General features: G+C 34.3%; 5 protein-coding genes across 9 annotated transcripts; 1 reads left to right on the plus strand and 4 right to left on the minus strand.

Annotated features, from left to right (window-relative positions):
- Nucleotides 1-570: 570 nt before the first annotated feature.
- Nucleotides 571-3,441, minus strand: LOC125075377. Its single transcript, XM_047687119.1, has 6 exons — nucleotides 3,414-3,441; nucleotides 2,468-2,601; nucleotides 2,047-2,180; nucleotides 1,589-1,732; nucleotides 905-1,022; nucleotides 571-681 (listed from the first exon to the last, which is right to left on the minus strand). Exons 2-6 carry the CDS (start codon nucleotides 2,561-2,563, stop codon nucleotides 571-573), a joined length of 603 nt encoding a protein of 200 aa, XP_047543075.1. The 5' UTR covers nucleotides 2,564-2,601; nucleotides 3,414-3,441.
- Nucleotides 3,442-5,833: 2,392 nt separating this feature from the next.
- Nucleotides 5,834-10,471, minus strand: LOC125075379. The gene is made up of 5 exons (XM_047687120.1): nucleotides 10,412-10,471; nucleotides 9,265-9,414; nucleotides 7,263-7,461; nucleotides 6,850-6,941; nucleotides 5,834-6,417 (listed from the first exon to the last, which is right to left on the minus strand). Exons 1-5 carry the CDS (start codon nucleotides 10,437-10,439, stop codon nucleotides 5,834-5,836), a joined length of 1,053 nt encoding a protein of 350 aa, XP_047543076.1. The 5' UTR covers nucleotides 10,440-10,471.
- A 1,197-nt stretch (nucleotides 10,472-11,668) lies between these two features.
- LOC125075253 (serine protease Hayan-like) lies at nucleotides 11,669-63,764 on the minus strand. The gene is made up of 9 exons (XM_047686949.1): nucleotides 63,624-63,764; nucleotides 30,168-30,251; nucleotides 27,946-28,704; nucleotides 23,403-23,590; nucleotides 22,026-22,129; nucleotides 20,570-20,722; nucleotides 20,031-20,122; nucleotides 18,483-18,643; nucleotides 11,669-12,768 (listed from the first exon to the last, which is right to left on the minus strand). The coding sequence occupies exons 2-9, from the start codon at nucleotides 30,232-30,234 to the stop codon at nucleotides 12,244-12,246; spliced, it is 2,049 nt and encodes a 682-aa protein (XP_047542905.1). The 5' UTR covers nucleotides 30,235-30,251; nucleotides 63,624-63,764; the 3' UTR covers nucleotides 11,669-12,243.
- Nucleotides 63,765-73,053: 9,289 nt separating this feature from the next.
- On the minus strand, nucleotides 73,054-79,313 carry LOC125075225 (ras-related protein Rab-24-like). The gene is made up of 5 exons (XM_047686918.1): nucleotides 79,011-79,313; nucleotides 78,644-78,732; nucleotides 77,938-78,064; nucleotides 75,451-75,598; nucleotides 73,054-74,285 (listed from the first exon to the last, which is right to left on the minus strand). Exons 1-5 carry the CDS (start codon nucleotides 79,122-79,124, stop codon nucleotides 74,155-74,157), a joined length of 609 nt encoding a protein of 202 aa, XP_047542874.1. The 5' UTR covers nucleotides 79,125-79,313; the 3' UTR covers nucleotides 73,054-74,154.
- Nucleotides 79,314-83,032: 3,719 nt separating this feature from the next.
- On the plus strand, nucleotides 83,033-108,878 carry LOC125075149 (zinc finger protein 90-like). Of its 5 annotated transcripts, none has more exons than XM_047686762.1 (18): nucleotides 83,033-83,434; nucleotides 88,242-88,386; nucleotides 90,472-90,576; nucleotides 91,634-91,753; nucleotides 92,120-92,233; nucleotides 92,747-92,797; nucleotides 94,557-94,718; nucleotides 101,679-101,767; nucleotides 102,451-102,535; nucleotides 103,295-103,366; nucleotides 103,873-103,976; nucleotides 104,392-104,506; nucleotides 104,854-104,970; nucleotides 105,298-105,436; nucleotides 106,221-106,418; nucleotides 106,767-106,895; nucleotides 107,109-107,424; nucleotides 107,503-108,878. In XM_047686762.1, the coding sequence occupies exons 2-18, from the start codon at nucleotides 88,260-88,262 to the stop codon at nucleotides 107,578-107,580; spliced, it is 2,121 nt and encodes a 706-aa protein (XP_047542718.1). In that variant the 5' UTR covers nucleotides 83,033-83,434; nucleotides 88,242-88,259; the 3' UTR covers nucleotides 107,581-108,878. The 5 variants fall into 5 exon arrangements, with proteins under 5 accessions (XP_047542718.1, XP_047542720.1, XP_047542719.1 ...); XM_047686764.1 differs by having other exon boundaries at nucleotides 103,885-103,976; XM_047686763.1 differs by having other exon boundaries at nucleotides 92,750-92,797.
- Nucleotides 108,879-116,137: the final 7,259 nt, after the last annotated feature.

Consider the following 116,137-nt stretch of genomic DNA (forward strand, 5'->3'; position numbering starts at 1 on the left):
TAAATGCACAATGTATTTAAGGTACTTAATTGGATAAGGATTAATGCTGTTTTGCTTTTAATCGCTTCGAAAATAAGCCATTATTTCTCGTAAAAAGTAAAGGATAATAAATAGTTAGTGTGGGTTATCCCTAAGAGATAGACATATACCATTGGGGACTTTTTGGAAGACCTTTTTAAGGTGTACAATACTGTTGTACATTATTTTGATATATATCGTAGGGTTCAGCCAGCATTTGCAATGTAAGCGCAAAAAATGTGTTTATTTACGCCATCACTTTGGAAACTCTAAAATTTGATAATTTGTTTGATGTGATGTGTTTCTCCACTATATTGTGCATACCTCTTGAATCAAAATATGTATTAAAAAAAACGCATCAAAATCCGTTGTGTAATTTTAAATATCTAAGCATACACAGGGACAGTAGTAAGCGACTTTGTTTTATACTATGTAAAGATGAGGTTTAGATGAACCTTGTAAAATGATGATTCAATAGTTCTAGTCTACTTCTTAATATAATTTTCTAAAAGTAAAGTAGATTAAAGACTCATATGAAACGTTATTTTTTATTCAATCTCTAGGAAGTTTGAGGGTCCGAAGAATATCTGGAGCGACGGTAGACAGATGATATTTCCTGTCAGTTGTGGGTTCCACTTCAGGCGTCTCTGTAAGTTTCGTTACCTACACAGATAAAATATAACAATAATTATTGAATCGTATTTTTTATCTAATATTTAAAATTTACACTTTATACAAAAAGCGTCAGAAAATAATATTTCGCGCCATTTTGAGGTTATGCTGTCAAACATTTTGACAATTTTTCCAACACATATTTCTGGAATGGAGGCGAGGAAATAAACCTGTTCGTGGCACTTATTTGAAAAGATAAGTTTTAAGTAATTACTTCGTGATTATGTTTCGGAGTAAGCTTGTCTGGCTGATCGCCCCCGCCAGGCAATTGAGTCGAAATCGGCAAGCTGTCGTCCACTGCAAAGTTCTCCATGAAGGCATGGATACTTCGGCTTCAAATAACAAAATCATATTAGCGAATTGAAACTAAATGGTGGAGATATTTCTATATTTAGGAAGTATTAGTATTATAAGTACTGAAAGACATATTTTAACAAATTTAAGAAGTTTATTAAGATTAAATTAATTAATAAATTTTATTATTCAAAAGAATACTTTTTTGAAAAAACAACTGATTGAACACTAATTGTGATTAACAGTGTAAATCTGTTTATTTTAAAACAGCAACTATGTCAGTTTCTTGCCGTTGCTTCTCGCTGGAGGTTGCTTTCCGAAACGGTACCACCGTGTTTAAACATTGACGATTCATAAATGTTTCATTGTGAAGTTTGCTTGAATAAAATTTGGACCCTTTTGATCTAACGAGTTATGTCCCTTTAGCTTGTAGTTCTGGTTATATATAGATATCAGGTTCTTTGAAACGTCATTTTGATACGTGTATCCTTCAAATTTAATATAGTAAATGTGACTTATTACATTTTGACTCTATTGCGATCAAATTTGTTGGTTTGATTGGCGCCCAGTTAAGTGCTAAAATTTGTCTAGACAAAATGCTTACCCAAAGTATTCGTACGCTAAGTCTCGGATATGATTCACCTCTTCTATACTAAGTACTGATAACTTTTTTAGGTAGTTGTCGAGGTCATCAACCGCTGATTGTGTTCCAGATTTTAATACGTTCTTTTTCCTTTTTTTTATATTGCTGCGAAAATGTAATATTTTTATTATCAGATGTGCCATCTGATGATCGCCACCACCCCATAGACGCTGAATGGTTATCACATCATTTTTAAGTTACCACCCTTAAAAATCCTACTGCTGGGTTAAGGTTCCTCTCCCTATAATGAAGTTATTCCACCACGCAGCTTCCATCTTTGTTTGAAAGACATGAAAAAGGATTCCATTGAATTTCACATGCAGGTTTCTTCACGATGTTTTCCTTCACCGAGCACGAGATGAATTATAAACAAAAAATATGCACATGGAAATTCGGTGCTGATAAATAAAAATACTTACTCCAAAGAGTCCAATGATCGCAGCTTTGTGGTGTTCCCTCCGTAAATTTTGACCACATCCATTTCCAATGCTTTCATATAGTGAAACATTGTTTCTGTATAAACCCTATACATTGAATTTGTCAAATCAGACAACTGAAACAAACGCAACCTCTAAGTCAAAACGTATCCCCTGATCACTTCCTCCACTACCAAATCTATATCGTTTGGTCATAAGGGTGAGCCAGTGTCATTACAGGCACAAGGCACATAACATCTTAGTTCTCAATTGGACCATTGATGATGGAAGGAATGGTTTTATTTACTCTGTCTAGGGGAAGTGGTGACCACTTACCATCCAGTGACTGATTTATCAATCGGCCATAGACAACGTCTACTTTTACCAACTAGTTAGACACAAGTATAAATATACTAAAGGGTACCTTGTTGTTTAATATTTTCAAATATTCCGGAGTCCTCCTGAATCTCTGGAGTACCGAGTTCAAATCTTCACCATACAGCTTATGGGATTCTTCCATGACGTCGTATTTTCTACATCGTATTGTAGTAACTAGAACTAAAATTGCAGTAATATGGATTGAGGTTTTTATTTTCATTTCTGTCCCTATGTATGCTTTTTTTTATTCCTCTCCCTATGAGGAGAAGGTTTGGAGCATATTCCACCACGCTTCTCCAATGCGGGTCGGTGGAATACACATGTGGCAGAATTTCGTTGAAATTAGACACATGCAGGTTTCCTCACGATGTTTTCCTTCACCGCCGAGCACGAGATGAATTATAAACACAAATTAAGCACATGAAAATTCAGTGTTGCCTGCCTGGGTTTGAACCCGAAATCATCGGTTAAGATGCACGCGTTCTAACCACTGGGCCATCTCGGCTCTTATGTATGCTTAGATCTTTAAAATTACTCACCGCAGGAAACTTTCCTTTTGAATCAATCTATATATTAAGAATCGCATCAAAATCCGTTGTGTAATTTTAAAGATCTAAGCATACATAGGGACAGACAGCGGTAAGGTAATGGTGATGATGATATGGCATCAGTAGGTAGACTTGCAAATAAGCCCACTTTATGGTCACTAGGATGATACGTCCCTAATTTTGAGAACTTAGACAGAGAACTCAGTGACGTAACTGTATCTACACTCAATTATCCTGCAAACTAGAACTCAATAATACTAATTATTACTGCATGGCGTTAGAATATACGATGACTAGATTATACCTACTCGTGCACAAACCACCACCAAGTAGAATACTTAAGCAAGTAGTACTTTGCCCATTTTAAGACTAGAATTAATTCCAATTAAATACGTTAAAATAGATTACATATATCTATATTATATACTGTAAGTTATATCTCACCGAGTACAGAAATAATGTAATGCGTTATGTTATACAACATGATTTATAGAAAAAAAAGTATTGCTTTAACTTGTTAACGATAAATGTAAAAATTTTACGATCAACAATAATATCATTTCTTTTAAATCGTAGATAAAAAGTCTATATACACTTTGGAAGTAACATCTTTGATATATGAATAAAAATTTAATAAAAAAATGAAAAAATTGATTTGATGATAAAAATTTATTGGGTTTTTCTATCGAAAGATTTTCACTAACATCTCGGAGTCTTGGAAGTGTATTGAGCAAACGAGGCTCACCTGATGGAAAGTGACTACCACCGCCCATGGACATCTGCAACACCGGGGGGCTTGCAGGTGCGTTGCCGGAGTTCGCTCTTAAGTTGGATGTATGTACACTACCATACTCCAATGCCTCATGTGAAGTCGTTGACCCTGAGCTTGAAGGTATCCAAGGTTTCCAGTAGTGTCAAATTTTCCATTGGATTATGAAGTGCACCTTAGTTTGCGCACAAATTTGTGTACAATAATATATCCTGCATAGTTGACAAACCTCCTTCAAAATTTTGGCGGAATCAGATGATTTGAATAGTACTTTTATTATAATTTATTGGGAACATTTTTAAACTTCAACTGTTATAGTACGACACAATTTAAATGTAGCATGCGAATTAAAAAAAAAACAAACAATCGTCAATTTGCCGAATATATTTGGTTATATGACATTACAATTTATTACGTTTGCATAAAGATAATTTTCGCATAACAAATAGTAACCGTGCACACACGTAATTCGGGTGTGCACGGTTTTACGAATTCCGCCGATGCTACGTCTCAGTTGGGTCGTACTATACCATGTTCATGAAAATTTAAGTATTTTTTATTCAAATATGTATTGTTTATTCAAGTGTGTAAATTATTGTTTTGTTTAACTACTAATTATATTATATATTAACTTTTATTACAAAGTCCTCGGCCATGCACCCTCAAACATAGCCTTCTGGCGTATTATCAAATATCATACATACTTATCAAGAATTATGTTTAGGCAATGACTGTACTAAATTTTACTAATTGTTATATATCTAACATTCACACTTTTTATTTTATTTTATGTACATTGACGAACTTAAATTGTAAATATTTTTAATGCCAAGGCGAGAAGCATTACCCGCCTGCATTGAATGCAGACCAATGGAAACAGTGCACATTGTTACTGTGCAAGGGGATTCACAGGAATTCCCTGGATAGTCAGAGGAGATCTGCCGAGCGATGTTTGGGGGCAAGACGTGTGAGGAGATGGTCTCCTTCTGCAAAAACGTCATGTCGCAGAATGACCGCAGAGCGGTTTATTTCGGCGGGATAAAAAAAGGATCTTATACGCATTTTTGTACTGTCACGCTACAAAATTGTATGTTACAATCCTCGTAACATTAAAACTAAAATCATACTTTTTAAGTAAGTTACGACAGTTTATACACATGTTTAACTGGCATTAATGTTCTGTAGATAACGGACCTAGGTTTAACTCTAGGTTACCATTTATTACAGACCTGGGTGGTTTTCTGATGCTGGATATAAGTATAATGTTTTGTAAACTTTTATGTATATCTTGGAGGAGCAGGATGCTGAAAAGTTGGGTTCGAGGATTGATCCGACATTTGGAAGACTATGTGGGCGTTCAATGGAGATATTCACAAAATAAAACGTATTTAATATCGTCTAATCACTGTATTCATTGATTCAATAATCGTACACCAATAATATCAAAGGATTACAATAATTCATCTCGATTAAGAGCAAATGGGTTTGCAAGCAACCATCGCATTCGAGGCGCTTGTCAAAACATGACGACTCGCGTTGCCATGACACTTACAACTCCATTGGGGGTGACCCGCTCTTAAAAGTAAATCAGCCATCAAACATTATTGCCAACTATTCATTAATTATAAAGATCAACAATTAATGTAACTCCCCGTTATATAAATAAATAATAAATAAATTATCTCATTTTTCCCAACGATTTCCAAACGAAAATTGCTAGTTATAGTTTTCTTGATGTTATCCCTGTTTTTGTGATATATGTTGACGGACGACCACATGGACCACTTAATGGTAAGTGGTCACCATTGCCCATAGACAATGGCGCTGTAAAAATATTAACCATTTTTCATCACCTATGCGCTACCAACCTTGGGAACTATGATGTTCTGTCCCTTGTACTGGTAGTTACACTGGCACTTACCCTACCTCCGAGTATTAATACCGATTATTGATTTATGTGCGGCTTTTAATGTGTACGTAATTATACTCACTTAAAATATTTTCAGAGTATTATTGAAATTCTGCTTTTTGTTGAAAGTTGATATTAGAATCATTAGCTTTTAGAATATGAAATGAAACAAGAATTAGTTGAATTTTATTTATCTTCATAAATACCCTTCTTACCAATAAACGGAATGGAAGTTCTGCCGTAGCTGAAATAGTCTTTCTTGCTATCGATTTTAGGTTTTCTATAATTCAATTTAGGTTTAGGCTTGTAATTGTCATCCCTTTCTATTACAGGCTCATCGTATATTCTTTTCTCTTTCCTGTCGTCTGAGCTTTTGTGTTTCTTCGCTTTCTTTTTCGTAGCTTTATGTGGTTTCTCGATTTTAACATCTTTTACAGATATATCTTTATCGATTTTTTCATTCGAATCAGCCCAATCTATCTTCTCTCTTCTTACCAAATCGTTTTCGTTTGTCGCTCTACTTTTGTGTTCTTCGAAAGACGTAATCGTCTCGTCATTTGATTTAGATAGTATTTCTTTAACTACGTCTTTTAAATCGATTTTCTTTGGTTGTATTTGTATCGCGTCATCATCTATTACTGATTGTTTGTCTTGAACATAATCAGATAGGAGGGTTTGTGTGGTTTCAACTGATGTCTCGTTTATTGGTTCTTTGTATTCTTGTGACTCAGCTCTGTCGAAATCATTTGCTTCTGACAGCTCAGTGGATCCTTTAATAAAGTCGTAATGTTAACATATATTATTTGATATTGTTGGTATAGATTTTTTTAAATTTATTGAATATGTTTAAAAATACATAGTGAATTTTATTTCAATTCAAAATCAAAATGTAACTTTTTCAAGTAGGCTTTTACAAGCACTTGTGAATCCAGTCATTTAACAAACTATATTAAGTGAAGCTACCACCGTTTCGGAATGTAGATCCTACCGAGAAAAAAAGAAGAAGAAGAAGGAAACGTAAATTAAGCTTATCCTTCTTGGGCACATACAATAATTGAATTGAATACAGCACAACTTCAACTTATCTAAGATCTAGTTTCTCTTCGCGTGTGATGTACATTGGGACAGGTATTAGGTGGTCTATTCAGGTGTTAGGTATCTAAGGCAAATGGAAACTATTTGGTAAACGAATATACTCATACCTGTTTTCAATTCTGAGCGCCTTTTTGATTCTTTCGACTTTTCATGATCATCTTCTCCTTCATAATCAACTTCTTCAGAGCTTAAAGGAAGACTGTGGACATAAATATGATTTATAGGATATAAGCGTTTTTAGATGGGCCTGATGGTACGTGGCCGCTGCTCGTGCACATTGACCCTTTAAGAAATATTAATCATATTAATCATTCCTTACATCGACAATATCACCAACCTTGGGAACTAAGAACTAATGTCTTATACCTGTAGTTACGCTGATCACTCAGCCTTCAAACCGGATCTAAACAATACTAGATATTACTGCTCAGCGGTAGACTATATGATGTCTGGGTAGTTCATACCCAAAAGGGCTTGCTCAAAGTTTTACATAAAGTATTTTTGGTCATAGTGTACTCACATCTTTTTCCTTCTCAAATAATTTCTATATTCGTCTAGAACTTCTGGATTCTTTATAAAATAAAGTCTGGCGCCTGAATGTACTGGTTTATTCAGTAGCTCGTTGTAATGTTTCTCTCCATTGTAATTCCTCTTTAATAAACGTAATATCTCTTGTAATTTCCTTTCCTTTTCACCATCGGATAATTCGTCGGAATTATCTAAATGTCGTTAATTATTTGTCAGTAAAAGAAATAATTGTGCGATGATGATTGTCTCGTTGATTTTAATTAGATCCCGAGGTACGGCAATAAAAAGTTATTGGGTTATTCCGTGGAAAAATTCTCAAAAACAGTCTGTAGTAAGTGTCAGATGGAAGTGTGTACACTCTCGTGCTTCAGATAGCACGTAAAGCGTTTGGTGCTGCGCCTGAACTCTTTCCGGTTGTGTAGGATTTGCCGTCCCATCAAATAAAGTACAGGTACAGCAAGTCACATTGCTCGTTAGGATAAAGAGAGATGGACAAGAAAAATCACTGCATGGCCTAGCCCTCCCGGAAAAATGAAAAGTGGTCGCCCCCTTGAAAGATGGGAAGACGAACTTTTGAAATTCTTAAGCAAAGAAGAGAATAGCTCAAGACAAACAAAATTGAGTGAGATGGAGGAGGCCTATACTCGTCGAGAGGTCCTTAGTTAAAATTAGATAAAAAAACTCACTTATTACTATTATTACTAAGGAATAATATTAGCAAGTACACTTGAGTTAGCTCCCGCTTTGAGTATGGAGACCATGGTTATCATCGTCACAAAAATAATTACCATTACCATCCTATACATATAATAAAATTGGAGTGTCTGTTTGTAATATTAAAATAACCCATTTTTACTAAATGCATATGTACATATACCAAAATAACATTTTTTACTATTTTATCTGTCTGTCTGTTCGGCTGAACCGATTTCGACGGGACTTTCACTGGTAGATAGCGTATGTAATAAGGAGTAACTTAGGCTATTTTTATTTTAGAATTATATATAGAATAAAAATAAAATCACGCTGCAAAATCCAAATAACTTAAATTTAAACAACACGCACGAAGTAGCAGGCACAGCTAGTTGGCAAAATATCTCACAAAACCGTTTGAGACATTTATTTTATTTTACGTTGCCTATCTGCCTTTCTGTTATAAATGCTTAGTGTTTATATAACGTCATTTTAAATAGCTACTACGTTTAAGCCATTAATTCCAAACATTATTTTTAGGTTTTTATATACTACTAGCGACCCGCCCCGGCTTCGCACGGGTGCAATGCTGATACTAAATATACTACAGAATGTCTTACGACGTTCACAGTTTTTCAGTCGTTAGACAATACGTTGTTTGTTTTAAATCTGTAATGTCTTCGAAAATATTCATTTAAATCACATGCTGTAAAGTGCCATATTAATCTATATAAAATTCACAATGTATTTAAGGTGCTTAATTGGAAAAGGATTAATGCTATATTGCTTAAAATCGCTTCAAAAATAAGCCATTATTTCTCGTAAAAAGTAAAGGATATATTTTTTTTTATTGTGGTTTATCCCTAAGAGATAGACATATGCCATCATGGACTTTTTTGAAGACCTTTTTAAGGTGTACAATACTGTAGTACATTATTTTGATCTATCTCGTAGGGTTCAGTCAGCGTTTGCAATGTAAGCACCAAAAATGTGTTTATTTACGACATCACTTTAGAAACCTCTAAAATTATCAGTGTTTCTCTACTATATTGTGCATGTATTATACATAAAATCTTTTGTGTAACCTTAAAGATCTAAGCATAGGGATAGACAGCGGTAACCGATATTGTTTTATTCTATGTAATGATGATTAGCTAAACCTCAAGTATGGCAAACTAACCATTACCTGGAGGGTTGAATTAAAAAAGGAACTCTTGTCCTGAAACTATATATACATCGTTTCAGCGGTTTAAGTTTGAAGAGGTTTTATTGGTATATATACTGATTGAATTTATAAGTACCTTTATTTGCGACTCTGTTAGTTTTAACTTCAATTTTGTCCGTCGTTGCATAATTCAGTGATTTTATTATATCAATTAAGTCCTTTTTATATTTTGCCGAATTTGTATTATCAAAGTGACCTTCTATTGATTGGTGATTTGAAAAAATGACTGAAAATAATATTTGATTAAGAAATTGACTTGGTGATAAGGCTTCGTAGATATCAAATCAAATCAAAATATACTTTATTCAAGTAGGCTTTTACAAGCACTTTTAAATCGTCATTTAACAAACTATTTAGAGTAAAGCTATCACTGGTTCGGAATGTAGATTCTACCGAGAAGAACCGGGGAGAAACTGAGTAGTTACTCTTTTTCAAAATTTAAAAATACAGTCATGTTAGTTAAATACAATCATATATGTATGATACGATATTTGGGTAGGTAACAGCAATTATTATTATTGTTGAGTTCCAATTTGGAGGGTGAGTACATTTGTGTAACTACAGGTGCGGGGGCAATAACATCTTGGTTCCTCAGTTTCTTGAATTTTTACATTACATGCATACATTAGCAGCCTGTAAATTTTCCACTGCTGGGCTAAGGCCTCCCTAACAGTTGGGGAGAAGGTTTGGAGCATATTCCACCACGCTGCTCCTATGCGGGTTGGTGGATACACATGTGGCAGAATTTCGTTGAAATTAGACACAAGCTGGTTTCCTCGTCATATTTTCCTTCACCGCCGAGCACGAGATGAATTATAAACACATATTAATAATAATAGACTGACATTATCCAAAAACCGAAATGGCCCAGTGGTTAGAACGCGTGCATCTTAACCGATGATTTCGGGTTCAAACCCAGGCAGGCACCACTGAATTTTCATGTGCTTAATTTTTGTTCATAATTCATCTCGTGCTCGGAGAAGGAAAACATCGTTAGGAAACCTGCATGTGTCTAACTTCAATGAAGTTGTCCCATAAGTGTATCTACCAACCATGGGAACTGAGTGGTGGAATTTGCTCCAAACCGCCTCAAAGGGAGACTTAGTCCAGCAATGAGACATTTACGAGTATTTTTTTTACTTTAGATAGAAGATTTAAGGCGATTGAGTACCTGGCTTCAGCGCTTTACGCTTGACTTTAATCCAATTATAAATAAAACTTACCAAATATGAGAACAGTGTTTAAAGTCATATCGCTGTTTTAGTTTCGATTTTCCATTTTCGTTTTATTCGTTTCTATAATATACATTTTATTTAAGCGATAAAATAATTCAATAAAGTTGTATATTCAAGTTTATGACGCGATGAAAAAAAACGTGATCTCGCTTATTTAAATGTGAAGTCGATTTAGTCAACGTCAAAGATCTTCATTCAATATAAGATGACGCTTGATGCGTATTGGTTATCAGAACCACCGGTTCGGAAGTAAACACCTCGGATCTAAGGCGTATCTTTGAAAGATACACGGTGTTTTTGTTTAATGTTTTAGATATACAATTTTACGTAATCAAAATAAAAAAACGAGAGAGGCGATCATCTCATTTCCAAATTGTGCAATCAACTAAGAACGCATTGGTTTTGTAATATCCTTTAGCACACAAACTCTCTTTAACGATTCTTTTAAATTTTACATTTGATTTAAGTTACAATGTATAATTTATAATTTTCATTGAATGTTTAACGCCGCGATCGACCAATATGTAATATTATTATTATATGTTCGTTAAAATGTTTAATTGATCTTAATTAACGAGAAACTCAGTACTTACTCTCTTCTGACTATTAGTTACATAGACAATCAAATACAACAGATTATTGTCAATACAACAATGATTGGATTTACACACACACTTATCATCATTTACATATTAAAAAATACTTGTTTACAATAATATTTAAGTGTTTAATATAACAATAAACGGTCTTTAGTGACTAAACGCCTTTCGTTAAAAATAATCGTATACGCGAGACGTACTTTTGCTCTGTATATTCTATCAGGCGTCAATCACAAAAATGTAAAATGACGTTTCAATAAATAAATAAAATAAGAACTGTATTAATTACAAAATCCTGACGTTATTTTAAATATAAATGATAACATTATCAACATGATAACTTTACTATTAAATATGACTGAATATTAAGAATAAAAAAATTAAGTGGTGTTTTATTTAGGCTCGGTATGTAACCTCTTTGGCCCCAATAAAGTTATTTTTCATTTTTAGTGTAGCTTATATGTCATTATTAGTGGCTTACTATTCATTAATCGTAGCCACGTTCAAACCTAGAGTAGTTTTGGAACTACGCCTCGTAGAAAAATGTACTACAAGAAAAACGAATCATATTAGAATTTTTGGCATATAGGCCAATTAATAATAAAAACTCAATTGAAATTCAAATTAAATTATTTTATTTCAGGTTATTAATTATTTTACAAAAATACACATATATTAATTAATACGGAAAGGCAGTCGGAATATTAGGGCAAGTGGGGTACGGTAAGTTGTCACCATCGACCACAAATATTGCCACTATTCTTTACACTACTACTAATTAAGTTTAGTCATTTGTTCATTACACTGGCTCACTCAACGTTTAGAACACATCGAAACAGCATTGTTCTTTCGTGGTCAAAAAGTTCATTCCACGAAACGAACTCCCAAAGGAAATTGTCCTATGTGTTCATTGATTAAAGCGAGTGACGTCATTATTTCTTAGGAATGTCAAACGTATTCGTCTTGCTTGTCTGTAGTCGCGCGCATCGGCCGTTCCGTTCGTGAAATGAACCATATATCAAATGAGGAATGGGTGGTACTTAGGTGGGTACAGTCTTACCACCAAATAAATATATATTTCTCGACAATTAATTACAAGTACAATTATAATACTATGATATACATTTTAACTAAAAAAGTCATGGATCATTGATTTCGTAACAGTCTTGAGCACAATACTTGAGTCACGTTTATTAACACACACAAACACAGACACAAATATTACGTCCACCAAACTCTACCACCATTGTAATATGGATTACCGTCAGCTTGGTAATCCGGTATACGATCGTCCTCGTAATCACTGTAATGATTCTCAGGTCGGTTGTAAACCGTTCGGAGCGTTGTACCTCTTTTGTTATTGTATTGTCCGTTGGAATTTTGATAACTGTCGCTTTGTTGATTTCCGTTATACGATTGATAAGTATTACCGTTGCTCTGTTCGTTTCTATGATTATTACTTGATTGTCCAGTTTGTTGATTCCTGTTCCGTTCGGTACTGGTTTGCTGATTACCGTTCCATTGTTGATTGTTCCATTGATTGTTATTGTTTTGTTGATTGCTATTCGTCGTCGATGGTTTATTTTGTATCTGTTCACCAAACACTACAGCTGATATGAATGCTTTTTGCACGAGAGCGTACAGAGCTGGGGTGTGTGGGGCGCCACAAGATCGTCCCAGAGACGTGACAGCTACAACACGCCATATGCAGCCATCTTGGATTTGTGCTGGGCCGCCCGAATCGCCCTGTAAGAAAAAATCAACTTGATTCTAAATTTAAATAAATTTTTAATGTTACATAACATTGTAGTTTGTTGTAAACCTTTCCAAATGTTGTAAAAGCAGAGCATCGCGTTCAAGTAAGAAGCCATTTTGATTTTGTTTAAGAGTAAATCCGAAACGTCACCAACGCACCATTACACCGGCAATTATCAATCAAGTATTTAATTATAATAGTAATCATCTATTTGTCGATTACGAATAATTATTAACTTGATGATTCTGTTGTATCTGTGGTGTGTGAACGCCGTGACATAATGAGTCACGTGATCGGATTCGTTTGGAGGGACAACTGTCACATTTTGAATTCTTTCGAGAGCGATGATGCTAGAATTGATTATTTATTTACTTATTTATTTATTTAAGCACGCTAACAATATATATATTTGACACACTTACATAATTTCAGAAGTAGACAATCATGTTCTTAATATATACATCAATAACTAGCGTACATGACTTTCACAAACAACTCGACACGGAACAATTATACATATATATTAAATTTATTGAATACAAAATTAGAAAAATTAAAACCTAATAGAAAATACCTAAATAGAAGTTTAACAAGCTAAAACTATTTAAGTAAAATGATTGAAAAGTTTTCTTTTAAAGGCATTCAGAGAATCACTAAATATATCAATGCCAGGTATATTTTTATTAATGGTGTTGTAACTTATGCATAATCTTGCAATAGGTGCTTAACTTCCCATTTGTGTTCTTGTTTTAGGAATATGAAATAAATTACGAATTTTGTTTCTTGGATATTTACTAGGAACCGAAAAAGATATACGCTCGACTAAGTTAGTACATTTAACACTGTTATGTAGAATTTTATATAAGAAACACAATTCGAGGACTGTTCGTCTGTCCCTCAGAGATATCATCTTACACCATGTTAATCGCTGATTATATGGCTGCCTATGGGATATGCCACTGGCTGAAAAAGCGAGACTTCTCGTGAAAGCACGCTGTATACTTTCAACTCGTTGAGAGTGGACATTAAAAGTGGGATTCCAAATAACACAAGCAAATTCCAGATGGCTGCGTACTAATGCATTATATAATATAATTTTTGTAGCTTGAGAGAAACCTTTAGTATTGCGCCTAATGAACCCGAAAGCACGAGCTGCTTTCGTAACTATTTTGGTGATATGAGATGTGAAAGTTAACTTTATATCAATAATGACTCCTAAATCCCTTATTTCAGTAACCTCTTGTAATATTTTATTACAAATAGAGTACTTAGAAACAAGTGGTTTTTTCTTTCTAGTATATTTTATGAAAAAGCATTTGTTAACATTAAGAGTCATATTATTTTCAGTACACCAGGTAGATATCCTGTTTAGATCTTCTTGAATCAGTAGAGCATCTCTGTTGTCATTAATAGTTCTATAAATTTTTAAATCGTCAGCAAATAATGAGCTTTTACAATGCAATATTTCATTAGTGATGTCATTTATGAACACAAGAAACAATAGTGGCCCGAGGTGTGATCCTTGTGGAACCCCAGATTTTGAGTAGTACGTATTTGATTCAAAACCATTGACAGCAACACATTGGGATCGCATGTCTAGATAAGATTTAAACCATTTTAATAAAGATCCCTCTATTCCATAGTGTTTTAGTTTGTTTAGCAATAAGACATGGTCGACTTTATCAAATGCACTGCTAAAATCAGTATAAATTGCATCGATTTCTTGTCCCATATCAATAGCACGTGACAGGTCTGAAATAAATACTGATAAATTGGTTTCGACAGAGAGACCTTTCCTGAAACCGTGCTGGGCACTTGTAAGAAAACGGCCAACATGGTTAGATATTATGGGATATACTAATTTTTCAAATAACTTCGAAAAACAAGAAAGAATTGATATGGGTCGATAGTTTTTTATATCCATCCGATCGCCTTTTTTGTAAACGGGAACAATTCGTGCTTTTTTCCATTCTTCAGGAAAAATACCCTCATTTATAGACTGGTTAAAAATTAACGTTAATGGAAAAACGATTGCCGAAGCACATCGCTTAATGAAAATAGGAGGAATGTCATCTGGGCCGGAACCTTTCTGTATATCTAAAGATTTTAATTGCTTCAAAACCGCATTTTCATGAAACCTTACTTTACCAATGTGTGGGATGTTTAGATTAAAATTTCTAATTATATTATGGCTATTGTTTGTAAAAACTGAGGAAAAGTGGTTAGCAAATAAATTAGCAATATCAACACCTGAATTAGCCGTAATGTTGTCTAAAGCCATTGACGCAGGTAAAGAAGATTCATCGCTTCTTTTGTTTTTAAGGAAATTCCAAAACGCTTTAGGATTCTTTGAGATATTGGCTTGAGTTTGGTTTTTAAAATTAACGTAGCATCTGTTTAAAAGTTTATTACAACATCTGCGAAGTATCTTAAATTCTAAATTGTCTCTTGGATTTCCGTATTTATTAAATCGTTCACGAATTTTCTCCTTTTCAGCAATTAATATAATTAAATTTTGTTTAAACCATATGGGAAATCTAGTATCGCGTAGTTTACGCATAGGTACAAATTTTGTAATTGTGTTGAACAGAGAAGTATAGAAAATCTTGACCATGGCATTAACACCGTCACAAGTAGAAAATTCTTTAAACCAATCTATGTGTTTTAATTCGTTAACAATTGAAGTGTAATCAGCTTTATAATAGTTATATTTAGGACATCGTTTAGGTCTAAGACAAGAAACATGTGTATATAAAATTTTTATCAATAACTGAGGATGGTATGAATCAAGTTTGCTTAGCAGATCTGGAGGTTTACTAACTGATAAATTTGATAAATTACTTATAACCAAGTCTAGAAGTTTATTGTCACAATTTTTAACAGTATTGAATTGAGAGAAATTGTTAATAGACAAAAAATCAACTAATGCATAACCCAATGGAGAAGCATAATTTGAAGGAGTGGCATATTGACTGTTACAATTTGTATTCCAGTTTATGAAGCTCATGTTAAAGTCTCCCAAGATAATTATATCTTCCACCCGGCTAATAACATTATCAACACTCTCTAGAAATTTATTTATAGTCTCTAATTTTACCAGGGTGGTTAGATACACTACACAAATTGCTATTTTTTTACAGTATTATCTACATTTATTTCTAGTACAACCCATAAAGCTTCATTATCAATTTCCCAATTCAACATTCGAGACGAAGATATTTCGCGTGAGATTGCAATCAATACACCTCCTCCATCTTTTTTGGTGTTTTGACAACACAATCGATCTCTTCTATATACGACATATCGGGCATCAAACAATTCGTTACTAGAGATACTAGAATTTAGCCAAGTTTCAGTAAAAGCAATTACTTTATAATCCGAAATTAATATATTTTTGAACACATCATTTGTTTTGGATCTTAAACCTCTAACGTTTTGATAGTAGATTTCGAGCATTGGGATATAACTGAGCACTATAACATTTCCGTTTTTCTATTTCCTTCAATTTATTAGTTTTAGAGAATCTTCATTTTTTATTAATTTTGCTTGACTGAATTCATCCTTTCGCACATAAATTCTTCCATTGCGCACCCAAGTGAAACGATAGCCCATTTGTTTAGCTTTTAAGCGAGCAGCTGCGTGCAGAGCTTTATTTGTAGGAGTTAGATGTTCGGATATGTAAACGGGTTTCCGTGTGCCACCAATACCTAGATGATGGGTGCTTAGTTTGTCTTGAGCATTAGCTTTATTAAAAATCACGACAGCTGCCAAAAGCGCATCACGTTGTCTACCACTACGCAATTTAACAACAACTGAGCGTGGTTTATCGCTACTTCTATTAAGCTTAGAAACTCGAGTAACGCTCTGGACATCATCATTAGAGAGAGGATGGCTTATGACTTGCCCCAACTGAATTACAGTGCTTACTAAGTTTTCCGATTTGTGCTCAGGAATACCATTTATTTCGACATTACATTCCCTCATATGTAATTCTACGGTATTAAGTTTATTACTAAGTTCTCTTACTGAAGATTTAAGGTATTCATTATCAGTTTTTAACTTATCAATTACGGCAGTTTTTTCTTCCAATTTTGTTTTCATTTCTTCATATTGGATATTAATGAATGAGAGAGATTCACAGAAACTTGCCATTTGTTCGTTTATTGCGTTTAATTGTGATGTAACTAATGACTTTATTGTATTTGAGAGTTCCTGTTTAATAATATCACGAAGTGTACTCTCGGTTACAGAGCCATAGTTATCGCTACTCGTCGAAACACCTTGAGATTTGCTTAATTTCTTACGTGTAGTAACGTTTGAAGATTCTGATAATCCTTCAACCAATTTAGTGCCACTAGCGCCAGTAAACGTTTGTCGAACGGGTGTATTTATGTTTCCTACTTTCGGTTGCTTACTATAACATTCTGGACATTTCCAGTTATACTTATCGACCATCTCATTGAACTGTTTTAAACTAATATTTACGCATTCAATTTCGTATTTAGACTCGCATGTTAAGCAAGTAAGAAATTCCATATTGCGTAGTTTATTTTTGCAACCAGAACATCGCTCAATACCGTCTGTGGCCATCTCTTCAGGTCTAAGAATGTTAAATAATTTTTAAATTAATAAAAATTAACGGAGGTTTTGGGATTTGATCTTGCGGCCTTCGAGCGCTACAGAGTCGTAATTCACACTAGTCACCACTGCGCTAGTAGCTGATACTTCGGCTAAGCGAATTTATGAATCCGAATATTATAGTTTGTCAACGTTTTGAATATTACATATAATAAGAAGGTATTTCTTTTATAAAATAGTCGTATCATAACACATATGTACACTTTTGTTTTGTTTTATTTTAACAGTTCAATTTGCACTTGTAAAGTAGCTTATTGAATCTACACATATAGAAACGTCTTGTAACACTTGTATGTTTATTGTTGATTTAATAAGAAAAATCTGATAATAATTTTAGAATACGTTTCCATTATAACAAGAAGTTCACTTTTTTCACAGATTTTGCAAATTTTATAATGTTATCTTATAGATTCACACTAAGACTAATCACGTATGTCCTAATAATTTAAAAACTATAGTTTTTCATCACTAAAAACAACTATGAACAATTTTTATTTTGATTTATGTGCGGAGCTGAATGAAACACTGTTTATGCCGCGAGAGCGTTGAAAAAAAAAAAGATGATTATAGAGAGCGACAAAGTTTGGCACTTCCAAACGGTACCGTTGGTTCACGCGACTCTGATAATTATAATATACCTGATTTATAATTTGTGATTGCTGATTACCTACATAAAGTACAAGAATTGTCATAATGTATCGTTGTGGTCAATTGCCTGAGACCTAACGCCATGAACCCTGTACCAGAAACCCTTACCGATGACAGTCATGCCGCTATTCTATCGCAGTCGCCGTCATATAGATTTTTATAGATTTTATGAAATAGTACACATCTTATTTCTCATTTGTTTTCAACGTTTTGCTGTCCACCGCTGGGCGAGAGACTTCTTCATAGAACGCTAACCATCTCGCATCGATCCGGTATCTGCCGCCTCCTCAACATCAACCATGATGTTAATGTTATGTCATTAACATAACATTAATGTCATCCCGGGCTTGTATGTAGATAGCTTTTGTTTTACTTAAATAAATATATATAGATTGGCTTAATAAATCTTCTTTATTACCTGACAAGTGTCCTTGCCCCCTCTTTTTTCTCCAGCACATATTTGGCTATCGCTCGACGGACCGTTCGGGATCTTCCTGGACGTACCCAAAACACTGTAGCATTCCGACATTTCCCAAACCGGCACCGATACGCTGCGGAGTTCCTGAGATTGCTCTCCACCTGAAATTACCCATATACATAAAATAAATTGACTCAAATCAGTTGAACTGAAAAGCCTACTAAAATAATTTTCTACCTCTGCCGATTCATAGCATAATGTGTTTCTGCCAGTTCTTTTCGGTAGAATCTACATTCCGAACTGATGGTAGCTTAATTATTAATTTAGTTCTGTAAAATACGATTCAAAGGCCTTCTTAAATAAAGTATATTTTGATTGATTGATTAAAAACAAAAATGTTTGGTGATACCCTTCTGAACAAATACAGCTTCTATTCTTGACAATATTTGTAGACGGACGAGAAAATGGACCAATTAATTGTGAGTAGTCACCACTAGACATTGGCGCTATAAATATTACCCATTCCTTACATCACCAATGCGCCACCAACCTTGGGTACTAAGACTTGACTCACTTGTGTCTATAATGATACTGGTTCACAACAATACTAAGAATTTCTGTATTGTTGTAGAATATCAAATGCACTTTCTCTTTCTTGGTTCTTACAAGGACGGGCTTGCACAATGGTAGGTGGATAGTGGATGGTGGTAGCACCAAGTATACTATTTTGTCTCTCATTAGGCGTGATCTTCAGGTTGTAAATGAAACGAACAGTGACGTGAGCATTCACTGATACGGACGTTGTATCGCGACTAATTAAACTTATCTATCACAAATATAAAGAAAAGTATGCATCGCTTATGACCTACTTTTGGGAGTGGTGCCGTGTGCAAACGTATGATGCAATAGGCTATTTGACTGGTCTTTAAAATGCATTTTATATTATTTAGTAGAGGTTGAGGAACCCAGTAAAAGATTATTCTTTTTTAATTCTAGTACATATTTGCTGAAAAATTTCAAAATAAAAATTTCATATTTAAATAGCGCGCGAAAACGCTACTTTGACAATATGGCGCTGCAATGGGGTAGGTGACGTCACTTGTCGGTATTGTAATCTGTGGCACATACTTATAGTCCATATACGGTAGGCAAACGAGGTTAACGAGCAAGTGACGTCATCATAAGCCCGACCAATCAGGACCGTTTTGTGTCACATGTCAACCGTTTAAAAAAATGCAATTTTATTTTTGGATTTTTGAATAAATTAATTACTATTTTCAACTTTCGTTGATAAATAATCATTTTTAAACTCATAATATTTACTGATTACAATAATTGACACTTTATTTTTCACATTGTCAAATAGCCTATTACGTGACCCATTACATGTAGGCACACTATGATTTAGGTGTTTATGCCAACAAAAGTATGATCTCCATTTAATCTTAAAGTATTGAGACCAGTGAAAATAATACTTCTAAAAATTTTGATCTTAGAAAAATGGTTCTTCTGCAAATATGTATAAATAAACAAAAAATATATACTCACCGAATTCAGTTCTACCCCAGCCACTAGCGATGATGGGTTCACCAGGTGGCGGTGGTATCCCCAAGCAAGCTGGTCGTATCACGTTTGAAAACCTATAACAAATTATAGACGGTAAAGTTAACTGCTGCATATGTCCATTGAACTCAGGTCTGCGGAGACATAAAATCTTGAGGAGAACATTTGAAACGTAATCCACAAAACAGTTTCAATGTGGATTGGTAGTTTTATTTTGGGCTAATTAACACATTTGTATAATTGCGTATGTTATAGCTCAGTAGCGATAGATGGCGCTGCTTAAAAACTTCACTTTTCTGATTCGCGCTGACCAGATAAAATCCTTACTGGGCAATATACATTGTGACAAATAAAATTAAACTTTACAGAATCCCAGAAAACTTACAATACACCTCTGTTGCTAAATTACAAATACCGAATTCATGGGTGATTTTGCGTGCTTCTGAGACATTGAACTGGTACTCAGAATTCTTCGACCGAAAAAGCCAATAACTTTTCATCGATAACTCGTCTGTAGTACTTACGTGACAGTCGAAGCCATCTTGACAATCGCAAGATCGTAATAAGACTTCGGCAGCTTGTATTTCGGATGTCGAATAACAGCGGCCACTTTTATAACCACAGCCGTCGGATCGTCCAGATACGACGAACCCAATTGTACTGCTCTAGGAGCGCCCCTGAGAATAAAGAAAGGGTACTGGTATATATTACTTAAGTATAAGGTGGTATCAGGGCCGGATCGTAAGCTTAAGGTGCCCTGGGCTAACACTACTTAGGGGCCCACCTAAGACACATCTGAACGTAGACTTGAATTAAATTAATTGATTAAACAGGACTCGCAGGGCTGCAAACCATACAATCTGATTAATTTCATAAATTTATGGATTCTTTCGCATTATCGTTTATTTTTGACTTTGACTTAACTTATCCGAGGTCCCTTTGAATCCACGGGACCCTGGGCTGAAGCCCAAAAAGCCGTATGGTAGATCCGGCCCTGGGTGGTACTAAATTCTCATCAAATATTCTATCACCAAGCAGAGATATTTATAATTGTTATGTTCTGGTTTCATTGAAGGTGAGTCAGTGAAACAAGGGACATCTTAGCTCCCAATTGGCAACGCATTGCTGATGTAAGGAATGGTTACTATTTTATTTTAAATTACATACTACTGATAGCCAACTACCTAGAACTAGATATTACAGTGCCCATGATTCAGGTGCACGCATCATAATGATCATTACCCTCCCTTCCAAAAGCGTATACCTAAAATTAAAAAAAAAATAGACATACATTTTCAATTTAAGTTATAAAATTCAAAATGATATTGTCTTTTAATTAAAGCGCCAAAAAATTGGTTGAGAGCAAGCATGCCCATGTACGCCAGAAAAGAATAAAAAGCAGTTCAATACGACCACGAAGCTTCAACACAGTTGTGAGGAATATAAGTTTACGTAACATATAACAAACTGCTTTGGAATATTTCTCTAATTATTTCTTGCAGGCTATACCCGCTATACTAGACCAACGAGGCAGAAGAATTAGTTTCTAATAGGGAATCTGCATAGTATAAAACACAGTCGCTTTCCGCCATTTGTACGCTTGGATCTTTTAAGCTACTCTACGGATTTTAATGCGGTTTTCATGATTAACCAGAGTGACTCAAGAGGAAGATTTACATGTGTAACACATGCAAATTATCGTAGAGGAAAGCCGAGAATTTCAACTTTTCTAGCCAGAAAAAAGAAAGTATTTTTTTTTTTTAACTTTCTTTATCAAACTAAAAATTGTATACAGACCCTTATTGTACACGTGTAAAACCGGGACGGGTAGCTAGTATATTAAATATGATCACGATGATTGGTTGCTGCTGAAAAATTCTTGAATTAACAATTTTTTTTCATTACTATGATTCAGAAATTAAATGCAGGGCTTCGAATATGCATACAGTATGTATAAGAATTATATTACAAGTAACTTACGATACAACAGTGTTATCTCTCTCCTGGTAAACGCAGTGTGCCGCCGTCAACACGTACCGGTTGCTTACCAACGATCCCCCACATTTCCACGAATAACCGCCAAACTGAAATTATAATTCAGTCTAATATAACTGGCAAATAGCGAAACTTAGTTCTAAAGGTTGGTGGTGTATTAGCGATTGGTCTATGTGGTGACCAGTCACCATCGAGAGATAAGTTTGTCCGTTCACCAGAATATTACATAATTCTTCCCGAACTGATGGTAGTAATTCCAATTTGAGACAAGATTTGGACTTAACTTCAACGCTATAAACGAAGGTTTACACATTTTTCGGTCTCACTAGGCGTAAGGTGAAGTAAGTGACGAGAAGTGACTACGAGTTCACATAGTGTTAGTTTATGTATGGAATAATGGTAAGTTAACCCTAGGCAACAGTCGGCTGGTCTTAGTTAAGGTATGAAGGCTCGCCAATACAATATCAAAATCAAAGTATTCTTTATCCAAATTGCCTCATAAAAGCACTTTCGAATTTACAGTGTTGAATTAAATATGAAGGCTACCACCGGTTCGGAATGCAGATTCTACTAATAAGAAGCGGTAAGAAACTCAGTAGTTACTCCTTTCCAAAGTTTTAATTACAGAGTATATCAGGATGATACGAATAAGTATTTATATATCCTACAGAAATCAACAAATACTAAGTCCACGTATTTTATCATGAATGTAATCTTGTATTGAGTAATACGTCTTATTTATCAATGTTCTTTTGTCATGTGCCGTTTTAATAGTCCAAGTTAAAAGCTTTCGTTCAAATAGCGCACACAATGGCGGATTCCATAAATAATGCTCTATCAGTACTTGGTCGTATGGCTTTGTGCAAGCCCGTTTGGGTAGACACCACCCACTCATCAGTTATTCTACCGCCAAACAGCAGTACTCAGTATTGTTGTGTTCCGGTTTGAAGGGTGAGTGAGCCAGTGTAACTACAGGCACAAGGGACGTAACATCTCATTCCAAGATTGTTGACGCATTGGTGATGTTAGGAATGGTTAATATTTCTTACAACACCATTATCTGGGCGGTGGTAACCACTTACCACCAGGTGGCCCATTGGCTCGTCCACCTACCGATATCATAAAGAAAATACTTCTGTATTTAAAGTATGTTTGCATCACAGGCAATAGATATTCCATTGTCTAATCAATACCTTCAGCCTGCCCCGGACACAGATTAGCACATATGATCTACTAAATAACACCCAGTTAATGCCCCATACGGGCTACGACCTTCTCCCCCTTTCCTAATCCCGCCAGTCTAACTAGGTAGAGATTAATAAATAATCGCTAAATGTATATAATAGTAAGAATATTACCTACCCGCAATTTAGGCCATCCCAGCAACGCCATATGTGGGAATTCCTTCACGGTTACCACTTTGCCGCCCACCACCAACGGCACGGTGGTCGGTGTACAGGATGACACGTTAACTCTCACGACGTCCGGCGACGGTACAAGTGGTATCGCTTGAATTTGAGTTATGTCCAGCGCTTTATACTTATCGCACACTGTAAGATAAATATTACTGTTTGTAGAATTCATTACAAGACTAAATTTCACCAATAAATCTAATAGAGTGGGGAGTCCAGGGACTTCCGGTTGACAACGAAGTTGCTTCCCCTATATATTATGGTCGATCGCCCCGACTTCGCACGGGTGCAATGCTGACTCTAAATATACTACAGAATGTTTTACGACGTTCACAGTTTTTCATTAGATAATACAAACCGTAATATCTTCCAAAATATTAATTTAAATTACATGTTGTAAAGGGTCGTATTGTTCTATACTAAATTAATAATGGATTTAAGGTACTTAATTGAATAAGGATTAATGCTTGTATTGGTTAAAATCGCTTCGAAAATTAACTAATATTTGTGGTTCCCAATATTTGTGGTAAAAATTAAATGTCAAAATAATGTTATTGTGAGTTATCCCTAAGATAGACACATACCATCGCGGACTTTTTTGTAGACATTTTTGAGGTGTACAATTCTGTACTACATTATTTTGAGTAGGGTTCGGCCAGCGTTGACAATGTAAGCGCAAAAAATGTATAAATTTACGACTACACATTAGAAACTTTTAAAATTATCAGTTTTACTTAACTATATTGTCTATGTATTATATACAAAAACCGTCCTCTCGAATCACTCTATCTATTCAAAAAAAAACCGCATCAAAATCCGTTGCGTAGTTTTAAAGAATTAACCATACAAAGGGACATAGGGACAGAAAAAGCGACTTTGTTTTATACTATGTAAAGGTGTCGTGCCCGGCGGTGAAGGAAAACATCGTGACGAAACCTGCATGTGTCTTCAACGAAAATTCTGCCACATGTGTATCCATCAACCCGCATTGGAGCAGCGTGGTTGGATATGCTCCAATCCTTCTCCTCAAAGGGAGAGGAAGCCGTATACCAGCAGTGAGAAATTTACAGGCCGTTAATGTAATGTAATGTAAAAATATTGATACGATCGAGAGCGTGAACCTTTCCAAGAATTTACTTTACAATACGGAAAAACCGAATTGTTTCATATTTTAAACAAGACATACAAACTTGTCTAAACAGAATTATCATATAAATGGCAATATAAATCGAACATACGGTGAATATCAAATAAAAACCTTATTGTAACAGAAATAAGATTTGAAATCGTCTACTGAGCAATTAATGTATTCATTAAATTAACCGCAAGGTAATTTAATTAATTTTAAACGAGTTGAGTCATTATAATTGTTTTTTTCTATTTTCGTTCGACTACGTAGTATTGTGAGTAGTTTAAATTATACTTCTATTGTAGGACACGTGTCACGCTAGACGAGTTAGTCGAATCATGATACACCATTCACTTGGTGGTAGGGCTTTGTGCAAGCCCGTCTGGGCTGGTCCGGTTAGAAGGGTGAGTGAGCCAGTGTAATCACAGGCACAAGGGACATAACATCTTAGTTCCCAAGGATGGTAGCGCATATGTGATGTAAGGAATGGTTAATATTTCTTACAGCGCCTTTGTCTATGGGCGGTGGTGACCACTTACCATCAGGTGGCCCATATGCTCGTCCGCCAACCAATGCCATAAAAAAACCCTTTTCAAGATATTACAAGCACTGTAAACCGATACATATACCACGAGTTGATCGCACGCGAAACTCCTCGATTGTTCAACTAATTTTTACAAATTTCTAAACCTATGCCAGTTTCTTTTTTTTTTATTTAATTTAATTGTACACTGACAACGTCTGTTCGCACGACTTTCATTTCTTTTTTTTATCTGTATATGTGGCCAGTAACTTGTTCCGTTCTCGAAAATTAATTCTTTGTTAAATCATAATAATTTAATAAATTGCAATCAAGAATACTTTTTATTTGTCTGTCTACGGCTGGAGCACTTCAAAATGAGGCCATAACCGATTTTTATGTGCAGCTATCGTCCCATAATAACTGGGACAAAAATCGGCTCACGCTATTTATATATAAGATGTTTTGCTTAAATATTGTAAAACTGGTTAGTGAAGAGAGCAACTATATCTTGCCGTTTCATCATGATGAAGACTAACCAAAACGGTGGTAGAGTTGACTTATATGACGATTCAAAAATGCTTTATTGTAATATTAACTTGAATAAAATATTTTTTTTTTATTTATTATATTGGTAGGCAAATGCAAATGGGCCACCTGATGGTAAGTGATCACCACCGCCCATAGACAATGGCGGTGTAAGAAACATTGACCATTCCATTCATCACCAATGTGCCACCAACCTTGGGAACTAGGATGTTACGAGCCTAGTGCCTGTAGTTACACTGGCTCACTCACCCTTCAAACCGGAACACAACAATACTGAGTACTGTTGTTTGGCGATAGAATATCTGATGGGTACCTACCCAGACGGGCTTGCACAAAGCCCTACCACCAAGTACATTTGATTTGATTTTAAGGATTAAGCTACAGAAATCTATAATAAAAAAAAATTATGGACGACAAATCATAGATATTCTGGGAAAATTTGACGACGAAATTAAACGTTGCGTGGTACTCATAAGTTTCAACTCAAGAGCTATTTTTTGTATTGTATGAGCAATTCTTGAAGTGTTTATGGGTTTAAAGAGCATCCGCATATCATACGCAGAACATTGGCGGATCTTAAACCTTGATATATGAAGAGGTTTACATAGATCGTAATTGATTCTTCGTATGTAACTAGTGAGAAGATCCAACCTTGATTTATCTTTAAATCAATTCAAATATAAAATTTATCTAAGTGAGACAATTTTTTTTGGAGTATATTTGCTGCTAACCGCCTGGCGAGGGAGTTAAACTGCTTTAGCTTGATGTTGGGAACTCAGAATACGCGCTACCTAAGTCTCCTGTGGCCAGATCTTGGCTTAGGTCGTCAGACGCCTGAATAACGAGGATATTTAACGAATACGCGATCAAGATGGATCTCGTTGGAGTGTCTTGTGTTGTCTCTGACAAGTTCGTATTAATAGTGTCGCTGTACGGATCTGAATAAGTCATCAAAATTAACACTCACCAATCACCGAGTTCTATGCGTTAAGCATATCCATACGATCTTAGAACGATTCCATAGTAGAATATAATCTTTCTCTTGTCTTATGAAAAAAATTCTAATTATATAATTAAATATTATCTAAATTACAATGTCTATTAATATTCTATTAATATCAATATTCGATCAGCAAGACGAGACGCCTTGTAAACGAGCCATCTACTCGCTTCATTCAAGTCGCAACCTGCACCCGCGATACCTATTCAGGCGCTATACGAAAATTTCAGGCGCATGACCAAAAGTTTTTTCCAAGTAATTGGAGGAACAATTGTTTACATAAAACGTTCACTAGATGGCATTAGTAGTCTTTTAAATCGTGCTTAGGCTTTATACGGAGTATTTACATAGTAAACTACGTTCATATCAATAGATGCAGTTATTTGGAACAGCGTTACAGAACTATCGATAGTTTGACTATCGATAGTTGATCTCGAAAACTATTCAGGACATCGATAGTACTATCAATACCATCGTTTTGATCAATAATATCGATAATATCGCTCTCTGTAAGTAATACTATTGGAAGCAGCGATAATATCGATAGTATCGACAGTTTTGGACTATCGATAGTTGAGTTTAAGAGTAATGTTTTTTGCAATACTATCGATAGTATTCGTGGGGTGCTATCGATACTATCGATAGTATTGCCACGTGACTATTCTATCGATAGACTATCGATACTATCGCTAACACCTTAACTATCGATAGTCTATCGATAGTGGACTATCGATATGCAACATAATTTGAAAGTAAGGGGTTACGTACATCTTAATTACTAATTAGTGATCGGTATTTTAAGTTTGACAGGAGTGACCCTTTACCTTAATTTCAAAATAACGGGGATATGAAGCTTGGAGGTTCTTTATCAGCTTGAACCTTATTAAAACTTAACCCAGACCAGTACACCAGAACTCAGTTATTGGGTTATTTGTAAAATTGTCTATAACAGCCGAGATTCGGGGAGTTGGAAGTACATTTCCATACCTTGAAAAGTACTTAAAGTCGTTGCATCTGCACCTTAACTCTTTCCGGTCGTGTCCCGCCATGCCATCGGATTACGACAAAAGAGATAGAAAGTACACCTGTATTTGCAAACACAGGTGCACTATAACAGGTCCTGCTTAGCTGGTTTCTCTTGAGATTGGCCACCAACCAGAATCGGTCAAGACATCATCACCATCAACATTTATTAGTAGATTAAAAAGAAGGAATAGAAGAAAACTTTACATGGAAGATTAATTCTAAAACATATAAACTTAACAGTCAGTATTGATACAATTTAAAATGCTTACTTTTCTCCGCCATTTCAATATACCGCTTCTTTTCAACAGTGTTCATGTAATCTTCATTTGGACCAATGATTAGTTCAGGGCTGACCGAAGTATCGTCTTGCGCAGGTTTTGGTCCAAAACTTGGCCTCTGTGTTGGCGGTTTATTGGTAATTGGTGGACCACTCACCACGGCCGGCTTAACACCGGGTCGAATTGTAAACGGATACTGCGTGGTTTGGTATACGTTCGGATATTTCCTAGAATCGTAATCTTGGTAGTACGATTTCGTCGTGTAGCCTTGTCGTGACGTTTCGTAATTTATTATCGTATTCCTCTTACCATCCTCAAATGTTAATCTTTCATTAAATGTGTCCCTATTAGCAGCTTGAAGCGCTTCACTGTATGACCTTGAATTAGCTGGTCTAACATTATCAATTACTGGTCTCTTGTTTGGTTTAGTTGCACTAACAACTCGTTCTTTTGGCGTTTTATTTCGTGACGCTTCTCTTGTATTTGAATTTCTATCATAGTTTTGACTAGAACCTGTGGTTGTTTTTTTTAAAGGTTTAACAGTTGTTACGTGTGAGTCTCCGAATATAATTTGTGAGTTCTGCTTATGTTTTTGTTTATCGCCATCTCTGTCTAACTCTTCGAAGTTGAAAGGGGCAGCTGTTCTATGTTTGTTGGTTGTTCGTTGGTCTGTTCTCGGCCTTTTCGTTGTAACGTCAAATTGAAAAGGTCGGAGAGTTGGGTGTGATGTCTGGAAAGCTGAGAAGAAATCTGTAAATACAATAGTGTTTGTTAGACTTTGTAGCTATTGGCACTGTCAGTCATATCAATTACCTCGCCACTGCGGAACCAACCAGTATATTCAGATAAGAGAAATTTACTAATAATAATGGCGATTCCATTTTAAGGTCAGTGAACCAGTGAACTTAATATCTTAATTTTAGGGACTGGCTCACTCACCCTTCAATCCGGAACATTAAAATACTAAGGTATTGACAGTAGAAAATGTGAAGAATAAGTGGTACCAACGATGCCCAACTTGCACAAAGCCCTACAACGTAGATAATGTACCAATAATTTTATATATGTTTTGATTATTTTACGTGTCTGTTGTAAAATTGAGCTCCGATATTAGGATAATTAAGTTTGTAAAAATAACAAAGAAAACGAAATTAAAAACTTATAACATAAGTTCAAATTGAGCTATTCCAGAAATGCTGGTGAAATGGACGTGATGTCTTTTTATATGTCAACAACGGACCTTTCAATTCACAAGTATTTTACATTCTGACCCTTAAAACGAGTTTGAAAGTCAAATGAAGGCAGGACATAAACAGACCGGTACTATTTTTGGAATATATACGTTACTGTAAAAGCTCGCACTACCTCGATTTACCGACATGAGTTGGTAAATGTAAGTATTAATTATAAAGGGACGACTTTGTCGGACTTTCAAATAACTAACTGGTTGTTTTGAAATAAGTTCATTATTTTGGAAAAATAAGGCATTTTTGTGGAAAAAAAAATTCAAAAAATAAATTGAAATAATATCTTTTTCCGTCTCGCATTTTTAAATTTGGACCGATAATTATTGTTTTAATATTGACATTAACGGGAATACGTCGAATTACCAATAACCCTGTATATAAAACATAAAATGTTCTTAATTCGAAAGAAAAGTTTTAAGCTTCCTATAGCCGTTGCAATTTAATCTCGTAATCAACTTAAACTAGTCAGGAAATCCCTTAGTTTGAAAGGCTTCTAAATGGAATATTTCTTAATGAGTACCTAATATTAAAGGTTTTTATGCTTAAATTTTTACTTGGTGGCAGGGCTTTGTGGAAGCCCGTCTCGGTAGGTACCACCAACTCATCTAATATTCTACAGCCACATAGCGGGACTCAGTATTGCTGTTCCGGTTTGAAGGGTGAGCGTGCCAGTGTAACTACAAGTAGAAGGGACTCTACGTCTTAGTTTCCAAGGTTGATTTCGCTTTGGTAAGGAATGGTTAATATTTGTTACTTTCTCTATGTGCGATGGTGACCGCTTACCATCAAACGGCACATGTCCACCTAACTTTGTCATAAGATCCATGGATTCCAAACCGTTCGGAAATTTAAATCTAGAGGACGTCCATTCAAATGATATGCGTTTTTTGGAAGACGTCGATTTCATATGGATTATTGGACATATCATCAGAGAGAGAGAGAGTCTTATTGTTTTGGGTAACTTACCATAAAATTGACTCCTCACGTCAGATATAAGCACGATGAGGAATATTGTGGAGACAGTGCGAAGCATTTTAACATTATCTGTATCTGAAAAGAGAATCATATTATAAATAAACATAGCACAGTTCAAATGACACACACTTTTTAATATTTCAGGCTCATCTCATGGAGTTCACTACCACCACCCATGGACATCTGCAACACCGGGGGCTTAAAGGTGCGTTGCCGGCCTTTTAGAAATTTGTACGCTCTTTTCCAGATAGTTCCACAGAGTGGTTGTTACATTACATTACATTACATTAACAGCCTGTAAATTTCCCACTGCTGGGCTAAGGCCTCCTCTCCCTTTGAGGAGAAGGTTTGGAGCATATTCCACCACGCTACTCCAATGCTGATTGGTGGAATACACATGTGGCAGAATTTCGTTGAAATTAGACACATGCAGGTTCCTCACGATGTTTTCTTTCACCGTCGAGCACGAGATGAATTATAAACACAAATTAAGCACATGAAAATTCAGTGGTGTGGCTCAGAGTGGTTGTGGGAGTCAGATAATGCCTTCAAAATCGCGCTATTGTTGATTTCTTCTACCATCAAACAACAATACTACTGTTCACCGTTGTTTTTGAATTGGAGGGTGATCGAGTGTAACTTAAGGGGACATAACGTCATAGTTCCCAAGGGTGCTCATTGGTGATATCAGAAATGATTAATATACCGTATACCGCCAAGAGGCCCATTTGCATGCATTAATATAATAAAAAAATAACATTGCTTATAACTGAATAGACTAAAGCCTTTGATTTAGGATGTCTAAGATATTTCTGAACATATTTTTGACATTGTCACGTCTCACCTCCAAAATTGGAAAATGATTTCTTGAAATAAGTACAAAAGCAAATATTTTGCGGAATTTTGTGACAAATAAGAGTATTTTATTTAGACGTTCTACGATTTTTCTAACGGACCCGTTTAACGGCCATTGCGGCCAAACGTGTTGTTCTATAATCTTAAATCTTCCTCAAACAAGGGGCGATTTAAATATATTTTTGTGTTTTAAAATAACCTGTTCAGATTTAAATAAATTGATAGATTATTTGTTTAATATGTTCAAACATAGTATTATTAACGCCATTTTGATGCGTGTATACACAGATTAAAAAACATAAGGCAGATGGAGCACACAGAAGGTTAAAGTGAAGTAACAAAAGCGAATATGAAACAGAAACTAATACAAATTCCCGATAGTGCAAAAGTACTGTTACGCTATTTGGCAAATTATTAAATAAGTATTTTTTTTTATGATATCGGTAGGCGGACGAGCAAATAGGTCACCTGATGGTCACTACCGCCGAAAGACAAACGCGCTGTAAGAAATATTAACCATTCCTTACATCACCAATGCGCCACCAACCTTAGGAACTAAGATGTTATGTCCCTTGTGTCTGTAGTTACACTGGCTCACACACCCTTCAAACCGGAACACAACAATACTGAGTACTGCTGTTTGGCGGTAGAATAACTGATGAGTGGGCCAACCAACCCAGATGGGCTTGCACAAAGCCCTACCACAAAGTGAAAAATTTAATAGTGAGTATTCCGTCGCCTTCAGCGCCGGCGAGTCCCACATACCACCCCCCCCAACTCCATTTGGAGGAGTATATTGCTGTAACTATTGTGTACGGGGATGACGAACAAAGACGTTTATATTTATTTCTTAATTTGTGGCTAAAAGTTCGTTGCGTTTATTATTTTATTATTATTGTCAATATTGGTTATCACAATCTATTAGCTCACGCTCTTGTTCAGCGATGTGTTTCGAGTTTTAAAACTCTTCTGATCTAAAAGTCGTTGAACTTTATAAAATTTAAGGCAACAAGGTTATTTTGAAAAGGTCAACAACAAATCAGGCGCCATTTTAAATAATAATATATCGATAATTTGTTCGTGCATATTGCATCTCGCCCGCTCCGATTTCGTCCGCGCAAGAGTCTTATTAACTTCCCGATTGCAGCGCCACCTACCGGAGTTAATTTAAACCATCCATTCAAATACATACAAAAAATAATTCATCAAGATAGGTCCAACCGTTTGTGAGTTTAATTACATACATTTTACATTACATTAAGTTAAGAGCCTGTAAAATTCCCACTGCTGGGCTAAGGCCTCCTCTGCCTTTGAGGAGAAGGTTTGGAGCATATTCCACCACGCTGCTCTAATGCGGGTTGGTGGAATACACACGTGGCAGAAATTATAAACACAAATTAAGCACATGTAAACTCAGTTGTGCTTGCCTGAGTTTGAACCCGCAATCATCGGTTAAGGTGCACGCGTTCTAACCACTGGGCTATCCCGGCTCTGCATTACATACATACAGAAGATTTATAAATACTTAAAATAATTTATCTAAGCGAATACCATATATGCGAAAGTAACTCTATCCGTCTCTTTGTTACGCTTTCACTATTTAGCACTGAATTAATACGTATGCAATTTCTTACGAAGCATACTTGAACCCTAAGAAAGGACGTAGGCTACTTTTTATATTCAACTAGCGACCCGCCCCGACTTCGCACGGGTGCAATGCTGATACTAAATATACTACAGAATGTATTACAACGTTCACAGTTTTTCAGTCGTTAGACAATAGAAACCGCTATATCCCTGCGTTTTAAATCTTATCTTCGAAAATATTCATTTAAATCACATGCTGGAAAGGGCCATGTTGATCACACATATTTTATTTTAATATTGTAACAGAGGCATTTTACGGCGCTTTCTGAGATCCTTTCGTAAAACCCTGTACATTTTGCCCACAAAAGATTTACTGACTCTATGCAGTCGAGTAAAAGGAGTTACGAGTTTGTGTTTGTTCCTTGTACCAATGCTATGAGAGTCACATTTTCTGAAAATTTCATTTATATCTTTCCGTAAACATATAAAATTACATTCATGTGTCGTGAGTTAATGTGTCGACAACCTTGGGAATGAAACGATCGCTCCTGACGATTTCTTTGTGATATTGAATATATGTAAACAATCACAGATTGACAAAAAAACCCGCTGACTATCTTTCGCCGGTTCTTTCCCGAACCGGTGGTTTGAGAATCAATAAGTAAATATTGTAAATATTGGACAACAGCACATACATTACTCCGATCCCAATGTAAGAAGCTAAAGCACTTGTGTTATGGAAAATCAGAAGTAACGACGGGACCACAAACACCCAGACCCAAGACAACATAGAAAACTAATGAACTTTTTCTACATCGACTCGGCCGGGAATCGAACCCGGGACCTCGGAGTGGCGTACCCATGAAACCGGTGTACACACTTCTTTCTATATTTAATTAAGGAATTTGATTCGACTTGATTTAATAGGGTTACTGTAAATATTCTTTATTACAATAATATATATATAAAAAAACCGGTTAAGTACGAGTCGGACTCGCGCGCGAAGGATTCCGTACCATAGTCTATAAAAAAAACGGCAAATAAATCATGTCTGTTGTACCCTAATTATTTATTTTATTTGTTGTCATACCGGCAATAGAGATACATCAGCTGTGAATTTAACTGTCTAACTATCACAGTTCATACAGCTTGGTGACAAACGGAGTCAGCGGAGTCTTAGTTACCTTTGGGAACGGAACCCTAAAAATATGAAGATCTTCCCTTAATACGAGTTAAATTAGTACTCCATAGTGTTAACATAAGAATTGATAACAATAAGTGCTTAAATATATACAATTATAAATTAAAAATAGTCACTGTATAAGACTTGACCGCGTGGAATGGAGGCAAGAACGCTAGCAGCATTTCCCCTTTGAATCGCAATTCCGATCCTGTGGGCTAAAAACGAAACAGCCCACCTTTAACCAGTGGAGGCAATAAGGCGAGGTGTTATACTTTTGATGAAGCTTTTTGAATAATAGGGTTAATACATTTCTGCTCAACGAAGTACAACATCGCGACGGAAAATCTCAGATTTTTTTTATAACTGTGCCTGCACTACAGCCACTAACCTATTGACACACAAAATGAACGAATGATTCATCCTAGACCAGTAATGAGTGAACAATTTAACGGTACCGGTAATCTTATCCGATTCAGGTTTAAAATTTGATTACCATTCACCGACTAGGAAATAAATCTCTGTACTAATATTATGGATGCGAATGTAACTTTTTTATAAAGGTCAGCGGACCGACTGATTGCAAGTCTGCCAAGAGATATTATAGTTCTTTAAGAAATATTATACCTTGACATTCAATATGCGACCGAATTCGGGAGCTGAGATTTTTTAATTTGATTATATATTTATACATAAAAGTGTACAAAACAAAATAATTACAGCGAGTATACTAAGTACCAGTCACTCTTCAGAAGCCGCTAAGCAGTACTCAGTATTGTTGTTTTCCGGTTGAAGGGCGAGTGATCCTGTGTAACTACAGGTACAAGGGACTTAACATCATAGTTCCCAAGGTTGATGACGCAGACGAAAAATGGTTAGTATTTTTACAGCGCCATTGTCTATGGGCGATGGTGACCACTTACAATCAAGTGGGCCATGTGGTCGTCCGTCAACATATATCACAAAAACAGGGATAACATCGATTGGGAAAAATGAGATATTTTATTTATTATTTATTATACATAAAAGTTTACAAAACATTATATATATATATATATATACGACCTCCGTGGTCGAGTAGTGTGTACACCGGTTTTCATGGGTACGCCACTCCGAGGTCCCGGGTTCGATTCCCGGCCGAGTCGATGTAGAAAGAATTCATTAGTTTTCTAGGTTGTCTTGGGTCTGTGTGTTTGTGGTACCGTCGTTAAAAATTATGATTTTAGTTTCTTCTTAGTGTTACGAGGAGTAATATGGTCCTATGTCTTATGTCCCTTGTGCCTGTAGTTACACTGGTAAACCCTTAAAACCCTAACACAACAATACTAAGTATTTTCGTTTGGCGGTGGAATATCTGATGAGTGGGTGGTACTTACCCAGTAATTTTTTAGCCGTACCACGTTAATTCTTAGTGTTTATAACATTAAATATACTATCGTAATTATTTATAGAAGCTTTAGTTTGTGTGTAGATAAAAATGTATTCATAATTGCCAAAGATTTAATGTAACGTAAAAATACTAACGAACAAACCCGGCTTCGCGCGGGTGCAATGTTGCCACTAAATATACTACACAATGTCTTACAACGATCACAGTTTTTCAGTCGTTAGACCGTACGAACCGCTATGTCCCTGCGTTTTAAATTTGTAATAATCTTCGAAAATATTCATTTATGTGATTGTGGGTTATCTCAAAGAAATAGACATGTACCATCGCGGAAGTTTTACAAGACCTTTTTAAGGTGTACAAAACCGTAGTACATTATTTTGATATATCTCGTACGGTTGAGCTAGTGTTTGCAATGTAAGCGCAAAAAATGAGTTTATTTACGACATCACATTAGAAACCTCTAAAATTATCTGTGTATCTCTACTATATTGTGCATGTATTATATACAAAAACCTTCTTCTCGAATCAATCTATCTATTAAAAAAACCGCATCAAAATCCGTTGTGTAATTTTAAAGATCTAAGCATACATAGGGACAGACAGCGGTAAGCGACTTTGTTTTATACTGTGTAACAAAGCCCTGCCATCAAGCCTACTGCTTACGCCTTCACGGTTGAATCAATTTTATGAAATTTGTAACGCAAGCTTGAATCACAAGGATGATCACTTTGAGGATGTAATTTTGGGAATAAAGGGTTTTATACAAATTATTGAGTACATATACAAATTTCACGCGGACAATGTCGCGGGTTCAGCTGATATTTGATAAACAGACTATTAAGAATCTCGTTTCATGTATAACTCGTTTACGATGGAATTTTTTCGACTTTGAAAGTAATTAATTTATGGCCTCTGGCGGTTGTTTTAAATCGACTTTAAATAAAGATGCGAGTTCCTCAAGTCGGCTGTGTTTTTTTTAATGTTTGTTACATTCAGGGTAGCGTCATTCAAACGATTTTGAACTATTTTTTTTTTGTTTGGAAGGGTTATTAGGCTATTCCGGCTTTATTCCAATAAAAATACAGAATGATTTTTTTGGGTTCGAATTATTTATAATATATCATCTTTCAGGGATTTATTTGAATGAAGTTCTTTTACGCGGCTTATAGTAGTGATAACTGGCAAAGGACACCTTCTTCCACCATAAGTCTCGCCGGGGCTAGGGGGTCTCTGTACCCCGAGAACCCCTTAGGAATTGGAGGCCCGCAGCGTTGGGCCTACCGTCAGGACGTCACGGTATTATACGCAAGCGATCACGTGACGTTTCTCGAAAAGACGGAGTGTGTATCGCTGGTTTTTTAGTGGGTATTCCGTCGCCTTCAGCGCCGGCGAGCCCCACATACCGTCCGCCCCAACCCCAACTCCATTTAAAATAAAAAGAGCGATAACGGGCCTTTCCCTCTATTTCCTTCTGTCTTTTTCTATGATATACAATTTTGTATAATATTATTGAAATTATTTTTTTTATTTTTGTAATTGTTTTAATTCACACGAGATTTTTAAAAACAATTTTATTTCTTATCATTTACTTATTCATAAATGTTCTTAATTTATTCTATTGTCTTTTATTTAACACATTATATATTACGAAAGCAACTTTGTTCCAACTGGATGGACACGACACCTTACATTTTTTGTTGAATTTTTATTACGAGTTATTTATTCAAATTATAATTTACTAGACTAGCCTTCGCACGCGTGCAATGCTGATACTAAATATCTTGATTGGGTATTGCTGTTGGCCCCACTGGCCTTAACAGCGTCACCGAACGTTGGGGCGAGTGTTGAAACTCTGCCTTAAGATGAACCCTTTTGGGCTCGAGAGTGACGTTCGTCCTGAGGGTGACTCCTATGAGATCGCACCTCGGCTCAGAACGTAGGCGTTAGGGGTTGATACTAAATATACAACAGAATGTCTTTATATACAACGTTCACAGTTCATCAGTCGTTAGACAATACAAACCGCTATGTCCCTGCGTTTTAAATCTGTAATATCTTCGACAATATTCATTTAAATTACATGCCGTAAAAGGCCATTCCAAGGGCCGCTTCGTAAGATGTCATTGTTTTTCGTAAAAAGTAAAGGATAAAATATGGTTGTTGTGGGTTATCCCAGACAGACATAAACCATCGCAGACATTTTTGTAGGTCTTTTTAAGGCGTATAATACTGTAACATATTATTTTAATCCATCTCGTAGGGTTCAGCCAGCGTTTGTAATATAAACGCAAAAAATCTCTACTATATTGTGCATGTATTATACATATAAACCTTCCTCTTGAATCACTCTATTAAAAAAAACAGGGCAGACAGACAGCGGTAAGCGACTTTGTTTTATACTATGCAGAATGTTATTATTGCTACAATATTGGTGGTAGGGCTTTGTGCAAGCCCGTCTGGGTAGGTACCACCCACTCATCAGATATTTTACTGCCAAATAACAGTACACTGTATTGTTGTGTTTCGGTTAGAAGGATAAGTGAGTCAGTGTAATCACAGGCACAAGGGACATAACAACTTAGTTCCCAAGGTTGGTGGCGCATAGGTGATTTAAGGAATGGTTAATATTTCTTACAGCGCCTTTGTCTATGGGTGGTGGTGACCACTAACCATCAGGTGGCCCATATGCTCGTCCGCCAACCAATGCCATAAAAAAAATACATTAGTGAACTTAGATACGAATTTCGAAAAATCTCTTTTATCGCCCATCTATATTCTATGAGGAATTCCTGTGTCTAATTTAATCACGTTTCAGTAACCAGCTTGTGGTGTATTCTCAGTCAGATATTTTATTCAGTAATTACATCGATAACTGTCAAAGCGATCAAGAATATTACGTGTTTTGATAATAGACTATAAAAGTTCGTATAGTCTATTCCAACAAGAAAACAAAAGCCAAATAAACATAAGCCATACCATTGGTCGAGAGCTTGGATCTATGATATTCACTATGGATCTGCGATAGATCTCTTTTTAAATGTCCGCGAAGGTGCTGGAACTTTGTTAGTAAAACTAAAGTGGATATAATTAGTTAAGTGGAATGAAGATTATAAAAATACGATTGATGAACGAATACTTTGTGTCAAGGGAGTGACGTCACCGGTTTAAAAAAGGGGGCATCCACCATCGGTGCTAAAATGTAACTGTCAATTGCATTATTGATGATTTTTTTTGTATGACTTAAATCAAGTCAATAAGTGTTCGTTAACATTTATTTCAAATGTTTTAGTAAATGGTTGACTGTAATAGACTAATCAAGAACTTTTCGTAGTGTTTTATATATACATAGCTGTTGAATCGTATGGAATATGAAAATCTAAGGTTTGTTTATCTTTATTCCTCTTTGCTTTTGTTCTGACTTCCTTTACAAATACGATTATTTCACACATAAATCTTATTAAGACCGAAACAAAAAACCTCCATGTTACGCCATGAATATTATCTTTCCAATGGCGTAAGTTTAAAATCAGTTCAGTAATTAATAGTTAATCGATTATAATAGAAATGCATATTCCGATTTTTTTTATCGATTAATATCGATATCGATAAAAGTACGATGGATCGATTTTTTTAGAACTAGATATTTTAGAGATCAATGCGTACGATTGGATCCGACAATCAATCAAAAATCATAAAATCGATTTAAACTACAATAACGACGCTGCGCGACAGCGCTAGCTTTGGACGTACCCGCTCCCTTGGCTTCAGCCGGCTTTACTTTAGGTTTATAATTTGCGAATGAGTAGTTCAGAACGTTTGACCTATTTTGGCCGTATATAATGACCGACAACATTTACGTAATAATAACTCCGATAATTTTATTGGATGGTGTAAATTAATGAACTGAAAAAAATGTTCATAAATGTCTTTGATTGTTTTTTTTTGGGTTTGATCTTAAAACGTCATATTTGAGGTGCCATTTAATTCGCTGACGTCACACGCACATAGTATAGTTTAAGCATTTATGTAAATAATTCACACGTAAAAAAAAAATATATTCTACTAATAATAAAACATTTATAATTTAAGCGAAATTTATAAAATACAAACTTTCAACTAGTGTTGAATATCGATAGTCCACTATCGATAGACTATCGATATTACCGGTAGTATCGATAGCTCCCCATGAGCAATACTATCGATAGTATTACTTTTAACCTAAACTATCGATAGTCCAAATCTATCGATACTATCAATAGTACCAATAGTATCGCTCCTACCAATAGTATTGCTTACAGAGAGCTAGTGATCGATAGTATCGATATCTTAAATAGTTTTCGAAGTCAACTATCGATAATCAAACTATCAAAAGTTCTGCAACGCTGCTTCTCCGTTTCCGTTTCCGTCCAATCTCCGTTTCATCTCCTTACAAGTGGAGCTTCGTAAAATCCGTTCTTAGCAGATGTTTACACCCTATAAGAATCCTACCTGCCCAATTTCAAGTTTGTAGATGTAATCGTTTCTAAGATTTCGTGATAATTCCGTGAGAGTATTTCGCTTTTATATATTTAACTAGCTGTGCCCCCGACTTCGTGCGCGTTACTTGAATTTAAGTTATTTCGATATTTCAGCGTGATTTTATTTTTATTCTACATATAATTCTAAAATATAAATAGCCTAAGTTACTTCTTATTACATCCAATATCTGTCAGTGAAAGTCCGGTCGAAATCAGTTCAGCCGTTCCAGAGATTAGCCGGAACAAACAGACAGACAAAAATTTTTAAAAAAATTATTTAGGTATATGTACCGTGTATACATACATATGCATTTAGTAAAACGCGGTTATTTTAATATTACAAACAGACACTCCAATTTTATTATATATATAGATAAAATAACATATATGTTTATTAATAAACAAAGTCCTGACCGTATTTTGTTATTGCGCTTTGATAGGAAACCGCCCACACACAACTATGGCGATAAAAAACGATTTAAACAAGAAGCGAATTGATTTAAATTTATTCAGACATAATAGATGTAATCAAAACTACATTCCGTTTGTACAGCCTGTAAATATCCCACTGCTGGGCTAAGGTCTTATTTGAGGAGGTTAGGAGCATATTCCACCACGCTGCTCCAATGCGCGATGGAGGATTCACATGTGGCAGAATTTCGTTGAAATTAGACACATGCAGGTTTCCTCACGATGTTTTCCTTCACCGCCGAACGCGAGATGAATTATAAACACAAATTAAGCACATAAAAATTCAGCGGTGCTTTCCTGGGTTTGAACCCGCAATCATGTAAGATATACGTTAAGATGTACGTGTTCTAACCACTGGGCCATCACGGCTCTTCATGTAAACTATCGCCCGCATCTTCGATATCGTCGTCGTCATTGTCGGTCGCCAGGCTTTTTCCAAATTTCATCAAATTCGGTTCAGTGTTTTTGCGATCGAGCAACAGACAGACAGAGTTACTTTTTCATGTATAATATAGATAGACAGCCTGACCTAGTGGTTAGTGTTGACCAATGATTGTGGGTTCCAACCCAAACACCACTGAATTGCTATGTACTTATTTTTTGTTTATAATTCATCTCGTATTCGGTGAAGCAAAACATCACGAGATATCCCGCATGTGTCTTATAATCTCACATGTGTATCAACCTTCACCTCAAAGGAAGAGGACTTAGACCAACAGTGGAACTTTTTCTTTGGGCAGACTGGCAAATGTTCGATTAATAAATACGTAAAACTAGTGTTCGTTTATGTATATTTATAACAAATACTCCAATAATTGTTGGAATAACTCTAGTATCGTAAATATATAATTATATGTTACATAATATCCTTAAGTCATCATTTTAAACGTACTTCAATTAAAATATACTGTGAGGTATATACAAGTAGTCTCAGATCAGTATTAAATTAAGTAATCGTAATACGCCGACATGGCCGAGTGTTTACAAAGCTTGGATCTTATCCTATGATCGCGGGTTCGAACTCAAGTACCACTGAATTTAAATGAGCTTAATTTGTGTTTATAACTGTAATACATTTTATTATACTTTTACAAAAAATAACAACTTTAAACTTAAACGTAACCATACAAAAAAAAACCATTTCTAATTGGTTCGTAAATGACGGAGATCGAGCCATCGTTTAACATTGATACCAAAATGTGCAGGACATTCGTTTTGCTGGTATATCATATTTTGCCTTATAGCCAAAGGTACGTTCTGGGAGGCGAAACATTTCATTTGTTAAAAAGTCTTTGTAAGCCGCCGCACTTAGATTGCTCCGTAGAAATTGTGACCCGATTAAATTGCTTAAGTTTCATTCAAATGGTGTGAAGTTGTCTATTTCGGGCGACTTGACACTTAATTTACACAGATTAGCGAGCAACTTCATTGTGAAGTTTTAATTTTTTTTTAGCATTAGCAGCCCGTATATGTCCCACTGCTGGGATAAAGGCCTCCTCTCCCTTTGAGGAGAAGGTTTGGAGCATATTCCACCACGCTGCTCCAATGCGGGTTGGCGGAATACACATGTGGCAGAATTTCGTTGAAATTAGACACATGCAGGTTTCCTCACGATGTTTTCCTTCACCGCCGAGCACGAGATGAATTATAAACACAAATTAAGCACATGAAAATTCAGTGGTGCCTGCCTGGGTTTGAACCCGAAATCATCGGTTAAGATGCACGCGTTCTAACCACTGGGCCATCTCGGCTCGAAGTTTTAATGCGCGCGCCAAAAGAAGTACAACTTCAGAAGTATCTTTACGAGCTATCTATTAATTTATTTGTGTGAAAAACAGCATATCTGCATATCTGCATATATTTTAAGCTTATTGTATTATTTTTTTTCATTTATGTATTGTGTTTGTTACAACGTCGTTGGAGTTAACATAAAAAAAAAAAACAAATTAAAATAACCCATTACTCTACAATTCATACCATACCGCTGTTTAGATTTTTTTTTTATGTGATAGGTGGCAAACGAGCAGGAGGCTCACTTTAAAGAGTACGCTATTTTCTTGAAGGTTCCCAAGTAGTATCGGTTCGGTAAAACCACTGGCGAATACTTACACAGAGTGGTTGTGCGAGGCAGAAAATGTCTTAAAATCGACGACATATTTTAATAAACGCGTTATAAAAAACGCAGGTCGTGTTATACGCATTAGAGAGGACAATTCTACCGTCATGGTAGCACGCAAAAGTGATCCCTCGACACCCGCCAGGAGACGGAAAGGATACGTAAAGGATACGGAAGGTTTTGTAGTAGGTACAAGAGCGTACTTGGCATCCTAAGCAACCAGCGAGTCCCACATAGAAACGCGTAACGCGTTTGTCCAGCGAGAAGAAATGGTGCAATTCTACTAATTTATAACAATTACGATAGATTAAAGGTCAATGGTTGACCTTATCTGGTTATCCGGAAATTTTAAACCTTTTTCTAGTATATATTATTGCTTCAATGTAAAATTTAAATAGAAACACCGAAAATAATAGACGCGTGGACAATGTTACATCGGTCGGACGGCAGGGACGCGAATGCAGGCAGTAACCGTGACAAATATCGATTACAAAAATCCTTATTAATGATTTTTGTTAGGTTATTGTTACGAACGGGGGTCCTTTTGGTTGGGGTCTCTTTAGCTGGTATAACTCTTTTTAGAAAAATAAGTTAAAAAAAAGTTGAATTCTAATTAGATTACGCATTCCATCGTTCCATCGACTGTTATATATGTTATATTTTCTGTTTCTCCTCACTAGACCATCTGTCAAAAAGATCTAGCTAACTTTAAAGTATGCATCATGACGTTTGGCGAGTGTCAAGCGTCAGCTGTCACGCACACCGAGATAATGAAGTTGCCTCGTTTGTTATTTTTATGTAGTGGGACACTATTTCTAGATATAAAAATAATCTAAGATAATTAATAGAACTATTAGATCACAGGAGGATTAAGTAGTAACAATTACTTATACGTACTTAACATTATAAAAACATTACTTCCGGTGTAAGAACAAAACGATGCGTAGTTAAGCAATTAATAACATCATATAATACAAAGTATCAATCGTAGGCCTTGAAAATTTTCCTCGTAAACGCATAATTAAGTTAAGTACGTAAATACATTCTTAGGGTGGTGCATACAATGGACAACAGCGTGTTGTATAATATCAAAAAAACGAGAATTTATTATGTATTATTCGAAGTGTAACCGCATAATCCAGATTATGATTTAAGGCATTTTTAGACTGGCACGACCATTCTCAGCTTTCACCGACAGTTTTTGCGAATACGACTTGGGAAACTTCGAGAAAAGAGTACACATTTTTCAAAGGCTGACATAGCACCTGTAAGCCCGGTGTTGCAATCCATGGGCGGTGGTAATCACCTTCCATCTTGAGCCTCCTGCTTGCTTTGTCACACGCCCAGTAATGGTGTATCATCTAGACACGCGGTAGAGTTTCAAGCGAAGTTCAAGTAAAAGAACTGGCTGCACCGTGTGTAATATTACACGAACCATTTGGAGCCACTTTTGACCCCTTCATAACTCAAAAACTTCACATAAATTGAATATATGAGAACTGGCCAAGTCAGATCTTAGACTTAGTTATAAGAAGAAATGAAATTTTATGTAGTTATAAATAAATTTCAGGACTGATCATTGAACTTGGCACCCATTTAGATCTCACTTCTTTTGTCGTTGAAGTCAACAACCAAGGCCTATATCATAATATTGAACTTGTCTCTCATTTCACATTTATGTTTTGATGGGATATAAATTTACGGTTACCGCAATAATTTTCAATTAAAATCTATACTAATATTATAAAGCTAAAGAGTTTGTTTGTTTGTTTGTTTGTTTGAACGCGCTAATCTCAGGAATTACTGGTTCGAATTGAAAAATTCTTTTTGTGTTGAATAGACCATTTATCGAGGAAGGCTTTAGGCTATATAACATCACGCTGCAATTATTAGGAGCGAAAAAAATAATTGAAAATGTGAAAAAAACGGGGAAAATTATTCATCCTTGAGGGCTTCCGTTGCGTGAGCTGCGAAAACGGTTCAAGATATCAAAAATATATGTATGAAAGAATTATTCCACTTGAAATGATCTAAAAAAATGTCTGTGACAGTATATGTCTATCTTTTAAGATGAACTCACTAGAACCGTTTTTATGGTAATCAAATTTGGTCGAAATCGACGCGCGGTCGGCTCCCTTCTGAACGTTTGTATGCAGCGTTATTTGTTTTTGCGATATAATATAGTCGTGTATAATAATACTTTTTAAATACTATTTAATTTTGTTTTAAGGATAATATTTTGGTTCTAATAATTTCACAATTATTAGCACTTTTTTTAGTTTTGATGTAGATAAAATTAATTATAATTAGGTGTCATAGTTTTCTTTATAGTATTGTTTGTATTAAGGATAGTATTTTGTTTCTAATAATCCATACTATCCATACTTCCATACAATAATATTATAAATGCGAAAGTAACTCTGTCTGTCTGTCTGTCTCGCTTTTACGCCAAAACTACTGGACCGATTTAAATGAAATTTGATATACAAATAGTCTAGAACCTAAAAAAGGACATAGGCTACGTTTTAATTGGAAAAAAATGCTGTAAAGGGTTGAAAAGGGGGATGAAAGGTTGTAAGTAGTTGAAAATATTGTAATTTTTAGAACTAGAAGCATAAAACTTATATTTTAGGCTGTACACTTATAAACTAACATATCATGACACCCACTAAGAAGGGAATTTTGGAAATTCAACCCCTAAAGGGGTGAAATAGGGGTTGAACTTTTGTATGGAAGTCCGTTATTTTTTAAGTTGGAAACATAATACTTTTTTTTATAGGATACTTATTAAAAATGAGTACATAAACATTTAAGCGTTTCTGCATATTCTACTCCTAAGAGGGAATAAGGGACGAAAGTATGGATGATGGTCCGTAATTTTTTAAGTTAGAAACACGAAACTTTATTTTTTTGATACTGATTAAAAATCACTAGATATGTATTAAAGCGTTTCTAGATAATCTACCACTAAGGAGGTGAAATAAGGGTTGAAAGTTATTATGAGAGTCAGTCATTTTATAAGTTAAAAACATGAAACTCTATTTTTGGAATTCTGATTAAAAATGATAAGGTACGTATTTAAGCGTTTCTAGATAATCTACCACTAAGGGGGTGAAATAAGGGTTGAAAGTTTTTATGGAAGTCGTTCATTTTTTAAGTTAAAAACATGAAAGTTTATTTTTGGGATACTGATTAAATGATTAAATACGTATTAAAGGCTTTTTCGATATCTAACTCTAAGGGGTTTAATAGGGGTTGACATTTCTTATATAGATTAGTCTGGAAGTCCGTCATTTTTTTAGTTTGATGCATGAAATTTTATATTTGTGTTACTAATTAAAAATGAGTTAATACGTATTTAAAAGTTTCTTGATATTCTACCTCTGAGGGGCTGAAATAAGGGATGTAAATTTTTTATGAAAGTCCGTCATTTTTTCAATTAAAAATATGAAACTTTATTTTTGGGCTACCGATTAAAAATGAGTTGATTCGCATTTAAGCATTTTTGCATATTTTACGCCTAAGGGGAGAAATAGAGGTTGACATTTCGTATACAGGATAGTCTAGAAGTCCGTCATTTTTTAAGTTAGAAGCAGGAAACTATTTTTGGGCTACTGATTAAAAATAAGTAGATACGTATTTAAGCGTTTCTGAATATTTTACGCTTAAGGGGAGAAATAGAGGTTGATATTTCGTATACGGGTTAGTCTGGAAGTCTGTCATTTTTGAAGTTAGAAGCATGAAACTTTATATTTGGGCTACTGATTAAAAATGAATAGATACGTATTTAAACGTTTCTGAATATTATAAATACACACCAATGTGGTATATAAAGAGGTCTTACATTAACGTAATTTTTTAATTTAATTTGTAAATATATTTATATTCTACGCGGGCAAAGCCGCGGGTAACAGCTAGTTTATAATAAAAACCGAGTTTCATTTATAAAGTAGTATGTTAAATATATTAATAGCGTAAGTCGATTTTTGTCGCAGTAATTGTGGGATGATAGCTGCACATAAAATTGGCTAAGGCCTCATTCTGAAGATCTCCGTTGATGTGCAGAAAAATAAAGAGGATTCTTAACTGCAATTTACTTAATTTATTAGAAATAATTTTAGAGAGCGGAAATGCCAAGTGCGAGTCGGGCTCGCCCATGAAGCGTTCCATGGCAGCAAGTAACAAGGTATATGTTTATGAAATTAAACATTTAATTTTTTATATTCAAGTTGATTGAACGAAAGGTAAATTGCGGTTTTCGATTTATGACGATATTAAAAAAAAACTACTTACTAGATCTCGTTCAAACCAATTTTGTATCATTCTCTTACTTTAGAAGTTACAGGGGGGGGGGGGACAGACACATTTTACAACTTAGAAAGTGTCTCTAGCGCAAACTATTCAGTTTAGAAAAAAATGATATTAGAAACCTCATAAATCATTTTTATCCCTTGAAGCACAAGTATATGAATGGGTCAATGAAAAAAAAAATTTTTGAATTTCAGTTCGAAGTATGGGGTACCCCCAAAATTTATTGTTTTTTTTCTATTTTTGTGTGAAAATCTTAATGCGGTTCCCATAATACATCTACTTACCAAGTATCAAGAGTATAGTTCTCATAGTTTCGGAAAAAAGTGGCTGTGACATACGGCCGGACAGAGAGACAGACAGGACGAATCTTAAATATATAATTTGCCATTTGACTACGGAACCCTAAAAATTAAAAACGTAAACAAAATTAAAGTAAAATGCTATAAAATTAATGTATACTTTTTAAACAAGGTTTCATCATTTTGGCGCCGAAAGTAGATGAGTGACTTGCAGTTTGAAATCAAAACAAAACCTTTTTTTATGTTATGGGGGCAAACGAGCAGGAGGCTCACCTGATGGAAAGTGATTACCACCGCCCATGGACATCTGGAACACCAGGGGGGTTGCAGGTGGGTTGCCGGCCTTTAAGGAATAAGTACGCTCTTTTCTTGAAGGTTCCCAAGTCGTATCGGTTCGGAAAAACCGCCGGCGAAAGCTGGTTCCACAGAGTGGTTGTGCGAGACCGGTCAAAGGTCTCGAAATTTCGAAAAAATCTTTTGTATAAACGCAAAGTTTCGCGGGCGAGCCTAGTGGTTCTTATAATCCGGCCTCACACGGGTACAACATACTCAACTATTAAATTGAAGAACATACATAAAACGTAAAATTATTGTTTTTTTTACCGGCTAGGTAAGTTGAAATTCTCCATTTTTCTCTAAAATAATATGCATGTATTATACATATAAACCTTCCTCTTGAATCGTTCTGTTTATTGATATCCGTTGATAAAAGATCTAAGCGTCCTTTCTAGAGATACAGCAACGAACGACGTGACGTTATGAGAGAGCGTCGTGACGTTTGCCGGCACGACACACGATACGGTCCTACTCGCCAATAGATAATTCATATTAAAACAATATACTTTTAATTAACTAAGAAGAAGAAGAAGGCACCACTGAATTTTCATGTGCTTAATTTGTGTTTATAATTCATCTCGTGCTCGGCGGTGAAGGAAAACATCGTGAGGAAACCTGCATGTGTCTATTTTCAACGAAATTCTGCCACATGTGTATTCCGCCAACCCGCATTGGAGCAGCGTGGTGAAATATGCTCCTAACCTTCCCCTCAAAGGGAGAGGAGGAGTTTAGCCCAGCAGTGGGAAAATTTTCAAGCTGCTAATGCTAATGCTAACTAATATCTTCTATTGTTTTTTAACAAAAGAATATTTTGTTTAACTATTATTTTATACTACATGCAAAATTCTTAAGCCTACCACCGAAAACGCATCGTGTTTATTCAACTAAATTTAGTTTTATTAATGTGTAATATATGTCGCATCCTCCATTACTCGGTGTTCAAATAAAACCGATAACGGACTTCTCAATATCTTATTTCACGGAATAATATCGTTAATAACAAATGAATGAATGACAGTAGTGTTGCATATCGATAGTCCACTATCGATAGACTATGGATAGACTATCTAGTTAAGGTGTAAGCGACACTATCGATAGTCTATCGATAGTATTGTCACGTGTCAATACTATCGATAGTACCGATACTATCGATAGTTTCCCTTGAGCAATATATCAATTTCCGATAGTATTACTTTCTCAAGATAAGTAATTTAGCAGGCCAACTATAATGTATATTTAAATAAATGAAATTAAATTGACCACAATATTTGTTTTTAGAATTACGACATTTTGTGCGGAATGAGGAATAATGAAAAATTTGAATGTGAAAAATGTTGTCAATATTTTTTGTGTTTGATTTATGAATAAACATTATAAATACTCATAACATTAAAAAAACTTTTAGAGGACGGTGGCATTACAATGAAACTTTTCTGTTTCTGTAGTAATCTTGAGTGTAGCGATTAGACTACATTACGAATACATTACTTAGTACTATCGATATCCTGAATAGTTTTCAAGGTCAACTATCGATAGTCAAACTATCGATAGTTCTGCAACACTGAATGAGAGCTCCATCAAAAATGCAGTGTTGCCGTTTCGCAAAATCGATTCCAACCAATTGTCCACTTGACATTTCGATGTCGAGAATTTATTAACTAGCAACACCGAGGCATAGTTCTTGATCGTATTAGCAAATGACGTTGCTCATATATAATAATATTATTTAACATATTAAAATAAGATTCGCTTGACCTGTCACTTACAAGAATGTATATTTTTATTATCTGTATTTTCTATTACTTGTATCAGTGTCTTTGTTTGATTTTTATTGTGAAAAATAAAGTGCTATATACCTTGTGCAATAGAATATCTCAATTTCAATATACTTTGAATCCCATATAAAATGTCACATTCAATAGGTCGCCTACATACATACATAATTTTGCCAAAGCTTTAATGCTTGAGTTTTTCATTTGTTTTAATCAAATGAAAGAAAAATCAAAATGTACTTTTTTCAAGTAGTGTTTTACAAGTATCTTTTGAATCGTCGTTTTACTCAACTGTATTGAACGTAAAGCTAGCTAGCTAGGTTCGACATGTAGATTCTACCGATAACTAACTCAATAGTTACTCTTTCCCAACATTCGAAATAAATTAACTTAAATATATAACGTATCCTGCCTGAAATTAAACAATAATTAACTCCATAATATTGTATCATCTATATAATCCTGCATCTAGTAACATGCCACATTTATTTAACAAACGATTTGAATTTATGAATCGGCAAACATAATTTAAAAGTGCTTAAAACAGTTATTATAAGGAATAAAAACATTTATTTATTTACAATACTGTATACATATAATTAGAGGACATGGTTGTCCTAATTAGATATTACAGCTCGTATAACAATATTTATAAGTCTACGTTATATACGATATAGTCCAAGTAACTATAGTTGTGAGTTCACTCAGGCTGCAACAAAACAAATCCACCCTGTCGGTTATATTATGTCTAAATCTCATTGAGTTTGATTTGTGTCTATTATATTTGACAGTACGAACAGACATACATACATATAGTAGTCGTAGTATGTGAATAGTCTTAATTTAAAGCGAGAACTGGACTCATAGTTTTACCTCATCATAATATTAGTATAGATATTCGCGTTCGATTCGAAATGATTACATAATAATTATATAAAAAAAAATAATACTTAATTAAAGTTCATAAAGGCACTTTTAAATGATATTACTTAATGCCTCTTAAGTGTTCTTGTTTAATTACTAATTACTCTATAATTATATTTACTATTACTACAGATACCTCCGGCTTCCACTATTCTTAATATTAGTGAACATTGTTACTGTCAAATAAATTAATGGTAATGTGTGGTGTTTCAGAGAGCCGAGATGGCGCAGTGGTTAGAACGCGTGCATCTTAACCGATGATTGCGGGTTCAAACCCAGGCAAGCACCACGGAGTTTTCATGTGCTTAATTTGTGTTAATAATTCATCTCGTACTCGGCGGTGAAGGAAAACATCGTTAGGAAACCCGCATGTGGCTAATTTCAACGAAATTCTGCCACATTTGTATTCCACCAAACCGCATTGGAGCAGCGTGGTGGAATATACTCCAAACCTTCTCCTCAAAGGGAGAGAAGGCCTTAGCCCAGCAGTGGGAAATTTACAGGCTGTGAATGTAAAAATAATGTATGTAATGTGTGGTGTTACGCGAACGGATAGAGTAAAGAATGAGTACATAAGAGGAAGTTTGAAAGTGGAAACCGATAGCCGAGAAGTTATGTGGAAGGCGGCTATCATGGTATGGGCATGTTATGCGGAACAATGAGGAACATATTGTGAGGTAGGTCTTGAGCATGAACATGGATGGATATAGAGGAAGGGGACGACCAATGAAAAGATGGTTAACAATAATCATGAGCAATGGGCTCGTCGATCGAATATCGAAATCTATGGAATTCCAGAACAAAAAAATGAAAATCTCTATACTATTTTACAAAACGTTGCAAGCAAAACTTCAATAAAAATTGATCCTGGCACCGACATTGATTTTATTACCAGAGTTGCTACCAAAAACAAAAATAAGGATGTTAAAAAAAGTAAGCCTATTATAGTTAAATTTTTATGTCGCTGGAAAAAAGACGAATTCCTTGCACAAGCAAGAAAACTAAAGATTAAGTGTAATGATTTAGGATTTGCAAACAACTATAATAACGTTTACTTTAACGAGCACCTAACAAGTACAAATAAAACCTTGCTACTTTCAGTAAAAAAAATTGCAAAGGAGAAGAATTATAAATATGTTTGGATAAAGAATTGTAGTATAATGATAAGACGTTCCGACAACAGTGCTGTGCTGAATATATCAAATGTGAATGATTTAAACAAAATTGTATAAGGACTATTTTTATATCTATCTCTGGCTCTTCCTGTTGCGGTATTTTGGTGTTTTCTGGTTATAGTTGTTTAGATCTTTGTAATGCATTTTGTTCTTTATTAATTTATAACGCTGGTGAAGGCATTTGTGCATATAAGTTAAGTTTTAAATGGATTATTCGTCGCGAATTCTATTTAATATATATTATTGCAATTATTTTTTATATTTATTATGTATCATATATTTTTTCTTATAATACAATTAAATGTGGAATAGTGGGATTATTATTATTATTTATAATGAATTATTTTGTGCGTATAATCGCTTTAGACTTATTTAATGATTGAGTATAATTTAAACATTTTCTACCAAAATGTACGAGGCTTACGTACCAAAACTAATATGTTCTTCAGGGCTATGTTGCTGGGGGAATATGATATCATCTGTCTTAGCGAGACGTGGTTGTATGATGGTATTTTTGATTCCGAACTTTTTGATTCAAGATACACTGTCCATAGGTGTGATAGAAATTATAATGAACGTGGAAACACAATGGGTGGTGGTGTACTTGTCGCCTTAAAATCTAACTTAACAGTTCGTTCGTCGACATCCTTACAATTGGGCAACTTTTCAGCTGAAATAGTGAAAGTAACAATATCGTTGGTGTCTACAGCAATAACAAAGTCACTTCATATATATTGCTGCTATTTCCCTAATATTAACCGTCATTGTGATACGCTAATTGATTTTTTCGAATTGGTTTCAGATGAGAAGCTAAATTATCCTAATGACAGTTTCTTGGTATTGGGTGATTTTAATGTTCCGACTGCACAGTGGGTTGGGAGCGATGATATCATGATCCTGAATAATCATAGTGATGATAATAGTCTTGTTTACGCCTTGGCCAACTTTATGAATTTTACCGATCTGAAACAGTTCAATTCAATTTATAATGTTAATGGCAGACATCTAGATCTTATTTTTAGTGACTGTCACTGTACCGTCAGCCGTTGCCCCCAACCACCTGTTAAAGAGGATGTACATCACCCAGCTCTGGAGATACTATTTACTATACATAGTTTGCGATTAATTAAACCGACTCCTAGAATGATTCGACTTTTTCACCGTGCTAACTATGAGGAAATCAATAATGCACTGTCCAAAATTAATTGGACTGAATTATTAGATGACCGTGATATCTCGGATGCTGTTAATGTTTTTTATAAAACTGTTTTTAAAATTGTTAATGATTTTACTCCGGTTAAAATTGTTAAATGTAATAATAATTTTCCCTGCTGGTACCCTAGATCCTTAATAAAAGTTATAAATGAAAAATTAAAGTATCATAGGAAATGGAAAATTTATAACCGAACTTCCGACTACGATACGTTTAGTCTCTTGCGTGATCGTGAGAAAAAGTTACAGACTAAATATTATGATTTGTATATTTCAAATTCTGAAAGTAAAATTAAAGAATGTAGCAAATTCTTTTGGTCATTTGTTCGATCGAAAAATTCTTCCTCTAATATCCCTGAAATTATGCAATTAAGCGAAGTAACGGCCAGTAGCGGAAATGAAATCTGTTCTCTTTTCAGTAAATATTTTGAATCTGTTTACGAGTCATCTTCCTTATTAAGCAATTATAATCATGTAAGTGCCTCGGATAGTTCTGTTAACATTGGATCGATTTCACTTTCTCCGTTTATTGTACATAAATACCTCAGTAAATTGGATATAAATAAGGGATACGGGCCTGATGGCTTGCCTCCTATATTTTTGAAGATGTGTCGTAGCTGTCTATCGCTTCCTATTTATTTATTATTCCACAAATCTATTTGTAGCGGCGAAATGCCTCAACTGTGGAAACAAAGTTATGTTGTACCAGTTTTTAAATCAGGTGATAAGCACAATGTGAAAAATTACAGACCTATTTCTAAATTATGTACTATCGCTAAACTTTTTGAGAAAATTATATACGACTGGATTTTCCCTACCCTACGAACCATTATCATTCCTCAACAGCATGGTTTCATAAATAAAAAATCTGTAGAGTCCAATTTATGTGAATTTGTTCATCAGGTTACTACCGCTATGGATCAAGGTTTCCAGGTGGACGTGGTGTATACCGACTATTCAAAAGCATTTGATAAAATCTGTCATTTAATCTTGATTCGTAAAATTGAAGAACTCGGTATCCATGGCGACCTCCTCCGTTGGCTTACTTCATATCTCAGAGATCGAAGCCAGGCGGTTACAATTAAAGGTTACTGCTCTACGTTCGTGCCTGTTACTTCTGGTGTGCCCCAAGGATCTCATCTTGGACCCCTTCTGTTTAATTTATTCATTAATGACATTATTGCAGTATTTAGGCATTCTTCAATTCTACTCTATGCTGATGATATGAAGATATATAAAACCATTAGTAAACCTTCTGATTGTAACTTATTACAGGATGATTTGAATGATTTTTTTAAATATTGCAATGATAATCTCCTGCAACTTAATATTAAAAAATGTAACGTAATATCATTTTCCCGCAAAAAAAATACTATTAATTTCAAGTATACTTTAAATGAAGATCTTATTGAGCGGGTTTCAGGGGTGAGAGATTTGGGCGTCCACCTTGACTCCTCATTAACCTTTAGGGAACACTATAGGTATGTTACTGCAAAAGCCTATCGTATGCTTGGTTTTGTTCTTAGAATTAGTAGAGATTTTAAAAATATTACAACCTTGATTCTTCTCTTTAATGCATTTGTTCGCTCAATACTAGAATTCGCTTCGGTGATTTGGAATCCACATTATAAAGTCTACATCAAAGAAATAGAGAAAATTCAAACAAAATTCTTAAAGCATTTAAAATTTAGGTATTCTACTACTGATCAATGTGTTCCTAATTTAATCCCATTAGAAAAACGTCGTAAGATAAAGGATCAAACATTTCTGCTGAAATTACTACATAATATTATTGACTCTCCATTTCTTCTTAATTGTCTTAACTTCCGATGTCCAAGACAATCTTCGCGAAATAAATCTTTATTTAATTTACATACTACACGTACTAATTATGCACAAAATGCCTTCTTTTACCGTTCTTGTTTATTATACAACAAAGAATACTGTTCAATTGATTACTTTACAGGCTCCTTACAAAAGTTAATTGAACAAATTAAGAAAAATTCTTAGTAATTATTGTTATTCATATTAAGTTACATTTGCATTTTATTATTAATAAGATTATATTTTTGTAAATTCTACTATAATTATTAATTATTTTCTGTTTATATGATATTACTTTTTATTTAATGTATTAGATTTTTTTTTTTTTTTTTAATTGTAATTAACTTGCTCGCATTATTCTATGTATTTTTTAATTGTGGAAACTTTATTGGTCAATGATTTATATTTTATGATTTTTTTTTTAATTATGTTAATTTGTACTGTTTGTTTCCCGAATAAAATAAAATAAAAATAAAATAAAAAATAAAATAAATGGTTGGATTGTGTGAAAGACGGTATGGCTGGAAAGAATGTTTCTTGTGAGATGACGTCAGATAGGGAAGTATGGAAGAAGAAGACATGCTGCGCCGACCCCAAGTAAATTGGGGCAGGGCAAGGGCAGGAGGATGATGCGTTAGTCTCAAATAAATTCCCACTACATAGTATAAAACAAATTTGCTTCCCGTTGACTGTCTGTCCCTATGTATGCTTAGATCTTTAAAACTATGCAACAGATTTTGATTCGGTTTTAATAAATAGATCGATTCACGAGGTTTATATGTATAATACGCACATAATATAGTAGAGAAACACTGATAATTTATATTCTAATGTGATGTCGTCAATAAACACATATTTTTGCGCTTTGATTGCAAACGCTGGCTGAAACCAATGAGATGGATCCAAACAATGTACTACAGTATTGTACACCTAAAAAAGGTCTTCAAAAAAGTCCTTAATGGCATATGTCTATCTCGTAGGGATAACACTCACCACCATTCTTTATCCTTTACTTTTTACGAAAAGTAATGGCTTATTTTCGAAGCGATTTTAAGCAATACGGCATTAATCCTTATCCAATTAAGAATCTTAAATACATTGTGCATTTAATATAGATCAATATGGCCCTTTACACGATGTAATTTAAATGAATATTTTCGTGGTTTGTATTGTCTAATGACTGAAAAACTGTGAACGTTATAAGACATTCTGTAGTGTATTTAGGATCAGCATTGCATCCGTGCGAAGCCGGGGGGGTGTCGCTAGTTATTAATAAATTGAACCATAGCGAGTCGCTACTAAGGCATATGCGGAAGAAATGCGAAGGCTCTTGCCTGTTTCCGGTTTAAAGGCTTTCAATACAATAACTGTTTACCTGACCTTGGTTTAAATTGGATGAAACACATGGATCCCGATGAAAGGTTACAAGTTCGAATCCGGTTGATTATTTTTAGTTTTTCAAGTAAAACACGCAAACGTGGTTTCCTCGTTAATTTTTTTTATGAACACTATAATTATAATTCCACGGATTGGATTTGAACCCGCAACGTTCGTTTATACGTGTTCTAATCTGTTCTATTGCTCGGTCATTGCGTGTTAGAATCGTTATATATTAAATAATTACTAATTTTATCTTATATTTTATTCGAGAACTTGAAAACGCTTGTCACGTCAACAATCTTAATTTAAGATTGAAAAGCGAAGTGCAGAGACTTATGTAGTAATATTATATACTAAAACCTTCTCCGAAACGCGCCTCTTTTGATATATGACATCCGTGGTCGAGTAGAGTGTACACCGGTTTTCATGGGTACGCCACTCCGAGTTCCCGGGTTCGATTCACGTCCGAGTCCATGTAGAAAAATTTCATTAGTTTTCTATGTTGTCTTGGGTCCGGGTGTATGTGGTACCGTCGTTACTTCTGATTTCCATAACACAAATGCTTTAGCTACTTACATTGGGATCGGAGTAATGTATGTGATGTTGATATAGGTTTCATGTATGTTGGTTTAGTAGTCTCAGTTAGACATTACAAAATAAACGTCTTCCCATGTACATGTACATGTAATCACCATCATCATCAGCCCATATTCGTCCACTGCTGGACATGGTCTCTCCAATTGCGCCACTGTGGTCTTTCTTCGGCAACTCGCATCCAACTCCTGCCAGCCGTCTTGCGCAAATCATCACACCGTGCCTGAGGACGTCCTACGTTTGCCGAGACGCGGTCTCCACTCTAGAACATTGTTCTAGAGTGTTCACTGTTCATGTATTAATATATACCCATTATAAACTGAAACTGCACCTATAAGCACAGAAACCATCACCATTTTACCTCCTCGAGGGTTGACTTTTCTTACCCGGGACTCAAACTATCTCTTTAGAAAATTTCATCTTAATCGGTTCAGCGGTTAAAGTATGACGAGATAATAAAGTTACTTTCGCATTTATAATAGTACGATAGAAATAGATGTACCATCAGTTCATTTAAGTACAGTTATTATGTTCAATAAACGATTCGTTTTGCTTACGAATAGTTTGTCTAATTGACGACAACATTTCTTTTCGAGACATACTTAATAAGAACTATAGAATAATATATGTATACTTATTTATTAAACATTTTTTTTATAATCCATCTCTGTCTAACTCATTAGACAGCAACACAGCACAGCAAGCTATCTCGCTCTAACGTCTTGAAATAAAAAAAAAAACGACCAACTGCGAGCCGGTTGCGTGTACCAAGGGTTCCGTACTTGTAGTGTAATTAGTTCGTCCATCACGAGAATCGAGTTTTTTGTGATGTAACGGATTGCTCCTATAATTTTGGTTGATTCTTGCCAATTTTTTTTCAATTTATTTGAAGCACCACCGTCATATTCCCTAAACAAAGTTATCAAATGTACACGGATTGACGTAATATACCATTACACATTATTAATAACACAATAAAATTAAATTGAAGAAATGTTACAATCTAACATAAAATAATAAAATCATAAACACGCACAAACATGGAACACAAAAAAGTAATTCATCTAATAATAATAATAATGTCGATAATAATGTCACTCTTACAGTGTACAATGATTATTATTACTTTCGTGATTCTAAGTCAACAGTAAGTACCCAAAGGCTTAGATTCCCTTGCGAGCATCAATATGTCAAAGGACCGTATCATTTGATTGCGTTTACTTAGAATTTTGATATTGTTACAGCTCCAAACGGCAACGGCAACGGATTACAGACGTGAACATTTACTATTAATTTAAAATTGATACCCACACGCGTTCATGAGAAAAACTGTCTTGATAAACAGACAACTAAGTGAACCTATAACGGTTTGATTTGTTCTATTGTGCTACGGAACCCTAGAATCCGAGATATTTTGTCGTATAATCACGCTGTTTCTGTGACGTATGTTAAATTTTATGTTAATCGAATTTGGACTTTACACAGATCCCGTAAGACACTTTTTGGTTCGTATATATTTAATATCTCACATCAAAATTGTTGTCAACTTCGTCAATTTTAAAACTAGCGTGTTTTAAACCGGATATAATTATAATTCGTTGGTGTAAGATGATGTATGATGCTAGTTTTATTGCCATCGAAGGAGTATGTTAACCTTTTTCTCGCTTGAAAGATGCCACATTTCACCCCACACGAAGTGGCAGGGGGGTTTTATATGGTATTAACCGGTGCTAAGATGCCTAGCCTACGACCTAATACACCGAAATACTCAATAAAAGACCAGCAGTACCCTCGCCGTCTTTTCGCCGGGCGTTTTGGGATCGCGAAGTATCAACAACCTTAGATTTGCGTATTCCAAATAGCACTTCTAACAGTTCTCGATGAATATATCTTTATTTATAATACAACACTATTCCACATAAATACTTATAAACAGTTGAATTTAACATCCAAAGTTCAGACAACAACTTCGTCGACATTCAAAACGCCTTTTTTTCACGAATACACAAATGCCATTTAAATTTTATAGCGTATTAGTTGCCGACTGTACATTGTCTTCAAGTACTGGGTACAAAAAACGGCATTCAAATTTTTACATAATTTTAGTTCTAGCTCGCTCGCCTTTTAGGAGTTTGCTGTTAGGTATAAAAAGTAGCCTCTGTCCCACTTCGGGATTTAAACTTGCTTCAGAGCAATTTTCATCAAATTCGGTTCAGTGGGTTAGTGGGGACAGACCAACAAACAGACAGCCAGAGTTAGTTTTTCATTTATAATACTAGTATTGATTTAAAATATTAATACACAAGGAAGGTCCATGTATATAAGATCACATAGACATTAAATTATGTATAATAGATATATTATTCGTTGACCTTGATACATGACACACGAAATTAATTTACTTGGTCTCAACATTAATAATCACGACGTATAAAAACCATAGTCTGTCTTTGTGAACGCGATAAAGTCTGGTATTCTCTACCAGCACACGTGTTCCCTCAATAACCTTCAAACGAGGCATCTTCCGGCCCAGCATGGCGAGGACGACTAGACAAGTTCATTATTTCAGACTGCACTGGAAGACGTTCTCGTTTGGGCTCCACTGCCACTTACTATCAGTTGAAGTGGAGTCTTATGCCTGCCCAGGCCCGAATATACCATATGGCTTTTTGGGCTTTAGTCCAGGGCTCCCAGCTAATTCAAATCAAAGTCAAAAATAGACGATAATGCGAAAGAATTACCTAATTTTATTAATTAACCAGATCGTATGATTTGCAGCCCTTCGAATCCTGCAATTAATCAAACCCATTCAAATCATTTAATTCAAGTCTACATTCAGGTGTATCATAAATGGGCCCCTAAGTAGTATGAGCCTAGGGCCCCTTAAACTCACGGTCCGGCCCTGTGCCTGCCCCGTTAATATAAAAAACCGATCGATTCGGATTTGGAACTTTACTGATGAGTTATGTTTATTACGACATCAACTTTTTAAGTAACAGGTATTATCCTCATGCGAAGCCAGGATGGATAGCTAGTACAAAATAAACAACAACATTGATACTATTACTAAGGTTATACTGTGATAAAGTTACGCCTGTCTCTTTGGTAGGGCTTCTGGGTAACGCTCACTCGTCGAATCTGTTATTCCAATGGAAATAGGAAAAAAGATAAACAAACCTTAGATTTACGTATTTCATGCGATTTGGTTATAACTTAGCTATATTGGGCACTACTAAGAGTTTATGATTAATATATCTGTATTTATAATAGTGAAACCTGGTTAAGTGGGACCTGGATAAGTGAGAAACCTCTGTTATTGAGAACTCCAGTGAGATCCCGGCACTTTTTCATTAAATTACCTCTGTTAATGGAACTTTTTGAACCTGGTTAAATAAGATTTGAATTCTAAGACTTCATCGATGTTTACCTCTATAATTGAGACTCTTTAACTCAATAACCTGTATAAGTGAGACAGATTAATCAGGTTTTAACACGTTTTGACATGTTTGTTTACATATATTTCGGGTCGTCTTTCGCGCATGCTTTTTTTTTTAGTACTATCTCAGGTTTTGACCTAAGAACAAAATAAAAGTGTACAAAATGTCCAAACGTAAATATAAAACGTTACCAGTATCTGAAAAATTAAAACTTCTATCAGATTATGATTGTGGATAGTCTTGTAGGCGAATTATTACATTTATTTAGTTTATTTTATTTATTACACTTTACATAAACATAATATAATATTTTATTTAATATTTATTTATGTATTAATATTATAAACATCTTACACATTTCACCAATACATACTTAGTCGGCTTTAACGTTCGATGCGATTTGCTTTGTTTTCTCATTACTTTATATTTCCTGAGTTCCTAAGTTTTTGTGTTGTGCTATATTTCTATGTGTGACTGTCTATATTCTATTCTGTCTATCTTCTATTGACCTTTTGAACTTTCTTGTGTGTTTTGTGAACTGTGACTAATATACGTGTACTGGACTGTTAGCGTGAGTACTTTTATTTCCTCGTATACGTGTTTACACACATCTACCACAGTCTAAAAATGTAATAACGGCACATTTCGACCTCTGTAAGCGGGTTCCTCTGTAAATGAGATAACTATAATTTTAAACCTGCTTAATTGGAAACCCTCAATAATTGGTACTGTACAACACTATAACACTTAACTACTTATTTTCACTTTAATTTTACTTCCAAAATTCCGATAACACTTTCGTCGATGTTCAAAACGCTATTTTTTCGAAAATCCATTGTGAATAACGTAGATTCATCAAGCTCTCAACGAATGATATCGCTTCAATTTGCCGTCAAATGTTGTTTATTTGGCTTTTTCCTGTTATGGAATAGTGTATCCAGGAATACTTATTATTGTTGTGTTCCGCTATGGATGGAGAGTAAGTGTAACAACAGGTACAAGGGACATAACATCTTAGTGGCAAAGGTTGGCACATTGGCGATGTATGTAAGGGTGAATATTTATCACAGCGCCAATATCTTTACCCTACCTCAAGTATTGTCTAATTTGTTCACAGTATTGGTACTGTATAAATACCACACTGCAGGATAAAAGGGCCCGAAATTTTTTTGATTAAAAGGTTTAGAAGTTATTTTACCACGCTAATTTTGGTAGATTTTTCGCAGTGTTTCCCTTCACGTAATGGCGTAGCTATGCCAAAGCAACCAGTGCGAGCGTATAAGACCCCGGATCCAATACTTTTGAGGGCTGTCTATGTCGGTATCAATACTATATTTCAACTAACGATATTTAAATATCCCATCAATACATAAATCTGAAATGAGAGCCAAGTTCAATATTATGACATAGGCCTCGGTTGTTGACTTAAACGACAAAACAAGTGAGATCTAAATGGGTGCCAAGTTCAATGGTCAGTCCTGAAATTTATATATAACTACCGTGTCCTAACTTACTTATTCATCATCACCGAGCATATACTATTAAAGTAAAGGCCATGAGATTTGAAGAGTGGGATTTTATTGTGAAGAAACCCAGTAAGGAAGTAATTTTGGATATTCTACCCCTAAGAGGGGTTGAAAGTTTGTATGGAAGACCGTCTTTTAAATTAGAAACATGAAAATATTTTTTTTGGGCTACTGTATAAAAATCAATAGATAGATATTTAAGCGTTTTTGGATATTCTACCCATAGATGGGGGATAAAATAAGGGTTGATAGATTATATGGAAATGTGTCATTTTTTTAAGTTAGAAAGATAATGCTTTGTTTTTGGAATAATTATTAAAAATGAGTAGATAGTAGATACGCATTTAAGCGTTTCTGGATATTCTACCCCCAAAAAGTGAATTAGGGGTTGACATTTCGTATATAGGCTAGTCTGTCCGCTTCACTATGATAATAAATAAAGCACAAGGTTTAAAATGGCTGGAGTAGACCTAATTCTCTTAGATCTACTACAAGCATTTTAGAGGTTTTCCGCATCGACAGTTCTAAATAGCACTACGAGAAAACTGATAGATATAGCCCACGAAAGTCGAACCACAAATGTGGTAAACAAAGAGGTCTTAAATTAACGTAACATTTTAAATTAATCTGTAAACATATTCAACTTCTACGCGATCAAAGCTGTTGCCCGCGGCTAGTCTATTTATAAAGTACTAGTTATCTTAGTCCGCGTATTTTATCCTGGGTTTTAAGTATGGAAAAGACTCCTTACGGTTCAAGCTTGCTTCATATCAATTTCATCATATACGGTTCAATGGTTGGTAGCGTAACAGACAGACAGAGTTACTTTCGCATGTATAATATTACTAGTAAAATTGTCTATGCCTAAATCTCATTGCAAACCATACATTAGCTGTGTCCGCGGTTTCGCTTACGTTTATTTCAGTTTACGATTACGAAAGTACATACAAACATATACGTAGAAAAACGTTTAATTCCGCAAAAACTAGCTTTCAAATAGTGAAATAATTATTAAAATCGGCTCAGCATTTTCAAAGTTTATCGTTTACGTTATTATTATATATACGTTTATTACAATCGATATCATTATATTTACAATAATATTATTATACAAGACTAGCTGTGCCCGCGACTTCGTGCGCGTTTGAATTTAATAAAAAAGCGTGACTTTATTATATTTTATATACAATTCTAAAATAAAAGCCTAAGTTACTTATTATTACATCAGCTATCTGCCAGTGAAAGTCCCGTCGAAATCGGTTCAGCCGTTCCAGAGATTAGCCGGAACAAACAGATAGATAGACAGACAGACAAAAATTGTAAAAAAATGTTATTTAGGTATATGTACCGTATGTACATACATATGCATTTAGTAAAACGCGGGTTTTTTAATATTACAAACAGACAGTCCAATTTTATTATATATGTATATGTATAGATTTTACTGTCGAGGTCTGTGGAAATTTACTCAATCGTTTATGTGAAACTAGTTTAAAATTGAGCTACAAGTTTGAACCAACGTGAGTGAACAAGGGGTTGTATGATTCCAATGGAAAAAGTTAACATATATACAAATTTTGAAACAAATATTTGATAATAGCTCTGATAAAAGCTTATATATATTCATCACAAAAAAAATCTCGATTAATATATCTTTATTTAAAGTGTAAAGTATCACTATACTCCGTGGAAGGTTCCTATATACATATAAAGAAAAAAAAAAGGCTATGTCTTTTAGATTCAAGCTTCATACAATTTTATCAAAATCGGTTTAATAAAATAGAGTTACTCTCGTATTTACGATATTAGCATAGATACTAATTATATACAGTTTAATTTTACTTAAAAAAAATCAATGACAACTTTAACGACATTCAAAACGCCATTTTTACGTATCCATGAGTATCGTATAGAAGATCTCGGCCAATGATATCGCGTTAATTCATAGACAAAGTTGTTTATTTGCTTTGTGGTAGGCAATAGCTTGTCTCCAGCGAATACGCCTGAATTGTTTAATTCATAACAATGTTTTTACCTAACTTTTCTAATAAAATAGCTTAACAAGATTCACTGACAAGGTTTTATAACTGCTACTAATGTTGAACTACTTACTCAATTATTAGTTACAAAGTAGTTTCTACATGCGACATCGCCTGCGTCTGAGGAAGTGAGGTAAATGTTAGGTACTCTTTGTCGTATTTTGTTCTCCAGACGTATGTAAATTTAAGTTAAGTATTTAGTTAACAAACTGACACTCGCATTGATAGATATTTCGAATATAAAAAAGTGATTACGTTATTAATATTATGTCATAAAAAATCACTTCTATAATACTTTAATAACAAAGCATTTTATTTTAACATAGATAGTTAAATTATAATAACAGCCATAACAATTAATCATAAACATACAATAAACATTTATAATGTATATTCCGTTCGGATAATGTTGATGTTGTATATAAACAATTTTTTTTAATAAACGAAAACATATAAAACCTCGTAAATTATAAAAACAAGAAAAAATTGACAATCAGTTTACCTGCGTAATGTTTCAAAAATGCCACAGATCAAAATAACACTTTATTTTTTTTTAACGTCACAAATACACAAAGGAACAAATTGTTTATGTTGATTAATTGCAGACGCGATAAAGATTTATTAATTAAATTTTATACACACATCTCTCTCGTACGTCGTATAGAATAACACTGAGCTATAACAACGTCAGTGATCAACGTTCAACAAACGGTTGTCAGCGTAGGGTTGCTAGTTGTCACTTAAGAAATTGACTTTTTTATTTATTTGGTTTGTAACAATAAAATACAAATATACCTTTCTGTGCTGTGTTTAGCTGAGGTATTTAATTTGTGGTATTTTTTTATTGCCTTGGTTTATCGAATAAAATAACCATTCCTAATTTGGTATGTCTCTTGTGCCTGTCCAGTTTAAAGGGTGAGTGATTATCTCCAATAATACTAAGTATTGCTGGTTTATGGTAGATTATGTGATGAGTGGGTATCTACTCAGAACAAAGCTTTGAGTAAAATATGACAGGCGCAGTGGTAGCTCTTTTTTTCTGTGTTGCTTTACAAATCGTATTATTCCTGAAATAAAATATAGCCTATGTTATATCCGAATAAAGTACCTTTCCAATAGTAAAAGAAATCTTTCCTCTAATAAATATATATCTGATGTAATAAATAAAACCCATTTAAAAAACCATGTGACAGCCCTATCAAACTTGGCGCCATTAGTTATAAATCGGACCTCGAGTACAGGCAAAAAGAACAAGCGGAAGCGATAAGCGATTTACTAAGTGTGCATGGTACAACTAATTCGACAATAGATGGCGCTCATAAAATAATTATCGATATCTAATATATTAATAGCGTAAGCCAAATTTTGAAGCTCATTTTGAAGAGCTCCAGCCGTCTTTGTGCAGAAAAATAAAGGGGATTCTTGGTTGCAATTTATTAAATTGTTATGATTTAACAAAGATTAATTTAGAGAGCGGATATAAGTTACTGGCCACGTATAGAGAGGTACTACAACTGTTTACAAAATAAATGAATAACGTTAAATTAAGAAAATTGTTATCGAAAAACTCCAATTCTAACTGAACTAATTGTATGTATTAGTATACATTGACATTAAAAAATTCATTTAAAAAAGTTATATAATTTTGGCGCCGAATGTAGTGTCTTGCAGTTTCGAGATTTAAAAAAAATTTTTTTTGAACAAACGCGATATTTTGCGGGTGACCAATTAGCTTATAATTAATACTAAACTGTTTAAACACGCTAATAACTTATCACTTAAATCAATATACCTTGAAATTTATACGCAGAGAGAGGTTTTTCCCTCAGCCCTTCATTAAATATTGAATTTTAAAACGAATTATTTACTCATATATTCATCGATTCATCGTTCAAAATCCAATTTGATGGGACTCCAAAGTTTTTGGAGTCAAGTCTTCAAATACGTCATACTGAACTGAAACGTGATTCATAGATAACTGGTTTCCGCTCGCGCGTGTGTGTGTGTGGGTACATTGTCCGGGATAAAAAATATTCTATGTGCTCTTCCAGACAATGACCTATCCCTTTGCAAAATTTCAATCAAATCCGATCAGCCGTTTTGGCGTTATTAAATCAATTTTATTCACAACGAAGCGTTTTTGAATCGTCTATATTAAAATACTACCACCGTTTCGGAAAGCTGCCTCCAGCGAGAAGAAACGGCAAGAAACTCGCATAGTTGCTCTTTTCAAATAAACAGATTTACATTGCTGTTTTTTTACAATAATTACTGTCCCGTGATGGAACCCGAGCCTAAGTTTTTTTTCTAAAAAGTAATCTTTTAATGTATAATAAGACTTATTTATTAATTTAGTCTTAATAAACTTATTTCTTGTATTAATAGTATGTATATCAGCTTTTATGGAATACTTTTGTGTATTATACACTTATATTATGTGACTCTAACTCCTAAACTAAGTTTAACTGTTTTATAGGAGTCAGTGTTGCCCACAACTAACAGTACCTACAAACAACCAGTTTTGTAATGATATATTTATTTCAGAAATATGTGGTTTATTTATTGTACGGATGTTATTCACAGAATGGCGTAGCGTATCGTAAGATAAGGTGGAGTAATGCATCAAGTTTGTGTACCACGCAAAATATTTGAAAAAAAAATATCCATGAAAGATTATCTCATGCTTTTATATCAGTTAAAGGGCTGACATAAATTTAGGCAAAGTGCAGGCACGACAGCTTTACGTCTTATTCGAAGAACGGTAGTGTTCACACTTCCAACTTCCAGATTCCGGGATGTTACCGAGAATTAGTCAAAATAAAAACCAAATAAGTTTCTCTGGAGGAATCTGTGACTTTATACTAAGCAACTAAACCAACGAGACATCACGATATAGTTTTGAAATCACTTCTAATTTTTCGTCTTCAAAACCTGTCATCAAAATCGTTATTACTACAAGTATTTAAAACGGGATATTTACCATGTTTTTTGTTCTTATTTGGTGGAGCTCGATATTTCGACGATCATCTACGAATGTCTTGTTCACGAGACTGAAGTTGACGGTATTAGAAGTGTCCATATCGGACTACCTCTTTTCTCGTACGTTTGCTGCGTAAACGCTAGTCACCACTACCATTGTCGCTTTCACATCCTACTATTACCCCTTGTTTTATTTGTTTTACGTGCACTTGACAGTTTTTTTTTTTTTTGGTCAAAGACTGAGATTTAGATATACATACATACATACATTAGCAGCTTGTAAATTTCCCACTACTGTGCTAAGGCATCCTCTTCCTTTGAGGAGAAGGTTTGGAGCATATTCCAACACGCTGCTCCAATGCAGGTTGTTGGAATACACATGTGGCAGAATTTCGTTGAAATTAGACACATGTGGTTTCTTCACGATGTTTTCCTTCGCCGCCGAGCACGAGATGAATTATAAACAGAAATTAAGCACATGAAAATTCAGTGGTGCCTGCCTGGGTTTGAACTTGAAATCATCGGTTAAGATGCACGCGTCCCAATCACTGGGCATTATCGGCAGATATAGACAATTATAATAATATTTACTAATTATATTCCTAAAAAATAATAATAAACTAATACTCATTATTATTTGATCTCTTACAGTCGTATTAAGCGTCACCAACAATTAACAGCCAATCACACCGCTAGACTAAGACCGTTTATCCTCTTCAGGAAGTTCAGACTTTACTCCGCCTTGCTCTAGTTCAGTTTGATTGATATACAATTTTAATATAATCGTTGTTTTAATTCATGACAGACATAATTCTCAGACATTTTTAACTTTGCCGTTTCATAGATTCAAGTTAATTGTAAAAAATACATTTGTAAGGAAGGCATATTATTCGATACAAGATTATATTGATGATAAAAAAGCGTGGAGTTAATGCTTGTTGACTTCCAGGCAGGAGATATAACATAACATATAACATAACATACATATATAATTGTATTTAGCTAACATGTCTGTATTTTTAGATGTTGAAAAAGAGTAACTACTGAGTTTCTTGCCGATTCTTCTCGGTAGAGTCTACATGAAACCAATCGTAGCTTTACTTTAAATAGTTTGTTCAATGACGATTCAAAAGTCCTTGTAAAAGACTACTTGATAAAAGTATACCTATTTTAATTTTTTTTTTTTTTTGATGACCACGATATGAATTATAAATACATTTTAAAATGATAAATCAATGGTGAATCCTCACTGTTAATGTTGACGCGTTGTAGTCATTTGACTACTTCGTATCTAATGTTTTTTTTTTTTTTATGGTCCATCGGGCGAACGAGCAGAAGTCTAATCTGATGGCAAGTGACTACTACACCCCATGGATATTTGGCCTTTTAGAAATGTGTACGCTCTTTCCTTGAAGGTTTGCAACCATCAAGAAAAGAGCGTACAAAGTCGTATCGGTTCCGAAAAACCGCCGGCGAAAGCTGATTGCACAGAGTAGTGTGAGGCAGAAAATGCCTTAGGAATTACGCTGTTAGGGATCATACATCTAGGTGGTGGTTACGTTGAGTCGGAATGATATAGACATCGTAACTTATATAAATAAATAAATGGCTTTCTGTTACGATTAAGCGGAGGTTTATTGGTGTTAGGAATTGTGGAAGTTAGAATCGGTTACATATCATATTAGTAAAAGTTAGTAAATTGATTTTTTTTTTATGATATGCGTAGGCGGACGATCAAATGGGCCACCTGATGGTAAGTGGTCACCACCGCCCATAGACAATGGCATTGTAAGAAATATTAACCATTCCTTACATCACCAATGCACCACCAATCTTGGGAACCAAGATGTTACGTCCCTTGTGCCTGTAGTTGCACTGGCTCACTCACCCTTCAAACCGGAACACAACAATACTGAGTACTGCTGTTTGGCGGTAGAATATCTGATAAGTGGGTGGTACCTACCCAGACAGGCTTATACAAAGCCCTACCACCAGGTAAATTGGGATTGTTTAAATTTACTCAAGAAAAATAAAAATTCATAATTTATTGCCGGATAAAATGAAATGAAATTAAACGAAACACAATCACGATTATAAATAGAAACAAAAGTGTTTCCGAGAAATTTATCTTTGTAGAAGGAAAACTGTTCAAGGCGGTTATTTGAAGAGTATCTTGTTATTAAATGTTAATAAATCACACGTTGCTTTAACCATTTCCAAATCGCGATATTTAGGCAAAGATCTTTGATATGTATATACGTCTAGATACTGTTAAATCTGTGCAACAGTTACGCACACTAGTAAAGTACTATGACGTTTGTCGAATGTCAAATGTCAAATGTCAATGTCAATGTATGGCGAATGTCAAGAGTAGCTGTCACGCGCACCAAGATAATAAACTTGCCTCGTTTGTTTAAATTCTGTTGTAATGCGAGACTCTATCTAGATATATGAATTTCTAAGGTATAGATATATTTACTCAAGAAGGGTCCCGCGATAAATCAATTAATTTATATGTATATATGAAAGCGGAATACCACTCCCTGATTAATCACGAAATCTCAGAAACTGTAACACCTACTAGCTTTAAATTTGGTATAACCTACTATATATACTTGGTAATAGGGCTTTGTGCAACCCCGTCTGGGTAGGTACCACCCACTCGTCAGATATTCTACCGCCAAATAACAGTACACTGTATTGTTGTGTTCCGGTTAGAAGGGTGAGTGAGCCAGTGTAATCACAGGCACAAGGGACATAACATCTTAGTTGATGTAAGGAATGGTTAATATTTCTTACAGCACCTTTGTCTATGAGTGGTAGTGACCACTTTCCATCAGGTGGCCCATATGCTCGTCCGCCAACCCATGCCATAAAAAAAAAACATATTCCAATGGAAGTAGGAAAAAAGATAAACAAACCTTAGCTTTATAACACGCGATTTGCTAATAACTCAGCTATATAAGTTTATTTATAATAAAACACTATAACACTTAACTGCTTATAACAGTTTCGTCGATGTTCAAAACCCCATTTTTTCGCAAATTCATAGTGAACATCATAGACTAATCAAGCTCTCCACCAATGATATCGCGTCAATTTGCTGTCAAATGTTTATTTAGGTTTTTTCGAGTTATGGTTGGAATACAATATAGGTAAGTTACTTATAGGGTGTAGACATCAGCTAAGAACGGATTTTACCCAGGGGGTAAAACGAGGATTGAAAGTTTACGTTTAAGTAAATTTCGCGCAGGTAAAGCCGCAGGTTCATCTAGTTTTAAATAAAATATCATTACAAATATAATCTAATTGTAATTTGTTTTTTATTGCCTTTATTGTCACATTAGTCATCTCACGCACACAGAGACATCTCGTAAGTACGAGCGTTACTCATTCTATTTAGTGGTAGGGTTTTGTGCAAGCCCGGCCGAGTAGATACCGCCCAGTCATCAGATATTCAACGGCCAAACAGCAATACTTAGTATTACGTTCCGGTTTGAGTGAGTAAGCCAATGTAACCACATGCACAAGGTGCACAACATCGTTTTCCAAGGTTGGTACCGCATTGGCGATAAGGAATATTTTATATTTCTTACAGCGCTATAGTCTATCAGCTAGTGGTCCATTTATCAATGCAGGGCGATAATTTAGGGTGGACGGATACACTTTGTCAGTGAAAATATACGGATTGTCAATGTCACGTGCGACGGAGAAGACACGTCACACGATTGAGATTGAACGGTACGGTCGAGATTACAATCAATAAATACCAGTACACAGAATATTTATTTATTATTTGTTTTTTTTTATAAATATTATAGTCGTGAAGTTAAATATCCAATTCACAAAAATCTCCTATTCTCATTCCATACGCGACTCTCTTTTATTTTTTTTAATAATCATTTTGCGCGGGAATACATCTTGTATTATTTTTTAAAGCCATACAAATGACGTTCTGAAATCGATTACACTTTTATGAAATCGGATACAATAACAAATTATGAGTTTATTAAATATATAATGTAACTACATGTATAAGTAAGTCACAATGTTCATATTTAATAATTAGTTTAAGCATATACTTACGTTAATATGATTAATGGCTAAATATAAATAATTATAGGTGTATTTCTTTGTGCGTCAATAGCGTGAATACTACTAAACGCATCGGTATGAAAATATGACCAACGCGGGATCGGCCGTAGATGGTTATATTCTATTTTTTTTATTCTGTTTAACCTTCCTCCTTTAATATGTAATTTAAAAAAAAAACGTATTAATCATTATACACGTCACAATTATAGGAGAAATTAGGAGACATGTGATAAGTACCATTGGTTAAAAATAAAACATTTTTTTACAAAAAATAATAAAAAAATCTTTAATAAAACCCTGCAGATATTTTTTAATACTTGTAAACTTACGAACAGGATATTTTATATATACAATTGTATTTAACTGACATATTTCAAATTGGAAAAGAATATATACTGCGTTTCTTGCCGGTTCTTCACGGTAGATTCTGCATTCCGAACCGGTGGTAGCTTCAAATTTAATACAGTTGTGTAAAATGAGGATTCAGGAATGCTCGAGATATCCTCGAGGGAAAAATCTTTTTTTTTAATAACCTCAACTCCAATAGCCAATAGACCACTGCTATCGTCATAACAATTGGACCACGTGCCTTGGAACCCTACTGCCAAGGGGCCTCGAAAATCTTATACTGTAATATACATCCATGAGTGCAGGGAGGGGGAGGTAGCCGATACTCGAAAGGTAACATAAAGACATTATTTAAATAAAGGGCACCTATATTCTCATGTGTTCTGGAGCCCCAGACGTATACATATCTAGAAATAAAGATCAGCGGCTCATTAGCTAAGTGAGGAATGCTTAATGTTTCTTACAGCGCAGTGAGTTTGTCAAGTCCGCCCGCCTACGCAGGTAATATATATTAATTTTTTTAAATAAACATGAAGATACAGTTCAATACAACGGAAAATTTCTTCTCTGTTGATCATCCGAGCTTATTTTTTCTTTTGATTGGCGAGCATAAATGTTATGATTTGAATAAAGAAAAAATGGATATAACACTTAATATGGGTTGCCATTAAATGAAACACAAAACATATATATTTATTTATTAAATTTATCAGCAAAAAATATATTAAGAGTATTTTTCATACAAATATTATTACATACTAAATATAACGTTATTAATTAACTTTATCATAGTATAAATATGGCGTTTAAATAAAGTATAACTAAAACAAAGAGTTGTTCACCCTGTGTAGCGCAAGTTTAGTTAGGGTTATTATATTAAAAACTATAGCATTTGGCATTAAGGCTTCGTGTATGTGTCAAGGGTTATATACCAAAGTTGGATAAGGCCCTTAATTCAGCGTTGCAGAACTATCGATAGTTGACCTCGAAAACTATTCATGTTATCGATAAAAGTAATACTATCGATAGTATTGCTCATGGGGAGCTATCGATACTATCGATAGTATATCGATAGTATTGACACGTGACAATAATATCGATACACTATCGATACTATCACTTACACCTTAACTATCGATAGTATATCCAATTTCTATCGATAGTCGACTATCGATATGCAACACTACCTTAATTATATAACAAATAAATTTAACATATGTTTCAGTCGGGAATTTTAATAATTCAAACAAATTAAACAATAAATTCTTATAAATCTTTAATATAATTATTTTAATACTTTTATAACTTAAACGATGTTTAATAATGTGTTAACTCGTCATTAGATTACGTTTTGTTTCATAAATTTTATTGTGGCGGCCACGGGACTGTACAGAGCTGTTACTTAGAGTTCTGTATATAACCCCGTGTAGCGCAATATGATGTTTAGCAAGTGTAAGTGTGCATTCATATAGAAGGTTTATATTTACAGATCTTTTTATCGCATAGTTATCCAGATGTCGTGTATGCAAGGACGCCTCAGGTGATGGTCAAGTCTTTCATAGTAAGTGAGGTTCAGTGGTGCTATTACGGTTAAAACATAGCAATAGGCTATTTGACTGGTTTTTAAAACCCATTTTATATTATTTAGTAGAGGTTAAGGAACCCAGTACCCAACCAACCCAGTTGTTTTTTTAATTCTAGTACATATTAGCTGAAAAATATCAAATTAAAAAATCCATATTTAAATAGCGCGCGAAAACGCTAGTTCGACAATAGGGCGCTGCAATGAGGTCGGTGACTTCACTTGCCTGTATTACAATCTGTGGCACATATAATCAAAACAGTAGGCAAACGAGGTTAACAAGCAAGTGACGTCATCATAAACCCGACCAATCAGAAGAGTTTTGTGTCACGTGACAAACGTTTAAAAAAATGCATTTTTACTTACGGATATAAATTTATTATTATTATTTTCAACTTTCGTTAATAAATAACCATTTTTAAACTCTTAATATATACTGATTACATTAATTGCTTGTATCGAGTTAATAATGTTATAGGAATTATCCTTATTTATCGATATTTTTTAATACGTCATCGGCCATCAATATCATATACGACAGACGTTCAGGTCAGGTCTTATAAAACGGTCAGTGTGAATGTTGCCTAAGCACTGACATTTTGGCATCGTGTACATGCCAATGGTTCAATGACTCGAACGAACAAAAATATTGATAAGTAATGGACTCATGTAGCAAAATAATTTATAATCGGCAGTCGATATCGTTCTATTTCACTCACACACTATATATATCACACTCAAACGTTTAAGAATGCAAATCCATTAAATTTAAATACATATTCCAAAAACACACTGCTTTCCGAAAATACAAGCTTGTATTTAATATAATGTTCGAGACAATTTTAAAATAGGTTTTCTTTTTTGTATGTAAAGCCCTTATCGTTAAAGGGCCTTTACATTATATTATATTTTACATTATTTATTCAGCTTGGGGGCCTCAAATGATCAAGCCCCAAAAATTATTTTACAGTCTAAATAAAACTGCAGTCGAGATAATAAGGTAGGGCTCTGTACCACCCATATATTCTACCACTGGCAATACTTAGTATTGTTCTGTTTCAGTGGAAGGGTGAGTGAGCCAGTGTAACATCATAGTTCCAAAGTTTGGTTAGCGCATTGGTTATGTAAAATTTCATACGATGTTAATGTTTATAAGCAGTGGTGACCACTTACCATTAGGTAGCCTATTTGCCAGCCCGCCTACCGAAGCCATAAAAAAAACTCAATTAAAAAGAAAAAATAGTTGTACAAAATATTTATTATAGAATCTTGTCACTATTCGATATGTCAATTTATAGGAAGGCAGGCTAGCAATTGGGTCTGGTGATAAGTGCAAAATTTTCAAGAAATACAAATCAATCCTCACTGTTAACTTGTCATTAAGATCAATTTTGAAATAAAATATCACAAACGCTTGTGTATATTAAACTAATTATCGCTTGCAGCTTCGCTTACGTTTAAGAGATCGGTCGTCAGGTGTGAGGCATTAAAAAGTAACATATGTCCTTATTTGGATTTCAAGTTTGCTCCATAACAAATTTCATCAAAATAGGTTCACTGGTTTGGCCGTAAAAGCGTAACAGACAGACAGAATCTCATTCGCATATATAATATTAGTATAGATTAAAAAATTCTATAAGAATCAAAGTATAATATTATCCCAACTGTACACTTGGATTTTTTTTGCTATCCATCCATTCCGTTAAGGGCAAATTCTCACTTGTTTAATTTGTATTGTAAAAACTGAGATTAGAGATAACAAACAAAAGTTAATAAAAATAGTTTTTGGTTCCATTAAAATAATGAATTACAATAAATCATAAAAATCTACATCTGAATAATTAAATAAAAACATTATTATGATAAATGTAATTTTAGTCAGTCATGGCGTTAATGCCATTGAAATGTACAATGTTACACTGGCTCACTCACCATTCCAACTATTAGTTAGTTAGTATATTTAAGTAGTGGGTTGTACCAGACAGTCTTACACTCTCCGGCACTATTAGTAAATACATTTATATATTTATCAGCAATAACAGTAATTCTTATTATTTTTAGCATTTTCTTCCTTTTGTAAGTGAAGCCTTGCTTCTTCGACATCCTTCATTACTCTTAAATCTGCTGCGCAATCGTCTACTATCTTCTGGAATAGTTCATCTGAAAAATATGAATTAATGACTTGTTGTTATATAAAAATTACTCAAGGATTTTTCTTTCAAATAGGCAGGCAAACTGGCTAATTTGTCTCTGATTGTCACCAATCACCGTCAATACGTCGACAACTTTGGGAACAAAGATGTTATGTTTCTTGCACTTGTAGTTACACTGGCTAAACACTCTTCGAACTAGAAAACAACAATTCTTTTTTTTTTTGCTTTTATTTGTGCCAAAAAGGCACTTGGTGGTAGGGCTTTGTGCAAGCCCTTCTGAGTAGGTACCACCCACTCATCAGATATTCTACCGCTAAATAACAGTACACTGTATTGTTGTGTTCCTGTTAGAAGAGTGAGTGAGCCAGTGTAATCACAGGCACAAGGGACATAACATCTTAGTTCCCATGGTTGGTGGCGCATAGGTGATGTAAGGAATGGTTAATATTTCTTACAGCGCCTTTGTCTATGGGCGGTGGTGACCACTTACCATCAGGTGGCCCATATGCTCGTTCGCCAACCAATGCCATTAAAAAAAAAAACAGATTATTTCGCCAATGCCATGGAGAAGACACGATAGAGTTTGATTGGTACGGTCGAGATTACAGGCTCAATTCAATTTTGAAGGCATAATAGTAGTCGACGGAATTGAAAACCAATAACCTAAAACAAATAGATAAAAAATAATTGCTAATTAACTAAACTATTAAAAAACATAAGAACGATCACAAAACTATTTACAGCTTAATCTTATTGTGTTCAATATATTTACATAGAAATTTACAAAATGGATTAACAAACATTCGACATTAATAGGGCGAGGAACTTTAGGAAGGAGAATGTCGTATACGGGATAGAGGAGTTTGAGACAAGAAAACAATATATGGGATAGGGAACCTTTGTCTAGGCTACACTCACACTACAAGTGATCTCTAACCCAAATTTTACATAGATGTATGGGAGTACATGCATGTCCAAGGCGTGGTTGGCAGATAGTTGTGGTAATCCAACGATTAGCTTGCCTGTGAGGAGAAAACCAAGGTCATCTTGGAATGTCTGGTTGTAGAGATGCAAACAACAATAAGTATTGCTTTTTAGCAGTATAAAGCTGACCAGACAAACGAGTGAGTCTAGAATAAGAAGTATTCTACTATTCAATTAATATAACATACCAACATTCTCCCCGGTCTTGCTCGATGTCAGATAGTGACCACTTAAGCCTTGGGAGTATGTCGCGATGATATCTTCTGGTACTTCACGCTGAACGAATCCATCATCAATGAGATCCTTCTTCGTACCACATAGATATACTTTACAGTCCTGAAATTAATAAATGATTTACTTATTAATTTATTTTGTTACTAAAAATAATTATTAGTTATTTTTATTAATGTTTGTTATGTCTAGTAGCCTATGGCCTTACTTGAGGTTCATGCTTGCAATTTCATCAAATCGGTGCAAGGGTTTGATTGTGAAACCGTTACAGACAGACAGACAGACGGAGTAACTTTCTCATTTAAAATGTAAGTAATCCAGTATTAATATCACATTAATTCAAAATGACAATAAAATAAGAGACAGATAGAGGGTTTAGTTTAACTAAAATAAATTAATTAAAATACAATTGTTACTATACAAAAAATTTAAATAAATAAAAGGCAAAGGCAAAACAATTTAGTGCCATGTTCATATACCTTTACCAAAAGATACTTTTTAATTTTTTTTTTCAATAATCGCGAAAAAAACTTGCGATCTTATTAAAAGTGTAGTTTGTAAGCGTGGGAATTTATTTTAGAACACACACATAGGTACTTTCCAATAATACAGTTGCATTATGCAGTGTATCGTACGCATCCCCGGAGACAATTAGTTGCTTGTTTTAGGTTCAACGAATAAATTAAACTTTTATTGCGCGTTCATAACGTAGGATTTATTAAAATACATTTAATTACGAGTAATGTATTAGCTATATGGTTGTCACTCGCAAACACAATTATAAATTATAATATTTGTTAGCATAGGGTGCGGTCAGAGTGCATTAAGATGCTTAATATACATTATGATTTTTATTGTTTCAACTGCATTCGTCTAACTAAATAATTATTATTTTCTGGATATTTTAAGGTTGGTAGGTATACCGAATTAAGACGCAAAGTACATACATTTTATAAATAAAAATAGGTAAATATTAATCAAATAATTTTTTTACTAACTAACAAAAAACTAAAGACAATATACTTTTTCTCGGTTAAACAAGTCTTTATTAAAAAAAGTATTTTTATGAAATAATTCAATTAAAATTATTTTATATTACATTATTTTATATTAGAGTGAGCCAGTGTAATCACAGACACAAGGGACATAACATCTTAGTTCCCAAGGTTGGTGGGGCATAGGTGATGTAAGGAATGGTTAATATTTCTTACAGCGCCTTTGTCTATGGGCGTTGGTGACCACTTACCCCATATGCTCGTCGGTGGCCCATATGCTCGTCCGCCAACCAATGCCATAAAAAAAAAATATTACACAAAAATCAGGGGGGTGGGCCGTTGACGGTATCTGGTCATGAAAAGTACTAACTAAGTATAGCATCAATACACAATGGAATGTATATCAACCGTTTTTTCTTAGCACTATGCACTATTTTAATAAAGCATTTAAATAATTAGAAATTAACCAGATGAACTAAACGACATGAGTAATGGTATGAGTTGGCGTTTGTTTTAAATTTTGAATTAAGAGAAAAAAATAAGCAGGATATTGCAAACATTACATTACATTCAGGAATATTCAGGTATTCACTATGTTCATCCTTACAATTTTGTACTTTTAATTCGACATTAGGGGAAAGAGGTTACCCTTTGTACACTTTTTAGATTTGATTTTCTTACTATGTGATTAATTGTCGTATTTACCTAGTTTATGTACTTAAGTGTAACAAATATATTATAGTTTGTTACAAAAAAGTCCAAAGCTATTATAAAAAGTAAAAATTAACAATTGCATCAAACGACACTCGCGCCCCACCCTTATGCTTACTTATCTATGTGTGCGTAGACGTTTCGTGAAATTATAAGACTCGGCTCGAAATAAAAACTGACGTGCTCTCACCTTGGGCTCTGGGGAGGGACTGAAAATTTATTGACAGAAATGTCGAATAATAAGTCAAAACCGTCAAATTAAATTCTCCATACTAAAAAGTATGGACGACAAATGCCAAAAAGTAAGCAATATTTAAATAAAAATTACTATAATATTGTGTGATATAATAGAAATTGAACATGGTGAACTTATTATTTACACTTTTGTGTCCCCATTTAACCAAAAATACATGTATAAACTAGCCGCTAAACAGCTTAAAAAATGTTAATAGAAAAGGTCGATTTCAGTGTTTGGAGTGATGTTGACGATGAATTTACTAAGTTATTGATATATATTTTATAAATATGATCCGGTGAAACTTGAGATATATCTATTCAGATACTGAATGTATTTTTTTATCCATAATCAATGCTCCAGTTTTAAGATATTTTGAAAATAGTAAGCCCTATTTTAGCGTTCCGCAAGGACTGTCCTCTTAAATATATTTCTCAAAATGACAATGATTATCGGAGAGAATGAACTTCGTCCGACGCCTTTGATGGAAACTAGTAAAATACCTCTTCAACTGTTCTCAGTTCCTGCAGCCAGTGACGCAGCCTCGTCCAGGATGCTTGCGATGAAGGTTCATAGCAGATAATGGCTGCATGTGCCCCCCTGTAGTACATGCGAGTCATCGCTTCATATCTGAAATATATAAATAAACCTATTGAACCTGTACACCACATTTTGTATTAATGTCTCTTGGATTTCTACTATGAAAAATAATTATTCTGATAGATTTACACTTATCATCACAAACCCAGATTAGACCAAGTTGTAAGCCCTGTAACTTTAAAAGGATGTGTCGGATTTGTTTATGCTAAAAGTGGTGGAGTAATTCGGCCCCTGTATGGTAAGTGGTCACTACCACCCATAGACATTGGTGCTGTTAGAAATATTAACCATTCTTTACTTTGCCAATCAACACCAACTGGACTTAGGAACTAAGATGTTATATCTCTTGTGTCTGTAGTTACACTGGCTAACTCAGCCTTCAAACTGAAACACAAAAATATTAAGTAATGCTGTTTGGCAGTGGTACTTATCATTATTAGTAATATTTATATAGGTATTTTAGAAATTAAAGTTATCCTTTTTTTATTTACTGAATCTTCAATTATAAATTAGCTAGGATTCCTATCCTGGGATTAATAAGCCAAATTGGGCTGGTAAGATTATTGTCTTAGTGGATGCTATCAGCTATGATGATTTTTTTTTATGTACCTTTCACTGCCTGCTGTATCCCAAATACCAACATTGAAAACTTTATCATTAGACTGCATCTGTTTGGCACAGAATGCTGCACCAATAGTCTAAAAAATAAAAAAAATAAGTTAATTTTTCTTAAGATACTTCGCATCAGTACAAATTTTTTAATGCCTTTACGAAAAAAAAAAAGTTTTATATTAAATGTTAAAAAATTCAAATTGCAAATATTTGTGAGTTGAGTCCACTATCTAAACTATATAAAAAATAAACAACGTTACAATTATTAAAGGTCGAAAAATAAAACAGAGGTCAATGAATTTTCACACAAAGACGTGAGATAATCGAGACTATAAAAGTATTAAAAATACGATACTAAACTTACGTTTTGGTATGGAGTGCCAGAATTAAACCTACAATTAACAAATCTTAACACTAAACTAGTCTTTCCAACATGTTCACTTCCCAAAAGAACGATTTTAAAATCACATCGACTCATGTTTTTAACTTTTCAATACTTTTATTGTAATATAAGAACTAAAAGTTCACGTGATACTGCATATTTTAAATGCCAAGTATAGTTTCTGTGCTAGCAGATTTAATTGATTGATTAGAATAACTTATTAATTAAAATAAGTTCACTAATATTATACTCTACACTTTTATTGATTGAATTAATAACAATAAAATAAACCAATGTTTATTTCAAATCGAATTGTGACAGTACTGACAGTGACTTTTTTTAACATACAGTCTTATTAATTGGACTTGGATTCCAGTTTTTTAATCTGGCTAATATTTAATATTAATTTATTATATATTATTAAATTTTTAAACTAATGAGTAAGTGAAATTATTTATTATATGATATATATATATATAATTATTTAATATACATAACTAATAAAAAATATAAGGCAATAAATTTACGTTTAGTTTTCTTACTGAAAAAAACTAAACTAAAAATACATCAATTATTGTGATGTATCAATATGTTTTATAGTGTAAAAAAACTGAAAGCTTGGAAATGATCAAGAAGGTCAGCAAATAAATCCTGGTTTTTTATTACCTTTTAATTTGGTGCCAAAATAAATATTTTTATGAGGTTTAATCATAAAAATCATTATAGCACCGTATGTAATAGCACAAATAAGATTTACCATTGACAACAATTCCTCTGCAAGTCATTCCGCATCTACCGCCGCCTACGCCAGGCATGCTGTGATACAAAGGATTCGTCTTCGGATGCAACAAACCATGCTACACCTAATCAGCGCCTATATTAAAACCCTAAATATATGCCGCTGGTATTTGATGGGAAAATGTTCGTTCAAAAATTAAAACTTGATATGGTTGAACCGTCAGTAGATTAGTATTTCCACTGGACAGTTACTGGGTATATTTTTAAATGACACAATAAAGATAGATGCGATTCTATGTAGTGAAGACGTAGGGAAAGTAGAGCGTACTTGGCTCGGATCACATCAATTTATTGATAATTACATCTTGTAAATTATAACTATTGCGTATTTATTAGAACAGGTTCATCAACAGGAACTCTTAAATACTGGAATAAAAAATCTACGTCGTAACCCAGAACAATATTAAACTAGTTAAAGTCTTACTAGATGAAGTTTTAGTTAACCTTTTAAAACGACGAATGTAGACGTAGTTAAACAAAAATACCTGATAATTATTTAACTTCTTCTATCATATCAATGAAATCCTCTATTAAACTCAAATAGTCTGGCGCTACCTATTTGGCGTCAATGACCTTTATAATATAATTATAAAATTCAGACTGCCTCGTTGGTCTAGTGGCTAGATCTAAGGCATCAGATCCCGAGGTTCTGGGATCGGTCCGGAATTTCACAGCCTAGGTCAGACCATACGATTGAAAGTTATTGGGTTTTTCTATCGAAAAAGTCTCACCAACAAGAAAGAAGTGTGTGCACTCCTGAAAGCACGTGAAGCCGTTGGTTGCTCCTGTCGTGTTCTCTTTCCAATCGTCTCAGATTTCCTGTACGTATTTAATGTAGATTCTACCAAGAAAAGCCAGCAAGAAACTCTGTAGTTACTCTTTTACAACATCTAAGAGTACCCATTTCACTATGGCGCAATTTTTATTAATATTACGAACGCGAAAGTAGCTCAATCTGTTATCTTTTCACACTTAAATCGCTGAACCGATTTAGATTAAATTCGGTATGGAGGTAGAACTTCTTTTTTTAAATCAGCCCTCGAGGATGTTAATCGGAATGAAGGTTAATGTGCTCTGAGTAAAGTCGCAGGTACCGCTCGTTTTTTTTTTAATATAATCATATGAAAAATTAAGAGCGCGTCATACTTGGGGCTATGCTACGGCACTGGTTTTAAATTTCTGGAGCGTTCCTCTGTTTGTACGCCTACACATAACAAACAAAAATTAAAAAAAATACTTAATAATTAACAAATATTTATACTTAATATTAACACCCGTCTGCTGCTGCCTGGTAGTGCTGGCAGCAACCTCAATAAAATTGTGTCAGACGACAAATTTAATTCAGTAATTAGGTATATATTAGATAAATCTGTTTTTGAATTTTGTTTTCCTTTCCGTAAATACTATTTTTTTTTTAATAATTATTTTTATTATATACTATATTATTTTAATGTATAATATGTTGCTTCACTTCCGGAAAATTTACGACTTGTATGTATTCCTGCTCAAGAATAAAAAAAATCTTGAGCAGGAGTGAGTTTACATAATATTTGGGTATATACCCTATCGGCCTATTATTTTGATAATAGAATATTAATAAATTAATCACTATCTACTGCTAGGTATCATTGTTTCGATCCTGCCGTTTCGACTTCCATTTTACAAAATATTGATTTTTTAAACAATGAATTATTATCATTCATTTAATTTTAACACCTATTATATAGACAGAAAGGTAGTTTTCCCACTGAGAGCCTTTGAGAATGATGATACCATTATCACCAACAATTATCTATTTAGGGGGATTGAAACTACATCGAATATATCAAATTTGTGACGGAAGGGTAAACAGATCGGTAACAAATTAATCTACAAAATTGTTTCGAAAGCAACTTTATACCAAGCAATTTATTTCTGTTTTAGTGTTGCCAGTATTGAAAATGCCGAACTAATAAAAATATAAAAGTATATATTTGTAATGACAATAAAAGTATTTATTTTTCTTCTTATAAAACGATCTGTTTAATTAATAATATTTTTTCAACGTATGATAAGAATTTTATCTATACACTAGTTTTAATCGTGGTGACATTACAAAACAAAGGAATATTTCAAAACAATTAATAGTAACTATACATGTTATTATAATTCAAAAGTATACTGTATATTATTCTATTATTTTTTATTAAGAAAAAAATGACATATTAAATAATATCTAATAATTAAAACCTATTTATTTATTTTCATTATAACGTAATTATATGAAGAATATTAATCAAAATATTTAATAATATAAAACTCGAGTCATTATAATTATTACTGCATAACATTTTGGATATTGGATTCGATTCTAATTAGACAATGATAAAATAAAAAAAAGCTTAAATTTCACGGTATAAGCACTACATAATTAGTTATGTACTTCTGTAATACTTAACACGTAATTAATATCACTATTACACAACATTGACGAAATCCACTTTAAAATTTATATGCTTTTTAAAAAATGCAATTATTTTATTAAAAAGTTATCAAATAAAAAGTTTTAATGTAAAATAAAACGTTTTACGACATATTATATTATTGAATACAAATAATGTAAACAAGTAACCAAGGTGAAGTCGTACTAAAGAAATAACCTCGCCTAGTACCGATAAAACGTACAGTCTTATCAAACTAAGTAATAACACAACTACAAATGCCACCTCAGCGATCAACCTACCTACCTATATCTACAATTTTTCAATACTGCTTGTTCTCAGTTCCTCCGTCTCACTTAACCCACACCCAAGATAATGTTGCTAATAAAACAAGAAAATAATATTTTTCATGATTAGTTTATTATTTCAAGTACTAGACATATTAATTTTGTTTATTTTTTTGCGTCTTGAAAAAATATAATCAACATGTTTCATTCGTAAAAGTTAAATTTCTTTGTTTTGAGTATAACGCGAGCGAATTAAAAACGCTTCAATCTGTCCTACTTAATTGAAGTGCCATTGTGATCTCCTTAAACAAACAAAACAAATTAAACTTTATCACATTGTATTATGGCTCAAAATTGATAACATAATAATCAGTGCGTTAAGCTTTTTTTATGTAATATACTTTGAATAAAAAGTTACAATATAATTTAGTGGTATTATACAATATGTTGCCATAACAAAAATAATTTTGTCTTTTTCACTCTTCTTATAGGCAGTAGCATCACCTTCTTGCTAAAGCAATGGACGTTGAGTTAGTTTATAGGTTTTACGAATTTTGTTTATATCTTCGATAATCGCGCTCGTAAACTTTTGAAACCACTTTCAAAATCAATATCATAGATCAATAATGTAGTGCGTGTATTTATAAATGATCGAAATAGTGTGTTTTACGTGAACGCTGTTGCCTTAACTTTTCACCATTTCTGTGTTTAACAATTGATTAACTCAAAGCACTGTTGTATTTTCAAACGTTTTTTATTGTTATTAAATCACATTTACACTGTTTTAATTAAGTTTAAATTACATTATAAGTGTGTGGTAGACGTTTCTGTGCAAGTTTTACATTGTTTAAGTGGTGTATTACCTTTTATATTATAGTAGTCAAAATGGTTTCTTATTCTGGTGAGTTAATGACATTTTTTACAGCTTTTCCAAGTTACGATAAGAGATATAATTACAAATTATGTTACGAATAACGATAAGTTTATATTTATACAATTTGAATTGGAATTTTATGAAAATTTAATGTTGATATATTCTTTATATCTATCCTAGCTCTTGTTAGGTCTTGTTTGAAAAAAATTCTAAAGTTTCTCAGTCATGTTCAAAGACCTTAATATTGTAACATAACTCTCAAATAGTACAATGTGATGATATATGAAATGTGATATTTAAAACTGTATCAACAATAATATTAGGTATTTTATGTACCTATATAATATTATAAACATAGCTTAACTAATTTGTAATTTTTTGTCTAATAAATTCGAACATCATTATGATTACTAAACAACTAAACTTTCTTATTTATTTGTATATTTGTCTCAAAATTTTATGATAGTGTTTAATTGCACTTATTATCTACACAAATTAAATATAAACAAAAAGTAATAACAACACAATAAATGAAAGCAATGGATATTTCATTATAAAATTTTTGACATATTTTTCTTTTTAAAATTCACTTAGAATGAGAAAGCAAAGATACTTGATGAACATAAGTACTTACAGTTAAACTTGCATATACATAAAATCCTTTTATAAACATATTTAAAGTCAAATTCAAAATTTAAACCTGACAATGTGGATTTCTTTCAAAATTTGGACATAAAAAAAACACATGACAATAACTTCCAAATTCAAAATTTAAGATTAGTAACACATACATTATTTTGAAATATATTTTAACTGTGATTAATTATAATTTTTAATAAATAAAATAAATAAATTTTTAATTTCATAATTACAATACATTATGATAGCTATTATTTTTTATTTCTTATAGAACAAGCTGTCTAGAAAACCTTTGGATAGGGACATTAAATCATAAATATGTAAGAGTCTGGTATTCAGTTCTTGTAATGTAATAAATAAAAAAAACTTAACTGACATTCAATAATAAACACATAAATCTATACTTAATATGTTTGTCCTGACTGTTTATCAACTCAACTATAACAACTGAGTCTTGAAAGTTGAAATGCTGCAATGCTTATTTAAAGTTTTTTGTGTGCAACTATCTGATATGATTAGTATTGCCAGGTGTCTGGATAAAGCTGGACATATTTAGGCTATTTGATTGCGTGTCTGGCCAAAAAAAAGGTGTCCAGCTTGTCGGGGTTTTGCTAGGCTTTTTACATTTTATTTATTAAACGAGATACATTCGATTTTATTTATATTTCATATAAAATTAACAAGATTTATGGTAATAAACAGAAAAGCCTGATTTTAGAATAAAAAAAATTTCAAACATATCTTTTAACATTGAGACACAAAATCTTCAATAATGTAGGATGTCCTGCCTTTTTACCTAAATGTCCAGCCAAACTAGCTGTTCTGTCCAACTATTAGGTTTGTAGAATTGGCAACCTTAGATATGATTCATGTTCCATCTGAACTGAATCTGTTCATGAAATGTTAGACTAGATTCTCTTACAAAACATTTTAGTAATAGGTAAAAGTCAGCCTGTGACCATTTTCTTAGGTTAGAAGTATAGAGCCAATTCCTGTTGGAATTGCTCTGCTCTGTCGTGTGTTGGTGAGATGTGCAGTCTATTAGACTCGTGTATTTTTCTTGCAATGTTTCTAAAAGCATTAGCTCTGTGGATAGTGATACGGTCAGAGGATAATGGGTGACAGCTTAGGTAAATATTTAAATACTTTCAATGTTTTGTGTTATAAATTTGTTTCCCATCTCAGATACTTATTTTAATGTTTAAGAGCAATGTGTTGCTGTTTGCTGGTTTTGAGAATGAAAGATTCAGTTTGAAAATTGTATATTCCTAATTGTGTTCACAAGCGATGTGATGTCTAAGTTCGAAGGTTGACAGCACATTGGCAATGTGAAGAATGGTTAATATTTCTTATAGCAAATATTATATATCTATGGGTGACCACCATGTTGCCCATTTTTTGCTTATAATTAGAAATAAATCTTTATTTTTATTCTGCAAAGCAATAATTTGTATTGTTTTTTGCAAGTTTTATATGTTACCCAGTGTAATCAACATACTAACCTGTTACAACTTAAATCATCACAAAAGTGTCTGTGAGACCTCGATCACGATAAGGTGGCACGCCATCTATTTTAAAACAACTTCAAAGAATAAGATTATCAATACCATTGTATTTTTTTATTTATGTATGTAACCCCAGAACACCCATCATTTAAAAAAAAAAAAGGGTTTCTCAATTAATCGGAATCCTTTATTATGTGTTTTCCTCAATTATTTATTTCCATGTATATACAGTAGAGTATAAATAAGTAAATTTGGCTTAGATGTTATCTTTATTTTATTGTCAGTGTAAGAAGGGTTTAGTTTTGACATTTAATAATTAATATATTCAATATTTATTTACTGAGTACCTACCCAGTGGGCTTGCACAATTCCTAACCAGAAAGCATATTATTACTTAAAATTGACATTTAATAATAAATTCCAAATTTATAAATTTGACTCCAATCTCCTTTCACTATTGCTGTTTTACTCTATTGAGTATTTAATTGCAATCCAGATTTATGAGCATTTTAAAGTCATACATTCTGAGGGACACTATACACGAAGATACTCTTTACCCAGGGCCAGATTATAAGTTTAGGGGGCCCTGGGCTAACACTACTTAGAGGCCCCCTAAGAAGTGTTACCTAAGACATACCTGAACATAGACTTGAATTAAATTATTGAATGGGTTTGATTAATTGCAGGACTCGCAGGGCTACAAACCATATGATTTGTTGAATTGAATAAAGTTATGGATTTATTCGCATTATTGTCTATCTTTGACTTGACTTAGCTGGGGCCCCCTTGAATCCACGGGGCCCTGTATGAAAGCCATATGGTAGATCCAGCCCTGTCCTTACCTGTTCATACGTCTACCTAACACCATAGCACTTACATATTCTATATAAGCATCTGTTAACAATTGCACTGATTATTTTTGTTCGTTAGGTATTAGACATTCTTCTATTTTTCATATACATAAAGAAATATATAACGCAAGACAGGTGTGTCTAGTTTAGGGCCACTAGGTATTTTGTGTCTATTTTAATTTGTCATGTTAATAAATTTATTTTTATTTATTTATAATAGTTTACTAAATGCTATATTCTTTTGAACGACTAGGAATATTAAGAATTCCCCTTTCTGATTTAAATATGAAAAGTCCTGAGAGTTTAATGGTACAAATTACTAGTAATTCCATGTGCATTAACTTACATTAAATTTGAACTAAATTATATATTTTTTTTTATATTGGATTGGTAGTTTTTGTGATTTGCGATTGTATTTCAACAGATTTAATAATAAAATTAAAGTCATATTGAGGAAACAATTATGCCACATTTTCCTAGACAGTTTTTGTTAATACATAGTATAGTGTAAAGTGAAGTAACAGCCTGTATATAATCTACTGCTGGGCTAAGGTCTCCTCTCCCTCGGAGATTTGAGCGAATTCCACCAAGCTTATACACTGCAGGTTGGTGGATACACATGTGGCAGAATTTAATTGTAACGCATACAGCTTACCTCACAATGTTTTCCTTCATGAGATAAATTATAAATACAAATAAGGAATTCCAGTGGTACTTATCTGGGTTTGAACTTGCAATTATCGGTTTAAGTGCATGCGGTCGAACCACTGGGCCATCTCGGCTATGGGATTGGTGGTGGGAATGCTGCAGCATTTCCCCAGTGAATTGTAATTCTGAAATTGCGATGTAACACCAAAAATTTCCGACACTACAGTATTACCAGTAGTTAGTTTCATTACAGTTTGTTACAATAGAAGTAAATTTATGTGACCAAGTTTCTGATTTTGACAAATATTGTTTTACTCTGTTAATAAAAAAATAACATATAATAATAACATGGTAAAAATAAACACAAGGTCATAGGTTTAAAATGGATATTGAATATGATACACAGCTAAAATATATAAGTTCCTCTTTTTTTTTAATTCATGGCTCACAAACCACATTTACAGATGTCAATCATAACCATTGACCCATTCTTACACCATGGGAAGTTCTTGTAGCTGTAATTACACTGGCTCACTCACCTGTCATACTGCTGAATGGCAGTTTATACATAAACAAGATATACTATGTCATCACTGATTGTTCTACGTTTCTCCAACGTAGGTAATAGCGTCATATTATATCTAAAATTAAAAAAAATGCTGACAGCAGACCACAGCGCCAGCTACCGGATCTAATCTAAACCATCCATAAAATTAAAAAAAATTATAACTATCGAATGTAAAATTCATAACTTGTAAACAGCTGGACAGATGTTTACAAGTTCACTGACACACGTATAAAAATAATTAATTAGATAAAGATTGTTGTATGATATAATTGTTTCGAAGCTTACCTGTAATATACGTAATTAAAATAAATACTGACTGCACTTCATAATCAGCTACGAAAACTAAATTGATAATTCGCGTTCGAAACGAAGTGAAATGATATTACGGCTTTCCCGCCAATTTTTACATCATATCGACCGCACAGATAATAAATGATATAATAGAAATTAAATATTGACTTTTGTTAAAAAAAAACTTGTTTCTTTGATATTGTTTCATATAGTTTAAAATAGGACCAGACATACAGCCAATAATGAAAAAAACAATTTTTTTCTTTTTTTTTTCTTAGCACAAATGTTTTCAGTAAATGTATTTTTTTGATATTACATTTTTATTTTTCCAGCGTAAACAACACTGAATCATGGCATTGTGTGAGGGTCAACTTGATTCTGTTTTGCAAATAAACGGTAACGAGACTCCTGACAAACCGAATACCCAGGATAAGAAGAGGATGGAGCCAAACGGAGACATCTATGGATTGGACAAAGGTATGTAATTTGTTGTACGTTTTTTTTGTGCTAATCATTGGTCGAAGATTGCTCGGGCTAGTCCAGGTAAGTACCAGAGTACCAGAGTTTCGTCATTTGTTTATCATTAATCTTGCGGTTGTTATTTGTTTAACTGTTAGTAAAACTGAACCGCCGGTCTTTAAGAACCGACTTTGGAACCCCTGGGAAATGGGAAGAAAAGAGTCAAATCATTCTTTAGAGGCCGGCAATGCACCTGCAAGGTGCTCGATGTTGCAGATGCTCATGGGTGGGGAAGTCGCTTTACAGTTGAGTGCTGTCTGTTCGTTTACCACCCATTGCATAAAAAATGGAGTATTTAAATTAAAACATAGTTTCGTTAATAGAATGTGTATATTTTTCTTTTTATAAAAATACATAACAACGAAGTATAAAGTACACGCGCACACAAGACAGTAGAGAGCGGACGGAGACACGTGACGGTATGAGAGAGCGTCGTGACGTTTGCCGGCACGGCACATGAGTCTGATTTCCCCCGAGGCTACCCGCGACAATAGATGTTTCACAAACGCTTAAATTGAAAAATCGTGATGTTTTTATTAAAAGGTTATTTATCACTTAATTACATAAATTCTGTATAGTATATATTTATACAATTTAATTCGGTGCCAAGGCCGATATGTTTAATTTCGCAATTGAATCAGCTGTATTAATTAATAACCGAATGTAATTATAATTTAATAATTACAAATTATTATGTAATTGAATGATGAAATGCGATAAAAAATATGTATATCGATTAATAAAATCGATATGTATAGGAGATGACTTTTTTTTTTTTAATGGAAGTAGGTTTGTAGGTAGGTATGCATACTACCAAATGTATAAGTTATCACCAATTTTCATTTTCACATGTATAGACTTCATGTACAATAAAAAAAAACCGTATTTGAAACAGCCAGGAGGCGATCATCTCATTCCCAAGGTATGCAATCAACTAAAAAGTCATTAGTGTTATAATATCCTTTAGCACACAAACGCTCTTTAACAATTCTTTTAAATTTTACTTTTGAATATTTTTGAACGTTTTCTGGGATTCTGTTGTAAAAAAGACTAAAACTTAAACTCCGCTACCACAATATGTATTATAATAATGTCGTCCTTACCGATTTCTGTTACGGCGACCTTTTCAAAAGAGACAAGTGCGCACAGTGTGTACGTAAACGCAAATGCTCACTATTCCTTTACTCTCATAACTCGATGAGAAGGGAAATCTGATACGTCACGAAAGAGTTTATGCCAATGACCAACTGCTTTATAGCCTATTCCAATATACTAGAAGTAGGAAAAAAGATACACAAACCTTAGATTTACGTATTTCATGCGCTTTGCTAATAACTCAGCTATGTTGTCACTACAAACAGTTCTTGATTAATATATTTTGAACACTTTTGCACTTAACTACTTATTTCCACTTTAATTTTACTTCCAAAATTCTGATATCAGTTTCGTCGACGTTCAAAACGCCATTTTTACGCAAATCCATAGAGAATATCATAGATTAATCGAGCTCTCGACCAATGTCAAACGTCGTTTATTTGGCTTTTTTCTGTTATGGTTGGACAATAATATGCGTAATGTTCGAGGTACGTGAGTATACATACTTCCAACTTTCCAACTACGTTCTGCTACTGAGAATATCGAATGAGAAACTCCATAGCTCTACCGGTCCGACTTGGGGCTCGAATCCACCCCCTAAGAATTTTGGGAACTAAGATTTTATATCCCTTGTGCCTGTTACAACGACTCTCTCACCCTTCAAACCGAAACAATTATAATAAGTATAGCTGTTTGGTTGTAAAATATGCAATGCGGGGGGGGGGGGGGATATACATAGACAGGTTTGCACAGAGCACCGCCAAGGAGTATGAGTGACAGGGTTAACACATTGTCTTGGTGGGTGTGGGATGTAAGTATATAATCCAGTGGCTAGCTTATCCAGCTGGTGATCCCGACCTCCTGGTAGTTAAGGTAGAATCATATTCGGATGTATATTCGGCTAATAGATTCGATTTAATATGTATTGTTTTTTTTTTTAATTTACAGTACCGCCCTTACCGTTGAGCGTAGACTACCGTTCGCCCCTGTCCCACTTCGTACCGCCCGCCGTCGAGTTGTACGCAGCGAGACACAAGCCGGAGATAAATGTCGGTATGTATGTCATAACAGAAATGAATGTCTTAATTTTTTCATTATTTGCTTATCGGTTATTTTTTGTAATTAAAGTAATTTAGTTATTTTTTCCGGGAATCCCCGTAATCGTATTGGTTTTAGCCTTTTAGGTTATATGTCTAAAGTCCAATCCAATCGCAGGAGGAGTAAAGATAAGCAAACTTTAAAGGTACACATTTCATGCGTTTTGCTAATAGTTCTGCTATTTCATGTACTACGAATAGTTCCTTATATATATATCTTTATTTAACTTACTAACTTTACGTCAAAAATGATTAGGGTCTTTCGTTTTTGTGCCTCTGACTTCCGGTCCCATCGGATCATGAAAGCGAGCGAATAGTGTTAACACACAACGAGCAATCGTATCCTCTGTTCTTATGGCTTGACTTTAAGAAGGATTTTAATTTAGAAGTTGTGTCCGTTGAAAATTTATTGCCCTATCATATAAAACAGTGGCGCCATCTTTTATAGTTTGTTTATTATTGGAACGAAGTTCTTTTACGCTTACAGTGTAGTGAACTAGTAGAAATCCTCCTTTCTCTCTCTTTTTGTCTGTCTGTTTCTATTGTATACGGCTTAATATGACATTACTAAAACTTTTTATTTGTTATTGTATTAATTGAAACGGGATCACGAATAACAATTTTAATTCTCGGCATCTAGTTATTCTCAAAAGTTGTAAATTTCTTTGATTGTAACTGTTTTTCAATCTGTATGTATATATTATAAGTGCGAAAGTAACTTTGTCTGTTACCTATTCACGCTTAAAATGCTGAACCGATTTTGATGACATTCGGTATGGAGACAGTTTGAGTTCTGGGAGAGGATATAGGCTACTTTTTTTAATTCGGTAAAATAAGAGGTGACGGTTTGTGCGTAATAGGTTACGTTTTATAGATTAAGCGCGGGTTAAGCCGCAGGTTTTGTTAGTATTATATAGCGAAAGCAACTTCGTCCCTAGATGTACCTTTTTTTTTTGTTTTATGATTTCGCTTAATTTTTTTTGCATGCTCTTTAGTTGATTTTCTTTATTTAGCGCCCGTCATGACTGAAACGCCACCGCCAATGAAGAGAAAGCGTGGGCGGCCGAGGATCGACAAAACGAGCCCAGAATACTTGGCCAATTTGGCTGCAAGGAAACAGGCCAGGGAGATGGGTATGTTTTGTACTTTTGCGGACGGGTTCTCTATGGTTTAGATTTTTTATGACTTGGTCAACTTTGAAATTGGCCAAGAAGATTGGTATGTTTGGTTGTAAGTGTAGATATTCTATATAGGTTGAGAAGAATAACGACTTGGCCAACTTGGCAGCAAGGATATTGGCCAAGCATGTTGGCATGATGTGGTTTTGGGAATAGCTTGGGGACAGCTTTGGAGAAATACATATATGTCGGCATAGAAATGAGTTATATTCCATTTTTTTTTGTAACTTAAATTATACAGACTAAAAATTTCTAAATACATCGGCCTGTTGAGATGTAAAGTTTCGTGTGTGTTTGTTAAATATAAGTTTAAACTTTCAGCGGCTGTCATGAACAATCGACCGGACTCGGGGGGTGAGAAACGCAAGCGTGGAAGACCTCGCGTCGATAAGACCAGCCCCGAGTATTTGGCGAGGAAGCGTGCACGAGAGATTGGTATGTTATCGCAGCCCACTATTGGGATAACTTGAATACTTTGGACTCGGGGAGGGCGGGAAGTGATGGTAAATAATGCATTTATTCTTGGTGGTAGGGCTTTGAGCAAACCCTCCTGGGTAGGTTACCGCTCACTCATCAGATCAGACATTCTACCGCCAAAAAGCAGTACTCAGTATTATTGTGTTCCGGTTTGAAGGGTGAGTGAGCTAGTGTAACTACAGGCAAAAAGGACATAACATCTTAGTTCCCAAGGTTGGTAGCGCATTGGTGATGTAAGGAATGGTTCTTACAGAGCCATTGTATATGGGCAGTGGTGACCATTTACCACCAGGTGGCCCATTTGCTCGTCTGCCAACTGATATCATAAAAAATAATTAAATTCAATGCATATGTAATGCAATTATTGTTTTAGTTGGTCTACTATTAAGATATAAGTTATGTTTCTTATTAAAATGGTCCGTCTAATGTCCAGTCTAAGTGGGATGTCTAATCAAAGTGCCTTGTTCCCAGAAGCAATGGACAAGAAGGCTAAGAAGGAATACCGAAGACGCGCGACCGGTGGTAAGTAATTTACTATCATTGAATACGATAATTCTAACATCGAGAATGATCAGATAAATTACAATTACTAGTAATTTATTTTAAGAAAGAAATTGTGATACTATTGTCATACTGACGGTACTTGCTCCATTTATTTATAATGTAAAAATCTTATATGACCTTTTGTTATTTTTCTAATTTGTTAAGGGAAGGGTTCACTTGTGATTTATAGGACGTTGATTTTGATATATGTATTTATTTAAATAATTTAAATGGTCTAAATTAATTTCCTATTATTATTGTTAATAACGTATATTAATGTCAAACGGTGAAGTGTTGTTTTGTATGTGTTGTGTATTTTCTCATAAAAATGTTTTGTTATTATCTAAGTGATTAAAAATTTAATTTATGGTATATGGAATAATATATTATCTAGAGTTGTTACAATTTATTCGTAAAACATTAATTCTAATCATATTTAAATCAAGAATATTTAAACAATGAAATTCGACATTTGTTTTAGTGATGTCCATTTTAAACATCAATAGCATACTTTATTAATATATGCAGTCGGGCTGGATTGAGAGGATTTTCAGTTGGTTGTCTGATAACTATTATATTTACATATATGTTATATGTGCTTAATGTTCAGTAAATGGGTGATATTTTGTTTTTCTCGCAAGTAGGTTAATTGCCATGTTTTAATATTCAATGTAATGTTGCCAGACTAATGCAGAAAATTGTGACACAAAATTCGATGTCATTTGTTTCAAATGTGGCGGTTTAAATATCGAATTTAGGTATTTAATTACTTAATAATAATACTTAATAAGCATCATGACGAATGACATGATGTCATGAATTGTAGGATTATTACGAACTACATGAAATACTTAAAACAGATCAATCGAAACTCCATCGTAGTTAAGGTTATCCGGGCCTCTGATAAGTTTTGAAATTGGCTCGCCCAGTATTCATGCAGAGTTGTTACAACCTACTAATTGACAAACTCAATCAGTCTTACCTCTATATAGTCTATTCCAATCAAAGAAGGAATAAAGATGAACAAACTTAGATTTACGTATTCTATGCAATTTGCTTTATTGAAATGACATTGTTTATAATACAACACTATTTAATTTCATGACTTATATCAGCTTTAATATTAATTTCAAAGTTCCGATAACAGATCCGTCGACGTTCAAAATGTAATTAATCGGCGGATCTATAATGAATATCATATATTCAAACTCAAACCAATGATATCGTTTCAAAACGATTTTAAATGTTGTTTGACTTTTGTCCTCTCGTGGTTGGAATAGACTATACTTTAATAAATAGTTTCAGAATGTATTAAACAATATATTTTTCTGTCTATCTGCGTTGATAATTGTTTATGGAAATTGTTTATGTTTGTTACTTATCAATAGTCGTGACAGATTGACGGGTTACAGGATCGCTCGGCGACCACAGCTTAGTTACACTTTTGTGATCAGTATAGGGGACGAAATTTAAACAGCTTTAATTTAGGCAAGCTCTTGAAGTCATGAACGATCAGGTGACTTTAGTATACGTTTATATCGGGATAAATAATTATTTATAATTAATATGACTTTAATTGATTTCTGGTCGGTTCTTGGTAGAATCTATACTTTACTCGATTTTAAATCAGATGTAGATTCTACTAAACGGAACAAACATTTAAGTAACTAGTTAATTATTAATGATATACATTTGATATACATATATATTTGACATGATTTTCTGTTTACATGGCTAGCGAAAATCGTGAAATCATCGAATGGTATGACGACACGCGTTAAAAAAGTACAAGCGAATAAATTAACAAACGTTAGAAAGACGTCACAAAAGATAGCGGTAAGGAAGGCGGGCGATAAAAAGATCATAGTACGAAGAAATATTAAATTTATAAAGCGAAAAGGTAAACGAATATGCATGATACGATCGATTTTTTTTTTAAATATATTTTAGTTTTCATTTTTTTGGTGTCGGTACTTTGAGAGAGTCTGCATGGTAGTGAATTATTTTTACTTTTGAACTGTTTTGTTATTGGACGGACGTATGCTTTGGTTGTTTACGTTAAGGCATTGAAAGCGTTGATTAATTTTAGAGCCAGCCAGTCTGGGTAGATTATTATACATAGTGATTATTATACTGCCAAACAGTAATACTTAGGTTTGAAGCATTAGTGCCAATGTACAGGCACAAGGGACGTAACGTCTAAGTCCTAAAGATCGTTAGCGCACTAACGCGATATTAGGGATAATATTTCTGATAGCGCCAAAATGTTTGGATGGTTGTGACAAATTACCATCAGATGCTCATTTGGCAGTCTGTCTTCATGAAAAGTATACGTTACACGTAGATAATATTGATTTTTTGCATTAAGAAAATTTGAATCGGTCAGTTAGAAGTATTACATGATAATGTGCAAAAAATTCTGTTGGTTGGTTTGTATCATTTGTTTATCTATGCTAATAAAATAGGAGATTTAAACATATATACATGAAACTTGGAGATGCAGCGAGTTTTGGAGAAGGTTTTAGTATATAATATTATTATATAAGTAAATGAGCTTCATTCTCGCAATTCACGTGAAAATTGTGAATTTTATTTCCTACTTAGGCTTAAAATATTACGATCTTATTCGTATTTTATAAATCGAAAATATTAATAGTCAACCTTTTTCGCTTCAAGTTTAAATTAGTAACTTCAAAATTCCAAACTAGATGGCGCTACTTGTATTTTAAATCGCGCTATCGTTTTGTTATTTGTAAATTAAATACGGATATTTAGCTTAACATTACAGTTAACTTAAATAAAATACTAGTGCAATAGTGTCGTTTTGTCGAGCTAGTTCTAAACTTTAAAACTAGATGGCGCTAGTGGTATTTTAAATCGCGCTATCGTTTTTTTATTCAACAATGTACTAAGGTTGCCTTAGCAGATTGCAATAGTTGCCATCAGAAGGGTCTTAACTGACTCGACTGAACAGCGAGTGATGATATAGGATATGAATCTTGTGATTACGATCCACTCGCTTGTGTCTCAACTATCGCAGAGGCACTTGTCGAATGACTGACGCTGTTTTTGGCCCATTTATAAATTAATTTCATTGAAATTTAGAGAAAATAACTATTTTCCGATCCGTTTATGATACGTTTCAGATGATATTCCGATCAGAGTTTTCTAACTATTCAGGACATCGATAATACTATCGATAGTATCGTTTTGATCAATACTATCGATAGCATCGATAGCTCTCCGTGAGCAGTACTATCGATTACGGCAATACTATCGATAGTATCGCTAGCTCGCTCTAAGCAATACTTGGTAGCAGCGATACTATTTATACTATCGATAGTTTTGGACTGTCGATAGTTTAGGTAAAACGTAATGGTTTTTGCAATACTATCGATAGTATTGACACGTGACAATATTATCGATAACTATACTATCGCTAACACCTTCAGTATCGATAGTCTATCGATAGTGGACTATCGATATGCAACACTATTTAATACTTCATTGCAATAAAATATATAAAAAAGCAATATTAAGTATTACTAAATAAGTATACGTCCATTCAATTTATAATTATTAAAATGTAATTAATTGAATTTTTAGACCACATTGACGTATTGTCATTGCCAAAAGAAAATTAAGAAAAAAAAAAGAACTCGTCGATTATAAATTGCCTGAATTATCGTAGATGTATTTAGATTTCTATGTTGCAAAAAGCATGGTAGTCTAGGTAGTTAACTTTTTATATAATAGTGTAATATTTTATATTTAAAGCTTAAGATTTTTGCTATGACAATGTTAATTATTTCTATACTAGAAAAATAAGTGTTTTTTAATCGAATTATAGGCAGAATAACATAACGTCACAATGTAATAAATTAAATTGTTATTAAAATCCCGTGTGAATTAAAAAGAAAACTAATATAATACAATAGTAAGAGAGAGAAAAGAAAAGGTCGTCTAGGGGGGGGGTATTAACGCAGTCGATTGTCTTCTCTTCTGTAAGCCGCGTAAAAGAACTTTGTTCCTTCGTTAGGTGGAGAGTGGGGGGGGGGGGTTTGTGTTCGATATAGCTTTGTGACATAACCTATGGCCTCTGCGCCAAATTTAATCCAGGTGTGTCTCGGCATGAGTTCGATATATCGAAACACATGTAATAACGGATGTCTTCGGTATATTAGATGTCATCGATTTGATGTTGACGAGTAATCGTTCTGGTCCGTCAAAGCATCCGAAGTATGATAACGTTAAACTCATGAAATCTTCGCCCTATCTCTCTTTAACTTTACAGTGACCCATCTGCGAGAAAGAGATGAAACGAACGTCAAACCGATTTGGATATCACATCCGTTTCATCTCTTTCACACATATCGTGCAATGTAAAGTTAAACAAAGACGGGGCGACATCTGAAATCGGATGTCAACAGCGATATTTATTCAAAATATCCGTTACACAACCTATGGATCCCTCAAGGATCAATTCTTGGACCATTTCTCTTCCTTGTTTATATAAATGACCTGCCACATCTCCTAGGTGATAAACTCGAGATAGTATTGTTTGCTGATGATACTTCTTTAATTTTTAAAATAAAAAGACGTCTTTCAATATATGACGATGTGAACAATACTCTCTCTGAAATAGTAAATTGGTTTAGTGTTAATAATTTAATGTTAAATAGTAAAAAGACTAAATGTATTAAATTCACTACTCCCAATGTAAGATGTGTCAAAACGAGTGTACGTTTAAACGGGGAAGCATTAGATGTTTTAGAATCAACAGAGTTCCTTGGTATGACAATAGACTCTAAGCTCCAATGGGGCCCCCATATAAATAAATTGGCGAATAGACTTAGCTCTGCAGCCTATGCGGTAAAAAAAATTAGACTTTTGACTGATGTGGATACGGCACGCCTTGTGTACTTCAGTTATTTCCATAGTATAATGTCGTATGGCATCCTACTCTGGGGTAATGCAGCTGACATTAATACTATTTTTGTACTGCAGAAGAGGGCTATTCGTGCAATTTATAACCTGGTCCCAAAAGATTCGTTAAGAGGTAAATTTAAAGAAATTAAAATAATGACTGTCGCTTCTCAATTTGTTTTTGATAATGTTATGTATGTACGCAAAAACATAAATGATTTTCCCAGAAATTGTGACGTACATTCTATTAACACTAGGAACAAGAATAAACTTGTTACTCCAAGTACCCGATTACACAGGGTTAGTAACTCTTTTTTGGGGCAATGTATACGTTTTTACAACAGGATCCCAGAAAACGTTCAAAATTATTCAATTATAAAATTCAAAAGAGTCGTTAAAGAGCGTTTGTGTGCTAAAGGATATTACAACACTAATGACTTTTTAGTTGACTGCACACCTTGGGAATGAAATGATCGCCTCCAGGCTGTTTCAAACAACTAATATATACTTATCATTGTACCTACATGGAAAATGGTTAAAAAAAATGAAAAAAAATATATCCCGCTGAGTTTCTTTCGCCGGTTCTTCTCAGGTCCGAGGTGCTAAATTCCGAACCGGTGGTAGATTTTTGACAATCAATAAGCAAGTGCAAACACTTCTATATTGAATAAAGATTTTTGACTTTGACTTTGACTTTGACTATGTCTAGCTGTTTTGGCGTGATTTACTGTTGAGTACACAAACTTTCGCATTTATAATATCAGTTAGTTTAGTTTCGTTCAATTGAAGGCGTCTAGGCAGACGACAGACAAACGCATGTCTGTCTTTCTCTTACATTAAATTTGTGCTTGGTATGAAAGAAACAATACTATATATGTTAAGATATATTAGATTTACACCGAATTGTATCGCATTTTGAATCTTTACAATATCACAAATCTTTAACATAAGAATTATTTACATTAAACCTTACATATATATGTCGGAGGAGCAGGATGCCAAACAGTTGGGTTCGGGGATTGATCCGACATTTGGAAGACTATGTGGGCGTGCAATGGAGATATTCACAAAATAAAACGTATTTAATATCGTCTAATCACTGTATTAATTGATTCAATAATCGTACACCAATAATATCAAAGGATTACAATAATTCATCTCGATTAAGATCAAATGGGTTTGCAAGAAACCATCGCATTCGAGTCGCTTGTCAAAACATGACGACTCGCGTTGCCATGACACTTACAACTCCATTCGGGGTGACCCGCTCTTAAAAGTAAATCAGGCAACAAACATTATTGCTAACTACTCGTTTCATTATATATAAATAATTAAAATTGTTACTGTACAAAACATGACCGCGTGGAATGGCGGCAAGAAGCTTTAGTGTTTGGTCAGGTTATAAAGAAGCCTTACTAGGGATGAATCCCTAGATAACTTTGTACCACACTGCATCGAATTAAGTGGTTGGTTCGGGTAAAAGCATCAGACGGACAGAGTTATTGACACATTTATAATGTGTATAATAAGAAACATTAATTCAGCTTAACCAGTCCGTTATATAATATAGTCCGTCCATTATATATAATTAAGACAAATATTCAAAAAGAGAAAATACAAAATATAAGTGGAATATCCTATGTATTAATAGTGTGAGCCGATTTTTTTCCCAGTGATTATGGGACGATAGCTGCACATAAAAAATCGGTCACGGTCTCATTTTGAAGAGCTCCAGCCATATGCAGAAAAATAAAGAGGATTCTTGATATCAATTTACTAAATTGTTACGATTTAACAAAGAATTAATTGTAGGGAGCGGAAAAAAGTCACTGGTTATGTTAGTGGCGCTGTGGCTGTATAAAAAAAAACGTTAAACGTGCGAACAGACGCCGTCAGTTTAGAATGAAATTAAATCAAAACAAAACCTGTCATTGGTTTCGAAATTTATAAAAATCTCTTGAATAAGTTTAAGTAAGCGAAGTTTTAAGTTAAGTTAGTAAATGTCTTTAAAAATAATGACTGTATTTCCCCGCTTTTTAAAGTTTTATAAACATAAAGTCCTTAAAAATAATAATTGTATTTCCCCGTTGAATCGCAATTCCGATCCCCTGGGCAACAAAACGAACCAGCCATCCTGTCACGAGTGGAGGTAAAGGCGAGGTGTTAAATAAATATTAGAGAGAGATAGAAAGAGATTTTCTGTTTCAAGTTTAGTTATATTATGAGATCGCTAAAACTCTATCCTAAGTTACTTTGAGTTGGTAATGTCGTAGGGCTTCAAACAGCAATATTTAGTACTTGTTGTGTGTGTTTTAACTACAGGCAGAATGGTCATAACATCATAGCTCCGAATGTCGGTGGCGCATAGGCAATGTATGGAATGGTTAATATTTCTTACAGCGTCAGTGTCTATAGACACTTACCATCAGATTATCCATTTGCCAGTCTACCTATGAAATAAAAAAAAAAAAAACAATAGTATGCGCGTTCATGTGAATGTAGTCTTTGAATATTACGTATACTCTTTAAATTCCTTTAGTACGTAAAATGCACTGCGACGCGATTACGTGCTATACAAATCTAAATATACGTCTAAGGCCCCCAATCTGAGAGGGGCCCAATCTATACTGTAGCAGATCTCCAATAAACAACGTCGCTTGATATGTTTTTCGCTTAAAGGTCGTTAATGAATTTATTTATATTTTAAATGTAGTTATTGATGTTAGTATTGCGGATAGATTTTATATGATAATTGTGATTTTGTATTATTTATATTTTTTCTATTTGTTACGAGCTTTTAGATAGAATATATAATTTGAAATTCGCAATAATGTCTTGTGTCTATATTATGAAGCCTATTCCAATTATGAGGAGTAAATCTTAATCCACAACTTTGACGTTTAATTGACGCGATGTCATTGGTCGACAGCAGCGTTGCAGAACTATCGATAGTTTGACTATCGATAGTTGACCTCGAAAACTATTCAGGATATCGATAGTTTAGGTTAAACGAAATGGTTTTTGCTATACTATCGAAAGTATTGCTCATGGGGAGCTATCGATACTATCGCTAAAACCTTACCTATCGATATGCAACACTAGTTGACAGCTTAAATAATCTGTGACGCTCATTATGAATTCGCGAAAAATAAGAGTCTTGAATGTTGACGAAGTTACTAGCGGAACTTTGGTTGTTAAATCAAAATGTTTATAAGTAGTAAAGTAAAATAGTGTATTATAAATACAGATATATTTATCGAGAACTGTTTGTTGTGCATAATATAGTAAAGTTATTAGCAAATCGCATGGAACATGTCTATCTAAAGTTTGTTTACATTTCGATTGGAATAGGCTTCCAAAATATTTAACGTTTTCAGCAGTTCCTAGTATAGATTCTACTTGTTAATGTTAGAATTAGAATATAGTTACATTTCTTGGTGGAAGGGATACTCTACCAAACGGCGTCAATGAGTCAGGGTAACTACAGGCACAAGCGACCTAACATCTTAGTTCCCAAAGTTGGAGGTGCACTGACGTTGTAAGGAATGGTTAAAGTTTCTTACAGTGTAGCAAAGTTTACAGTTGGGCACCACTCACCATCAGATAACCTATTTTTACAGCATGCTGCTTTAAAATCAAAATATCCCAGATCCAAATTTATTTCCAAAATCAGTGCTGTTCCTTAGGATTCAAAAATTTAAACTTTAATATTGAAATTAGATAGATGACAAATCTATACAAAGTGTCGCTTTAAGTAATCGTTGAGAATATGTAAGTGTTGTTATAGGAGAATACGTTTTAATTAAAAATTTTGTTCAAGCGTGATTGGTTAAACAATGCTTGTCTTCTTTACCCGAATGTGACATAAGTGATGACAGAAAGGGATAAATAATTGTTTAACGAGACATTATTGAATTAATTTTGTGTGCTGTAGATTCGGCTGCTTCGTCGTCAGCGGGCGAGACGACGCCGCGTATTAAGAGAAAGTACACCAAACGGACGCCCAATACGAGCAAGGATTCGGTGAGTGAGGGTACAAATATTTGTTGAATTCGTTCTGGATTCGTACGAGCAGAAACATCAAATGTTTATGTCGTAATAAATATAACCCTATTGGTCTACGTGGTTCCAGAAAATCGTCGTTACTCTGGTATCTTCAGGACAATGATTCTCATATGTCAGTCTATTTACACTTAACTGTAATAAATATTAAATATTGGACAACATCACATACATTACTCTGATCCCAATGTAAGTAGCTAAAGCACTTGTGTTATGGAAATCAGAAGTAACGACGGTACCACATGTAATGAACTATACACTTAACCTTTATCATGAATCTCTTCGTCTACTATTGAAACACTGTACTTTTTGAGTTTATTGCGTATAAGAAGGTAGACAGATATGACGGGAGAATTTGTTTCATAATATGTATTGAGATCCAATATAATGTTACTTATTCAAGGGATAGACTTAAGACTTCTCTCTACTAAACATTGGTATTTGTGCGCTTTGATATTCGTTACGTTACCGTTGTGGGTCCCCACGGTTTGAAGCGTTATTTAGTTTAAACTTCTCAATAAATGGGCTGTTCAGCTCTATATTGATAATATTTAAATTTAAAGTTGATGGTTAGCGGTATTCATAATTGTAAAGACCTGTCCTAGAGTTTCTACCCAGTAAGTATGCTTTCCAATTTTTTCTAGACGCCGAATTCTGATCGTGTGAAAGGCAAAAGAGGGAGACCGAGGAAGACTGATCAACTTGCTTCCAAGCAGCCGGACCAGCCGAGTAAGAATATTTTGCGTTTACTTCTAAAAGTTATCCCGACTGAATACCAAGGACAGGCCAACTTTGAAGAAGATGATGGTATTGGTGGGCCTTTGGCGATGTAAGGGATGGTCAATTAATTACACTGCATCACAATTCTTACGGGTGATACTATCAGGTGGCCCATTTGAACCCCTGCTTCTTTAAAATATTTTTTTATTTTTAAATACTTTGGTTAATGTTTCTGCAATTGAGTTCTCAACAAAAATTGGTACATTGTTGTGCAATTGTTGGTGACATAAATTGAAAACATATATTTTTTTTAGTAGATATATATTAACTAACTTTCCGTTCCGACTTCGTACGGGAATTCATACAGTATTAGCCCCCCTTACCCATCCCATTTCCATAAAAGTTGAAAATTCCAATCCTTAACTGATGTTTGCATTGTAAACTAATATGCTCAAATTTTCAGCTGTCTTGGCTCGGTAGTTTCGGATGTGTGTTGATAAGAATCAGTCCGGAGAGTTGATTTTATAAGTGTAAACCGATTTTTCATTCGTCTGCTAAATGTTATCGCAAGAACATATGTATATGTGTAATTTCTTAAGAAAAATATCAAATTAACGTAACTTCGTTGCATGTAACCGTGCGGTTAGGGATAAAAAGCACTATAAGTTTTCAACCGTTCTGTCGTTATTGAATAAGAAACATAAATCCATATCAGTAAGATTTGCGTACGTGCTCTATGATTAATTTTCTTATATTTTTCTTCGTCAGAGATCCGCGTAAGGAGCAACTTGATGCCCACGAACACGGAGCCAATCACGGTGGATAGTGATGACGATTTGGGTATAACTTTTAATATTTAATCGACATCATTAATTATTGTAGACGTTTTAATGTTTCCTTAAATGTTATAATATGGTAAGTAATTTTCCCACTGCTGGGCTGATATTTAGAGTTTGAACCACACTGCTTCTTTGTGGATTAGACATATGTATCCTCACGATGTTTTCCGTCACCTCCGAACACGATGTTTAGATTCACGAGCCTGTAAATGACCTACCGCTGGGCGAAGCTCTCAAAAAGAGACCATGTAGCTCCATTATGAACTGGTAGAAACTCTCTTGTCATTACAATTAATAGTATGTTCGCCGGAGCTTCTAGAAGACTTTGTTATTTTTAGAACGAAACACTTTCTTAAATTTAAATTTGGTTGATAAGCGACAGTTAAAATATTGTGTTTATTTTAATTTAAGGTAGAAATAAAATAGGTTTTACGTTACTAATATATGTTTATTAGTATTTAACAGGTAATTAGACGAACTGACGTTATTTTTGTAATAATAATTTAGGTTTTTCTTCAGGATCACCGAGCCAAGCGTCCGATTCGCTCAGCTTGGACGAGAACCTCCGAGCTCTGAGACATATACACGAAAAATATGCGAATATCGATAAGGTATAAAAGTTTTGGAATTCTTCATGGCATTTTAGTTTTACGGTAGAGGTCTAGCTGAAGAGTGTTTAGGCGCAAAACCAAAAGCTTTACGTCTTGTCCGAGGATGGGGAGTGTACACAATAATAGCAAGTAGACTCCGAGGTGTTACTGGGAATTAGTTTAGGCCACTAAAAATATTGAGTTTTTCGTTCCAAAAATTCTCATTAGAAGCTCAGAGCTTGGAAGTTGGTAGAGTTTACACCTGGGCCTTTTAAAGCTGTTCGACGCGTGAACTATTTTCTGCTCTTGAGAGTGACTGAACACACCTCGCGTAGTATAATGTCTCCTGGCTGGCAGATGTCTCGTCTCCGAGATTACCCCCTTGGCTGATTATTCGATCAAGATGGCATTATTTTCATCTATCTTCGCTCCACAGGATGATTTATACGAGGCCCATTTACTTGCTGCGAATTTCAAGAAACCACCGATGGACCAAGTCCAGCGGCTGGCGAGAGATGAGGATGAGGTGCTTTCCATACGGAGTTCTGAAGGTATGCCAACGTCCCACTAGATAAAATTCCCTTCCAGAAGAATCAGATACGTGAATTATAAGGTATGGTTACGTTTTACTCGATTACTACGAGAACCGAAACGAGTGCTCGGTGGTGCAGGTCGTTTAAAGTTTTATCTCGCTCGCGTTGGTGATGAAAGACATCGTGAGGAAACTTGACGGTGGCTGAATTCTGTCACGCTTGTCCATTCGCATTGGAGCAGCATTGTGGAATATTTTTTTAAGCTTAACCTCGAAATGGGAGACGGCTTAAGCCCAGCAGTGGGACGTTTAAAGGCAGTTAATTTTGACTACTGAGTTTGATACAGATATGTATTTTGATCACAGGTTGTCCGTCGGTTAAGGAGTTAGATATGAGAGCCGAGAAGTTAGATGACAGTTCGAATAGTGGATCCGGAAGTAGTAGTTCCGCTTCGTCGGTCGACGGGGACGCGAAAGACGCAGGTATGAAAATTAACCAACTTTGCATTGTACGTACCAATGGTAGGAGAAGTAAAGATAAACAAACCTTCGATTTATAAAAACAACACTACTAAACTTAACTACTTATATCCATATTCCATAGTGATCCATACTGAATAATAACGAAATTATTCAGTTATTTCAAGGTCAAAGTAGTTTATTGATTTTTACTCCTGCGACTAGAATCGACTATTAATTATAATTAAAACTAAATGTATTAAGTAAATTATTGTTTTATAATATTTTGAAATTAACGTCAAATTAAACTATTATTATATTTAATCAGTTTTTATTTAACTTCTACCCTAGGTAGTTCCAGTTCATCATCCTCTTCATCGTCATCGGATAGTTCGAGCTCGTCGGACAGTTCTGACAGCGACAGCGATGATGAGGGGAAACCGGATGACGAGAACAGCCAGCAATCTGTGAATAATCTTGAAGATGACAGGTGAGGATCGTTTAGACCAGTCTTTATTATATCATCGCAGTAGAGAGAAGAGATACCGCCTGTCTTCCTATAACGATTTATTTCCCCAAAATTTTGGAATTGTTTGGTACCACTAATGAAACTGAATAAACTATTAAGGGTCGCAAAGTTATCTGGGATTGGCGCTGGTCGTGGCAGCTTACAGAGTGCTAGTGGTATCAGTCGATCGACCACCAGAGGGTTTGGTTACGACAGTGTCCTCTAAAACTAAGTCTTCTGAGTCTCATTGGCTGAGTAAGCCGTTTGAAATAGATTTCTCTCTTTGATGACAATTTCATTCGTCATGACTACGAGAGTGAAAATTGAGGTGACTAATTTCCGAGTGGCATGAACCACGAATTTTTAATGCTTCTGCAGCGACCACTGAGAAAATCGTCTCAAGTGAAAGTTATTGAGCGAGTGTCTTATGTACCAGGATACTATGAAAAGTGAACTATTGCCGAACGCGGATTACACTATTCTCAGTTTTGGAGCGAATACTTGATATCAAAATATAATCTGCAGCCGTAAAAGCAAAACTCACGTAGAAGAAACCTTCGGAAAAGAAAGGAACAGGGTTATATAAGGTTCTTACTCTCTAAAACCCCTAAAAGGTTACAAGATAGTGCCGATATAACGTATTTGCGGCTTTTAGTTCTGTGCTGAACTGTGGTTCGATGGTGTGAGGAAGAGCAAAGCCGATTCGCTTTGCTCGGCTATTTCGTCCTTTTTTTCAATTTTATGAAAAGTGCCATTCATTTTTCAGATCGTTCGGGGCATGGTCCTACAGTCTCCAGTCCGGTACAAACACTGATTCCGAATCAGATTCCGATCCTGAGCGGTCCGGTCCGGTTGAACCGATTCCGGCTCAGGATGAGATAAGCGAATCGGAAAACGAATCGGCGGATAAAAGCTTTCAATGTCATCTGTGCAGGAAATGGTATTCAACTCGGGTTACCCTCAAGTAAGTTAAACACCACAACCGCTAAGTCAGTAACGGAGCTTCTTTTTTCTTTTTTTAGAATGGACATGGTATAAGAAACAATTCTTTGATCTTTCAAGTTATAAATTTCATAATGATATATTTGCTTCTCTGTGAACGTGTGACGACTGTTTTCGCCGACGTGCGTGTGCGTGTTCGGTTAATGCGCGTGGGTGACATCACAATGCTATATATCTTCCTCTGTTTCGGCTGACGTGCGTGCATGACGTTATAACTTTAACAAAATAAAATATTATCTTACTTGTCGTGGAATAATGATGAGTTTTTTTAAGAAATGGTTTCAGTTGCATATGTGCTTTCTTTCTATAGAATACACAGACGCGTTCATCAGAACAAAGGCGGTGGTAATTCCCGTTCTCGTACGCGATCGTCGGACAGGTACGAGTGTGACTGCTGCAATGAGACGTTCAATCGTCGGGAGAAACTCTGGGAGCATAAGTGAGTTCTAAAAATGTTCAGTCTAATCAGTAGACCATGGTCTCCCGGAAAGACCGTCGCCTAGTAATGAGTTGCAAGTGTATTGTGTAATGAGATGCCAATTTACTATTTCGACTGGAGATATCACGGTCTACAAAAAAAATTGTCTTTCGAGTAGACCTCCGTCTATTATGATTCAGGCCACTCAAACGTTATTATTGAAACGTGTTTCAGGGCGGAAGTGCACCGGGGCTCGATGACGGTGCGCTGCGAGGTGTGCCGCAAGTGCTTCGAGGACGACGCGGAGCTGGCCGCGCACGACCGCACGCACACGGCGGACGAGCGCGCCGGCCGCTGCGCCGACTGCGGCGCCGCCTTCGCGCGCTACGAGCAGCTGCGCCGCCACCGCGCGCACGCGCACGCGCTGTCGCAGCCGCCGCGCCTCCCGCACGCCTGCCAGCAGTGCGGCAAGCGCTTCTCGCACGCGCACTCGCTCACGCGGCACATGCACAACCACGCCAAGCAGCTCTACCGCTGCGTCGTCTGCAAGGTGAGTCGGGGTGTCGTGCGGGGGGTCGCCGCCGTCGTTCGTTACGCACTAGACGATCACTCACCGTCCTGTTTCCAGGCTTCCTTCGCCCGGGCCGACCAGCTCGCCCAGCATCTGAACAGCCACCTCGCGAACTACAAGCGTCTGAAACAATAATGCACACTTGGCGTCTTGGCGCCGCGTTTGAAACGATCGTTTATTAGCCGCGACACTAGTGACGGGAGAGTTAGCGAGAGTTCCAGGCGTTCGGCTTGGATCGGTGTCGCATGGGGTCTGACGTTCGGATACGAGTAACTTACGAGTGACTGTTGCGTTGTGTTACGGCTGAACTGACTACGTGCTACGATACGTGTGATCCCTAGCGTGGCGTAGCGTGGCGTAGCTTAGCGTAGCGTCTGCCTTTCTATTTATAGAATAATGTAAAAGAAAATTAACAAATTCATGTTTTTTCATACTTTTGTTGACAGTTTGTACAGATTGTATAGAACGTAAAGTAAAGAGTAATTTAACCCAAAGTCGAATAGTGCACGGACGGTAGTCGATAGATTTATATATAGACATATATATACATATATTAGAATATGGGTGTCTGTCCCGCATCATGTTTCAAATCGTATACTAAGTGAAGTTTGTATGAAATCGATTCTCGTCAATGTGTATTGAATTTATTTAATACAATCTTTAGTGGAACCTTTAAAGTTATTAGCACTTCTTGTACGATACGTGCCTTACGTGGATCACGTCACGCTGGACGCCACCGAGTGTGACCGAGTGTGACGTGATCCGGGGAAGGACCCGATTGTGTAAAATATGTAATAGAAAATTAAGTGTATTTTCGCGATCACAGAATTCGTAAGTAATGTCCTCGGGAACGTGCGAGAGAGACGAACGATCTGTGGTCGTGAGTCTTCGTCTCCTGTCCTGACTCCATTGCGTCAGAATCGAGTGAGATTCTGGTTTCAAAGCTCGTTGTAGTCGAACGGTCTCGATACACATTCGACACACATCAGTGTCGACAGCGTGGTCAGGGCCCTCGTGTGACGTCACGCGACGTGTGAGCCCCGACGAGAGCACTCTCGCAAGTGAGACAGCGATAGATTGAATGTTCGAGCGCTACGCTTGATGTTTTTTATAGATTTAACGCCTTCGAATCGTTTTAAAATAAACTGTTCTGTATATATAAATAGTCAATTACGTATTTGAATCTAGAATGTTAATTTTTGAAGTTTTTATTTTTTTTTTAAGTTTAAAAATGAATTCGATTGTCTCTTTTATAATTGTACGGCCGATTGTCTCACTGTAGCTAGCTAATAAAATAGTTTTGATACAAGACAATATTATGTATAAGCGAAATTCTACGAGCTGTTCGAACGCGGCGACGGGGGAAGTGCAAGTTACATAACACAGACATACACACAATCTAATTATATTATATGAATATAGAGTTTTATTTAGAATGTCTTTTATTTAACCAGAATTTTTCCCTTAACAAGATTACCGTACCGAATGTATTTATATGTGTAAATAGACTGTCAAAACTATACGCACACTAGTAAAGTAGTATGACGGTGTGAGTGTTAAGCGTAGCTGTCACGCGCATCGAGATACTAAAGCTTACTCGTTTGTTTGAGTTAACTCGTAGAATGAAACTATCTAGATATCAGCGTTGAAGAATTATCGATAGTTTGACTATAGCGAGTATACCCGGGTCAAGGTAGAGCTTGCTGAAATATTTTTATTTAAGATTATTATTATACATATCTAGTAGTGTTGCATAGTGGATTATCGATAGACTATCGATAGTTAAGGTGTTAGAGATAATATCGATAATCTATCTATAGCTCAACATGAGCAATACTATCGAATCGATAGTATTACTTTTAACCTAAGCTATCGATAGTGTCAATAGTATCGCTGCTACCAATAGTGTTGTTCACGGAGAGCTATCGATAATATCGATAGTATTGATCAAAACGATACTATCGATAGTAATATCGATATCCTGAATAGTTTTCGAGGTCAACTATCGATAGTTCTGCAATGCTGCTGAGTATGTTGTTGGCCCTAATGGCTACTACAGCGTCACCGGGAGGGGGCAGCGACGCGGGCGCGGCTTACTTTGACTATTTCATATGATCGACTACATTGCTGAAAGTTCAACTTACACTGGTCTCTGGAATTAGCATTTTTATAACTTTAACCTACATATCAAAATCAATCAGATCAAAACTATAACCTACTTCCAGGTGACCTAGAAAGTTGAAATTTGGCATGCAGGTAGATAATTAGGCCAATATAAAGGAAAAAATCTGAAACTGGTAATTTTTTATCATTTTATTATAATTTTTCATTTTATTGGGTCTATAGGAACACTTATATACTTAGTTCCTGTAATAACTGTAATAAAAAAAATTATGTAAGAACCAGCAATCAAAACTTATGACAGCCGGTCTTAATGTGGATTTTAAGGTCTTCACGTGAATATATAACAAGTTGAATACCACCCTTAAGTTTTTTAAATCCAAATATTTCCGTTTTATTACTTATGAGTTGAGATAGCCGACTTTCGTATTTATTACATTATTAACTAGCATTTAGCGAACATCAATGGTGCAAAATCATTGTACTTAAAAAAAAAAAATAATAGGCATTTCGGTACACGGCGCGCGACGCGACGCCGGAGCAGCGGGATAGGAGCGTTGCGATTAAACCTTAACGCGGACGTGTCTGAGCGAGTGGCAACCGCGCTCATAAGAATTATTTCAATGCCTTCCGATGGAAGCTGCCTAGTCTATTCGACTGCATATTTTTTGTTTGAGTATACTAGTATACAACAATAAAATAGGTTTCGTGAGACTGTAGTAGAGTATGTATATCGTAACAGGAATGGTTTAAGTTTGTACTCTAGCGCTACAAACGGGGATCCTTATTGCTTGGAAGAACAGTATCGAGCAAGTATGCTGATGTCTGCAAAGGACTGGTGAATGGGTCCAATGGAATAATAGAGAAAGTACATTGGGGACGTCGACAACAGCAATAGCGCACGTAAAATAACAATTCAATTTAAACATACTTTAATTTGCGAACTAGAAGTCAAAACCAAGTTACAGATATTAAGTAATGTACATATATGTTCAAAGGAAACAATTCTCTATTTGCTTAGCATTCTACTACTATACACAAATCACAAGGCCTTCGCCTTGACGGTGCTCTTTTCGACATAGGCTCCTCTATATTAAGTAAAGAGCAGGCTTACGTTGGCCTCTCTAGAGTTAAAAACTTAGATGGAGTACATCTTATCAATTTAGGTCCAAGTCAAATCAAGACACAAGAGAGCTCTATTGTAGAGTACAACCGTCTGCGCACGTTATACTGCCCCGGCTTGGCCAAATTAAGTATAAACAGAAAACGCGTAAAAAAAATCCGGACACTGAATGGGCAATTCAATCGAACATTTCAGAGGTACCTACAAGAAAAATAAGAACGTATAAAAAAAAGACAATTATACCCCGTAAACATAAGAAAATAGAATAGTTTAACAAAAACCATATGGTATTAATTTTGTTATTAATAAGTACCTACTAATAATTTATATACAAAAAGTAGTGATATCCCATCAAAAACATAAATGTAAAAATGAGAGCCAAGTTAAATATTATGATATATACCTTGGTTGTTGTCTTCAACGACAAAAGAAGTGAGATCTAAATTTGTGCCAAGTTAAATAGTCCTTTCTGAAATTTATTTATAACTACATACAATATCATTTCTTCTTATAACTTGGGGTAATATATTGTTGCCTAAGGTCTGACTTGGCTAGTTCTCATATACGAATTATATTATAGCCTTCGTAAGTTCTAAGCCTGTTACAAATGAATTATAAACACAAATTAAGCAGGCAAATATTCAATGGTACTTGTCTGGATATGAACTCGCAATATCTGGTTAAGATTCATGTTTTCTAGTGACTGGACGATCGCAACTCTTAATGTACGTTAATACTAACTAAGCAATACTGAGCTGTCCTCCATTCTTCTTAGATGTTCTGAGTTATAATTTGTTATTCTAAACACAAACTACAATTTGTGTTTATAAACATATAAGAACTAGCCAAGTCAGACCTTAGGCAACAATATATTACCCCAAGTTATAAGAAGAAATGATATTTTATGTAGTTATAAATAAATTTCAGAAAGGACTATTTAACTTGGCACAAATTTAGATCTCACTTCTTTTGTCGTTGAAGACAACAACCAAGGTATATATCATAATATTTAACTTGGATCTCATTTATACATTTATGTTTTTGATGGGATTCATTTTAACAGGCTTAGAACTTACGAAGGCTATAATATAATTCGTATATGAGAACTAGCCAAGACAGACCTTAGACAACAATATATTACCCCAGGTTATAAGAAGAAATGATATTTTATGTTGTAATAAACAAATTTCAGAAAGGACTATTTAACTTGGCACCCATTTAGATCTCACTTCTTTTGTCGTTGAAGACAACAACCAAGGTATATATCATAATATTTGATTTGGCTCTCATTTTTACATTTATGTTTTTGATGGGATTTTTTTAAACTTACACGCTTCACTCTCTATATCCATTCGTGTCGACGTTCTTTTAAATGCCGATTTGATCTCGTTTCGTTATAAACGTTTTTTCAACTCATAATCACGTCATTATAACTTTCTTAATAATGTTTGATGTAAATCATACTTGGGGCAAGGTATCCTTTTCTATAATATAAATCCGCAGACATTTTTAACTGTGCCGTAAATACAAATCATTTGTAAAGAAATACATTGATAGAGAAGGCATATTATTCGATTCGAAAAACATGGAGTTCATGCTTGTTGACTTCCCGTCAGGATATATAACATACATATATAATTATATTGAAAATATATGTTAAAAAAGAGTAACTACTGAGTTTCTTGTCGGTTCTTCTCGGTAGAATCTACATTTCGAATCGCTTTACTTAAAATAGTTTGTTAAATGACGATTCAAAAGTGCTTGTAAAAGCCGAATTTAATCTTTAAATAGTATAAAACAAAGTCGCTTTCTCTGTCCCTATGTCCCTTTGTACGCTTAAATCTTTATAACTACGCAACGGATTTTGATGCGCTTTTTTTTGCCACTTACCATCGGATGGCTCGTCCAACCAACGCCATAGAAAAAAAAGAATGTGATATACGACATTCACTATAATTTCATGAGTGAGACACGAAGTGATTTTTTTACAGAATCGCTGCCATTGCTAGCTGCGCTATTCTATAGCTTTACATAGTATAAAACAAAGTTGCTTTCTCTGTCCCTATGTCCCTTTGTATGCTTAAATCTTTAAAACTACGCAACGGATTTTGAAGCGGTTTTTTTTTAATAGATAGAGTGATTCGAGAGGAAGGTTTTTGTATAATACATAGACAATATAGTTAAGTAACACTGATAATTTTAAAAGTTTCTAATGTGATGTCGTAAATTTATACATTTTTTTCGCTTACATTGTAAACGCTGGTTGAACCCTACGAGATAGATCAAAATAATGTACTACAGTATTGTACACCTTAAAACGGTCTTCAAAAAAGTCCGCGATGGTATATGTCTTTCTCTTAGGGATTACCCACATTGCACCCGTGCGAAGCCGGGGCGGGTCGCTAGTTTAAAATATAAGGTTGACAGGAAAAGGGGGATTAAATAAAACACTTGATTTTCTTTATTTTAATTGTTATCGCATTCTTATAATTCTTATTCTATAGTATATTATAACTAAATTATTCTATAGGTAGGTACGGAGTATTATATCATTATGACTAAGTATATTTCATTTATTTAAATGAAACAGTCCAAATCAACAAATGCATGCCGTTGGAAAAAAATCCGTTTCATTTTACCATTAAATGAAAACGGGAATTATAGTTTTAAATGTAAATTATTATAGAGAGGAAAGAGTTGATTTTATTTTCTTGATATATATATATCGTTTAAATGAACATGTAAAAAGGTTTGTTGAATGAAACGATTTTTTCCCAACTTCATTTATACGGATCAACAGAATTGTTTTCAGAAAACATAACTTTGGAAAACTATACAAAATAACAGACAAGCGAAGACTTATTATTATATATTTAACATACTATTTAACTCGCTATTAATCTAAATATAATGCGACCAGAAATAAATAAATAAACAAATAAACAGAACGGGGACAAAACCTAAATCTATCCTAAGACCGATTTTGTCTAGAAATGAAAATATTCATTTTTATTTTCATCGATAATTTCCAATAGATTTCTCGACGAAAATCGGCCAGAATGTATAAACGCCCTAACATCACATCGTTATGATATATTTAAAAGTCGCGTAAGGATAGTTTTTTTTTTAATAAAAATACAAAATGGGGAAATCGTGTAAATCACTAACATTTCGTGGTCATTTTGAATAAGTTCACAAGATCACATAGGTACATTCTCATCTCAACAAAAGCTCGGATATTCTACGAAGCAACCTCAAAAGTGTGCGTTAGTCGAAAACGAAAACGAATACATGAGCCAACGAAACATCTATGTCTACTGACAACATCCATGGACGGTAGAAAAAAGGAGGGGTAGGGGAAAAGATAGCGTAAAATATATACGTGCGATAGCCTATTAATGTTTACATAAGTTATTTTATTTAGTATATTAAATGAAACAAGAGAAATCATCCGTCGTTAACATCAAACTAGCGGTACACGAAATAAAAAAAACTACAACACCTATTGCATATTATTGCTGTGAATTTTTACATACATAATAATAATCGACAGTCGTATTTGTCGTTCGTTTTCGGAATAAATGTAAAATGAACTTCATTTAAGCTGATTATTACTCATTTCATTTTAAAAACGAATGAATATTAATTGGTTTTTACTTTTAGCACGAAATGTCAATTATTATTTTGTACACGTTTACAGTATATCATTAAAGATACTATTTAATAAATTACATCAATTCTTAATTGGCATAATATATAAATTGACACAATATTATTTCGACGAAGTCTTGATATATCTCACCATTTATTAGTCAATTAATTTTATACCTTTTTGCTATTATATATAAGGCCCAAAATTGCAATTTGCTATACGAGAGATACTACGGAGTATTTTTAATTAAAGTTTTTATATTGACTTTGTTGGAACTCGCCACTAGATGGCGGTAGCACGTCAACTTCTATAACGTTCAAGCAATCGCCATGAAATTTGGTATACATTAGGGTAAGCAGAATTTATAGAGGTAATTATAGAAGTAATATCATATAAAAAATCTTTAAGAGGCTTTACGACATAAGTCAGATATTATCTACTATGTATAGTTAAATAAGTCAAACTAACGAACTCTCTAGAAGTGTTTTTGTTGGTAATGGTTCCAGTTATTGAATTTACATAATGCAGGTAGCCTGACTGGTTATACGCTTTAAGATATTAACTATTTATAATACCGTCAAAACACCACCTGACTTGAAGATGTCGAGCATATTTCGCTAAAATTAATGCAGTTCATAGCAAAACTAAAATAAAAATTGTGTGCATATCGCTTAAATTAATTATATATGATAATTTGTATGTCATATGTCAAATTATATATTATGCCAAAATTCCATCACGAGAGAACCCACATCTTAACTCCACTACAATCATTTGCCACAGATTCAAATAAAAAAACTACAAGACATCGAATGGACTAGCTACATCCATTATTATAAATATCAAAAAATATTTATTTTTTTGTGTTTTAAAACAATATTTCTTAAGCACGCGATCATTGGGAATTATTCTACAAAACATCAAAATTCTAGCATTTTCTAAAACAAAGGAATCATCTACTAGATTTAAAATAAATTAAAAACATTGAACAAACATTACTCACGATTATTATAGTCTACTATACTTTACAGCCCTGAATAAAAGTATCCACAAATACATATATCGATATCAAAAACAATAGAATAAACGTAAAAAATAAGCAGCGTTGTATAAAGGACGTAATAATATAATTACAACCAGTAATATTTAAAAATAGAATCATCATTTAAACTCATTTGAAAATTATCGAATTAAATGAACTCGTTGTTGAGATTCATATATTTTAAGAATATATGAATCGTTTCTTTTTTTAAATTTATATTCAAGGCTGTAAAATTTCAAATTTAGAATCGCTCTTAGAGGATTATATGCTTAAGTCTGATTGGTGTTATCATTTATATCGGAAAGACTGTATAAATAAATTAAATCTATAACAAAATATTTGGCACTTCGCGTGTTTCAAATGGTATATTCAATTTACAACAGTCTTAGTTACGTTCATTTAAATCGACAATTACTAAAATATTGCTTGGATTTCCTATACATTTATGTAAATAGCGTTTTTATACAATGGAGCGTGTTAAATCGTGTTCGGTTAGAATCAGATAAATGTGATAAAAATTATAACAATCTGAAGATACCATTTCAAACACAATGCTACATTTAATATGAAAATGAAAATAAAAATCAACGATAGAGAATACATTTAAATATATAAGGCATTTTTAAGTTTTCATTTAATATGAAAATGGTTTAATTGCCGTTACTAAGTTACATTTACTTCAATGTTTATATAATATTTGGTGTTATTTGGGACTTAAAATTATATATTATATCTTAATATAAATGGAATGGAC

Source organism: Vanessa atalanta, chromosome 30, assembly GCF_905147765.1.
Source record: "Vanessa atalanta chromosome 30, ilVanAtal1.2, whole genome shotgun sequence".
NCBI lineage: Eukaryota > Metazoa > Arthropoda > Insecta > Lepidoptera > Nymphalidae > Vanessa > Vanessa atalanta.

Coding starts and splice junctions, on each gene's coding strand:
- LOC125075225 (XM_047686918.1), bottom strand. CDS start 79,124: ATGAGTCGATGTGATTTTAAAATCGTTCTTTTGGGAAGTGAACATGTT. Junction 78,065..78,643: donor GATACAGCAGGCAGTGAAAG/GTACATAAAAAA, acceptor TATATATTTCAG/ATATGAAGCGATGACTCGCA. Junction 74,286..75,450: donor CAAGACCGGGGAGAATGTTG/GTATGTTATATT, acceptor CATATTTTTCAG/ATGAACTATTCCAGAAGATA.
- LOC125075379 (XM_047687120.1), bottom strand. CDS start 10,439: ATGACTTTAAACACTGTTCTCATATTTG. Junction 7,462..9,264: donor TAACAGAGTCGCAAATAAAG/GTACTTATAAAT, acceptor AACGACATTTAG/ATAATTCCGACGAATTATCC. Junction 6,418..6,849: donor GCGCTCAGAATTGAAAACAG/GTATGAGTATAT, acceptor ACTTTATTAAAG/GATCCACTGAGCTGTCAGAA.
- LOC125075253 (XM_047686949.1), bottom strand. CDS start 30,234: ATGCTTCGCACTGTCTCCACAATATTCCTCATCGTGCTTATATCTGAC. Junction 28,705..30,167: donor CGTGAGGAGTCAATTTTATG/GTAAGTTACCCA, acceptor TTGTATTTACAG/ATTTCTTCTCAGCTTTCCAG. Junction 22,130..23,402: donor TGGGATGGCCTAAATTGCGG/GTAGGTAATATT, acceptor TTATAATTTCAG/TTTGGCGGTTATTCGTGGAA.
- LOC125075149 (XM_047686762.1), top strand. CDS start 88,260: ATGGCATTGTGTGAGGGTCAACTTGATTCTGTTTTGCAAATAAACGGT. Junction 88,387..90,471: donor CATCTATGGATTGGACAAAG/GTATGTAATTTG, acceptor TTTAATTTACAG/TACCGCCCTTACCGTTGAGC. Junction 104,971..105,297: donor CGGGGACGCGAAAGACGCAG/GTATGAAAATTA, acceptor CTTCTACCCTAG/GTAGTTCCAGTTCATCATCC.
- LOC125075377 (XM_047687119.1), bottom strand. CDS start 2,563: ATGGAAGAATCCCATAAGCTGTATGGTGAAGATTTGAACTCGGTACTC. Junction 1,023..1,588: donor TTAGCGTACGAATACTTTGG/GTAAGCATTTTG, acceptor TGTTATTTGAAG/CCGAAGTATCCATGCCTTCA. Junction 682..904: donor CTCCGAAACATAATCACGAA/GTAATTACTTAA, acceptor TTATCTGTGTAG/GTAACGAAACTTACAGAGAC.